The sequence below is a fragment of the Maylandia zebra genome, linkage group LG7 (assembly GCF_041146795.1).
Source record: "Maylandia zebra isolate NMK-2024a linkage group LG7, Mzebra_GT3a, whole genome shotgun sequence".
NCBI classification, from domain to species: Eukaryota; Metazoa; Chordata; class Actinopteri; order Cichliformes; family Cichlidae; genus Maylandia; species Maylandia zebra.
Window position 1 is genome coordinate 3,184,311 of NC_135173.1, and position 128,983 is coordinate 3,313,293.

The following is a 128,983-nucleotide window of genomic DNA, read 5'->3' on the forward strand; positions in this document are numbered from 1 at the left end:
ACAGACCCACATTCACACCTATGGACAATATAGAATTACCAATTAACCTAACCACACTAAGTGCACGTCTCGGAGAGAACCCACGCAAACACGGGGGAGAACGTGTACACACCCTGGCCAGGTGTGAGGCGACAGTGCTAATCACCGCGCCACCATGTCTCCCTTTTTTTATTATTATTCCCTTTCCTTATTACCAGTGCTATGATCAGAAGTTCATGTTTGCCTTGTTTTAATAACTGCATAAAAATCTACTTGTCTGGTTGCAGACTCCACTGGAAACATGACATTCCCTATTTTAGGGAATGGTAACTATGTGAGCTGACGTGTAATTTCACAGTTAGCAAGCTATGGGAAGACAGTCAAATGCCTACTGTTTCATATAGCAATAAATAAAACTACGTCGCATTTGCGGCGTGACTCCACAACCCAACAAACTGTCAACTTTCGCTATTTGATGCAGAGATTAAGTGAAGCGCACCTGTGTTATGAGAAGAAGAGCCAAACTGGACTGTGAGTGCAAGCAGCGCCCATGCATTCCAGCTCGATAAGGAAATCTGGGCACCATGGTGAGCTCGGTTCATGGACGCAGACCTTCCAAGCAGAACATGTGAGAAACATCACAAGGCAGACTGCTTCGTTCACAGGGAAAGGCCCTTTACTTGTCAACGGGGTCTGAATTGTGGGACGGGTGGAATCGAAACACACCGACCATATGTGGCTCCACACTGCTACCCCTTCCATATGGCAATATTTACATGTCTCCTTTGTTGTACAAAGATCAAAGCAGAGGAAATTCATTTGAGTTGATTTTATGACACATTTTAGCAAATTTACAGGGGGCAACTTTATATACCCTGTAAAAGCTGTTCCACAGCATGGAAGATCACCCCATTAACGCTTAATACAACGGAAATTTGATGTAAAACTCAAGCTGTTGCTCCAAAGTGTGACTGGCAAAACCTTAATATCAATCTGTGACCTACACTATCAGCAATAGGGATGGGTACCGGTGTCCGGTGCTATGATGGCACCGGTTCTGACATAAACGGTAGTAACCAGACCGAAAAGCAGCGCACATTTCGGTGCTTTATTTCGGTGCTTTTTTTTCCTGAGCTGTGACACACTTCTAGCCAATCATTTTACGTTTCCCAGGATAGTAGGCGGGGCCAGGTACGTACGTTCTTCTAGAGCAGAGCTACAGATTAAAAATGCCCAAGGCGAAGCGGTCAGAAGTCTGGCTGTACTTCACAGCAAAATATGCAAACTCAGCAGCCTGCAACACGTGCTTTAAGCTGATACTGTGATACTGTCAAAGGAGGTAACACTTCAAATCTGATGAAACACCTGGCGACGCATAGCGTTTTTTTTTAAAGCCGAGAAATGCGCCGTATGATAGCTTGCTGCGAGACCTCACACCGAGCGCATCTACTGTGCGTGGGTTGCCTGTTATCTGACCCGGAGTTAGCAACATCCCCCAAAAACCCGAAGGGGAGAGTCCTGGCCCCTAGCCCTGCCAGTGTAGCAGAAATGATGAGGATGATGATGCAGCAGCAGCCGTTCTTCTCTGCGTGAGTAGCTTAATGTTGTCCGTGTGTAATTTACGTTGAGTAGGCTAACCACGTTATTACATTAATGCAGTAAGGTGAACTAGCAAACGCCGTCGTAGTTACATGCGGCTGTCTTCTTGTTTGATGGCAGATGCTCCCTTCACCCTGGACAAAAAGGCTAAAATGACCAAAGAAAAAGTGGAAAACAGTTAAACATGAGAGGTTTTTGGACAAAGTTTGTGTTTTTTCCATTGTTTAAGCCCCTGCTTCCAGCCAAGAGTGATACCATATATGCCCCATAGCTGCAGAAAAGGCTAACATTGTTATCTTTTTACAAAAAACCAGCTGAACATGAGAGGTTTTTGGACCAATTTTGTGTTCTCCATCCTTTAAGCACCGGTTTGAGCACCGTTTAAGCACCGGCACCGTTTCAAAAGTACCGATTTGGCACCGGTATCGGATAAAACCTAAACGATACCCATCCCTAATCAGCAATAATGGCTGCACAGGCACTCGTCAAAGCAGAACACCATCAATTTATTGTGGAAAAACAAACAAAGAGATAAGCAGACAAACAAAACAAAGAGAAACACCACTGGGAAGAAAGGTCTACTCTGGCACATTGTTCATTTTATAATACAAAAAGGAGAAAAAATGGGGCTACAAAGCTCGATAATTTATACAAATACAACAACTTTCAAAAAAAAAATTTAATTTAGTAAACGCTCCATGAACAAGTTTCTGCAATAGCCCACCGCTTGAGATCCCTGAGCAGAGACACAGAGTGAAACATTTTTTTTCTCAAACACCTTCATTAAAACAAGCTGACAGTGTTTCTTCATAAACACTTTATATATACATGTGATAATTACACGATATGTCTGATGTGTGTGACATACGGTGCTAGGAATTAATGTGAACTGTGAATCTTCATCATAGCTAAAAACAGAATGGTGTTATAGCATTGTGACTGTAACAAATGACATAAACTCAAAAAACGTTACCATTCGTTGTAGACGCTGCTCTGTATTTACCCACGACGGGCCACATAACTGGGTATTTACTCCATAATGACCACAGGAGTAAACATAACAGCTGTCGTTTCCTTCTTTTTACATCTAAAAACACAGTACCAGCTGGTTCTGCTGCTAGTTAACACAGAGCAATAACTTAAAATGAAATAAACAAAGGACACGGATAGCTGAGAGGTTTGTGAACCAATAACAAACAAATTATTCTAAATATGGTATATGCTGATACCTCTGGGAAGGTGCTGTTTCACTTGCTGACAATAAAACAAACAAATTACACAGAATATGTACAAATGAGACTGAAAGACTGACAATGTGAGAAATACTGTAATAATGTAAAAAGCCAAACTTGCTCAGTAACGCAGTCAAATTCGTGTCTGGCTACTTTTTTGCTGCTTTCGATGATTTTTTTGATACTATACACTATGTAGGTATATATTAGAATTAATTTATACACACACGCACACACACACACACACACACACACACACACACACACACACACACACACACTAAACTTACTTATATCAACATAAAGGCATTAAAATATTTCCCTCAAATGCACCATGACTGTGCACTGTTCTGTGGTTAAAAGGTGTGCATCAGCATAGTTTTTGTATTTGGTTAGAAGAACTCCTTCATCTGCTTAAGGTCCTTACACACTCTTCTATAAAAGCTTCGGGCATGTAGCAAGGCGGTGTACCTGAATCTACAGTACCTACCTATTTTTTGTCTGTTACTTCCACAGGAAGGTAGCTTAACATTTCTATGTATAGTTTCTTAACTGCCATGGTGACTTCTTAACCAATGCAGAGAAGATCTGTAATGATAAAAACACTTCCTGCTACACTCATGAAAAAGATATTACACCTTTTAAGTCATTACAATGCAAATTTTTCTTCACTTTTTGAGCTTAACTGCCAAAATATGCTGGGTTTTGCAAAGCGGAACATTTGCAGAGGCTACCGTTGTGCTGCAATGGCTAACAAATTCAATTCCCTTTTTCAAGTTGTCACCGAATATTAGGAGAGTGCTACAAATGGTTTGCAATAATAGCAAAGTGTGTATATTCTAATGAACAAATTTCATCACCGAGACTATGAATCAGTACACAAGCTGGAGAGTTGAGATATAAATTTAAGTTGTGATTTTGAATGTTGTTAGTTCTTCATGTACTGTCTTCATGATCAAAGTGGAGTATTTGGTCAAACCAAGAACTTCATTTAATGGTGTTGGAAACTACCCGCTCCCCCCCAGTGCAGCGTTATGAGATCCTTTCCTCTCTTTTATCTCTAATATTAAATTTTACCCAGTTCAACAATTCTTTTTGAGAAACCTTTCAGCAGAATTGCTTAGTTTAAGTATAACTCATCTCAAATGTTAAAGGATGTACCTGGTCTTACTTCAAGTGCTTTAGTTATAAAGGAAAAAAAGCCTTAATTTTGAAAAAAGTACTTAAAAGTCCAAATACCACATAACGTCTGCCAAACTGTGAGCAATGATTGTGAGGAAAGCTGCTGGCCTGAGGTGTATGCGAAGCTCAGGAGTCACTAGGAGAGCTGTGTGGTACAGTCACGGCCTCTTTGAGCAAACATTCTCCCTGAGTCTCTTCCATCCTTTCTGGATGACAGGAGCAAATGAGGAGCGTGTAGGCTGTCCTTTTCCCGGGTCTGGTGTGCAGATGGCGAGTAGGCGGGATCTCTTGAGCTCAGGGGCTCGTGGTCCTCAAGCCCTGTTTCTCCATGATGTTCCACAGCTTACGCAAATTGGACTGGGTGATGGCATCATCTGGTTTTAGTTGAAGTGCTCGGAGGTAATTGGCTTCAGCTTCTTGCAGCTTCCCATTGAGGTGGAGGATTGCCCCAAGATTCATCAAAGCTGCAGGGTACTGAAATTTAAGAAGAAAAAAGAGAGCGATCTTAGTTATTTTAGGGTAAGACCAATTGGATTCAGAGATTAAGCTCAAAAGACAATGCAACAGTTTATAAACTAGTGTAGTTGGTACAAACACAGCTGCCTGGGACATAGCAAACGGGAGCTAACATACACATAAGGACAGTGTTTTAACTAGAGATATGTTTTAATAAAAAATTCAAATTTTACTACATCCACGGGCTGATAAATAATGCACATAAAGTCCATCTGTTCACACTTTGGGATGTACATAATTTAATGGAAATGGAAAAAATTAGTAACAGTAACTTGTCTCTTATGACAAAAGCAAGAGAAAATGCCAGAGGTGAGGCTTAAATAAAGAAAGAAATTTTTTAACACAGTGGTTTCTGTTCGTCTGATCACCCAGACCCTGTTTGGAGTTTGGTAACCATGCTGCTTTGCGTGTCTCTGTGTCTTGTCTGTGGCCGTAGATGTCAGAGGGAGCGACCGCGACTTTGAAGTGGGTTGAGATGAATATACTGTTTATTCCCGTTAGTGCCGAGGGGCAAAATCATCAGCGGTGCAATGAGTGAGTCATGAGGACCAAACTACAGGAAATGTGTCTGGGGTGCAATCATGTCAGGAGGATATCCAGGGCTAGGGAAGGGCCACATCTGATCACTATTTCAGTTTGAAATGTGAAAAACATGTCTAATCGTGTAGTGAGGCTACTGCTTCGGACTATTGTGATTTCTATAATTGTAATTCCTAGAATACGAGGATGTTAAAAAAAAAAAAAAAAGACTTTTTTACTATAACGATCATCACATGCACGTCTGACTTAAAACATGCATGATTATGATATTTAAAGAGGTGAACAATTTCTTTTGGTCCATTAGGTAACCCAAAGTATTTCTCTTGTTGAAAGAGCGAACGGAGAAATCATAATAGATGAAGACTGAATAGATGACACTGAATCTATATCAACATTTAAGTAACTCTCCAAATAAACAACCCCAGATGAATAACTGGACAGTTTACATTCTTATATTAATGTGAATCTGGAGTTTAAGTGTCACACTTTTAAGCACAGAAGCTCTCCTAAGAGTGTTAGCCTTTGTCTCATATATTCCCAACTACGAGGAATTGTGTGAACGATGCCGTTTGCTGGACTGTTCGCTTACAAAACATTTCACAGTTTTTCCAGTGCCAGAGTAGGATGAGTGATGCTCCATGCATGATCTCCATTTTAATGAGAAGGAGAGTGCTTTTCTCTTTGGCAGAATTCAACCAGTATAGCCCAACTATACCACAGTCCCCTTGAGAGAAAACCATTTTCTGCTGTAAACACATTCAATTCAATTCAATTCAATTCAATTCAATTCAATTTTATTTATATAGCGCCAAATCACAACAAGTAGCCTCAAGGCGCTTCATAGATACAGAGAAAAACCCAACAATCATATGACCCCCTATGAGCAAGCACTTTGGCGACAGTGGGAAGGAAAAACTCCCTTTTAACAGGAAGAAACCTCCGGCAGAGCCAGGCTCAGGGAGGGGCGGGGCCATCTGCTGTGATTGGTTGGGGTGAGAGAAGGAAGACAGGATAAAAGACATACATAAAATGTAAAACATAGAACACATGCATGGCCCAAAGGAAGGACTGACACGACCAAGACCTCTACTGTAGCTCGTTGGAGAGGGTCTTTCTTTTAATTTAAAGCATCCTGGCAAAACTAAATTTGTTCTGCTAGCAGCCAGGGTTCTTGAATTTAATGGCTGGGGTAGTTCTGAGGCACTCTAAATTACCTTCTTTTTGACCCATCATTGGATGTTTAAATCATAGAATAACCGCCAGGCTTCAGTTTACAAGTTGGTGCATTTTAAAAGTCTGAAAATTGTGAGCCAAAGTATTTTTTCTTATACAGATGGACACAGTTGACAGTGACAGTGACGACACATAAACGGAGCCACAATGTATTGATGTATTGTGTGTTAACAAAAAACAAAAAATGTCATTGCCCCAGTCTCTAATATATGTGTGAGTTCACTGAAGCAGGTGGGCAGTAAGACTTTAACAAACAAACTCTGTCCAGTCAAAGTCAGGGTTTGAATGGATGGATCCTGGAGAATAGAAGTAAATGTTTTCCAGAAAGCTAACAAAGCTTGTATTCACACTTTTTACCGCTCCCCAGGACACTTGCTGATGAGTGGTGTAACACGTGAAACACTGTGCAGTGACTCCTGGGTAGAAAATCCACAGAGTGCTGGTTTTCTTCTTAGCACAGCTGCAGCATAGCTTCAAAGATTGCTCTTTTCACCCATGCATAACTTAGCAATCCCTGAATTTTGTTTCCCTCCTAAGTCTACCCTGCAGACTCAAAGCTAAAGACTACTAAAAGCCTTTGCTTCTCCCCCTTCTTCATATATCTAAGCCGTTTGTGATTTATACCCCCGTTTCTGCATTCTTCCTAGCCCTTGCAACACACTGCAGAACACTGGCTTGTCAAAAGCTTTTATTTTTTTCTCATTTCCTGCTGCTCTGTAACCTCTCTGCCTCCCCACCCTCGCTGAAATAGGCATGCAGGAGCAGAGGCATGTCCAGATGCAGAGCATATTAGCCTAGACTGTAAAGCAACATATGCTATAGAGGTTGTGAATGTTCAGTGTAAAACCAGGTGTTGAATGACCTGGCTGCAATGACTTTAAATAGCCATTTAAGCAAAGACTATCCATATAAAGTTGGAAACTTTGAAAGGGCAGATGTCATAGGTTATAGAGAGCAACTGATGCTAAGCAAGCATCCAACCCGATTTAGTTTATCTAGATTGAGGGAACTGTAGGACTGTTAAATCCTTTGAATGGAAGGAAGTGTCCTCTCTCCCTGAAAGCAAGCAGACATATGTGCCTAATATAAAACACCAGGGCCTTTGGAGAGCAAAGAGTCAAGTCGCAGTAAAGCATGAAATGACAAATGAAGATAGACAGCGTACGTGGCTTAAGTCAAATCACATTGGAAAGAACAAAGGATACAGGTAAGGAAGATGGATGAAGATGCTAAATTATAATAATGCCTCAGCTGTAAAGTAACACAAATAACAAAAAGTTTCCCAAAAAGTGGACCCGACAGGGGCAAAACGATGCAACTGCATGTGGACGAGGACTACGGAGTACACAAACATCTCGAGACTTTAATTTACAGACGAACTGAACAACACTGACACAGAAATGGTGTTGTGTGTATTTCATACACTCTCCAAACAGTTTGAAGCCAACTTGTTAACTCCAAACTGGCTGTAGTTGTGTATGTAAGAGTCTGTTATGGATTAATGACAAGAACCTGATGTGAGACTCCACAAAATCGATGTGTTATCGATAATGAGTTTGTACTCTTTAAACCTTTCAGAACCCAGTTATGCTTTAAACATGCTCATAAATCATCCTGTCATATATCAAAACTGCAATATTTGATGTACAATACCGACGGGTTTCATTAAAAGCAAAAAATGTATAATTATTATTATTGTTATTTAAAGAACAGTATTTCACATCTCGTTCCTCACTTAGCTGGGCACACGGAAAACACAGCAGCTCTACCTCGGTCTATTGTCGGCAATGTGGAGCACAATAAGCGGCCTATAAACATCTAATCAACGCTGGCTGTGCATTTTGGGTGGAGGCAGTTAACAGTAATTATTTAGACATCAGAAAAAGTATCAGTGGGAACGGTCAGGGATCTGAACAGTTACGCTCTTTGAATTTCGTCATGTATGGAAAAAACATCGAATTCCTCTGTTATACTCAAGTTTTGGTTGCTCCATTTGTCAGTATTTGTTTGTGTTATCCCAGGGTTTATGTGGTCCTAACACTAGACTTTGCTTTGTCTGTATATCATTGTTCAGATATAGTTGATCATTAATCCCAAACTGATTTCTTTTAATCAAGACGCAGGAATAAACAGGGTGACCACATGCCAAACATACTTTGCTCCTTCTGTGACCCTCACTTAAACAACTTGACCCTCCCTGTCAGAGCTCTCAAAGACTGGATCCCATTCATTTTCAAGACGTCACAGTCCCCTGACTCAGTGTTATTATCATTATTCTTTTCATTCTGCTTACCCTGGCCTCTCCTTTGAAGTTGGTGATGGATGTTGGACAAGCAAATCTCTGGGCATAGTAAAAACCTAGCATTCATCTGTCTGAGCTCCATTGACAATGCATGGTGTTGTGCAAAAGCAGATCAGAGAGTAATAATACTGGAAAGCCACCCAGACTGCGATTGCGCATTGTCCATCAGAGTAAATAGTAACGGGGGAAGATTAGCTAGCTGTGGTTTTACTCACGTTGGGTCTCAGGCTCGCTGCTTGTCCGTAATACTTCTCGGCTGCCTCATTTAGGCTGGCTTGTCTGCAAAAGGAAAACAGAGAGGCGGTCATTACTCATTTTTATTGCTGCTGGCTTCGGATGAGGCCTTGAACCCCTCGTGTTTACTAGCGCTCGAGGGTCAGTGAGAAAGTAACACAGAGGAACAGCATGAGGGATGAGAAAAGCCAATCCAATCGCCCGTAGGCTTCTCGTTCGATAGCATCTTTCGATAACATCTGTGCTGAGCAGTGCACTGCAAGCACTTTCTGTTCTAATTGAACCTTGAGGTCAGGACATCTAGTTCATTGCATACCAAGAAACCGAGGCTCATCTGGAATATTCACTGTACATATCTGTTTACATTTAGTCTGGAAAAATGTGGGTTGCAACACTTGATAGATATTGCGATAGTTAAACTGTGCAAACACCATTAAAACAGAAACGTAATCATACCATCAATAAAAACCCCAAAACCAAAACAGAACAGCAGAGCGTACAAACTGAATGCTCCAAAATATGCTGCATATGCCAAATTGTGACAAAAAGGATTTTTGAGCAGATGGCTTGTCGGCATGAGTCCCTGGAACCAGAAACAAACTGTTCCTGACACGAAAACTACAGTTACAACACGGCTGCATCATCTTCTTTCATAACCCACTGTACTACTGCACATAAGCCGGTGGCTCCTCGGTCACAAAACACTTCCTGTTGTTAACTTTCTGGCATATCAGAAATCACCTTTATGACACACAGCTTCAGGCTGTGCCCTTATGGTAACAATTGCCCAATTAAAAACAATTTAACACTGACATAGTCAAGGACGGAGTCAACAGCGGCCGGCTGTGGAGCCCCTTAAGTCAGAATGATCAAAGGAAGCGAAGCTTTTATAGCCATGCTTTCATTTAGGCTGTCGTGCTTTATTATGAGATCGTCATCTGCGTAGTTCCAGAGAAAAGTCTGGACCTGCGTATACATCTATGTTTGGTTTTGTGAAATCTTAATCCTTTAATTTTAACAGATGAAGGAGATGATTTATAATTCAGAGTTAGAAAAAAATACCTATACCTTATATTTTATATAGCAGGAAAAGAGCCTCCAGAAAAACAATGCGATGCAAATAGCTTGTAGCTCTCTGAGGCTAACGTTAGCTACATACTGGTGTTAGCTAAATGCTAATGTTCTGACGGGTGTCCACGTTTAGTGATCATTTGGTGTCAGTCCATTCCAGTTCACTTCAGCTTACGCCGTGAATAAGAAGATCATTGTGGTGCTATAGAAAAAAATCCCCCCAGTCAGTCGTCGTTCTTCCTCTCAAGACTGTTTGTACAAAACTTTATGGTAGTTGTTGATATATTCAAGTCTGTGACCACAGTGGGTCAACTCACACTGCCAAAGTGTTGTAAATGGATCTTAAATAAGTTATACGTTGTGTTTGCTTACATATTCAGATATACAGAAGAATACGCTATGGCTGGGTTTCTCCCTTTTTTGTTTCAGAAAGAAGCATTTTACATTCCAACAGGGATCCAAACACCAACTCGAGTTGCTGAATTTGTCCTGAGATTATAAATGTGGCTTTCACATCCAACCACAACCATATGTTTGTTTGCCAGCATAATATTTAGAAAGCAGATCCTTCAGAGATGAAAAATGCACAAATCTAATTCCATAATATCATTATCACATTTATAAACACATTAAGAGAGGAGAACTGGAAAGCTGCCACACTGTAACCAGCAGAGCTACAGGACCTCCTAGAGCCGTCTGACTGTGGGTTGTGAGAGCACTGTAGACAGTGAAGGCCGACCATTGGAATAGGAGCTATTGTAAGTCTATACCAGCACAGGAACTGCGAGAGAGGCTGATGACAAAAACAGGCATTAATGAAATAAAAAAATAATAAAAAGTTCTTGTCCATAATTAAAAACCAGTGATCTTGTTGTCTAATAATGCCACCTAAAAAAAGGAGATCACAACAAAGACAAATTCTGCTTGTAAGCCTGACATTGGGCTGCAATTTCAACACTTAGTTGCAGTCATCAAATATTTCACAAAATTTACATTTGGTCTCATAGTCGGTTTAAGATTATGGCACGATAGCAGCGTACAGTACTAAGGGGTTATGGTATGAGGTAAACTGCGTGTGGATAAAGTGCTTGTGTGTTTTATAATGTTTGCTTTTCCCAGGGCTGCCTTTGGAAATCTACAGATTGTACTTTACTCTACGACTTCACAGTGTAATTTTTCACTTTCACTGGCATTTGACATACTCATGGGAAGTACAAGCATGTACCTCTTGGCCTTACTATTGCCCAACTTTTCCTGTCCTACATTCGTAGTGAAAAAAATAAAAGAACTCTTAAAACGAAGCAGATGAAAATTATTAGTTTGAAAGAAAAATAGTCAAAACCAAAAGCCCAAAGGGGTAATAAACGACATTTGCAAATTTGAGAGCTACTGCTCCTCCTTTTAATCTCTTCCCCTCTCCTGTGCAGATTCACTTGTGTCCCCACCAACCGATGGGCTTTCCACATCTACGTCCAAGACAAACACATAAAGAACACGAGCTGTGGAGGGAGTGAGACCCCATGCCAAGCAGGCGGAGATGAGTTCAACCCGAGCGCTGCTTGATGCTCACTTAGCTGCCAGGAGTTTGGACTCTAGGAGAGGCTCTCTACGCCTGAAACCGTTGGTGGTGAAGATACTACACGATCAGCAGAGGTACGCTGAACAAAGCTGAGTGGGAGTGCACTGATGTACTCTTAAGCACAGTAACTTTGCAGATCTCTGGTGAGTCCAGCGAAGCACTTGTCCACGAGTTATCTTTCTTTACAGCTGGCAGTCGTAGTTTTGACAAATATGCAGAGAGTTGCCCACGGTGACTAATTAAACAAGGAAATCGCTACACTGGCTAATATAAAGTTGGAGGTTTATTCAGGGGGAGGGGGGAAGCATTCAGTAAGTTGGCACATAGCTGTATTTATACAATCCCACACATGGCTCTCATTCACAAACAACAGTTTGTGGGCTTTCCTGCTTAGCCTCAACAGCTGAACTTTGCACTAATTTGTAATTATGCGCTCAAATATGAGCACTGGCCAGTGATGGAAGACTGAGACAGAGTGGTATATGTAATTTGAGAGACAGCCCTCTGAGATATATAGCTACACTACGCACTAAGATAAACCAGGAGTTCTAGAGCTGGCACTGCAGCAAGAGAAGAGGATTACAAAGTATAGCCAAGTAAATCACAGAGGCTGAGGAATGGTGTAAGCCCCTGGATAAAACGTGCAGACAGTAGACCTCCCTCTCTCATACACAGCTTTCTTTCTACTCAGCCACAGAAAACTGTGGCCCACCCATCTCATCTAGGCAGAATAAAATACATCCAGTGTCTTTATGCATGCTCTTGCACTAAGGAAATCATCAAACCTGAAGAAAGAGAAAAAAATCACGCCAATCAAAAACATACCTGAGCATGTGGGCTGCATTGAAGACCACATCAAATTCCCCACTGTCAAGGCGTGCAGCTGTCTTTGCCATCTCTGCTGCTTCAAGCAGCCGTGACTCTTCCAACAAAAACTGACCTGGCAGGGCAGAAGGGAACAGCACCATTATTAAAACACTTTGGGATCCCCACAGGGGCACGTAGGGATACACGGCCTCGCAGTGTTTCTTTTGGCCTGGGCAGAGGGACAGACTAGTCTGCACTTGTGACAATATGATGAAACATTAAATATAAGTGCAGCATAAAATCTCTCCTTGGCCATCTTTCAGACTCATTTGTTCAGATTATCAGCCTTGATAGATCTGTTCCCTTTGGATAAAAATGTTTTCAGCAGGAGGGTTATGTCTTATTACGGGTGCGCCTTCCTTGCAGTTAACCTCTGTGGACCAGCCTAATGAGAGGGGATTATAGAAGCCTGACAAGGCCGAGTGCGGGGCGGACCCCTCGGTAAGAGCCAGGTTTAGGGGGAATTAATACACTGTTGATTTTGGTAAGCTCCAATGCTGTGCCAGGATGCTAAACCACCAAGTGAACCCAAGCGCATTTTTTTAATAACTGTGGATGAAACTGGAGCCTTTAGTGCAGGACAAGGCAAGAGCTGTATTTTAAGTGAGTTTTTAGGCTGCAACTGTGCACTAAAAACCTCCAGATCTGCAGTTTTGCACTGTTTTTGATAAATGAAATCAAATCTGTCAGAGACAAACACATCAACTAATAAAACGGACCCGACTTTGATACACAACAGCAAAAATAATATGCTTTTACTTAAAATATAATAATTTTTATCTTTTGCATTATTTCTTAATTGGAGAAAGTACGGCTGTACGACTTTGTCAGTTTAAGCTCATACCCAGATTGTGAGCGGGCTAGCTAATGCTGGAGGACAGATTTCTACGTTTTGGGGTTTTTTCTTTCCTTCGAGCAACACGAAAAAGAACTCGGGCTAAGTAAAAAAACTTATGTTATTTATGTTGAGTATCCTAACAGTTAAAACTAACATTAACACTATATTATTTACAGATTATGTTACACAGTGTATAGAAAGAGAATTAAATGGGACCAAGACCTGATCCCTGGGGAACGCCACGCGAGGTTTTCATGTGACAATTAGGCTGGACAAGAAATAAATAAATGCATGCGTAATTAATTTACTTGACCCTTTAATTTACTAAGTAGTTGGAAATGCAAGTCTAAACATAAAAGTATCACCTATTAATACTATTCCCAGGCATATATGACTCAATTCGTCAATGGAAGTAATTCATTTACCTTAGTAACCAGCAGAATAGATGGATGAAAGCAATAATCAGCTAACTTCTTTACTTATTACATGTTTTTTTTAACTAAAATTCAAAAGCCCCAAATGAGGCAGTACACTTCTAATAATGCTGACTGAAACTCCATTTGTAGCAGGATAGTGTATGCCTTTTTTAATACATAGGAAAAAACACATCACTAGCATTGCTGCCTAAGGCAGGCAAGTGAAAATGATCAAATAAACACAGCTAAATTAAATTCATGATTTTTAGTGCACTCTAAGACCTTTTTTGAAGAGTCTTCTTCAGGCCTGAGGACACTCGGTCTCAGAAACAAAAAACATTTTGAAAAACAAACAACTTAGTCAATCTAAAGTAATGAAAACCCAGCAGTATATGGCAGATCTGATGTGTTTAGCTGTGAATAGATATATTTGTAAATTAAACCATAGCTGTGATCTGAACAAGAAATAGAAATTAATTGCTGCATATTTTTACTTGGGCCAACAGAAATAAGATAAATGATGTTATATGGATGTTCCATATGGATATTATATCTCCTTTATTATTAGTACCGTTTAGTAATTTCTTGAAATAACACCGTCTCTGTGCTCGGATCAATGCAATCCATATCCTGATTGGCTGGATAATTAACCTACACACACAGTACTCAACAAAATGCAAAAATCCACCATTAACCAATTTCCTTAAATGTCACTTGCGACCTGGTGATCACAAAGACAAGGCTTTAAATGCTTTTACAAACTCAAAGGTACTATGAAAGAAATTAAATCCAGGAGGTAATACTGCTGATTAATGGAAAGCTTGAGAAGAGGCATATGCTAAAATTGTCACGTTCTGTACACCCATCAAATCAGTGAACAATCTAAGGAAATCAACCCTGCTTCCTGTGACTCTCGACTAATCAAAAAGAATAAAAACAGAAATGGCAGAAGGGTCAGCCAACTCTGTTGTACAAACAACCGGCTAAGGTGCACAAGTGCTCGTCTTGCACAAGTGCAGCATGTATGCGTGAAATTTCCAAATCAAATATTTGAAATGTAAAAAGAAATCTGGTGTGAGTCAGACTGGAAGGGAAATATATATCCGTGCTTACCATAATGCATGTAGCAGTTGCCTTTTGTGGGATCGAGTTGGATGGCCTTGAGGAAGTACCTCTCCGCTTCTGTTTTCTGCCCCTGAGAGAGATGGATTAAACACAGTCATTATTGTTTCAACTGTTCCTCAAAGCTACTCAGTCTAAAAACACCACACTCGACTCAACAGCCAAAATACCTCTGTGTATACCTAATGTCCCTCTTCCAACCACAGACGTACTCTAACAATAAATCTTAACAAATAGACACGAAACACACGGATCGCTACTGTTACTCTGTCAGGCTCATGTGTCGTCCCACAAAAGCAGACGCTGTCACGTTTAGCACAGCAGACCAGACAGGGTAAAGTCTCATTCATTAAACATATTATCTTTGCAAAGAGCACTTCCGGAGCATAGCTGCAGATTGTCAGTGTGTGTGGCCTAACTGCTATTAAACAAGACAGTGAGTAGCGAAGAGGAGAAAACAGAAAGGCTTGTGTCTATAATGCCCCAAGTACAGGTGTACTGCACACAAACACATATGATTTTTATTTTTGTTTTTATGTTCCAGAAAGAATCCATACCGGAGGGGGGGGCGAGCATAATATGATGTGAAGAAGACACACTGAAGCCCTGCAGACCGCAAAAGCTTCCTCAGGCCCTTTACACTGTGACATGTAACCAATCACAGCTCTAACAGAACCGAGCAGCTGGCCAATAGAAGTGCCAACTGGGACTCTGACACATCGCTGATCTCAGTTGGGCACCAGATGTCATCTGATCAACAATTAACCATGTGCACTCATCGATAAAAGCTGATGCATTAATAATGCAGCCATCAGTATGCATTTGAGAGAGAGATAAAGCCTTCTCATGAAGACTAATATACTAAGGCATTACTGGATTATGCAAAGCCAGTAAAAACAACGTGAATGAGTGGGACACTTAGCGCAGAACTTCAGTTCAGTCATACAGAAGGAATGGGCCCTATATCGTATTAATGACTGCAGACTTCATTTTCAGTGAGCGGTAGATTCAATAAATACAGAAATTTCTAATGTAAACATCTGAGTGTAGTTTCCATTGATGCTGCAGAAAATGAAGCCTGTGCCAAGGACACGTTTAACAGAGCTGATTGAAGTTTTATTCTGAAAAGCATCACTTTTGTGTATTTTTATACTTATATTCACAGATGGGGGAATGCAGACATTTTACCGCCAGCTGCTTTTTTCAACAAAGACCTACAGTTATTAAACCTCTACAGCTTAAACTTTGACAGACTGAAATGGGTTTTAGGTCTAAGTGCATGAAAGATGTGGGCTGTGACACATTAAGAATATTAACAGAGACCATACACAGAATAAGCGAGATGTTGGTAGGACCTCAAAAATGTAACAACTTTTTTCTTTTTTTATTACTTGTTAAAAAATCATTTATTATAGGTCAAAATTAATAACTGTGCTACCCTTTTTAATTTCACCGAATCCCCTTAATCAGACGAAATGATTATGATTATGATTATGAGTGGCAATAAATAGGAATAGCTTTCATCTAAGGTACGACCAATGCAGCACGAGAAAGGGATGGAAGGAACCTCGTCTATAAATGATGACTGTACTCTGTTTATTACTCCATTGTAAAACAGTTAATAAAGCAGGATGTGCTTTAGGACATGAGCTAAAGGTGTAACCAAGTCGCTACCATGTGGAGATATCGTATCTTGGCTTTCTCAGCAAACTAAAAGATAGTTTGATGTGGCTGTTTAGGTTTAATGGTAAGTAGAATCTGTTTAAAGTCTGTTTGTCATTGTCCAACACTAGTTTAGCATGCAAACATACAAACATCTGCTGAGTACATGGGAATACAGCTTTGTCGGATATCTACTTATTAAGCAAGGTGACTTATTGTGCAATATTCTCCTGTTTGTCGCACACTCGCTGAGCTCAGTTGCGCACGCCTCACACCTCAAATCTCCTGATAACATTGGGCAAACTGCAGATGCATCCCTGGCTCTGTGAGTGTCGAGGTTATTATGAATGAAACCTGTACTGTATTAGTTGTGGAAATGACAAGTGAATGACTGAATCCAATATTGTGAGCATTATAATTATAATTATGCACAACCAACAACACATCCTGCTTCTTTAGGGTGTCGGTGAAGGTGCAGGGGGGTCAGCAGGGCTGAGCATGCAATACTGATCTGTGTGATTAACTCTCCCTTTCTTCCCCTGTTTGTTCTTCTCACCATCCACGCCGTCTCTTTGCTCTCTGCGCCTCAGCAGCCACAGAAAGGCTCGCTCCGCCACCCACCACTCACCCTTCTCTGACCCTGCTGCTAAACCTTATATTGCAGCCTCTCCCAGAGGGATCTGAACCTCAAAGTCCCTGACAGCATCTGAAGTGTCTTCATCGCTCACAGTTGTTGCACAGGGAGGGCAGAGGTGGGAGGTGACAGACGGCTGCTCTTCCTGCACTGCTTTGGATCACATTAAACGCCGGAGTCGGTACATATTAAACAACAGCCTGTGTTCACAGGTAACATTTGTCTGACACATTTCAATAAAATCTTTCAGAAATTCCTTTAAAGAATAGAGTCACTGTAAGCCTATCCAAGTAAGTTAGATCCCGTCTTTGATCGCACTTTCATTTGCACTCAAGGGATCACAGGGGTTCAAGACCCCTAAACCATCCATCATGGTCAGAGAGCTACAGAGATTTATCCCTGAAGGTTTGAACTCTACTTTCCCCCAAATCAATAACACTTTTCTAAGTTTCTCCTCACAGCTCACAGACTTCTTCTCTGAATCAACTTTACCAAGTCTTAATACTCTCCTTTAAAGTATTGAGTTATTCCCTGAAACCATCCTTGCTGATGGGTTTTGGTTCCATTGAATTTTTCACAGGGATCATGTCAACTTAATAAGTGAGTTTTATCTGCGTTGCCAGTTGATCTATTCTTTCAGCTGGCAACCGGTCAGCGGACAGAACGGCAAATCAATCCACCGCCAGTGTGCAGAGGACTAATAACAATGATCCACAACTGTACAGCACTTCAGCAACTCAGATGAAAGACAGTTTGTGGTTTTTCTGAAGACTCACAAAATGCAGAAGCAGTCGGCCCGTCCAAGCCTACAGTCTATACAAAACACACGGAAAAAAAAAGACACATTCTTTGTTTTTTTCTTTAGGGGTATATGCCAAACTATTTCCTGGCTGGGTTCAGTAACTTTTGGCACATAAAAATGTTATAACACCACAAAGTGTGGTTTTTACACCTTAGTTTTTGTATGGATTAAACAGCCCAAAAATAACGTGTTAATTAGTGATCCCCGAAGCCAAGCTTTTTATTTCCAATTCATGTGCTATGCTATGCTCACTAGCTACTGGCAGTAGCCAGTGCCATGCAGATATATAAGTGGTAACTGACTTCAAGTTTATTTCCAAGGCTTTTGGTTTTATATGTGTTGACACAAAAAAGGATAACATTATGTCTAAAAACTGTGGAAAAATTGGTTTGCCTGTTAAATTCCTCCACCTATCAGTGAGGATATTCACAAAATGATGATTGAGGAAAAACTATAAATGAAACAAACTTGAAAAGAATTCTGTTTCCATGGAGGAAATAAAAAAGGGGCAGGAAGAGTGCAGCCGTTTGCTGGAAATCCAGATATCACTGCTGCCGGCTCCTCTCATTAGGGCCCAGGCAGTGGATGAAAGGGGTGTCTGCTGAACACAAGGCCTCCACCCTTTTTTTGACCTTCTAAGCAAGCCTCTGTCTGACTTGTTTATTTGTCTTCTGACAGTCCTTTTCAGATCAGACTACTTTTTTTCTCAGCTCTTTTCCGAGTATGTACGTCTTGCTGCAGTCGATCACCGAACGACTGCACGACCAGCTCCTCATAAACTCAAGGACTCTGGAAACTGCTCCTATACTGGAGACGCCTCCATTTTTTTCATTAGTAAAACACAAGACAGGTTTCACTTTCACTTGCTGACCTGGAAGATGCCGGGCAGTGTTAGCTTTCTTTCCATTTAGTGTAGAGATTCGAGCGCTCTCTAGGCAGTTGATTAAGAATACTGTTTTAGTAGCTTCTAGTAACACATTAAAGATGCAAATGTGGAGGCACGACAAAATCAGGAAGTCATTTCGTTTGATTAAACTTTACAGAGAAGCTAAAATGACCCCGAGGACATCAGTGTGTTTGTTTTGCCCTGAAACTTGATGTATTTGCTCCAAAGCAAAGAAAGATGCTATAAAACAGCAAAAGTAGAAATTAACTTTAAATTAATCTCATAAACCAAACACTAAATGTGGGATACACCTTTAAATAATAAAGTTGGTCGCAGGGTAGTGTTTAATCAGAACACTCACTAGAACGTATGATAGCAAACTGAATGGAAACACAGATAAGGGAGGATCAAAACAAAAACAACGTTACCGTCATTGCGAGAAGTTTCCCATAAGTGAGATGTGCAGGAATGTGGTCTGGCTTGGCTCGCAGCGATTCTCTGTACCAAAACTCAGCCTCAGTCAGCTTATTCAGTCTAATGTAGGCCTCTCCTGTGATGGCAAAGACAGCGTCACATGAGGGATCAATTCAAGTGTCAGAGGTTAAAACATCACACAGCTGTCTTTTATTCTTTTGATTTTTATTACAGGGAGGCAACAAATTCAGACTATAATCCAGTCATCAAACTTAATGATTTTTCTTCCAGCACTTTCATCATATTTTAAACACATGGAGTAATAAGAGGCTTTGGAGGATGTTGCAATTGCTTAAACATGTTAGATTCATACTGAAGAAATGATTTATGCTCTTATTTCAGGGTTTTTCCTGAAGTAATTCATTTCAGCTAAGTGTGCTTGATTATAGCAGAAATTCACCGTAATGCTTACAGAACAATAGGACAAGATTTCTCCCGTTGTCCTCCTTCACTCTTCCTGACCTGTCAGACATCATCCGATACCTCCCCCACCACCACATCTGACCCTCTGCCTGCTAAAGCAACACCTGAAATAACAAAGCTATCCAGCAACCCTCGCATGGTTGGAAAAAACTGACTGGCTGGTAACGCAACACAGTAAAAATCAACATCATGATGTATTTAGGGGGAAAGTGTGAATAAAGCCCACTTGTTAAAATATGACTTGTAATATGGTTTATATTTCAATCTACACCAAGTCTTATGAACTGCCAAATGACTGAAAGAGTTGTTTAGACAAGAGGAGACTGAGGTTTGAATTCAGTGGGGATTCAGATTAATCGCTTCACTGAAAAGACAGCGATAAGCAACAGGTGACATACGCCTGCCCACAGCCTTTTAGTCTCATGAAAACACACCTCCTCATATAAGTGATAACATAGAGATACCTCTTTCACACAGACGCATGCATGCATGCATGTAAATAATGCAAATACATATTAATTTTATTCCAAAACATGTTAATATGTTATTTTTTCTCCAGTTATAGAGTGTAGTGGTTTACACATTTGGTTAACTAGTGAAAGATCCCTGTTCTGATGATGAGAGGAGCCAAAAATCCCTTTGGGGTTGTGTCAGGTGTAAAAATCCAACATGCAGCGCTACCTGCTGCAGCGATCCCGTGTGTAGCTATTATTGCTCTACCATTACAGCCTCATGCTGCATGTTTCCATCAGATTGTAGCTACATAATAACAAAACTCCCATCAGCAGCAGAGTGGATTAGGCAGCATTACACCAAGCTTTCCATTTCCATTGGGTCATAATGAAAACCTCTGTGTGTAAAAGTCCTACACCGGTGGTTATTTTAAATGTATATACTGAATTATTAGTTCGAAGGTTAATAAATAATCATCATGTTTACATAGAGGCTTATCTAACCTGCAGTGACTTATAGCTAATCCAAGGTGCTGAGCTGTTTAAAAATGCACATATTGGTCCATTTTGACACGACCTCTTCCTATATTGATTGGCTTAAAAGCAGCCAAATTACTTGACTCCATTTCCTGGCAGCAGACCTCTGTACCTCTGAGATTAGCACAAACATTAACGTGCAATTAGAAGTGACATCGAATCCAAGGAGCTGAAAACCAGCTCCTCGGAGTGGAACATTCCTCAGCCAACCAGAAAGAGCTGGAGCGAGACCAGCAGGGTACAGATTACCACCCAGGTCCGCCTCTGATGAAAGCTTCTGCTCCTTGGCGTCTGACAAACAGCATGAGAGCAGCGCAGTGAGTGAAACTGAAAATAGATATGAGCAGGTGTGCCAAATGTGCAAATCAGCTCAGCGAGGAAACAACGCTAAGCTGCAGAAATCACAGATCTGTGGCTCGGTGCCTCCATTACAGGCGCAACGCTGCTCCTTAATGGGGCCTGAAGCTTTCATCAACATTTTGACATAATCTCAGGAGCTCCGTCGCATTGCATTTTGCCAACACATAAGCAAACCTGTGGCACTGCCTAGTCTGGATTACTTATTGTTCTAGGTTTTCTGTGTGTGTGTATAAGTAGCCTCATATGTGTTTGTGTGTGTGTGTGTGTGTGTGTGTGTGTGTGTGTGTGTGTGTGTGTGTGTGTGTGTGTGTGTGTGAGAGAGAGAGAAAAACAAGCAGGAAGGGCAGAGAAAAAAGAAAAAGCAATGGAGTGCACAGATATAATGAGGCTGAAAGCAGCTGTTCTACAGCTGTAATGCAACAAGCTGGGTTGCTCTTGCAGTGAAAAGCATCTGTTTAACATGACATTGTAAAGCTTCCGATTGTCTACCTCTGTCTAACTGTATGAATCAGATCAGCTGTCTCACACACAGTTTGCTATACGTGTATTTATCTAACTTTTGTTTTTGACCCCCCAAAAAATCTCAGCAACACCAACAGAAATCCTGCTTTTGGCTCGTATTACTAATTTTTATGACACCGTGCCTTACAAATATTTTTTCTTTCTTTCTTTTTACAGGATATTATGGACCTGAATAGTGATTTTTTGAAGTTTTCATGTTTTACTGCCTTTTATAGTAGCCTGCTCTGGAAATCTCAGATCTTTAATGTTTATGCAAGGAATAAAGAAATATAGTCCAAAATAATACACAATATGCAGGAAGTACACGGCCTTTGTACTTTTCTTGTGTTTTGTGAAGCATAAATGTGTGATGACCAGCTGATAATACCTCCAAGACCTCCACAGACTTTTTTCTTCCACAGTAAAAACAGTATCTATTACGCTCATGGTCCTGAAACACGAGCAGCTCTTACCCATCATGTTGTAGAGGCTCTGCGGTGCAAACTGTCGCGGCATTTTCTGTATCGCTTCTTTAAACACAGAGAGGGCCTCCTGTGAATGAAACACACAAAAAAGAAGGTTTGGGACGTTTGCATTAGAGAGCACAGAGACCCCGCTAGAGAAGCCGGCTCTGGGGTAACTCGTCATTCCTCCCATGCAGCCGGGGCCATGACAATATGAATACACAGCGTGGAATTGGGGGTCGCCAGAAGGCTGCTTCATACAGAGCTGAGCACAAAGGCTCTATCCTCAGTGTCACGGCTGTTAAGACAACTAGAGCCGTGTCGCTTGTTGACTTTAGCATGTATAATGTGTTGGTCCGGCAAGTCACCTCAGACTCGCTCAGAGTTTAAATGGCAGAAGGACCTGAAAGTATTTTATTGCTGAAGCAAATGTTGCGGTTAGAGGTCAGAGGAAGTGGGAATGCTCTGTTCCTCAAGGATGCCAACAATTTAGAAAGGCCTTTATTGAATCGGCCGTAGGACCGCTTCATTCCTGATTGAATCAGCAGCATCGGCGCGTATTTTCAATATAAATGTACAGCAAGTGGAAAACCAGTTACTTTAGCCAGCGCTGGAGGTCTTTTGGGGCATGAAAGAGAAAATTTGTTAGAAACAGCCTGAGGAGTATCTGCACATACGCTTTGTCCCCTATGACTGAGACCATTTTGTAACATGTCCATATAAAAGTAAGCTTTTTTTTTTGTTTCCCCAAAAGGCTGCTTGGGTAACTGCCTGCATTTCATCTCAGTTCACTGAGTTCGGTTCCAACATTTACATATGCAGAGGAGTACTGTTTCAACTCCCATGGTAGCAATGGATCTGTTTGTTAGACAAATATAAAAAACAAAGATGAGACAAAAAAAAGATTTATATTACTGCAAATGCAATTGAGACATTTCCTTTTCCTGTTTCAAGGGCGGGTTTTGGGGGGAATTCACAAAAATAAAAAACAGTATTCTTGCCTCCACTTGGTGTATTTTATTGTATCCTTAACCTTTATTATGACATGCTATAAGGTTATTATTGCCTTAAATATGTTCTTAGCATACGAGATCTGCAATCTGTCATTACCTCCTGGTGTCCCTGTTCGTGGAGCAGCTTGCCCAGGTTGTACAGGCAGCTTGTGACTGAGCTCTTGTGGGCGTGAGGGTCCTTCAAATTCTCATCTGGGATATCAGCACAGGTCAGGAAAGTGCGTTTGGCCTCATCTAGGCGACCCTGATTCATCAGGATGATGCCTGTGTTCAAGTAGGCTGCTGTTGGGATCAAACGAAACACAAACAGAAAGCTTAGACTGTTCCTGTCGCTTCACTCGATCGATAAAAGCTCAGTGATAATTGTGCTTACAATGATAAACTGGCATCAGACGCTCCAGTCACAGTGATATAAAGTGATAAAGCACATAATATTGTAGCGTGGCTCATTTATCTGGGATCCAGGATTCCTTCTCCCAACAAAGTCCTTGTTTTTGCCTCTGTTGATTTGAAGCAATGGCTAAAAAAATCATTTTCATTAAACTACTGTTGATGCTTTTCCAGCTTTACTGTATGTTTGATATTTGCACACGTCCCGCGGGATACTTTGAATGTACGTTAAACTTTCTCTTGAACGGTCAAAGACGGCATCTACAGTAATGATCAATACGCAGCTGAAGGGTAATTAGTCTCTGTAGGCCTTCCTCTCTAAACAACTCCCTATCAAGTCTGGCTGCTGGAATAAATTAACTTGAAACAGAAGATCAATCAGGACATATCAAATCAAAAACAAATAGCTAGAAAAAAAAACTCCTTTTTGTTTTTGTTTTTCCCTCCAACGTCCTTGAAAATCGTTATCCTGATGCTTATGTTCTACTCTTCACTCTTCCACCTTACAACAATTTTACCCATTCTGCTTATTGTTGTGCATTTGATGGTAAATATCTGAACCCTTTTCCCAACGACAGGCTGTGCAGACGATGGACGGCAGATAAGAAAAACAGAGACAAAGGAAAACTTTTCCAATTTCGTCAGCCTTCTAACAACTGATTCTTTCTCTCAAAAAAGTGACACAAATCAATAGTGCCTCATCAAAGGCACTATTGGGAGCTAACAGTTTGGCCCAGTTAGCTCCCAATTAGCCAGTGAGTAATAGTGTAACCTTGAAAAAACACACATTAGCTGTTACATTCTCATCCGCCTTCAAAACGTGTGCTGCTTAGGGTAATTAATTAACCTTGTTATCAGCGTTAACAGATTGGATAATTGCACGCTGAATGGAAATTTTCTAGTCTAACTGTGATCTTGATTAGGTGTATAATTAATCTGGGGAATAAAGGAAGAAACTTTCAGGATTGTCTGTTTATCTGTCATTGATTGATGCGCAGAACAACGGGGAGCTAATTTATTTCATGATCAGGTAAGAATGTGATTTACACTAATCAGGGAGCAAAAAGAAAAGAGGTGAAAATATAACAAAAGAAATGGATAAAACTGCGAGGAACTCGTGGTGAGAAGAAGAGACAAAGCAGAGGAGGACAGGACAATGGAGAGAAAAATAAGTAAATGTACAAAGCAAGAATAAAATAAACAGAAGCACCATGGCTTCAATCATAATAAATCACTTAATGTTTATGCTTTATCTGTGGACATATCAGGCTTTGAAAGCAGTCGCACAGCTGCACCGAAGGTTTAATTCAGCTGTACACACACTGGCCTTTGCCACCTCTTCCCTTCCCTTCACATAACCGCAGCCAGTGTTCGCTGTTGCCTGGACACAGCACAACCACGACCACAAGTGCTGCAGATTGTCAATAAAAAAAGGAGAGCTGTACTTACAAGCCAGAGTTGGCCGGCTCCCAATGGCCAGCTTATAGTAGTGAAGTGCCTCTGAGAACTTGTTGCTCTCCTGTAGCAGCAAACCACTGGAGCAGACAAAGGAAAAGACAGTTCTGACAATTTAGAGCTTTAAAAACTCTAAAGAGGAGATCGTTTCAGTTTAAAGCCTCTGTTATGATTAAACACCAACATCAGCCAGCTGATAAATGTGAAGGGAACAGTTTCGCAAACCACAGACATTTGATCACACTGAGTACTGGCCGGTGTTTTGTGTTTTCCCCTCAGACTAAAACAGCATCATTAATAACGCTGTCAGGCGGACAGCGCCCCGGGGAATTGAAAACAAGACGGCACTTCCTCTCAGAGGAGCTCTGATCAATGTACACATGAGAAAGGAGAGTTTTTCCAATCATTCATTCACGTTTTAAGACAATGAGATGGTTATAAATGCACAGTAGCATCAACAGATTAAAAACAAACAAACAAATAAAAAATTTGGGGCCAATGTTTGACGAAAATATTGAATGCAACAATAAGTGTGATTAAAAACACTCACAGGTTATAGAGCATGTCAGCCATGTTGCTGCGGTAATACAGGGCATTTCTGTAAGCCTGCTCCGCCCCCTCCATCTTTCCCTGGCTCTTCAAGACATTTCCAAGGTTGCCCCATGCTGACGGGTCACGCAGGGTCACAAAAGAAAAGGTTAATCAAAAGAAAAAGAAAAAAGTCGGTGAATTATAACAGCAGGAGGAACATTTCTATGGCAAGTAATCATTTTCTTTTGTTATTCACAGCCTCATGCTGCCGTGGCTTCAGTGCCTTTTAACCTCTGAGGAGGACGTTGTTCTGCTGCAGCTGGCATACCAAGACAGTACTGCTGAAGAGAGATGGCACACCGGGGGAGCTTTGTGTATAAACCACCAGTTTTTCCAGTGTGTATGAAAAGAAGACCACCACAGCGCCATTGAATAGCTAACGGCATTAAATAGCAAAGAGCAGTAACTGACAGGAGATGTAAGGCTGCCAAGATGTTTTGTACATATTGTGCAGATACTCTGCAGTGTGGAAATACATCCAGAAAACATGAACTAAGTAATAAATACGAAGAGAAAAAGGTACAATAATGGGATTTAATGCTTAATGGCAGCGTGCAACATTAGCATCTCTTCAATTTGCTTTGGAATAATTTATAAAGTGTACAGTATTAAAAATAAAAGACTATTATGACTCAAGAGATGCGCCTAATGAGGTGCACGCTGCTCTAAATGTGTAAGAGTAGTACTTTTTAACCTTGAGGTATTATTCCATCTCCCCTCTCTAATACTCATTCAATAGGAAGATAAAATCCATTAACGGGTGGTTACACTGCTGTAATGTGCAGCGTTTAAAACACACAAGTGTCTAGGATAACAGGAAAAAAATAAAAGCTTTCTTCATTCACCTGCTCTGAATGCTCAGTGAAAAAAGTGTCGTAAACATTCTGTGTATTCACAATTTCACACTTTGTGTGTGTGTGTGTGTGTGTGTGTGTGTGTGTGTGTGTGTGTGTGTGTGTGTGTGTGTTTGTGTATGAGACTGGGCTCTTTTCTCATCTCATATTAACTTTATTGAATGTGAGTCGTGGACATTTCTGCTCCTTGGTTCGGCTGATGGCCTGCCAAAACAAACAGCTGTCATGCCTCAGCGCCGCTGCAGAATCTGAAAGGGAAATTAGCTAACACAACATGCCCTTCTGCTGCTTTGTGGGGCCCTGTCCTGCTTCTCCGTTCAGCAGCTCCAAGAGCTTCGGTTTGGATAAGAATCATTGTTTGATGACCTTTAATATGAAGCTTTAGAATATTTGATCTTTTACTAAAGGTGCCAGTCACAGATGGTGCCTTTCCAATTAAACAGATTGCATGCCGAGTATAAGAAAAGTGTCAGATCAAAAAGTACAGCTCTGTTGTATTCCTTAGAATAATACTAGACTCGTAAGAATATTGAGAGTTAAAATGTGTTATTTGAGTTATTCAGGATGATAGCAAACTAATGGACGGTGCACATAATCAAACCTCACCTAAATATTTGCTTTGAATTATTCAGACAAATAAATATAATGGTTGCATATAAAGTGTGTGTGATTTTACATGTTTACACATATACGAATAAAGGCACACATCTTACCTTTAGCAGGATTGACATAAATCCCTGACTTGTAGAGCATTTCTTCATTTTGCCAGTCCTGGTTCCTCAAAACTGTTTTGACACCAAAAAATAGAACCAGGGCTGCGCTGGAGTACACCAACATTGTTCTGGATGATCTGCGGCGTAGTCGGATGTAGAGGGACCTGATCCCCACTGCAACCAGCAGGCAAAAGCCCATACTCGGGATGTACAGTACTCGCTCGGCTATCACAAATCCCACATAGAAAAACAAGTTTGTGGCAGGTAGGAAAGGGATAGCCAAGAGGCCCAGTGAGAACACCACAACATTTTCAGTGGTAGGTAGCAGAGTCCTGCTCTCATAGTGCTTTTTGGTCCCATTTTGCGTATTATTTATGTGAGCATCCGTATTGGAATTGTTCACGTGCTCATAATCATTATAACTGTAACTGTGCCCATTACTGCTCCCATTTCTGCCATTGGTGTAATGATGCACTTTGCCATTAGTGTCCTTTCCCCTCGGTGCAGGATGTGTCCACAAGCCGAACCAAGCTAGCAACAACAGACCAGAATAGAAGACAACTGTATGAAAGTTCCTCCAGTCAGCAAGGCTCCTGATCAGAGGCACGGCATCCATCGACCAATCGAAACTTAGTGTGTCTGGGCAGAGGAGGAGCCAGAAGTTAACAGCAGGAAGGTAGAAGAAGGTCAGGGTCCTGGTGATGAGCGAGGGCGAGTCAGCCGCTGGGTTGTCAGAGTTGGAGAAGTTTGGAGGTTTGTTACCCATCCAGTAGAAGCGACAGGCCAATAGGAGGAATCCCCACGCTGCCAGCAGAAACACGTTCAGCAGCAGGTGGGCGTTCTTTCTCTGAAAGACAAAGAAAACCAAAAGCAGAGATTATACCGTCAATCTGCAGGAAAGGAAAGTAGGAAATGTTACAAAATATACTGCAAACATTAAAGGCTCACACTGCAACTGTTTTCTCAGTGACTGTACATTTGCGACTCTCGGACCTTTACTTTCACTTTGACCCAGACCAACGAGTGGAAGAACAGAATCGCTGCTTCGACTACAGACGCAGCGAGTCATCGGAAAGTGAATGATTCAATAACCATTCCTAAAGCGTTGACTAAACGGAGCAGCTTTGAAATGTGTTTCATCAAAATCTTCAGTTGTGCCCAGTGTGTGCTTGCACAGAAAGCTGTGAAATAAAAGCAATTACGTTTTGTGACACCTTTTTCCCTTCTTTGAACTTCATGCCTTCCAAGAGGAGGAACACCACATAAAGTTTTATTAAAGCCAGAACATTAACACTGTGTCAGTTTGGGAATTTTTCAAAATAAAGGTGACCTTGCATCCTAATGTTCTATTTATGGCCTCTGCAGACATAACAAAATAAACACAACTACATAAACTCCATTCATCGTGTTACAGGCTTAATATTAAACACTTTCCCAAATGTTGTGTGGAAATGCCGATGCAATATTTATAGCGTGTTTGGTTGTTTAATCATTTGCTGGCACAGCGTTGAAGAATTACTGGCTCTGTTTCTCCACGAGCCTGTTCCAAAGTTAGGACCAACCGACCTTTTTTAATGTGCTAATGTTGGAAAGTCTAACTTAAAAAAAACATGTTTGTGTCCTACAGCAGAAACCTGTACACGGCCTCGAAATAAAATGAATGAAAAACTGAAAATATTATTTCACACCCCAAACGCACATAATATAGATCATCAAAATATGATCTATTGGCTGATAGCTCACCCAAAGAGTCTCAGCCACCTGCATATAAATCACCAGGGCATCATTGATGCTGTAATCCAATTATTTAAGCTGAAACCCAAGGCAATCCTGAACCCACAGTGAATGTGATCTTTCTCCTTCTCCACACGCCAAAGGGGATGATGATGTCTCATCTGTGATCATAGACATCATGCCACCACTGCTTAGGGGTTGTACTATTGATTTTCTCGCCTGTCCGTTGTCATTTCAGATTGTATCTGTGAAGAAAGGCTTCAGTAACCTCTGGGGACAGCTGTTGTCTGCTAATGATCACTGCAAATACAAAGAGCTGTCGCTGCCACACAAAGGCAGCAGGAAATTAGGCTTAAAACACAGCAGGCGACACCATGGAAATGATCTACAGACGAAAAATATCACATTCAGCGCATCGAGATGGAGAGGGTGAATATAAAAGACTCGTACATAAAAGGCAAACCAACAGAAGTACTTTGTAACAACTCCCACTGGTGTGATACAGTGAAGAGTTAAATAAATCAACTCCCAAATGGCTTCTTTCACCTTATGCAACAACAACAACAACACACACTCGCAGCTGAATATTGGATATATTATTCAAAACAGTTTGGGGAAATATCACAAGAATGAAAAAAAAGATCTCACATAAGGTCAGCTCTGTCAAACCCTTCACCGGAGGCCTGACATCAACCCCCAGCGATTCAGTATTTTGTGGGGATGTGCCAGGATATGCCACTGTTGGATAAGTCGTTTAGGCGCTTGGCAACAAAAGGTCAGATCCAGACCACAGTTTCTCATTAATCTGAGCAACTGTTGAAAGCGTTATGGTCAGCTCCCTGTGGAAATCCAGGGCAGATGGTAGGATGAAGACAAATTTTCATTAGATGCTATTAAATGACATCAAATTAGGGAAATGAAACAATAAGTCGCTGTGCAGGATCCTAATAGATGAACCACTCAAGTGAAACAAAAATCAATCTAGTTTAGATTTTATGTTGAAAGGCTAGACAAATTCATAAAAAGCAATGACAATTATTTTGACCTAACCACCTGTCTGTGGTAAGGTCAAAATAAAGGTTAGAAGGTCTAGTAAAGAAAAAAAGAAACTATCTATGATCTGCTCGCTGCTGGACGAAGCACAGAACTGGTCAAAATAAAACATAAAACAATGAAATGAGACAGATCCTCAAATATGCAAATATGAAGCTACAGCTAGCAGCTGATTGGCCTAAATTAAACCTAAAAAATAAAACAGCTTTTTAAATTTTATTTTAAACAAATCAAACAAGTGAGAAGTGTTAACTGGGGAGCTTTAGAGTCAGCATGAGATGTATCACCTTTGCACAGAACCAAAGGCTTTTACTTTGTCAGTCATTGTGCCATTAGTTCATATTTGCTGCAAAGACATGATACATGGTATCATTACCTCTGCAAGAAGTCCCAAAAATGAACATGTCGATACCAGTCAGAATAACCTGTCTGTCTCATGATAAGTTCTTAGCGAGCTGCACACTGCACATGTGAATGAATTACATGCTTTTTGGCTTTGGGTAGCACTGAAAATCAGATGCACTTATACATATAGCAGTCCTTTAAAATGATTGCCCCACAGCCCAGATTTAAAAGCTGTCATCTGAACTTCGTATGAACTCTTCTTTTCCCCGGCACTTTTAATCATCTCTAAAATCACAGAAGCTGTGTCCAGTTTTGAATCTAAGCAGGTGAGCAGGAACCCTGCAAAGAAATGAAGTGGACTGAAATGGTCTTTGAGGCCCAGCGGCTGTACTTTGAGCAGACTTTAACAGAGAGGCTTGCTGAGCAGTGTTAATACATCTCAATGACTGCTTCAGGGAGATCCAGCTGGGATTTATGAGGATCTTTGACAGGCTCTTTAGATGACTCTGGTTTAAGCAAATCTTAACAAGACGCTACCAAGCTGCAAACTTAAAGCACTGCAGGAGAAACAGGAAGAAAAGCTCCGTCTGTTTTTGACAGATCGTTCAAATCTGAGAGTCCTCGGTCACGGCGCCCGATTCGTACAACAATCGAATGTCCTCTGAGGTGGTTTCAGTGCTGTTAATGAATTATGCTGTAAAAAAAAAAAAAATCCTATAAAAACGGTAATATTCCGGCAGCTGGGGCGCCAAAATAATACCAGAAAATAACAGAAAATAACTTTCCCATGAAAATACGGTTATTTTCAGTAATGACAATACAGTTTGTTGCCCTAATTTTGCATGGGATTTTGCCTTTTTCAAGTGCTTTTAAACATTAAATTAGGAACAATTTAATGTGATTAAACAATGAAATTACCTATAAACAAGGTCAATGAATGCAGCAATATGAATAATAATACGTAAATGTACAGAAATACACAGTTGGTTTAAATAACAATGGATTGCATTCATATAGCGCTTTATGAGACCCTCAAAGCGCTTTACAATTCCACTTTATAATTCCCCTCTGGTCATCACCAGGAGGCGGTAGGTGAAGTGTCTTGCCCGAGGACACAACGACCGAGAGTGTCCGAGCCGGGGCTCGAACCGGCAACCTTCTGATTACAAGACGAACTCCCAACTCTTGAGCCACAATCGCCCTAAATAACAATAATAATAATTATTATTTGATGTAAAAAAAGTTTATACGAATCATTTTATATATTTTTCCATAGAATTACATTTAACAGTTCAATCTTTCAAATAACGGACAAATATTTGTGAAATGATGATGCATTTGTGAATGTATTTTATCTAAATATGCTCATGTACAGACAGATACATTTACAAAACAAGAAAATTATACTTTATTACATTTAGAGTGATTTAACGTTAATTTACATTTGAAATATAGAATCAGTCTATTTATGTGAATTTAATGATATTCTAGAAGAACAGTACAAAACTGTAAAATACTTTTATATCACGATTTTTTTTACAGTGTACTTTTCTGCAAATAATTTTTGTTCTTGGCGTGATGCAGATCGCTGTCTACTGGACAATGAAGTGGCAACTATGTTTCAGTTCAGTCCATATTCACCTGTGACAGCCCTAAATTCTAATCATTCTTACCTGGAAATGTGACAAACAGATATGCCTCGACTCTTCCCAGAGAGCAGCTAACACTCAGACACCTCCTCCTTAACCACGTCCATATGCCAGTGCTGCAGACTGAGGCGGTGTTTCATGCAAATTCTTGTGCTGCACTGAGGTTCAACTTTTTCTATGCATATCGAAGTCTTCGGGCAGCACCCAAAACATAAAACAGCCCTTTGATTTTGCTTCAGTACACATTTGTAACTCCATTACTCCTCCTGGCATACTTCACCAAATGCACTGACCTTTAAAAAAATATATAAGTGGCAAAAGAAAAAAATGTGAAAATGTATATATTCTGGGACATGAACCCCGTCGCTATAATCTCTGGAATAAACAAACATGTGCATCCTCTATACTATGCCTCCAGTTAAAAACATCTACTGTTCAAAGGCATAAGTTCAATTACTACCAGGCAACGGCTCCCAGGGCGCTACGGCTCTATTATGCAGGAAAACCAAGGCGTTCCCGCTTTGTGTCTTTTGTCAATAATCCAGTTTAGTCTGAAATAGGTGGTTGAGCACAACCCTGTAGGAGGCATGGGGCAGTGTTTTTTTCTTCTCTTTTGTGTTTTAGCAGCAATCAGCTGAGAACTGAAACAATTTAGGCTTTATAAGGCATGCGTGTGAATAAAATATCCTTGGAGATAAAATGCAAAACAGGCCAATTACAGAATCCCTGTTTGTGCTTGCCTTTTTCCATGTCTCCACTTTGATTAGGTTCATTTGACTGAGAAGAAAACTCAATCAGGTTTTTTCTTTTAAACATCCATTTAGTTTTGTGAATGAAGGTTTGTGGCAAAAAAGTGGAAAGACCTCAGGGAGAAATTTAATTAATTTGTTTGGAGAAAAACGCTCTTTTCTCAAGGTACACACAAGCCTTTTTTTGCATTTGGTAAATGGGCATTATTCTATCGCGCAAGAGAATAAAAGAAAAAAAAATCAATCACACAACACATATAGGTAGCCCATCAAAATGCAGCGCTGTGACTGGCTTTCACTTCAGCGAGCACCTAACTGAAAATCCAGTGAAAGAAGTGGCATGTCTGACCTATCCCCACCTCTTCATCATTACTGAGATCAATTGTCTGCAGAAGGCCTTTCATCAAGATCCTGCCTCACATTGATAGACTTATAATGAAAGAAAAAATGAGCTCAGGGTACCAATCAGTGAGTATTACCTCTGTCACACGCATGTGCACACACACACTCCCAGAAAGCTCGAATTTAGTACGAGTCCCTAAAAAGTCTGCATAAACCTTTCTGCAGGCTTGATGGATACATTCTGTGCTCGTGCCTTTGATCTTTAACTGCTGGATCAACTAATCAAGCTTGTGGTTGATGGACCACAAATTTACCATCTATCTCTCTGCTGCTGCAGCTGCTGTGCTCTCCCTTTGTTAGACAGACTTTGGGTGTAAAACATGATAGTTAGCAAGTAAGACAAGATACGAGCCTGTCCATTTCCTAACAGTGTGTTATGGATCACCAACAGATGGCTGATGATAAAGCTCAATTAGCGGCTCGCAATTTTCTCTCACATGTGCACCAACTGTTTTATTTTATTATTTATTTAACCCTTTTATTTTATTCTATAGTAAAGAAATATAATAAATGTTTGTTTTTTATGCTCTTTGGCTTTTACGTTTAAAGTTACATCCGTGGCTCATTTTCAAACTCCTCCACAACTACAAATTTTTGGTGACTGTTAAATTACTTAGGGGCAATGTACATTGAAATGTATTGTAAGATATAACAAGTTAGTTGGATCAAGCTGCGGACTTGATCTGAGAAAGACAAGTGCAACTGTGTAGCATGAACAGTAATTTCAATGCAATTCTATTCTATTTATGCAGCGTCAAATCACAACAACAGCCGCCTCAAGGTGCTTTATATTGTAAGGTAGACCCTACAATAATACATACAGAGAAAAACCCAACAATCATATGACCCCCTATGAACAAGCACAAGCACATGAACAACAGTGGGAAGGAAAAACTCCCTTTTAACAGGAAGAAACCTCCAGCAGAACCAGGCTCAGGGAGGGGCGGGGCCATCTGCTGCGACGTCTATTAACACATAGTGAGTGAGAAAGGTGACTGAAGAAGAAATACTCCATGCATCAATTTACCTGTAAAACGGAGACTCTGTTTTATGGCTGCCTGATAATCACTGTAATACTGGTCAGTACTAAGATGATGATTAGTATTATTCAAAACACGTGGAGTACATTGCAGTGAGAGAGATATGTTTGTAATGAAGAAGGAGGTAAGACAAAGTGGGAAGGAGGCCTACAGGAGGGGAATCCCACCACACTACTGATCAAAGACACTGACATGTTAAATGTGAAAATAACATTTTCATTTGTAAGTTCTGTGGTATCACCTGCTGTGGAAAAACCTGGAATTTATATGATGAAAGCAAGCAAATGTGAGCAAGAATATTTCCAACTAATACATGACAAAATATGCCAGTTCACGCTCTCTCAGTCAGCCTTTATTAACCATAATCACTGCAGCAACATGGGATCCATTTCTCTCAAAACCATTAAGTCAACATTCCAGCCTCGCTCACTCTGTTTCTAACTGAGCCGCTTTAAAGGCCCTTACTGTAAAAGGCTAAAACATGTCATGCTTTCATGCTGCAATCAGAGGTCAGACAGAGTCACTCTCTCCCATTTATTCTGTCATCAACTGCAATCAGACATCTATAGATTTGTAATGGCACAGAGAAGGTGAACCTTATTCTGTACAATCAGAGGGAGCAGCTGAGAGGATGAAATCTACACGTAAAGGGAGGAAGGTACTGTTTGTATCCACGAGGAGGATGACAAACTTGCTGAATGAAGAAACAAAATTTCATTTCATTCACTAACTTCTGCCATTTTGCATTTGTGAAGTTTGTGAAGTTTTTCCCAGTTTATTTGCTGGGTCACATCTGAGAAACAAAGAATGAAACGACTCTAAAATCACCTTCTATACTCTGTATACACACTGGAAAAGGCAAAATGGTCAGGCTGCCCAAACAATAAGAACATAATGACAATGGAAAACCAAAGTGGACTCAAAGCCTTAACGTTTCACAGACAATATTTATTGAGTGAAACCACAGAAATGGTTTGAAAAATAAACCGACTGTTCCCGATTTCTGGGCTTTCGTTTCCCATATTTATTTGTACTGCAAGGGCCAACCAGACTATGTGACCGCTACTGCAGATTCGCTGCGACAAGATGCTGATTCAAGCTTGAAGGGGGGGAATTTTTTTGTTGCTGGAGGGAGACGTGTGTGTGCCCCGCGCTGCTTACAGTACAAGTTCAAAACTTTAAAGATAAATGAAAAAAAAGTAAAAATGTTGCCAGTTGTGTCCAGACTAGATTTATTCTGTACATGCTTGGATTCTCTCTCATTACTATGCATTTGGGAGATCAGAGCCATTGTGTTGTTGGGTTTAGAGCGGCAGTAAGCTCCTACGGTGCATGAATGAATGACTCAAAGCCAGAGCAGGGTCCAAATCTAAGCAGATAGACTGTCGGAGGAATGTCACATGCTGGTTGTAGAAATTGTATTCTTCCTTCTGTCAACCACTTTCTGAACCACTCTGTCTGGTGTGTCCTGTTACAGTTGCCCACAGAAATAGTGACAGCATGTCATTTGTTACTGTGAATACTGGCCAGTAATAAGCATGAGAGAAGCCGAGTAAAGTAAAAAAACAAAAAGATGACTTGTTGTGTAATAATGATGAAGAGTTGACACAAAATAAAAAACAATTAAAAATGAATCTGAGCTGAATCATCAGTTTGTTTTGACGGCTGTTTGTGAGTCTCGCTCCTTTCACACATTTCCATTAATCTGACAGTATTCGAATCAGCTTTATGTCTGAATGAGCACCTTGCTCCTGACTGAAACCCTCATATTGCACTGCTACACTCACATATCATCATTTTAAACAAAAGTGCACACCGTTTTCTTAAATGGGAAGGGCACAAAACTACGTCTGTTTAGAATAGAATAGAATAGAATAGAATAAACCTTTATTATCCCATAGATGAGAAATGTGGGTGTTATACAGCTCTTATAGCAAGGGGTACATCAAATATAGAATGAAGGAACAAAGTGGTGCTATATACATAAGCAACTGAAATTTATATATACAGATAACAATGTACAGAAATATGTATATATTTATAAAATATGTATAAATGTATGTATGAGCACACATCAGTGATTGACATTGAACTGGGCATTTTTAGCTTGTTAGGCAAATGTGTAAACCACTGCACTATGGAGCTCTGTTTATATTACTACTACTACAAATGCTTTGTCATAGTTTTCCAGTGTTTTTTAGCCTTTTTTAATGTCGTGTTTTTACAGTGAGTCTTAGGGGAAATTCAATATGTTAGAATTTTTTTTAATTTATTAAATGTAAATGTATTATTTAATTTAAACTATCCTCACTGCCGTGGAGACACTATGGGAGGGTGTGCTTTGCCCATTTTCCTCCTCAGGCACTGTTTCAGGTGTTACAGTCAGACCTTCTCCTTCTTTTTAGCAGTGCAGGGTTCATTCTTCTCTCAGCACTGTCTGCACTCTACCCAAAGGTGAAACTGTTTGCATTGATTTAGAATAATTTTTATTCACTGACATACCACAGTAAATATGCTCATGTGCACATTTCTTGAACACAACAGTATTTTTGTGTGTGCACTTATTTGTTTCATTGAGTACAAACATTTCTACACATTAGAAAAAGGAAAATCTTGGAGTGAGACTCCTGCTCTCAGTCGGCCACAGAAACACTTCAAAATGCTCTTTGAGAAAAGACAAAAAGCAACGAACAAACAAGCACAAAAAAAGAAAATCGACCCATTTCAAACATGTCGGCACCAACAATAATCTACAGACATCAAAGAGTGCACAACAGACACACACCTCATTGGCCTGAGTACACAAAGACGGCTCCAAAAATCACCGTTCATGTTGCGTTCACTACGATAGTGAACTCTATCACAGTGAAAGACACATTCTGTGAAGGGCAGATTAACTATGACACTCACAAGTAACGACTTTTTTAAGAAGCAGGAGAGCAGGACACCGTTCAAAGGGAAAGACTGGGGTTGTGATGAGTACAGTCACCAGACCTTAACTGAGTGATTCAGCTCATTGTTTCACACAATTCACAGAATGCATCATCTGGTAAAATCCATGGCGAATCATAAAAGTCACCAAAGAAGCACGCAATTACTTTAATTTGTAGTTTTCAGCAAAGACACTAAATCAAAAAAGCCCAAGCAGAGATGGGGATCTAGAGAGTGAATTATTGATCAACATTACAAAGAAAAGGATCAAACAGAAAAGGAAAAAAACCTTTAATATTCAGGCATCCCAGACATCTTTCCGTAGGTCTTCAATAAAATATCTCAGTACAGCTGTATGGTGAGATTACCAATGAGTCGGGGAGTGACAGAAAAATTAACAGATGTGCTGGCACAGAAACCAGGCAGGTCTGACATCTCTTTTGCAATAAAAGGATTTAAGATATTACATATTTTACAGCTAAGTTAACACGTTCTAAAGGTATCTTTAATCCATTGAAGCCTCAATACAAATCACATCGTTGAAGAGGCTTCGTCTCACAATCTGAACCCATGTTTACAACTGATGGATTGTTCAATGTGGCTTGGCTTTACCACTGCAACAATCAATCCAGTGTGTCATTACAGAGAAACTAGAACTGGGTGTGGGCCAGATTCCATCCACACCAAACGGATGACTGAATGTTTAAGGACAAAAAAAACCTGCAACTCAGCAGCTAAACAAGAAGGAACGGGAGATTATTAGAGAGAACAGCCAGAAATGAGGGGCAAACAGCTGAGGAGCAACACTTGGCTGCGTTAGCATGCCCAACAAGCTGCATGTGCTTAATCACAAGTTCAGCACACTGGAAGAAAATTTCCTGGCTCCACATGAAACTCTTTGTTTCAATACTAGCTGAGCATATAATCTGAGAGGAGAACAGCAGCTCTAAACGGACATAATTAGATCAAAAAAGAGAGAAAAGTTTACTGGAGTAGTTTGGGAGTGAAAAGCTGAAACAATCAGTTCTTCAGACTCCACGATGTCATCTTTATGGATGAATTTCACCTATAGTTTTATCTTATAACGTTAGTGCAGATAAAACACTATTAATTTGGTCTTATATGCAGGTGTGTGACTTTTAATGCAACATGACTTTGAGGATGAGGAAAACCCCCAAACCCTAAAAGAAAACATGATTTGCATGGTTTGAAAATGCCCAGAGGGATCCTTCATGACTGACTGATTTGATGAGTTCAACATCACCAGCTTGGTGTATTCCTAAATAGCATCCAGTGATTGAAGGCTCATGGGTAGCGACAGGCCATCCAGCAGAAGTATCTCACACAGACTCTACATCCTAAATTATCTTCAGTAGACCCGGGGTCTTCGTCTTTGTCCCTTGGCTGTTGCATCCATTACCATCGCTCTTCTTTAACACTTCTAACACATTCCAGCCCTCTTCCTTTTTTGCAGATGCACAGTTTCTCATCAGTTCTTGTCCATCTTACTTGGAACGCCCACGCTGATAATCCTAGATTTGGACCTCATGTCATTTGTTTCTCCTGCTTCAGTTTGTGTACAGTGGCAAGCTGCCCAGGTTATGCATGTGAATGATTTTATTTATGGCAGCAGTTTAAAGTTTCCTGGATATCTGATTACACTTGTTTTGATTAGACTTCCTAAAAGCTGTATTTACTGTACTAAGAATACAAACAACTCACTTGAGAAAATTTCCCAGGAGTACTGTAAACCTGCCACACCACTCTGAGCCATTCCACATTTTATATTTTGACTGTGATTTGATTGTTTTGCATAACCATACCTCACAAAACCTCTGAAAACAAAGCGCTTTTGTAAACAACTATATTATATGTAAAACTGAGGGGTGTAATTTTTGGTGACCATTTTCAATTTCCCTAATTAAATTAAACGACACTGAGTCAAGCGTTTCAAAGAGAGGCAAAAACAAGAATATACATGAGATGATGTGTCTATAGAAGGCTTACACAGGGCTGCGCTAGTCCATTTATATCGGCACGTTAGCTGGAAGTCTAGACGAAATGTAATTCTGACTGACTCATTTTATATGCCAGTTGATTTGCTGAGACCATAAAAGGATCCTTAAATAGGAGCCACGGATAAAAACTGAAACTATAGTTTGCAAAACTTTAAAGTCTCAGTCAGCCTTACTGTACTGTATCTAAAGAAGGAGCCAGCTCACTTTAAATGCTGACTAAACATTAAAAACAAACAAACAAATACACTGAAGTTAATTACATCACTGCGACTCCCTGTAATACGTCTGGCTGAATAAATTATTCCTTGTGAAAGCTTAATGATTTTGGGGAAACAGAAGGAACAGTAAATCCATACACATCTCCATCAAGACTGAAGGATAGAGTAGGACACTGGTGCTGTGGGACGTTCCTTTTTAGAGCCGAGGTCTTACATAACAACCGCTATCGATTCGGAGACGTGCCGGCTACAGAAAGAACAAATGGTTTTCAGCAAGAAGCGAGGAAAGGGACAGTGTGAAATATTTCAAGCCCCATGCACTGTTTCACATCTGTTTTTATACCAGCATGAATCTTTTGCTTTTTGTTTTTGTCAGCATAGTCAGGGCCACGATATTGGCTGTCGCTGGCAACGAGCCTGTCAGGTTCACTTATGTTTAATGATCGGTACGCTGAGCCAAAGCCAGCCAAAGTCAGGTTCCATCACTGTGGTAGCACTTGCACTGTTTTAGCCTGAAGTGAAAGATATTCAAGGGCTGAAAGCCCGCCTCAGTAGTACATGTGTGGAATTTATCTCATATTGCACTGCTAGCATGTGAGCTGTTTTTTGGCGTTAGATGAGGTATCAGCAAACACTTCCAGTATTTTTTTTTAAAATAAGAATTCTGACTTTTGATTAAATGTGTTGGCATCACTGAGTTGGATGAGAACATCTATGAGAATGTTAACAAAACCAAAATGAAATTTCAGCAAGTGGTTAACTTGGAATAAGATGTCAAGGTTCAAGTCAAAGCTAACACAGTTAGCCCTTCTAAAGCTCAGCTGGTAACATTTTGTTTGTTTTTAATTTTCTTACTGTTTGAGATCAAATGATGTTTTTCCAATGTATTACTCTCTCCTGGTTAACATTTAAGCTAACCATTTCTTTATTTTAGTCCTTATGCTGAGCTAAGCTAATATAATTGCAGGTGTATAATAACAACAACAATCTTATAAAAGCAGTTCATGTCTTTAATTAAATACTATTTCCCCCAAATGTCCAACTAACATCATAAATTATGCAGCCTAAGCACTAATCCTGGTTTTCTATGAATGTGTTTACATTATCTATGCTTCCGATTAACCGTCTCCCAATCAAGACCAGAAGTGGGGATGTATTTCCCCACGTGAGAAGCAGGTGGGTGAGGGCAGGGGGCACTAGCTGAGCCCACCAGGCTCCATCTATCACACTGTGACAGGAGCCATTAGAGCATGGAGGAGCATCTGTGGAGCCCCAGGTAAAATGTGTGGGGTGGGCTGTGTTTCTAATGCACAGCAAGGGTATGTATGGATGTCACATTTGTATACAGGCTCTATAAGTTTCATACACAAACTGGCATGTAGACACGCACTACACGTGTACATGCTGTATGTGTGCACGGACCTCACATCTCCCACATGCGCCTCCAGTCTCATGAGGTCAAGCCTCGCTGAACCCACCACCTGCACAACACCTGAGCACTCAGTCCAAGAAAACTTTCACCCTTCAGACATGTTCCATCCATGCACACACGCCTTATGCTTGTGCACTTACCATACAAGCGTGAACAGAAAACAAGAGGTGAGGAAAAAATGATGCTTGTGATTTTGACAATCGCTAAGGGCCAGCTGGGTCTCATCCTAGATTTAGAAATGACTTTCCAGTGGTCTCGTTGTCAGATGTTGAAAGTGACTGCAGAGGACTGTCTCATGTTTCTTTTAAAGATGTAGCTGAACTCTTGTGCACTTGGGAGTTGCTATGGCTTGTGCAATATTGACATGACATCACCAAGACAATTCCTCTTTATCCATTTTACACTCTTAAAGCATCAGATTCCGACACCGTAGCTTCAAAGGATTGCTCTTGACACAGTCGTATCAGTGGTGTCGGGGCCTTAAGAACTCAGGCGCATAAAATGCTCATACAGCATACTTTCAGGAAGGTGAAAAAACATCAAGACTGTGTTTTTGGTTAAATAAGGACATGTTTAATATGGCCATGATTCAAAGAGAAGAAAAATGGGCCCTTAAATAAAAAGAAAGGCATTTCATGAAGGAGAAGTATATGTCCTAACAGGTCCTGTTTTTCTCCACTGTTAGAACTTGCAAACAGGCCAGTTTCACTGTCTTCAATTGTCTAAACATGTATTTTATTGGTGAGCTAACAAAGAAAGAGCACCAGGTCCCAAGAACAAACACTTTATTGCATTATTCTATGGAATAAATTCGTCAGATCACATTAAAAAGCATTCCTTCCTCAGCTAAATTAGGACACTTAATTGCGTTTCAGTATCTCTTATTGAAAATGAGCCTATTAGCTAACGCTGTGCAGGAAATAGTCTCATAAAAAGCACGTTTTTCCACATAAACTGTGGTTACACCACACATGCGCCACTGCCAACTATGCTACATTTGAATGCTATAAACTCATTGCCTTTGGAGTAGCAGGACACATAGCAACACATGGCCATAAAAGCTTTAATCAGGCACAAAGCAACTGGTGTGTATCAACACTGTAAAGGTCAACATGAGTAAACAATTTAATGACGGTTTTTCTTTTTTTTTTCTAGTATTAGGAGACATCACACGTCTTAGAAAGAACTAATTAGCAGCCAAGGTAGGCACAAGGCAGTAGTGACAGATATTAACACAGTAAGTGTTGGTACAGTCAACAGTAATCGCACACAGGCTAATGACTGCATGGAGGAAAAGTAAGTGAGGGAAGGCGAGATTCTTCAAAGAAACATGTCAAACTGTAAGTTCGACATTTTCACAACCGCTTATCCAATGTTACATTCTGGAGGTGAGGGCGATGGGACGAGGGGTACGCCTGCAGATACCATGAATCTGGCATCAACGCTCATGCAACACCTGTTGTTGTTGTTTTTTTATTACCGTCTGCACCTATTGTTTCCCTCTAATCTCTTTCATTGTCTTTCTTTCAGAGCAGCGAGCAATATAAGCAGAAAGAGTCCTACACTTTGATTTCATTCCAAATGCAACATGTGTGAAACATTCAATGTTCACAATGCAAATAAATCAAATTCATGAACAATAATTGAATTTAAACATTAGGTTTTCTCTCTTTACAGATTTTTTTTATGCACATTGCAAAAATATGCTTATCAACCCTTGCAACTTCCAGCTTTAGCAGCAATAGCCTATTTTCTTGTATGAAAGTGGGTAACCAATAGTAATTGTGTGGATGCCTCAAAGGGCATCCACACTATTGAGTTCCTGTTTCTCTTTATTCTTGATCTTCAAGTTGCTTCCGTACGTTTTTCGGCGTTCAAATCTTAAAAAATTCTGCTCTTTCTTGCTATGACTTTTGGTGCTCATAACTTCTATACTTTTTGAGATGTTGAATTTTTTTTGCAATATTTTTTGCCCATTTCTTCCACATTATCAGTGGGGTCACTGATTTTCCTTGTTGGGTTGACCTAGGTTTTAGCTCAGTGAGATGAACAGCCGTCCTCAGACTGGGAGGCCCGGGTTCAAATCCCGCTTATGGCAGCATTTCATTCAGTTAACAGTTAAACTTTTTTAACTCTTTTCAGCAAAATTTTCAGTTTTTTCTGCTGTTTTCAGAAAAAAAACTTTTCTGCAGAAATTCTGCTCATTCACCTCTTCTGCAAAATTTTCAGCCTTTTCACCTCTTATCAGCACAATTCTCAGCAGCTTCTGCTCATTTCAGCACCTCTTCTTTGTGAGAATGAGTTTGGCTCAGTGAGATGAGTAGCTTCCTTGAGACCAGGAGGGCCAGGTTTGAATCCTGCTCACGGCAAAACTTTTCATCACTTTTCAGAAAAAATTTCTCCGTCTTTACCCCTTTCAGTAGAATTTTTGGCTTTTCACCACTTTTCAGCAAAAATTTCTGCTTCTTCACTTGTTTTCAGCAGAATTTTCAGTTCTTCACCGCCATACAATTTTTTGCAACTTTTCATCTTTTTCAGCTATTTTCAGCTGACAGCTTCAGCGTTACGGCATCCACACAGCATTTTCGCAGGAAATGCAAATTTTTCTAGTTGAATTACAAATATGCATACCCCCTTTTTCCACATCCAGAGTTTTACAGCAGTTAATATGTCCTGAATTTCATTTTAGTTCCAAACTAAAGTCACTGGAACAGCTTCTATACACAAAGCCTGGGAGAAAGAACTGTTTTATTTGGGGGACAAAAGTACAGGAGGAGACGATCTGTGAACATGCACGATCAGAAAGGAAGTATATTATGAGGCTCAGAGAAAAAGACACTAGTAGCTCTAGTTTTACATATTGCATCATATGCACATAATTCTCATGCACCCAGATCTGTTATGCAAATTTCAACACATTACGAGAAAAAAAAAATCAGTCAAGATAATACCCATGCATTAGCTCCTGCCTCTGATTTGTATGCAGAGAGTCTGCAGTCAAAGTCTCGATGAGATGAGTTATGAACCTACATGGAATTACAGTGACGCCGAGTTTCGACTGCCTGCACTCTTTAAACTGCACACAGAAGCCGCAACGACACAAAGGGAGATTTGCAGCAGATATAAAACTCTAATGTAATTGACTGTGCGCCACAATCAGATAAGCAACACTAAATGTCAAATGACTCCAGCTGAGTGGAGCTTGGCGATAAAATATATAGTGCCCATTACGGCGTGTCAGTCATTCACCGAGACCGCCTCTTTAACCTGAATGAAGAATAGTTCCTTGAAATCAAACGTGGAAAAAGCCAGGACAGGCTGACAGATCCTCTCTCTTGCATTTTATGCCTAGTTTCCCTCTTATCACAGAATATTAATGTGCCACTGTGGGTACTTAGCAGCCAGATTTTCAGCACCTGATAAATCTCAACCCGCAATTTAAAGCGCAAACTGTATTTATTTTCACTGCGATCGTCATTTGCAACGCTGTATACAATTTAAATTTCATATGGGCGGCTGAAGGCTCAACTCGCCCTGAGGAATAAGTCCCCCTCGCGTACCATTACTCAAAGTGACTGCCTCGCTCCACGGAGACAGAGAGAGACAAATGTACACGGTGCAGTAATGAACTGTTTGCCATTTGGGTAAGCGATTGGGTCACGAGACTCGCATACATACGTACTCACGAGAATACAGTACTGCAGCATTTCATCACAGACGTTCATATAAGAAGGAAACGTCTCGAGTTAACATGATTGAAGTGATGATGACAGGTCTCTGGCTGTTCTTGCTTTTATGTTGTCTGTGGTGTGACTAAATGATATGCTACGATAATGATGGTTGTCAGCTAAAGTTAGGAAAATCAAGCAAACTCACTTCCAAAAAATGTGCTTTTTTTTACAGTCTTGCCTCAAAAAAACTTTGTTTTCCCCGTGTGCCTGACAGCCCACAGCTCCTTATTTGTCTCCTCAATGCACAATAACCCACTGCGACCTGACTTCTCTTTGTCTTGCAAAGATCTGTTATTTTTTCATACCAGTTTTAAGCTGTTTTGACTTTGAGTGACTGAGCACCCGTGACACTGCTTTAAAGAAAGGTGATCTGATTGATGCAAACACCACGAGGATACTCGGGCAAAGTTTACTGTTAATAAATTGCATACTTTTAAGTGGCTTTGCAATTCTTGAAAAACAACTGCAAGACAATCTTTGAAGCAAATGACAGATGTGACTTGTATTCTGTTATGACAGCTACAGTAGAAATAAACACTTTAGTACTGAGAAAAGCTGACACACCACACCACACCCATTGTAGCAGCATTACACAGGCGTGTCCTCTTTTATAGAGCTGATAAAAAACCTTGTATTTCGATTTTACACGTCTCTGACTGGCTCAGCACCAATAAGACAAAGTAACAGCAATGGGACGGACGGCCTTTATTTGTCATTTCCTGCAAAAACAAAGAAACATGCTGCAGACAAATCTTAACACTTCTCTTTTTAATTTTGCAACCTTGTTTACTTCAAAGAAATACATGACTCTTATTCTATTTTAATATCTGTAAAAAGCTTAAAACATTTTTATGTAAAGCACTTTGGCAACACACCGAGCTACAGAAGCTACGCTGGATGAGCAGCGCAGCAGCAGAGCATATCTGACCCCGGTGATGTTTGCCAATTTAGCTGCCATGATGGCAAACCATGAAAGACATCTATAGGGCCTGCACTGTGCCAGAACTGTAACTATGTTCCAGTGGATTTTGTTTTCCTGCAAAGACAATTGGATCAGCAGGGTTTTTGGACTTTCAATCAAAAGTAGAAAAACTGTCAGCTTTGAGGCATCATCTCCTGCAGCCCTTTTGGCCCCGTTTCCTTTCTGGTCTAGCCATGCCTGACAAGCCATTAGCAGGTCTGTCCGCCTGCCGCAATGGATGGGCAATATTCCAGACAACACCGGGAGTCTGATAAGGCTTAAATCATGAGAGGACAGCTTGGACATGAAGCTAGAGTCCCGCAACCATCATTTTTAGACTATGCTGCACACTAAAAAGGAGAGGCTTCTCATTTTCTTCGTTGCTTTTTATCGTTTCATCTGTCTGTCTTATGTTTTACATATGGCCTTGCTGACCACAGTCCCTCCTTACCACACAGCATTTCCAAAAGAAAGATCCCCTTTCATTGGCTCCTCTGGAACACTTTTGTCACATCTGTGCACATGTCTCATTGAATTTGTGATGATGGGTAGGGATTCAGGGATGTCACAGGAAGTAGACAGCAAATAGTAAATACTTCTGACAGGAGCTGTTGGGGGAAAAGGGCTTCTTAATGGCTGGATGCTTCAAAGGCGACAAGAAAATATAAAATGACCATCGCTTTTTGTTATCTTAGCTGTTTCTCCTGAAAAATATTTTCATTTCCATCTCTTTTTATCGCTGCACGCCATCTGAATACACAAACACACACACACACACACACACACAGAAAAATGGAGAAAACCTCCAATGTCCATTGCATAAAAACAGCCCACTTGTGAGAGGATTAGTAATTTGCAATTTAAACATAAGAGGAGCACTGAGTGATCCTTCTGAATCGCTGCACAAAGAGACGATATGGAAGGGGGCAGCCCAGTTCAGATTAAACATGGACTTCACTTTTAAAAGGCTTACCTTGTTTTGCAAACATGAATGGCCAAAAAACTCCAACAGAACAAACAGTTTACCTTGTAAAGGAGCACAATGATCTGTCGCAGTTTGAGCCTGTGGAAAACGCAGACGTCATACAGCGCTGATACAGCCAGAACGGTTACTCCGAGCTCCTTCCAGAGCATGCTGCAGGCGGCGCAACCCAAGCTACCAAGGAACCAGGCCACGAGCCGCCAGGACCCAGCACACCCCCGCAGCCTACAGTGACGTATGTAACACAGCAGGGACAGCAAGAAGAAAAGGGCGGCACCTTCATCGGCTCGGCCGACTACACCTGCCACTGCCTCGGTGTGAATTGGGTGAGAGGCGAAGAGCAAGCCAGCCAGTAGGCTCCACAGTCCTCCTCCGAGCAGCAGGCGAGCGAGTGAGGTAAACAGGCCTGTCACAGCCCCATGGAGGACCACATTAACCAGGTGGTAACCCCAAGGCTCCAGCCCACCCACAGCATGATTAAGGCGGAAGGAGAGGGTACACAGGGGTCGGTAAGACTTATGGCTGCCGCTGTGTGTGAGTAAGGTGCCCCAGAAATCATCGTAGAAGATGTTTGTCCAGGGCGTCTCTGGAAGCAGGTCCTGATTGGTCTTAATTGCACGGCTGTAAAGAGAGAGAGAAAAAAAATGGTCAGACAAGAACTTCTGATTGCAACAAAACAAGAAAATAGTTATCTACACGGACAGATCAATCAGTATTTGATCTGAATGTTGCGTTGAGTACTACAAAGACTACTGGTCTCTGACATTCAACAAACGTGTGACAACTGAAGACATTATTTGCTGCTGTGGGTTTCTACAGGCAATGCCTGAACGTGTGGTCATGTGGCATTCACACAGAAAATCAAACGGCGAACTTTAAGTACTGGGCATCTTTGCCACCACCACTTTGGGATTTAAGCAAGAGAACCACACCCAAACCCACAAATACAGACATCCGGTGTGTAATTTTCTGAAGTTAAGAAATACGGTAGACTGAGACGACACCAGTTTGATTTCTGCTGCAGAGACCGAAGGAACAGATTTTTAGAAAAATCGAGGTAAGTGTCCATGAGTAAGTACAAATTAAAACATTTAATGTGTAATTTTGGCCTCTGCTGGCAGCCGTGGCCACCAAATAAAAGACCAGTTAGACATCCCCTGACAGGGTTGAAGCTACATGACCTATCCTAATGCTGCTACATTAGCCACAAGCTGTGTGTCAGTGGTTGTGGGCACGGCCGACAGGGGTCAAGTAAGGGGCAAAGGAAGGCACATTTCTCCCTACGGGAGTCCTTACATAGATGTAAACTGATTTCCTATCTCTTCTGTCACACTACAAAGTGTCCGACAGCTCGTCAAACCTCTGCTGCTTTTTATCTGCTGATGATTTATCGACTCTTCAAATCAAACAAAGACATCAAAAAAAGCGTAGCGGTGTAATTGCAAATGTGATAGGTGGTGCATGACAGGTGATAACAAGCCAAGTGCACCCCATTGTAATCTCTCCTCACGGTTAACACACGATTAGTCTGGAGACAGATGGGAGAAGGTGAGACGGAGTGTTCAACACCTCATGACGAGCAGTTTTTTTAAATATATGATTAAAATAAACACAAATTTGAGAAGAATTTATGTATAAAAACCCAGTTGTCTCAAAGGTAATGAACTGCTTCCTCGGCCACTCTGAGACTTTAAGCAGAACACCTTGGCACAAGCCCAGCTCTCAATAGCAGAAAGCTCATGAGAAGTTTGGTGAGGTGCACTTCAGCATTCATCAAATCACAAAATGATCCATCACCCAGTCTCTGTGAAACTGGTGAGCAGAAATAGCTCCACCTATGATGGATCTAAGGAAACTACAGGCTGCAGGATGTTGGAAAGGGCATGGAAATAATCAACAGGGATATAATAGAAATGCCTTGAATGTCAGCAGACAAATGACTGGATTTTTTCCCCAATCTTCTCCAGTCACACTGAAGAAGCAGGCTCACGAGTCAGTAGCCCAACTCTACACTTCACCCCTCAGATACGCCAGTTCGTTTTCTCTGGCCCATTTGTCAAGCGAGATCTTCATTCCTCTGCAAAATCCTCACATAAGAGGCATTATGGTTCAATTACATCTCAAAGCCATTCTGGATAGAGTGTACTCTTTTTCCATTGCATAGTGCGGTGGAGCCAAAGAGGCCAGATAGAATATATATCGCCTCAAAACCACACCAGATTTTTCTGGCAGCAAAGCACAGACAGAAGCCGATGTGAGGCAGGCAAAGACCCACTGAGCCACCGTGCCAGGGCTCACTTCTGAGATTGTCTCTTTCTTATATGTCACAGAGGCAAGTGAGCACCTAACACACTCAACAAGCAGGGAATCGAGGAATACAGAGAAAGAGGAGGTGTGACATCACAATCCACTTTGCAACAACTACACAAACACGCCCAATAAATGAACACGGTTGGATACGGTCAGTTTCTCCGGTGTATTTCTAATTATAAATCCACTGCTTCTTGTCATCATCATCATCACGAAGCCCCATTGCTGCACCAGCTAAGAGGCCAGCTGGAGAGGAAGGTTCAGTTTCTGTTGTTGGCTGGGCCCATTCCTCGGTAGAGCTGGCAGCAGGAAGGACCTCTCTGTGCACTGCGAGCCTTTTCCAGGCGAGAGCACATTCCTCCTCCAACCGCCAGCCTGTACTCCGACTCCCGAAGGAACAGACGGATCATGTGGCCACTAACAAGAGAAGCCTCAGAAAAACTTTTCTACCTCCCATTACTCTTTCTCAATCATCTGCTTCTGGCTACCATCCTCAGTTCCTCCACAAGTTGTCTGGATCTCATTCACGTGCTTTAATCGGTCACATTTGTTTTCTTGTCAGAATGTGGACTGAAACAGGGTCGTGTCAGAAACTGCGCTTTTATCCCTGTTGAGATTTGTTTTTTTATATGAGCAAAGTTTTTGATTATTTACGAAACGGCGTGTTTACTTACACAGCATGAAATATTTAACAAGAAGAAAAAGGCTGTTAAGGCTCGTGAGCCTGGAGTGTGTGTTCTACTACGCATGCTGCGACCAATTGGAATAATTGTGGTGAAACTAGAAACCTGAGAGATGTTAAAAACATTTCCTAAACTCAATATTTTTAGAAAAGTGTAAGGTCACCAAAACAAGAATGTGTGTGTGACCCCGCTGAACTGAGAAAATAAAGACAGCATGGAGTCTGTTTATATCACATGCCTGACTAACTCCTCCTCGTCGCTTTACAAAAATTATCATTTCCATTCTCACACCACTTCTGAAAGCTGCCGGGGCACGGACCGATTCTCGTATACATCAGTCAGTCCTTCTGGTTTGTCAAAGACTCTTTGTTCATGGTTGACTTGGAAAGAAAGAAAAAAAATCCCTACTTTTCTTTGTGTCTACCTGTCTGCGAGAACCTACAAGGCTGAATTTTGTGAGATATGGTCGAGGGGTCACGAGCCAGGGAAAAATCCCATTTTGATGCTGTGTTTTGGAAGCAAAGATTATTATCATGGGTTTGGTTACAAATTACATATTAAAGATGAGTGGACTACCGGCCTTGGAAGAGGTCTGCTATGACCACACAATGCAATTATAAACCCAGAATAAAAGCAGCACATCCATGAGAAATCTCCCCATCTCCTTACTCTCTTAGGCAGATCAAGAGAGAAGAGCTACTGGAACAATTTCATGTATAATAAGAATGCAGAAGGAGCAGGGTGGAGAAAAATATCCACATCTAATGACTGCAGGATTCCACGTAAGGCCATCGAACATTCAAGATTGATTGGCTCTTTATGGTTGAGACTAAGCAGCACATAGGAGACGAGCCTGGATATTAAAAAGGAGATTGAAATCCAAGGACATGTAAAGGGAAAATCCTGATGACAAGTACTCAATGAATTTGAGATGAAGCCATGAGGGAAACACAGCTGTATGACCAAACTAACCCCCCCCACCCCCTCTCCTTTTTTAAATCCTCCAAAGCCTGAAGGAAAATGACATAAAAATAGGCAAACCATTCTCCCCACAGAATGCATCCAGGCTGGGCATGTGACCAGAAATAAATTACACAAGAGTAAAGGTTTTTGTAAAGTACCAAGTGCCTCGTATGCCTATGAAGAAAAAATATTCAGCAGCACTCAAGAAGCAAATAGGAAGCATTTCAATAACCAATTTTACAAAGTGGAACACTTGAATTTTACTAGTAAGAGGAATCTTTGTACGAGTCAGGCGTTCTCATCGGATTCTAATTCAATCAGGTGATGAAGATCAGACTAAAGAACTCTCAGCCTGGACGCCGGTACACTGGAGACAAAGTTACCCTTTCAGAATAAAATACTTATTAAGATTTCAGCATGTAAAAAGAAGAGAGTTTGGTGAAGATCTGCCAATTTTATGTCATCGTGGAGATTCGATATCTAAACGAAGCTCACTGGTATTTTCGGTCTCCCCACTCAGACGCAGTGGTAGCCCACTCTCTGTTCCCCAAACGTTCTTTCCAGTTTTCCTTCTCATGAGCACGCTACCCGGTCATTCTCCCACTAGGTTACACTTCGTATATGCATGAGTGCGTTTTCTACTTTTTAATTGACTAGAAGGATAAATAAAGAAATAAATAGAGCTGGTTACGACCCCAGATAAATGGGGACGGTTGCATCTGGAGGGGCATCTGGCGTAAAATCGTTGCCAAATCAAGCATCAACAACAGGGATCTACAATAAATCTATAAACAATATTAACAAGAACGTGTAAGTGTAATTTCAGCTGAGCAAAAACAAGTTATTTGATTTGGCTTGCTTTTACATCCCCACACATTCTGCATCTTAAACCAAATTTCATTATCACTGCAGTTTAAAAGAGCCAGTGACTGATTTCATAGATTATGCATGAAAAAGAGACGACAGTTCAAGAAGACAAACAGAGCCAGTGCCATTGTGGGGTATCTGCTGAAGCCAACACACTGCTGGGGCCCACCATAAAATCCCCATTGTCATGAATGAATAGCTTCTTTCTTCCACTTGACACATGTGATTAGCATGTTTATAACACCATTTCTTAAAACGGCCCGAGTGAACATTACGGATATTTCAGTCTTCTTCATTTTAATGTAATTGATAAGAACTGAAAATTGGAAACAAGTTCAATAAATATTAAAAGAAAATTAAGAGCACTGTCACTCCTTACTGTGGATCCCGTTCAGTCACTTTAATTGATGAGGGTAAGGGTGGATGAGCCGGTGGCTTTGTAGGCAAAGTGGCGGCTAGAGATGAGGGAAATCGTGGTTCCTGCCAATTACGTGGATATAATTTGAGCCTAGCTCTACAGTCTCCTATGTATGTTGAAGAGTTTAATTACTGGTGGTGCACCCAAGTTTATATTGCCCGTTTCCTTTGATCTATATTCTTACTTTCTTCTAATGGACATGCACTCCAGTACTGTGGATAGTTTGCTCTAATCTGCGCTTAAAGTTTAAAAACTATGTTTAATATGCACACACAATAAAAAAAATAAAGACAAACTCATTCAAAAGGATCTAAGTGGTCTTCAGAGTGTAGCAAGTAACACTGTGTCCAAATCACCCAGCAGCACTCCTAAGCCTCCCCAGGTCTTCCCCCCGAGCAGTGTATTTGCATTGCTTCACTGGCACAGTCATGGACCCTTACTCCATTTCATGGCACAGTAGACAAGCAAACACTGGGACACTGAGTCTGAAGTGGGCCAGGCTCGTCCAGTGAGCTTGCAGAGAGCTCACTGAATACCCCTGCCTGCTGCCTAGCATCCCTGATCAGCCTTTCAGTGGGGTACAGGATGGCCACAGCAGGGTGTGAGCTGAATACTGATCAGCTCAGCAAACCATCGAACCAACCAGTGAATCACACTTCTATTTGGCCAAAACAGAACTGACAAAATAAGAATCCGGCCAATCTAGTACTGCATCCCAAGGGTGTGCTTACTAACCTGTGCATTTAAAAACAGAAGTAAAATTTTCCCCGAATAGCTTCGGTTCAGGGAAAAAATGCATCACAAGGATAAAATATTGTCTTTCTGTTTTAAAGAATGATGTTGGCGATCTTCAAAAGACAACACGGACCCTCAATCACTGTCCAAAGCCACAGAATTCTGAGTAAATCATCTAAATGTCACATTTTCGGGCCAAGTGTAAAGTTGTGTGATGTTTATGGTTTATTCCAGGTGCAAGAGACAATTATGAGGAGCTGCCCGTGCAGAGCTGAGTGATATAAACTCTGATTATTGCATCTAATAAATCTGTCAGCATGTGCAGGGCTGAGAGAGACAGCAAAGAGCTGCTGGGTCACCCCTGTACTCCCCTCTCTCACACACATCCCTCTCTTTCTCAAGCACTAACTCTTCTCTTTTGTGTCGACTGTTCTGTAAGGAACTGCTCGCTTTAGCATGTTAACATGTTTAAAGTGTCAGTGCTAATCTGAAACATTCAATCGCGCGGCGTCTTTTTGGGCTTTTTACCAAATTAAGACAAAATCTGGAAATGTTTCCATTAAGTTTAGTTCCACTGAGTGTTTTAAAATAAATGTCACAGCCCAACAAGATTGTTATCCTCAGACTATTCCAACTGCATTTTCCCCCAACGCTGACCCATGTCTAATGCCGTGGTAGTCACACAGGCCCTGCTTGGAGGGGGCCACTTCACAGCACTCTTCCTCACAACAGGGGGCTTTTGTCGTGCTCTGACCTTCTTGGGCACACGGTAATAAATTAGTTTGACTTGTTCCTTCTCTCGTGTTCAGGGTGCATCTTTCACACTGCGAAGCAGCAGAGAACCTACTCTTCCTCAGTTTGTGTATACGACCCCTTCAGCCATTATTGGGCTATTTAGGCATTCTCGCTCGGGTTGGGAGTATGATGAAGCATGGAGCTTTTCATTCCAGCCCACATCAGATGGATGGAACAACCACAGCAAGATGGAAAAATCCTGTGGAAGAGTTCATGTATGCAGAAAAGCAACACATGAGTGCATTTGCTCATCTATCTAGTGTTTTGCCATCATACTTCCCTTTTTACACGAAGGCATTTTACGAGACTCAGCAGCCCCGAAGGTTGAGCATGAATCACGGAGCATCACTGCAGAGACCTCTGTTCAGTGATGTTTATGGCAGGGGAGCTTAAGAGCAGGAAGGGCCTTTGAGAATGCCAACAGAGCAGAAAGGAGAAGACATCTTTAGTACCCCTAGCATCTTATATCTTCAGTATTAGAACCAGCTGCGCCTCGTCTCAGATCTCACGGCTATGTCTGTTTAAATATGAAGAAGCTCCTTTAATGCAGCCGTGCTCACAGAGCCCGTCTTCTCTGGGCATAGCGGTTAGTGGCTATTTTCAAGAAGTCTTGCGATCAATCAAATGCGAACAAATATGACAAAGCTGCAGAGGGCGGGGCCTTATATGTAGTAAACATGCTGCAGTCAACAATTTAAATATATAAAGAATCACTGCATTAATGAATGGCAGCATTCAAGGATGCAGCGCTGACTAATTTGATTAGATACTATGACAACAGGCCAGTGTTCTCACACTGCTCTCAACCCAGCCTTTCTTAGTGCTCCCATTTGGACTCCAGTGCTAATTGAATGCACATGTAGCAGATTCACAGAGAGCCCAAATCAACAGCCACGTGATAGTAATGAGGCTGCTGTCGGTGTTAATGTGGAGGGATGGGCCTCCGGTGCTCCGTCAGGACTCAGCACAGATCTGTCTATGACAGACTGGACTGCATTAGTGTTTGCTTCCCTTTAGATAACCAGTGTGAGTGTAAGGCTGTGCACAGTGATGAAGAGTAATCTGTTATTAATTTCAACTGAAACTGGAAACGAAAGATTAGTTTGCTGAAGTTAATACTTTGAAGATCAACAACAGTCTCAGCTTCTGCTTGATAAACGAGGTTTGTCCATGAATATGGAAGATGGGAAAAAATGACTGAAATAAAACGAGGCTCATCTCCGTGGCCTGAAGTTGTCTGTTAATACAAATGGAGCTCACTGTAAATATCTCCAGCGTTGCTTTCCGTTGCGTGAGACTGCTTTGCATCGTAAACTCATAAACATAACCATGAAAAAACCCAAATAGCCTCTTATGTGTTTTTAAATGCTTTGTCTTCCACATGGTGTCAATTTGGATTTTTGTGAGAGGCTCATTTACGCATTTGAATTTTTACAGCCACTAAATCGCACAAACCGCACTGACTCCTTAACCGAGGCCTGTGCTTTTTACAGACCCTGAATTTCCTCATTTACTTTTCCACTTCGAAAGTGCAAAAATCAACACAAGTAAACAATCTGATGGGGCACAGTTAAGCCATACCTTCAATTATTACTGAGGAGCTTGTCCACACACAGTTCCTTTTTTGTTTTCCAGTGTCACAGAAGATTTTCGTACAAAACGTTCACCCCACTCAACTGACACGGTGAATAATTTCAAATTCACTTATCTCACCTTGATTTTATTGGACAGTCCTGTTTTCTCCTGGGTGGCAGCGGTTAGCACAGTGAACTCTTGCATCATCTCCCTGTGCCTGGGCACACCAGCTTCTTTGTACAGTCTAAATATATGCATGTCATTCTAAGTAGTCCAAAGGTGTGAGAGTATGTTTGCTTGCTTTTCTGTGTGAGCCCTGTGATGGACTGTGGGTCTTTCTCAGTATACCCCACCTCTTGCTCCATTCTCGTGTAGCATGAGCTCCGGCCCCCCAGCATGGCCCTGAATTAGACGGGTGGTAAGAAAATGGATGAATGAATCTTTTTTTTTTCTTTTTTTAATCACAAAAGAAAGAATACTGCTACACTGATACAATTACCAGAGCAAACAGAGAAAGACCCATAAAATTAAGCATAACAATCTAATCTAATCTTTGTGCTTTGAAATAGCAAAAAATGGGAAACTTCCTCTATTAACAGCACTGTTTCCTGCCATGTCTTCTTCATGTCTTCTCTGTATTGTATTGTTGCTGCTGTCACTGCTCCACAAAAGACTTTCCACAGCTAATCTTTTTCTCCAAGTCAATAACATTCAGAGGCAATTTTCTTCAGTTCCCTTTGTCGAGCTAAATTGAATCCCAAACTAAGATGCTGAGCTGCTCTGCAACAGTCAGCACTACCAGGCTTTCCAAAGCCAGCTGTTGAACACAGACACTCCCGGGTTACAAAATACAAAACACTGAAATAATATCAATAAAGTAACAGTTGATGAGGCTGTATCACTAGCTTTAATCGTTAGCTTTAATCGTTAGCTTTAGGTCAGCGGGCTTTGAACTAACGTGAGCAGAAATCGATGTGTTTGGGTGGGTGTCTGAGAGCAGGTATCACACAACATCAATCTATAGTCTCTGTCCTAAGGGCGGATCTGGTTGCTAAAGAGGCTGCGTAAATAATCAGCCATGTGACTCCACAGGGGGAGTTGCTCGATTGGATCATTTTCCCTGTGGTAAGCTCATATTTTAAAATAAATAAAAGATAAATGTTACAGATTTACAAAAGTTTGTAAAAGATGGTGTGATGTCACAGACCGTGTCTGGCAATGAAATGTTGGTCAGTAAAGCGAGTTTAACATTTTACACGCTAAAAATGTATGTTTTAAACTGCGTTGAATGCTGCCGACAGCACAGTGACCTGAACGGGTTAAACAAGAAATCCTTTTTTTCAAGGTCTCTTCTACCCAAGTTCTCTTTGAGGTTTCTCTGTAGTGTAATTCTGGTTAGCCGCGAAACAATAAAGGACCATGTGGTGCAGAGGTCTGATGAAATGAACAACTGTATGCTGTGCTTTATTCTTCAGCCAGACTGGCAGCACCAATAAGTCATAACCATTCGTATGGTAAACCAGAGCAAACCGGTAAATGACTCAATGAGATCCATAAAATGACAGTTTTAAAATATCTACAGAGAAATCCTTCTAAAATAAGAATAAGGTTATAAATAAAGTGACATAAATTAACATCCCGTATGCCTCGTGTTAATAACCGGTGCTAGCTGCAGGCCTTGACAGAAGTTTTCTAAATTAGCAATATACTGAAAAAAACCTGACTGACATTTGTGTCAAACATCAAAAGGCTCCAGTCTGCAGATACAAGGAAAAAAAGGAAACTTAATAAGGTTTGCACTTTGCACATAAAGATTTATGCTTGCAAAGTCAGACACCGCAGTAAACGTGGAGACATGAGGGACAGATATAAAGGACGCAGACGCAAGACTGATGCCTGTTTTTTTGGCTTTTTAATTCACCCAAGTACGATAAATATGTCTACAGGTTTGATCAAAAAAGCTGTGATGGGAGTTACGTACTGATGCGGGCTGCGACGTTGTCTGAAGTGCAATTGTACATGAGATTTGAATTTCCTTATTCACTAGCATCATAAAAACAACGAAGGAGATGGTAGTTTAGTCCTTTTATTACATCAATGCTATCAGCTCATCTCAATAAACAGCCCCAATCATCAGCAGAGCAACATGAAGCTAAAAACCTTTTTCCCCTCTTCTTTACTTAGGCTCTGTTCACTGTGACAGAAAGACATGTATTCACTGCATTTCTGAAATACTTGTTGGTGACATATTGTAGGTGGATTGAACAAAGCTGAGGGAGTGGACGCTGGGGCACCGGGCCCCCAGATAGGAGGACAAAGGATCCCGCATAGCTCCAGCTATGTGAAAGGGTCCTAACAAAAGGCTGAGAAGAAGAGTGCTTTATGAAGCTGGCTGGAAGGAGAGGAGGCAGAGTCGGGGTCTGTGCCCACAAACCGAGGCCCCCGGTCTTGGTGAGTTACTGGAGCACGACCATGTGTGGTCCGTAATCACACCCAGCAAGCAGCAAGGACCACGCCTCCCTCAATGGAAAGACGGATGCCCCCTTCCTGATTGCTTCAAGACTTGGTAAGAAAGGCTCAAGGAACAAAGGAACCTGCCCTGTTGGGAGAGGGCCATTCAACAGGTCGCAGGAGCATGCCTCTCTGGGTTTACTCTTCTCCCGAGGAGGACAATAGATTTGACAGGTGCTGGAGGAAGAAAGACGAGAGAACGCGGTGAGAGAAAGAGACAGATGGGTTTGAGTGCAGAGGTAGACGACGAGCTGAAAGAAGAAGACCTACCTAATAAGCAAATGGCTTTCGGAAGGGAGAACAACAATTAGCATGAAGCCAACAACGGAAACCGAGTTATAGGAAGACACGTCGTCAGCGACGCTGCCCATTGTTTGTCCCATTCGTTTATAGAAATCCTTGACAAACAAACATGTTCAACGTTATTTAACAGCCTTGTCAATATTTCCAGCCTCACACGCTCAAGCAGAAACACTTGTCATAACATGACAATAAAGCGATGACTCATCCTTCCGTTTATTCATTTGTCTTCATCCTGATCTGCCTGCAAATGCTGCAGCCTTCAGGAGCAGGAAACAGATGGAACAATGTCCCTCATCACACCATAAAACCAGCGGTTCAGGCACTTCAGTGCCTTGTCTGCAGTCTCCGTCTGCGTCAGCTGCTCTCCGTACCGTTTCCAGGTCATCTGCCAAAAAGGGGGAAGGGAGCAAGAAGTGTCTCTTCCCAGGAAACCTTTCCTTAAGGAATTAGGGTCAACGGCAAGGAGCAGCTGACCTCTCGAGTGCTCGGGATCAGAAAACGGAGCAGAATTGGAAGGAAGAATGGGAGGACACTTACGTCATTCGCTGTCCCCTCCTGCCCTGCCTTTGGTGATCAGGTCACTTACACAAGAGGCTTTAGAGCCGCATTATCCGCTGCTAACAGTTCACAGAGCAGCGGGCTGGTGATGCTGCTCATGAGATCCCGCAGTCCTCGTCCTGGATGTTTAGGCCGTATCTTACAAGTGTCACTGGGTATCCATCAGCACTGAGCACTGTGTTGCAAATACACACGCACACTTCAAGCAGCACTCAACGGCTTATTACACAGAGTGATGGATGCCTCAGTGTAGCCTGGATGTGCTCAGGAAGCTCAGCAGTACTCCTGTTTCCATGCAGCCAGCCATCTGAATTCAACTCAGATAAGGTTAAATAAACTGCAACATGGAAAATGCCTTTTGCTCTTGGATAGGGTCGTGTGTCTCAGTGCTGTAAAATATGATATTTAATGTTACGCAGCTGTAAAAGCTCCAGTTTTAAAGTCTGTGCTACTCATAATTGCATTTGAGTGAAAAAAAGAAGTGAACAAGTCATTCTAACCGTGCGTTCACACTCTGAGTAACAAGATCAACAAGTCACCAGAGGGCCTTTCATTTCATACGGAGCGCAAAGAGGAGCTGAGGGAGCAGGGAGGCTCACGCTTGTGCGAGAGGCCTCGGAGTTATTAAAAGGCCACCATATCTGCATCTTTCAGGGCCATCGGCTCACGAACGGGCCACGGCTGTGTGTCAGATGATATCTGCAGATAAGTCAGAACTGATGTTTAAGTCAGACAAAACAAAAACTGGAAATTCTGTTAAGATACTTTTTTAATGAAAAAACGACTCAACTGGATATTTTGAGACAGTTTTTTAAACAGAAAAACAACACAGGAGTAAATTTGTTCATTTTATCTTTAAAGCTATTTTCTGTCTGTTTTTCCAGTGTTTTGTAAAAGTCCCAGGTTCATGGACACGAAGATCTCCATGAGGTGATTTTATCATGAAGTGGGCAAGAAATATTGTTACAGAATATTATGATGAAGACCTCAAAAAGGCGGTCAGCTTAAGAAAGTCGCCCACATCTACAGAAGAAGGCTCTGATCTTACAGAGATCATCTTCTTTAACTAAAAGTAACGAAGAGTAATGCCTATTTTAAACAACAGATTTGGTCAAATGGATTGTCTTCATGTATTTACAGTATGTGATCATGAGCCACATTGTTTTGCTCCACCTCCGCCGTCTGGCTTTCATCATGGAAGGCATAAAGGACGGGAGCATCTCTGGGGTCGCATCCTTTGGAAAGGAAACACCTATATGAGAGTTTAGTGCTAACTTCTGTGGGCAGCCAGTTAAATAAACAAACACAAAAACAATATCTGGTTTACAAAAAACAGGCATTAAACGGCCATTGTGAAACATTACCAAGGGTGTGACCACCCATGTCCGGCATCTGGGATTAAGTTTGGAAATGAGTCAAACGCTATCCGGCTGTGTGCAACATAAAAAGAAAAACTGCCCACATGTTCTTCCTGTGGTGCAGAATCAAAGCTCTTCCCTCCAAGATAAATATCATCCAGCAGAGTATCACACACATCTTTCATCACAAGGCCAAATGTGGAGGGGAAACAATCATTTTAGAGTTTGTGCAAACAACATACAGGCTAATTTCCAACCGTCTGGGAATTTCTGGGGAAGAACAATAAAGTCACCCCAGCCAAGAAGACTTCACTGTATCTGCTTCCAGTCACTCCAGCGTGCTAACCTTTGCTGCATGGCTTATTTCTCTCTGGACTGTCTGAATTAGCCTGGGAGATGCTGTATCACACCATCAAGACAGGAACATTTAAACAACACTGCAGAGCCAGCTACCTCGAAAGCCTCTGCGCAATCTGTCTGGCCTAAGACGAGGTGACACGTTCATCCTTATTCAGCCTCCCTCACTCGCTATCATTTCACTCCCACCTCGCCGTCAGATAAAGGCACGACATCCAGATATAAACCGAAAGAGGAGATCAAAGATGCTTGAGGTTAGCAGGCCAGAAATACCATTCTGAGGTGAAAGGTGCTCTCCAAGTATACGTCCGAGTAACAAACTGTCATTTCTGGTATGTGCTACTGAATATAATTGGCTGGGAAGCTGTTCGCAAAGGTATATTTTCATCTTGCAGCACCTCTAGCTATAATTCATGGAGTACACTCGGGCATATGCAGAATATTAATAAATCAAGACAAAAATCATCCAGAGTGCTGCTTTTGGATGTTTCTTAGACACTGGGGAGTAATTTGTTATTGCAGGTGGCCCCTTACAAGCCCAGTGTTCCTTCTCAAGTATCCCAAATAAAGAAAACAAAGGCTCTCAGATTAGAACTGCAGTGGGCTTTTTACCTTCGCCTGCACAGGAAGCACAAAACACAGAAATTGTAGGTTTGGGTAATAAAAAGAATAAAAACTGTAAATACAAACAACTTTTGCAACAGTTTATTCCCACTCTAACATTAAGCCTATGCCAGGTTTGTGCGGTAAACACCAAAATACGTAAATTCGCAGAAGTAGATTAGTCCATTCCCCCCATAATCCCTTTGTTGCCTAGAAGGAGGGATTTGTGGGTCAAGCCCGTGGCGGCGGGGGGTGGGTGGGTTGGATGTTTCCACGTATGGAGAAGCTACGATGCTTTAACCAGACAAGGAGATGAAGCATCCGTGCCCATTCCCCCTCCCCCCACCCGCACACATCCAGACACACAGTCAGGCGCATGCATACATCCTGCCTCAGACAGACCAGGAACAAACCATAATGGCACAATGACCTACAAACCACAACCCCATGGGAATTATGCACAAGCTTTCAAATCAGATAGCATTAAAAGTCCTCTGCAGCAGCAACACCAGAGAGAGGGGGGCATGTAACTCCACCCCACCCCGAGCGCATTCTAACACACCATCATTTCATGATCTCACAAAAGGCCTGCTAAACATATGCTTTTGTTTCTGATTCCCTGCATACTCGAGTCATGATTAAACGGCTGCGGTCGGTGACTACATGAATCTGTAAAAGCAAACGCCTAAAAAACAACAGCGAGCTACGTGTGTGGCATTTTTCTTTTTCTATCGCATTAATGTGGAGAAACAACAACATTTGTACTTTCTACTGTGAAATTTATAGAAACAGCTTTATGTACTGTATGTTAGTAATTTGTAGCTGCTTAGTGTGACACAATTACTGCTTAATATCACGCAAACACTTTACACTTATTGTGAAGTCAAACGAATGTTGTGTACAAGCGAATAAACTGGAATTGCAACTGCAAACAATTAACACTTGTACCACATTTCCAGCAACACTTTTAATTGCGCCTGTATAAAATTTGCTGTTTGTAATGCGTCCAAATTGGAGGCGGGGAAAAAGGCAGCGTTTTCACGGCCCTGCTCACACAGTGGTCAATAGCATCAGCCAACACACAGAGCACCTTTCAGGTTTTCTTGAGCGTTTATAGTATAGAACTTGGACAGACAGACGGTCCAAGAAATATCGTATTGATGATTTCATTTTCGTACTGGATGCAGAAAAAACGTTTTGCTACTGGAATATAAATAACCGTCTCTACGCACACACAGCAAACAAGCATTACCCGCTAATTCCTCTTTTCGCCGTGCTCTGAGGGACCACCTGTTAGACGTGATCCTCATTAGACTGGGGACTGAGAGGCCGCCGTGGGGCTGTTCAATCAAAAAGTCAGACTCATCCTGGAGGAATCCAGCTGTAAAACGCACCCTCGCTGGGAAATCACTCAAAAGAGCTCATAAAAAAAAACCACACACACAAGCATCTACTCACATAAGCTCCATTTCTCTCTCACACACACACACACAGCAACAGTACACCCAAACAAACACACATTTTTAAATTCTAACTGCTTTCCAATGAACTCAGAGGCAATTGCTATCGCTGGTCCTCGAGGATTCAAAGGCCCATTATCCAGCAGGCTGCGATTAGATTTTCTGTTCGGGTGGCTCCGGCGTGACAAGTTGCTGGTGGAAATAGATTCTCTCACCAGGGAGTAAGAAATAACTTCCTTCAGCACACAACAGATGATTTCTTGTAAACATATTGCGATTCCGTTCTTTTGATGGGTCCGTGTCATCAGCGTTTATTTGGAGACGACTCGATCCTTAAAGATGTTCATAAATAAAGCGTCGAAGTAGAAAATCTGTGGAATGGGCGAGAACAGCGCAGCTGATAGTCCTGTGCCCTCCCCAGGTAACCTCACCTCTGCAAAGAGTGCTTACAGTAGTTACACATTTCCTGATATCTGCTACATGTGAGGCGATAGAGGCCAAAGTAACTGCAATGTTTATTTTAACAAAAGGTATTTTGAGAAAACAAAGATGCTAATCTGTCCAGATTTTAAAGGTGTTAAAAGGTAACAGATGCCGTTTCTTTTTACGTCCTCTGCTGGACTGTTTCTATCCAACTCGCCTTGGGAAGCGGGAGCACCTACACCAGATTGCGGACGATGTTAAGTCTCCCACAAAATATTTCAAGCTTCAGGTTACACTGTTTTACATGAGCACGGGAAGTTTTTCCAGAGGTAATGAGAATCTGTGCCAGCTCGGAAAAAGTGCAAAGCGCACTCAGCGGGCCCCAGGGGCAGACAAAACAGCATTAAGTATTAAGGTTGCTTAAATGGAAAGAAATTCACTGTGTCAACTCAATTTCCTCGTGAAGGAGCGGGAAAGCCGGAATCTCAAAAATACCATGTTGACAGAAAGTGCGCGTTTAACGCGTGGTATTGACCAAAACGGCGAGGTGCTGAGAAATTGCACTGGCTCTGTTTGTGATGCTCTCACAAGAGCAAGTAGTGATGAAATATTCAAGCCTATTGTATGACTAACATGTATCCATACTCATAAGCTATTGTGTTTTTTTAAGTTGTGAAGTGACTGACTTTAAGATATTTTAAGTTAGAGAGCTTTAGTCGTCCAAACAAAGTGTCCCAAACCACCCAAAAGCTGCCTCAGGGTCTGGAAAATGGTAAGAAGATGTAAACAAAACAGTGGGATTCAGTTATATGAACCTGCAGGGTTTTATGCCCGTTTTGACCTAAAACAAGTCAGTGAATTAAAAATGGGAGGATGGATTCATGTCAGCCTCCTACCTAGTAAGTCATATATAATCCAGAATTATGATTAAGTCAAACATTTTTGGCTGCATACTACATTCTCTATATCACCTCCCTTTTATATCTTAACTTATGACCCAAGAGCAGACAAATACATTTTTCTTTTTAGAATAATGTTACAGGTGTTGTCATGGTGCGTGATGTTTTAATCAACCTGCACAACATTTCGTCCAAACATAAAAAAAAAAAATCTATGAAATGTTTCTCGGGAGCCTCTTTAGCAAATTCACTTTAGATTGAAATGCAACAAAAACTAGAACATAACACAAAGTTTGGAGCACGTCTCCCTACATCAGGGGTCCAGGCCTCGAGGGCCGGTGCCCTGCAGGTTTTAGATCTCACCCTGCGTCAAAACACTTGAATCAAATGATTGGTTCATTACCAGGCCTCATGTTGAGGAGGTCATTTAGCCATTTAAATCAGCTGTGTTGGATCAAGGACACATCTAAAACCTGCAGGACACCGGCCCTCGAGGCCCAGAGATGGACACCCCTGCCCTACATGTTTTCACTTTCTTAATCTATCTGCATTGTACCTGCTATTCATGAGCATATTAGCTTCTTTATATTGGTTCTTGTCCAAAGCACCACTGGGCAAAAGTTCACACCCTCCGTCCCACCTTTCCACCAATGCTAGTTCTGTGGTAGCTTGTGCCAGTTTCAACTTTTCCCCTTTTCCACCAAGGGCGGAGTCGGTGGCTAACAAGTTGTTCATGTTCTGCTTCCAAAAATTCCTCTCCCAGTTGGGTAAACTGGGATGCTTACAGCTGCTTTCAGTGGGGTGAGGGCTGAATTATGCTAGCCAACTATATGAACTTTGTGAATGCAAGTGTGAATTTATAAATGGATCTAAGTGTCCTGTGGTTGCTGTGTTACTACAAGCATTTTTTAATATGGGCATTTACACTGCAAATGGCAAACGTGAAATGTATTCAGCAGAGGTTCATTATGAACTAAGGGTGTGTTAAGAACTCGATTAGCTTTAAATCATGCACTGTCGTAGAGTTGCTAGCGTGGCGAGAAACTCTTATTCTTGTTAAGTATGATTTTCACGTTTTGTGATGAAAAGCTCGGTTCTTTGCAACAATGAAACCAAAGCAAGTGACATCAAGGTCATTAATCAGAGCCAATGCTGGTCTCTGGTGTTTCCTACAGCTTAGATGATCAATCAGTATTGCCAATCGTTTGAGCAGTTTAACAAAAGACTCACACAGCACCAATCTGTACACATCTGTGAGAGTAAGCACCAAACAAATGGTCATTTGCCCGTGTATCTCGTCATAATTCATTCAGCGAAGTTCAATTCCAGCTCGGTGCTAAACATGTTGGTGGGTGTTAGCGAAGCTCTGCAAACCACAAAATCAAGTGCAGTAAATGCAATGAGACTCTGCAGTCTCCCAACCCTGTTATTTCAGTGAAACAGAGTACATTCCTGGAGCTCAGCAGATATTAAAAATTCAAGTCATGCAAACTGGGTTAAAATGCCACACAGCACACACATTTTGTTCAGCTCAGTAGCCGAGGGTTTAAGCCAGACTTCTGCATTTGTGGCAAAGAAATACCCTTCTGGCACTTTTTAGAGTCAACTGGCAGCTGTGGACATCCAGAAGGAAAAGACTGCTAAACTATGACTTTCTAAATTTATGGAAGTGTCTCATCATTCTTATAAGTGTGTTTTAAGGTGAAGTACGTTAAACACACGTATCAGTTGTGTGGAGGCAGACAGGATGCACACCACTCCTCTCCACCTCTGAAAGCTTACAAGGATTGCTCTGAGGCTGTCAGTTGAGAGACCTTCAGCATAAGAACTTCAGCAGCAGCACTTGAGGTGTGCTCACGGACTTTATGAGGTGCAAAGTGAGCTATTATCCCTCCAAACCTTCAGCTGCCATTCCAGAGGCTGAAAAATTCTCTCAAAACCCCAAAGAAAAATACTTGTATATGGATTTTTATGACTTGAAAAGTGCACTTGCAATTGACCTATCCCCTCTCTTGGCTGAGAAATGCTGACTGTGAAGATGATGTTGCCAAATTCCACACTGCATGGTTCGACTGTGCACTGCACCCACAAATAGATCAAAGACAAAATGAAGGTGAACCCAAACTTAAAAAACATGCCCACAACATTGCTGCCTCAGTGTCCTTTGTTTGTATTATTCATGTTATACCAACAAATTATTCAGACTTTGCCTGAAGGCAAATGTCAGTATACGGTGGAAAATGGACGGACACCACATTGCTCCACATGAGTCTACGATCCAAACATGTGAGCTCAACGATCTCTAATAGTAAAGACGGGCTTGAGTTTGAATCTTTTCAGCAACTTTTAATGTGGGATTTCTGTGTGATGTCTCCCTTTATTTGTGGTGATTCCATGTCATGGTGCTGGATATTAAAAGGCTATTTTGGGCATCCACGTTGTATTTTATATCCTTGATATCACTTACAATGGTGAGCAGTTAAAAGAATTATTCTCGGCCTTGGAATGGAAAAACCACATGGCCAGTGAAAACAAATGGCCTATGTCACTGATATAAGTTTGTCTTTTTTGGCAATTAGATTCCAGCTGTAATGTGGTAAAAAGGCTGGTTGATAGCAAAGGCTGAATGAGAACAAAGGGCTGCAGCAACATTTCCACAGCTTTATCGTGTAGTATTGATCTTCCTGTTGGGTCATGGGTTTTCCTTTTCCCCTCTTCCAGTCAGCTATGCCTCAGGGCTGTAGTTGGCATTTCATTTCACAAAGCCAGGAGGGATCCTGCCACATGTAGTACCAGCCGTACTGGATAGCTGGTTATAGGCAACCAGTTATCCTTGATGTAGGGAGCCAACACAATGACTTACAATGTCTGATTAACCAGCCCATTTTAAGATCATTTTGCTTCGATTAATTAAATTCTATGAAAGCTGAGACAGAACTTGGTAACCTGCATGTTTAATGGTACGTTAATTAACCATGTGCTGAATGCAAATAACCACAAGTAGCACAAAGCATTCTTTCAGTTGAAATCTGCAGAGTTAAAATTGTTAAGTAATCCCAAATACACAATATACAGTAGAGGTGGGAATCACCAAACATCCCACGATACGATATTATCACAATACTTAACGCACGATACGATATTATTGCAATTTTTAAAAATATTTTGCGATATTCAGATTCTGTACATAAAGGTAAACTTTATCAATATTGATTTTATCTAATATCAAAGTCTCGCACTCAGTCTTTCTCTCATTTTCAGTCAGTTTTATTGTTGACAAACTGAACGGTTTGTATTACAGTCTAGTCCAACTTAACTGAATGCAACCATCTGGTACAATTATAGCTATTCTGAACTATGCAATATGAAAACTATGCAGCCCATTCAGCAACTGAAGAATTTGAAAGTAAATTAAAACAAAATATAATTTTACTTTAAATAAAAAAGTTTTAAACTTAATTAAAATAAAACATGTCTTAAATTAAAATAAGTAAACTGTCATGTTTATTGCTGCCAAAAAACAAGTTAAACACATTTGGACAGTGAAGGAATGTCAGGATTCTTGCTCAGAAAAAGGATCAACATGCTCTGAAGTCAGAGCACAAAAACCTTTTTGTAACAAAATATCGGTTTCTGCCGTCCCTGTATCGATACATTATTAGCAAACAAAATATCACGATACTACACAGTATCGATTTTTTCCCCCACCCCTAATATACAGTATAGAATAGAATAGAATAGAATTCAACTTTATTGTCATTGCACATGCACAGGTACAGGGCAACGAAATGCAGTTTGCATCCATCCAGAAGTGCTTTAGTGATAGTATATCTGCAAACGTACCCATTAGAGCAGCAAATTAGTGAATTAAAACTAACCCTGGATTAGTAACATTTTTAAGCAAATCACTGAACTCTAATTTAGAAGCAAAAATGGATGCCTTTACTTGCTTCTGAGTCAAACTCAGAAATTTCACGAGTTTCTTAAAACCAAAAGAAGTTTTAGCTATACCAAAACTCTCGAGGTAAAGTCTGCTGAACATGAAGCTCTTTTTTATATATATCCAGCTCATAAATGTCTAAATTGCCTGAATAGATGTACTGTAAGCTGCTGGTCCCAAATAAACAACTCTAAATCCTGAACAAATAAACACAGTCCCAACAGCCATAAACACATCGCCCTGAGCCTATAATACAGACCAGCGCTGCTGAAAACAACGCAGTAAATATGAGCTCAAACACTGCAGGCGTACCAGAGAAAATACTGATGCTGGTGCTATGCCAGGAAATGTTTCCACAGCAGTGCATCTAGTTATGAACGACGTAAATGAGATTTAGTCATCTTTGCTGAAAGATTGAGGCAAGTGTTTCTGCATTCCTGGAACAACTTATTCACCTGCATCAGCTTAACAATCACCACGAGGCATCGCCTGTTATTTCACATTTTTCCAAACATGCAACACGATCTTCTCTACTTAGAAAGTGTGGCTGACCTGTTAAGCATTAGTGAATGAGGGGAGTTTAGAGTATCCTCTATTTCTTTAAAAAAGGGGAAAAAGCAGAAAACTGTAGCATATTAGAAACACAGTTTATCCCGAGGAGACTTAAGGCGAATTTTCCAGTAAAACTAATGCTGGCTACTGCACAAAGATGGCAGGAGACGGATTCAGATCAGACAGCGGTTGCACCACACACGGCTAAACTTGCATCATTGCGGTTTTTATTACGTTGACAAGGTGAACGCTCTCAGCTGCTCCAGATTTTACATCGTCTTGTCATGCTGCAGCGAGTTCTGCGTTGGGATCATACAAAATCTGCCACGAGCTATTTATATAGGAAACAGCTGACTCTGAAATCATTTGTGTTGCTGTTTATTCTCAACAAACCACAATATCTATGCACATGTGAAAATATTTAGAACTCGGCATCCACGTCATCTGTGCTGAGGTTTATGAATATGCGAGTGACCTCTGCTTGAAGGTTTAGAGCTGTCAGAGGGAGTAACTGTGCTGTGGCCATAACGCTGTGCATGCCCACAGAGGAGAACTGGGTTTTCATCCCGTACTGGGACGGAACACGTCGATGCTTTGATCAATGTTTTAAATAAGAACACGATGTTTGACCAGTTCTGATATTCTTTCATCTCACTCATCAATGCTGTGATGAAACCTGTGTTGGAGATCAAATGCACCTTACCTTCAAGGCTTTCTGTTTCAACTCTAAGAATCATGAATATAGAAAAGCCTGATGTTGATTTTATTTTTTTATTTGTATGGGAGAACTATCCAGACTATAGCACATGCACCGGCATAAGAAATCCCTCGCAAAAGGATATGGATTTAATAAAGTAAGAGAAGTAAAGCAGGCAATTAACCACAGACTGAAAGATTAAACAATAATCCACTTTACACTGTGGCTGCAGCTGAATCATCCTTACAGTAAACCAAAGTCTGAGAATGGGCTCCTTTGTAAAAATAACATTTTTATATATACACACACACACACACACACACACACACACACACACACACACACACACATATATAACAATTCTTTCTACCACAAAAGATGTAAAATTGTGAAACGCTTAGATATTGATTTCTTTTCTGCACTGGTCTGTTTTATTACAAGAGAAAGCCAAGCTTCTTAGGGAGACAGTCCATACTCAGGAGCTGGGACTGTGTGGTGATGGTGCGAGACTTTACCTAGTAGACCATGGAGCACGTTTTTCTTGTATTTTTTTTCTTGTGAAATACTGTTATTTCAAATTTAGCATCATCTTATTTCTACATTTACGTTTCCTATTAGTTGGTTTTTGTATTTGATTTGATCCAGTTTTAGTGTCCTTTCAGGAGAAGCTAATGATCATGTTTAAATATCCCCAAAAGTTGATTCTGTTCATCTGGACGTAGCGTTTTCACTCATCCAGGTGACTTCTTCAGTCTCAGCTGACTCCAGGTTCATCTTATGACCAGTACATTGCAGCGGTTGTTGGTCAATGGTCATGAGAATTTGCATATTAATGATGAAGGAACCGACCTCCCAGCCCATTGTTCCTTCAGTTGTTTGTTTACTTTTAAAAGACAACGTTGAGATTAAAAATAGGTTCTGATGGCTTGCTTGAATAAAAAGGCAATATTTTTTTGAATTGTCATTTTCTCTATCAATCACACCGTGGATGTTATGTTAAACAGGCTACTTTTTGAAGAAAACCAGAGGTCTTCTTATTAAATGCCATGAGATCATTCATAATGATAATTATGTGATGATGGCAGGGCTAACCATGCGTCCCTTCCAACAATACTCAGACAGCATATTTAAAAACTATTAGACTTTGGCAACACTGAGCATGAGATGACAGGAATTTGAGTAATTTGTTCAGAAAGTGCTTTTTTTTTCATTCATATTTCTACTCTAAATAATTTCTATTTCCATGTAAAATCTAGATTTTTTTTGGATTATTGCAATAAGAAAGCTTGCCTTGTCTGGAGCCCAAGCATAGCTTAATCGCGGCTCTCAAAGGGGAAATTGTAATTGCACGGAGTGAGAGCCAAGTTTGTAATTTAGTGTAAAACACAAAGTGCCTATGAAAACAACAGCCAATTACACTGAAAACAATACAAATGTGCAACAATAGCCAAACTGAGAATCAGGGATAATTATATGTGTTAAACAAATAAATACTATAAACTAGCCATGAAGGCAAATTGTGTCTAATAACTGCGGCTCAGTAGAAAAAGTGGAAGCTGTACTGACTAATGCTTCATGTCTCTTTTTCTTACCCTGACACCTTCTTTTATGTATTTTGTGTACTTATAAAAGTCGGCCTGTTTAAGGAAAGCTGGACCTAAATAATATATTTTAATAAGCCCCAAAAAAGATGAAGAAGAAAAACAAAGCTGCATGAAAGTAAAACAAGCAATTTATCGACACTCTTCTATCGGGTATATGAAACAGTTGTTTCGCTCCTTCACAGAGGTCTGATTTTCTGATTTCCAAATACCCATAATTTGCCGATGTCAAGTCGTTACCGCAAATTAAAAACTCATTGAGCAGGAAAACATGCCAGCGTGTGTTCCTGCCAACTCATCTGTTCATAGTGACAACTGGCATCCATCATTCATCCACAGGATTTACCGCCAAACGTCTCCAACAGTAAAGTATCAGATACACAGTAATCCCCTTTATAAATCTGACCTATATTTGTTGGCTACATGCAACAGATCACACGCAAAACACAAAAGAGATTATTTTACATTCTCATGTTAGTGCGTCTATTTGGATCAAGCCATAAAAAAACAGGGGGAATGACCACACGTGTTAAATGGAGACGTAGGCTACTGTGACGCTGCAGGCAACAGAAATATAAGTAGGTAATTTTTACCTTGCAGGGTTACACTTTGCTGAATGAATGAATATGATTTGCACCGGCTGGAGGAAGAAACAAATGACATCCTTATTCATGTAATAAGCACCATCCGTCTGTGGCACTCGCAGGGAAACTATGGGAGGATTTTTCTTTTTCTCTTCGCTAAGAATCAATAACCTCTCAATGAACTGGTGGGTTCCTGTGGACAATCAGCACTTCAGAATGTGTTGTTTAGCCAATTAGAAAACAGAAGCACCAATCAAGGTCTATTCTCCTCAAAGAAAAGGGGCCACGTCTCAATGGAGCGCACAGGAAGGTAGGTTACCTGCCTGCTTTACTTTCGCTCTACTTTACTCGCATTGTTTAAGAGTCACCAATCTTATCAGTTAAAGTAGAGCGACGGGTATAATTAATTAGGAAATGTTTAGGCGTTACATCAAATAAACGGTGGAAGCAGTGAAAGTGCTCATGTTCAGTTCTGATAATGCATTTTTCTTTACACAAGTGAAGGAAATCTGCCAAAAGGATAAGATTTCTCACTTATTGACTTGCCTCAAGACATTTCTTATTAAAATTGTCATTCTTCTCATTTGTCTTTTTGTGAGACGGCGCAGTAAGCTTCATGTGGTGGCAAGAAGTGGGTCTTCTGTAAATGCTGGACTCTTTTGGAGAAGCCACTAAGGGGTTTGGTTTGGGGCACACTTGACATTTCATCAGGTAAGTATTATAAGGCACTGCATAGTTAAATCAGAAAAAGACCTGCACACAGCAAAAAAATGTAGACTTACCACCACACTTTCACAATCCAGAGTCAGACTTCAATTTACTGCCTTAGTATTGAGAGCTTGATATGGTGGTTTTCTTTCTCTGTGGTTGGAGAAAGGGGGGAAAAGCTGTCTTGGACACCTTTGCTAAACTAAATGTTTCTCTGCTGACCAGGAATAAACCTGTGCCAACTGTGCGAGTCCACCTCGTGGTGAAGATGAAGACCTTACTCGGCAGAACGGCTGAAAAACGAAAGTCGCACACGTAAAAGGTCAAAGTTGAAGAGAAACACCTCAGCCGCAAATGCCGAGGGTCAGCGCCGCGAGCCAAAATAAACCGCCGAAATCAACCCTGTAAACAATCACGATCCCATCAATCAGTCACCGGGTTGATTGTGTTCACAACGACAGAGAGAAACAGTGAACTACAGACTTGGCCCCGCGCGTGAAATACTATACAACACAAGCTGTTCTCCATCTGGAGAGATGTCAGACTCGTCTGCCTCACCGAGCCATGACAAGCTACATTAGAAGCAGTCATTTCACACCACATTCGATTGGATTTGGTAATTCCACCTTTACATGTCCAAACACAAAAAAGAAAATTAAAAAGAAATGCCCCTGATGGCCGCGCAGCTGTATTCAAAATACAGAAAATCATTTATTTAAAAAAATAAAGAAAATAACCTGAATACTTTGCAGGTGTAGCTGCCGGGGAAAGCACATGTACCAACAGAAAAAAGAGTAGGAACCTACTTCTTTATCTTGTATGGAGTTTCGTATCGCACACAACTATTTAGAGCGCAGCCCCCCAAGGCTAAGATTACAGCTCTGGATTGGATTCAACTCTTGCCCTCTCCCAGTGAAGCTATTTGATGAAAGGCTTGGCAAAGGCCACATCCAAGTGTGGTGGAGTTTTCTTCCCCCCTTTTTTAATTCACTTAAACTATATGAGGTCCTGGACCAGACTGGTCGTGTGGTTGTAAATAACCTGTGGTGTCCCAGAGGGTGGCATGCTGCAGGCTGTTGTGCTTTGCACGCATTTTTTCAGAGCGCTAAAACCACACTCTGGGTTCCCAGAGCTCAACAGTATCAATTAGAGGCAGCTTGTGAAAAGATGTGCTTCCTCCGTTGCTGTGGTCTGGTAAGAGGTAGGAAGTGAGGGAAGAGAGAGGGAGGAGGCAACTCGTACTGCTGGGACTGTCCGGGTCCGCAAGAATTCAGTCTCCAATTTGCTCTGTCAGCTTCTCCATCCACATATATAGAAAAGGAGTGCAACAACTCATAAACAAGCAGTCCTTCTCAATTTCCTTTTTCTCATCTGAACTGTGCAATAATCTGTCCTCCGTACAACCTCAGCTCAATGGCAAACAGCACACAACTTCAGAATATGTGCCACAAAAGGCTTCTGTTAAGTCCCAGTGTTATAGTGATGGGATTTCCGGCTCTTTTTAGAGATCCGGCTCTTTCGGTTCGGCTCACTAAAAAGAGCCGGCTCTTTCGGCTCCGAACCGGCTCTTCAGGTTGTTTTGTTGCTTTAATTAATTTATTATTAACAATAATATAAAATTATGCACAAAAGGAATTACTAACATAAAAACAAGTGGTTTTATTTATATATGTTTATATATAAATATATGCGGTGGCCCCTAGAGACAAAACACGTACAAACTCCAAAACACATTTCTAGCATGAACTGAACTTCCAAAGCAGAGCTACTAGATCACTTAAATTACACAATTGAAAGCATGTGTGTATTGTTTGTGTATTTATACACAGGCACTCATATATATATTCAAATAATTTTAAAAAAAAGTTCATTTACCTGTTATTACCACACACCAAATCCGGTCGTTGGTACTTGCTGGCTTGTGTAGCCACAAGATAACAAAGGCTCAACACTGCGCCCAGCATCCTGGAGCACTTCTGTTGTCTTTTGTATGTGTTTTGAGTTTTTATATGCTTCTGAGTTTTTACGTGCTTCGGAGTTTGTACGTGTTTTTACGTGTTTTGGAGTTTTTACGTGTTTTGGAGTTTGTACGTGTTTTTACGTGTTTTGGAGTTTGTACATGCTTCAGAGTTCGTACGTGATTTGAAGTTTGTATGTGCTTTGTCTCTAGGGGCCACCGTAAATATACTTTTATTTATTCACTCCACATAAAATGTAATAAATAAATCATATAATACAAAAATCAACTATTCACATTTCAAGTTTTAACTATTTAAATTTTCAGCTTTTTCCTTTCACAAATTTAAAATGAAAAGAACACAAAACACTGCAAACCACAACACAATTAAATATAAATTATAATATGAAAACTAAAAGAACATGCATATTCTCTGTCATATGGACCTGCATGAATAAACTTTCTCAATCCTTTATCATCTGCAACCGAAAATAGTTGTGGATGATTACTATACCTTTCTAATGTTGTTGTCCCTGCCTCTCTTTCTCTCTCTCTGGCTCTGTTCCTGTGCTACTGAGTGTAACTACCGCCCCTCCCCCCTCTGCCCAGCGTAAAGCACAAGGCTCGCGTGCAGAGTGAAGCGGGAAAAAAGTGCGAGAGAGAGGCTGAGAGAAAGAAAAAAAAAAACCCCACGTGACGGCTCGCGATAAGGAGCCGGCTCGCGTCGTTCACGTCAAAGAGCCGGCTCTAAGAGCCATTTCGTTCGCGAACGACCCATCACTACAGTGTTAAAGGTCCAAGGGGAGCAGCAGCTGCAGCAGGTTACCCACAGTAGCTCAACCGGCCAGACCACAGGCTCTACTGCACTGCATCTGACTCACTCACTACACTTAGGAAACACCAGATACTGTAATCATATGTGAAAACCACTTAAACCACAATAATAACAGAAGTCAGAGGATTTCTAACACTTGTTTCCCTTAAAGGAATGAACCTGAACCTGACGAGAAGCAGACAGAAATCCTCAACCCTGCAATGTTAAAATAACTGAAGCAACGGAGCATTGCTCGAACACACCATCTAAATGCAGCAAAGGTTGATTCACAAACATCGGAACCAAAATACAGTCCCGATCAAAGGTTTAAGACAACTTGAAAAATGGCAAAAAAAATCATCATATTTCGCATGGTTGGATCTTAACAAGGTTCCAAGTTGACTGTCAACATGCACCAAGAAGGAAGGGGAGTGAGACAAAAGACTTGTTTGAGCATGCAATTTATTGAAAACAATGCTTAATACCATGTTGCTTTTTTTTTAGCAATAATGTAGTTAGAGCACTGGCATCTACATTACCCGTGTTTAGTGCATTTAAATTGAACTCGGGTTGGTTTTCGCTTCTGAGCACTCGGGAGTGGACCAAAACAACTGCCCCAGACCCTTTACAGGACGTGGTGATGGTGCGGCTCAGCTCGAACTCCGGTGCGCTTCGTTTGAACGTGATCCGACCTCGATTTGAAGCGACTACCAGGTGTACATTACAAGTACTATAGATGTGTTACGCTCTGTGCAGGCTAGCAGCCATGAAATGAACATAAATTCTGTGTTTTCTAAATATTCTCACACACTGTAATTTTTAGTGGAATTCACTTGGATTTTTCTCTGTGTGAAAACAAACCAGAGAGAAAAGCTACAAGTTTACTAACTCATCAACTGAAAAGAACTATAGGTGTGAAAAAACCCTTAGACTATGAACTTTTCTTACTTTGAACTAATGAACTTTGTTCATTATTAAAACATGGTTCGAAAATGACAAACACTGTAACTGCTATGATGATCAATTTAAACAAATAAATGAACCTACTGTATCTGGCAGCTTTGTTTAAGCAGGTGACTCGTATTCAGTTTGGAAGTCACGAGTGCACTGACAGACGTGATTTTCCAGCAATACAACCAAGACACTGGATAATTTAGCTGGCATATTCATAACAGTCAGGCTTCTTTGGGATCACCAACCGTGAATCCTCTGACCTCATTCCTCTGTCTTCTTACCACTTGAGAACAGCCAGAACTTTGAGAGCATGTAACAGAGCACGTACAGCCGTAATGGGATTGCCCAATTGGTTCTGACAGGTTTGGTGCACAATGCTGCAGCAGTTTTCTGCTCTGTTCAAACAGTGACCTCTGGGGTCTTGATTCTTTGTCCTTCATAAACAACAGGACAACACAAACGGGGATTAATTCCCCTCTATTTGGCGACAAATGGTCGCCTTCACTGGGTCCAGGGAGAACAGAGGGAGCACACAAAGCTTTCTTTTTACAACGAACAAAGGTGCTGGCTCTGAACCGGCCAACTTGTGTCATAACCTTATCGAAATGAGCCAGTGCTTCTTGCCACAGAGATGGTGAGGCACAGTGAAAAGAAGCCTTTTCCTCTTCATTGATGAAAAGGCCAAACTATAGCATCCCTGTTGGATATGGGGGACAGGGAAGTTTTTGTTTCTAATAGCTCGGGGTTCTCTGCTTACACGCCCTCATCCATAGTGCTGTTAATCCCATTAATATGAAGAGAGCCAAGAGCCTGAGAGTGGCCGTGGCTTAAGAGCCATCAGCCAGCATTAGCCCTGGAAATCCAAACCCTTGTCTAGACCCATTGCCAACTTAGCCCAACAGAGTTTAATCATCTGAGACATATTTACAACGACGGCAGCAAAACCTATAGCTGCCCTTTACCAATCGATGCGCTGATTCTTGGCAGCGTTAATGCCTTTCTCACATCACTGAACTGTGGTCGTGAATGTCTGCCACACAAAACTGACCGTGGGTGGGATTTAGACTGGTATTACACATTGTTTAAGGCAATTAGTGTGTGTGTGTGTGTGTGTGTGTGTGTGTGGTTCTGTCTGCAGTACACTGTGCGTGCAAGATCTATTAAGCAAGACAGTCTGTCAACTTTAATTAAACAGCCAGCCGAGACAATGAGAATACTCAAAGTGGACTATGGTCATCATCTTGTGTTGTATTGTAAAAACTGATCTCTAATGCCTCAATCCACCACCAGGCAGCACACCCGACAGCTACATATGGACCATTTTTTATCCCACTGCATGGCAGTTGGGTGATTACCCTGCTTCAGAGCCTGATTATTTTAAAGTAGCTATAAAGTATCTCGATCTGGCCTGGTGAGAGCACAGAGGTGGCTTTCAAGGACTCGTGGGCATGCTATATATTCATTATCAGCTTCAATCTTACAATGAGACAATGTATTCCCTTCATTTTAGCATGCAGATATCACAGCGTGCCATTTGATTAGGAGCATATCAACTATTAGAGGTATTTAAGACTCATGTATGTATCGTGTTTCTCCAACGTCTAGACACCATCTGGACCTGTGTGTGTCCAGAAGCGAGGAAGGAGCATGCTCCCTGTGTAAGATGGATTACATATTAGGTTTAAAAAAACCTGGTTTAGCATTACAGCCTTGTTGGTGTGCACAACCTAATCAGATTTAGTAACAATTAGAGCAGGGCGATATGACCAAAAATATTTATCATGATATACATTTGAAAATTTGCGATAACGATTAGGGCTGAACGATATATCGCATTTGCGATAATATCGCGACATGATCAAGTGCAATTTTCTAACCGCAAAGGCTGCGATTATACTCTGGACATGTCCAAATTCATGGGCTGCATCCTCCTGAGGCCGCATTTGTAGACCGATTACGTCACAGCGACGCGCCGAAGGCTGTCCAAATTACTACCATATCCCAGAATTCATAGCGCGGCCCAGCCAAACTCCAGTTTCCAGCAATGGCGGCCGCTACTAAGTTTTAAAATTACTCATACTAATCTTTCTGGGTCACAAAATAAACTTTTAACATATTTTCAGGCGAGAAAGTAGTTGTGTAAACATCAAATATCTGCTCGGTTTATCAAGATATCCCATATTTGCAAAAGTGCTTCGACGTTTTCAGAGGCGTCTGCTACCCACCAGCTCGATAGCTAGCCGGGAGCTCGAGGGTTACTGATGCGGCCGAGAACGGCACAACTCCCGGCACATCATTTTCAGATCACCGCGGAGTTTCGCTGCTCGGGTTAAACGTAATATATAAGTCACTTAGACAACCTAAAAATGTTATTGTTGGGCTTTTTTCAGTGTTTTGTTTGTTCGTGAGTAAATCGGTTTGGCTGAGATTAAAGTTATTAGATTAGATAAAATAAAACTTTATTAATCCCCCGGGTGGGTTCCTCCTTGGTTTTCACACAGCTGACTAAACGTCAAACAGAAAACTTATTAAACAGACGTATGAGACAGTCGAGAATTTACACCAGTGTCTGGTTATATTTTAGATAGCAAGAAGCAGACGGCCGAGTTTATTAAACTCCACCGAGACAGCGGTGACGCTAATCAGAACTAGACCGTCCAATTTCACGCCTTTAAACTTTAAAGGCGTGTTTGTGTGTGTGTTTATACAATTGCTATTATGTTTGCACTTTATGTGTAATGTTACTGACTGCAGAGATCAGTAAGATGTGTGTATTTTTTATTTATTAGTTTTATTTATTTAATATTATTTTTTAATTGAATGACTGTCTAGTAGTTCACAGATGTCGAAAAACTGAGTGTGGTAAAGCCACTGATTTTTTTTATGTATATTTCTGCAATCTGCACATTGTACTGACTTTCATTTTAATGTTTACACCAGGGTTCCTTGTCAGCACTTTATGCTCAGATGTTCAAATATACTGTTGTGATTGAAGAAGTTAAATAAAAATGTCAGTCATCAATTCATGCATCACCTCATGTCATCATAACAGAGGTCTGTCTTCCAGGAAAGAACAGTTTAAAATTAATGTAATATAGTATTGGCCATACTATATGATGTATTGCTTGCCTTTGTTTAATAATACAGAAGACAAAGACCTTAAAAAATAATCGCATATCGCAATCGCAATATTGGGGCAAAAAATCACAATTAGATTATTTTCCATAATCGTTCAGCCCTAATAACGATATAACTGGTGATATAATTGACACGAGACAAAATACTTTACACCTCCACAACTTTATTAGTGCAAACCCCCCCCCCAAAACATCAATGTATTTCCACTTAAACAAGCAGCTTTTTTAAGTGCATTTACTGTAATTGTCGGGCTATAAGCCGATACTTTTTGCACAAGCTTTGAACCCTGCGGCTTTTAGTCAGGTGCGGCTTTTCTATGGATTGTGCATGATTTTTGTCATATCGTAAGACGATTTGTTTTGTTTGTTCCGCTGTTGTACGGCACTACGTTGCCTGGCGGAAGGGCATGTGATCAGACACACAGTATCGGGGTTGAAGAGTGGTATGTTGGTCACATGTCCATCCGCCAGGCAATAGTGCCGTACAAGTAGCGCGAAAAACAAACTTCAAAGTAGCGCTACGCGTTCAGCGGGAGGCGTGGATGACGAGCGGCGATAAACTTGCCGCACATGCGCAGTGCCTTTGTTTTCATACACACATGACGGCGACACAGAATGAGAAGAGCGAAAGAGGATCGTTGAATGAAACGGATGAACCAGAATTGGTTTGTAAAAATGCTGCAGCTTCAGTGGTGTGGAACTGGTTTGGCTTTCGTGCGTCAGATACACAACAAAGCACTATTTTTGGTAGAGCATGCTAGCGGGCCGTCGTTATTACCGTGTTGTTTGGAAAATACGGCACACTTAAAATCAATCCTTTGATTTTTCTGAAAGTCGACAGTGCCCCTTATAATCCCGTGTGCCTTATGTATGAACTCTGGTTGTGTTTACTGACCTCGAAACGATTTTATGTGCACGGCGCTCGAAAATCTGTCAAATGTTTTAGTACGACTTTGCTAAGCTACGAAGCCGCACCGCTTGATGGATTGTCGGAGCATTACGGCTGTCGTAGGCAGGCACCTCGCGGAGTGATACGCACTGTGCTTCAACATAATATTACCGTATTGTGTGTGTATAACCTCTTTTTAGGTTTTGTGGATATTATACATGGTTATGCTGAGGATATGTCGGCCAGTTTCCACTGGAAATGCCCTTTGGTTAAACTGTCAGCGAGGAATTTGCTTGTTTAAGTGAAAATACATTGATGGGGTTTTTTTTGCACTAATAAAGTTGTGGAGTTGTAAAGTATTTCGTATCAATTATATCGTCAGTTATATCGTTATCGCCAATTTTCAAATGTATATCGTGATAAATATTTTTGGTCATATCGCCCTGCTCTACTGGATATTTTAATAGTTGTAAGAGAAATTCAAGGCCACTTTGTTGTCATTGTTTTCTGAGGCTATACTCACAGAACAACAATGCTATGAACTAAATGCTGGGCTGGAGTTTATCCCAGCTGGCAGGGTCCACCCTGGACAGGTCACCAGTCTGTCAGCGAGAGACAGAAAACCTTTCATGCTCTCATTCACACCCGTGACCAATTTAGGATAAACAATTAACCTAACATGCACATCTTTGGACTGTGGGAGGAAGGCAGAGTACCAAGAGAGCGCCCGTGCAGGTACGGGGAGAATACACAAGTCTTGGCAAAATTGAGAATTTATCCTCTAAAGACCATGAATACGAAAACCAAATTTCACAGCATTAAATTCAAATTGATTCTTAATCCGTCTTGCTGAAATCTGCTTTGTATTTAATTAACAGTTAGTGGTTTACAAGAAGTCACACAAAGCATTGTGGGGAAAAAAAAGTTTCCAAAAAATCCCAAACTTCCTCAGACCGCAAACGCTGTACAGGAAGTTGTGGCTGAAGCATTCAGTGCATCAGCAGGTCCTGCCGTGCCACAACCACACGACCGTTTGCTGAATGTTTTTTACTGGTTCAACCACCAGAATATTCTTTGTGTGCATTTTTACATGTTAGGACATCCACCAATGAAACGCTTTCTCAAGTTTAGTCTCCATTGCATGTTTACAGATATGCAGGTCTTTCTGTCTTATTACCCCCTTTCTGTCCTCACCACAGTGAATGCAACATAAGAGCCAACATTTTTTAAATGAACTTCAGGAGTTTCGGTGCAGTAACAAAGATGCAGCGTGGCCATATTCTGGGCCCAATGACAGTGTGTAGGAGTGAGAGTAGCATCGTTTCTACTCAGCTGATTCCTATTACCCTGAATATGAACTCACTCCATCCAAGACGCATGCTTCGAGCAATTCTGTGGGGTTTTGTTGGAAAGAAAAGAAACATATCAGAACCCCTCATTAATGGTATTTTTAGAAACAAACGAATTTCTGCCAGGCTAGCTTATCTTGCAATTGTGGTGAGAGAGAAAATAACAATTTCTACCCTCACTGGCTATCTGTTGGAAAACGAGAACTTGGGAAAATTGAGATCCAATCTTTCTGTGGTTGAAAGTGAGCCGATCTTTCCGCGCTGGTGTAAAGGAGTCATGTTTTAAAAGAAGAATCTTCTTTCTTCCTTTTCTCTTTCTGGTACATTTGAAGGGAAATCTGAGAGATACTGTAATGAAGATTTCAAAAAGTTGTCACATTCACCGCACACTGGCAGCGCTCACACGTGGAATGTCAACAGACTCACACTGGAGCTAAAAATCTGTAACTGATAATCAGAAACATTCCTGCTAGAATATTTATTAGAGAAAGTGTGGAGCCACCAGGAGTGAGTAGGATACCTCCCACATGTCTCCTTCCTATCCTGCCAGCAGATTATACAGTCTGGCAGTCGAAGGAAGGAAATGCAGGACCCAAGGTTCTTACCGTTGACAACAGAGTCGCACTGAAGAAAACCATTACAGCTCTTTCATCTGTGCTTTTTTAAAACGAATTCTTTGCATTCTTAACTTGATTTAAATTTGCAATATACCTTTTTTAAATTTTTGTTCTAATATATTTGCGATAACTTTGAAGATAAGAATCATTACATATGTTAATGTCCATAAAATTTCAAGATCACAGAGTCTTTCAAGTCAAATGTGAAGGACTTTGACCCAGGAGATTGGGGTTCATGTTTGTTTGCATCTATGACTGCTGGGTTAGGATTAGGTTAGTTTTAGGAAAAGATCACAGCTTTGGTAAAAACAGACCTATGATTTTTTGGGTCTATTTTAATGCTTTCTAACACGTGTAAATGTTTACCACATGTTAGAAAAGCCCTGGCTGAGTGGAGAACTCTTTCCCGTTAAAGGACATTAAGTTAAAAAGACTTAATATGTAAAGTTTTATTTAACTGAATTTAACAGAACAGCACTGCAACCTAAAACTAACAGATTAAAGAGTTCTTCACATTTACACAGAAGAGCTTTAATTTTCTTCAACTGAATTGTTCGGGAATAGAGGAAACCTGACTCCAATATTATTTCTGCCTCACTTTTTCAGTCTGATACTTGGTGCTGGGAAAAGCAATCGAGGAATATGAATCTGTTGTGATGGAAAACCATATAAGAGCGGTGAGAATGAATCAAAGCAGCTAATCTGAAGGCCGTAACATAAATGATGAGTTGAAAAATGCTGGAAAGCTCTGTGTATCACAGAGTCAGGTGATAATTATGTGCACGTTTGTCATTTTGGTTGCATTACACAGATTCGATCTATTCTAAACAGTGATTATGGCCCCTTTGAAAAACTAAATACATGAGTTTTAATGCATTATATTATTTTGTCTATCTTCACTGACTGTCAGCATGAACTCTGATGTCTCCATCCTGGCAACTACAAGCAACAAACAACCTACATTTGAATCCACTTCAAATGCTCCCCCTGAAACTGGTGATGGGAGAAAAACCCTAAACTGCTTACCGAACGAGACCATCTGGAGACGCTGGATGATAGAAGCCGGGGGCCTAAAGGTTTTTGGGGGGGTAGCTGAAAGGAAGAGAGACGGAGGGGAAAAAAGATGCAGAGAGAAACAGCAGCGTAGCTACATCTACGAAACCATGTCGTGAGTCCCTCTCTGCAGGCAGGACGATAATTACAGGGCGCAGGCTAAGAAACCCTGACTGGGAAAAAAAGAAGAGATATTCAGGCTGCTGGGTTGCCGCCCTTGGGCCCTCAAGATAACCACAATGCTAAGCAGCAATCCTACAGTATAGGCTATGAGAGTAGGGTTCAAGATCACTGCAGTGACACTGTGCCAAAGAAGAGACAGCTATGGACAAGCCTATACTGGGGCAGGTAGGTCAAAGTATTCTGGTCTCCACCTCAGAGGCCAGATTAAGGTTGTCTACACGTCTCTGAAGTTAAACTTGAAGAAAACTTGAATTAATCTGAACTAAAAACAAATATTTAATAGTTTCTTTTTCCTTCACCATATTTACTATAACATTTGGGTGGTGTCAACATGAGTCACCACCCAAACCTCACATAAACTGCCTCAGCAAAGCAGCTTTTGGTTCTGCCCTCAATCCCAACTTCTCTAATAAAACTTTCAGTGCGTGGAGCTGTACGATGACTCGCCGTTACCAACTGTCTGACCATTATAAATCACTGGCCATGCCCAGGGAGGCTGCGTCCTTCAGCGTGACCCACAACCTTCACACATCCTCACACAGTCAAATTGTACACCATAACACGAGGCTGGAAAAATGAGGTGGGTGCAGTTCATCACATCCATCAAACTCCTGACAGTGAACAATAATCCATAAAGCCAGTGTGTGTGTGTGTTTGGGGGGTGAAATATATCTTAAAAACAGTCCAGTGTTTACAGCTACTAAATGGAGAAGTTGGCAGCTTTTTAAGCTTCATTAAAAACACCGTCACCTTGATTAACCTGCGCTCAACAGGTTTTTATAACCGAATAAAAGAATCCTGCAATCAAACCACGGAGGTCTTTTCATTATCACGCGAGTTCCTGGTGCACACGGCTTACAGAATATTGCACCAGTATTTCTCGTCTGACGTTTATCTGAGCTCTCCCATTCCTTCGCTCAGCCCTAACTGTAGATTGCAGCAGTGCTGATATGAACTACATGACGTATGATTCCCATTTTCCAGTACAGGTGTCAAAGCTGTGTATGTGCTAATGATGACTGTGTCCCAGGGAGGGAAAGGAAAAGCCCCCTCCCCGCGGGAATTTGGCCGTGGCGAGCAGGTCGCTTCTCCACGCTGTCATTCGTATCAAATGAGGGGCATTACCGGCTGCAGGGTCAGAAAACTGACTTGCATGGAATTATTTTATTTAGACTCTGGACAAAAATAATTAAACATGTGTAAACAAAATTTTCCCCTCTCCTTTTAAATGTGAACTTCCTTGGTTACCGCCTTGGTTACCAGGCATAAAGTTATTAATGTGTAACCACTGAACACACATATGATAAGACGCATGTGACCGAGGCACTCCTGATACCATGAGAAGAATGAATTTGAAGAAAACAAAAAAAGCACTGCTACAAAGCGACTATGAATCCTCAGGTGTCTCTTCTATGGCATCTTTGTGCCTCCCAGGCATTTTATGCACACTGCAATCTTGAATTTTGATTTTAAATCACAAACTGATTTAAGTCTGGGCATTAGTTTCACAGCCAGCAGCAAAGGAGAAACACAATCTATCTTTTCACCGACAGGAATCAATGCCGCCTTGTGAAAAACAGCTATATTTATTTTTTTCTCCTCAGCTGTTTACCATAAAAAGTTCAATCGAAGCTATAAATCTTTATTTTGGGGTATGCCGTCGTTATATTCTGTAACTCTGGTGTCCTTTTAGTTTATGAAAAACAATATCTGAATGATGCATAAATTAGTGTCACAGTTTAAATAAATCCACTCTAAAGGCTGCAGGGTGTTTAGTAATGGCAAGCTCGAAGTCTGATTTATTGCCATTACAAATTTAGTATTTTCCATAATGACAGCATAAAGACATCATCTTTTTTCAAACCTAACCCAGCATTAGCAAGTCAGATCAGTTTGTATGCCCAGGACTGTTGTACTTAAAATGATACAGCACCGCCGCACACACCCTTCCTCTCTCCTCCCTCCTCGCTCTCGGTGGAGCCCAGGGGGGGGACAGGAGACGGCTGCTAATTGCAAGCCTGGAACACACGGTGTTAAAAACAGATAACGCTGGATGTGACAGATAGCCTGCAATAGAACAAGATGTCAGAGACAGAATACTGTACGTCAGAGCAAAACCCCGGCTGGGATGGGCGAATTCGGTCACTCATCTGTTTCACCAAAAAAGCCAGAAAAAATTTGGAGCCAAACTCCTGCGGTAATAAATAATTATTTTACAATTATGTTAACATCTCCTCATAGAATTATCAAGGTTTGGCGTCTGTATTACATTCAAACTTGGAGGGGCTATCCAACAGCCGGCTCTCACCTCTCCACCTTCCTATCATGTAAGTGTGTGAATCACCCGACCTAAGCACCAAGTGCAAAACGCACAGCAACACACAACTGTAAAAGAAAAAGTGTCACACTTTCAGCAAAAAAAGAAAGAAAGAAAAAGACCAGGGGGGATGTACTCAGCAGGAAATGTTCTATATCCAGAGCAGTGAGCAGAGATGTGCAGGAAATACACCACGTTCAGTGTTTGTACACTAAGCTGTATTCTCTGTGCGTGCTTTACTCTTTAAGACACATATAATAAATGCACAGCACTGCACAATATTCTGTTCAGAGAAAAAGCATCCCAGACTGACAACTATGAATACTGGCTGTAGTAATATTGATAGGATGTTGATACAGTGATAGGAGCATAAAATGTGCATGCAGCTGACCTACATCAAGGCAATGGATGGAGAGTAAGGAGCCGGAGGCACTGACAACCATTCAGCCATCAAATATCAAAAGGCCAGCTATGAGTAATGCATTTCCCTGCATAACAGCGACTGAGCCCACAAACCAATGAAATGGGTTACAACGTTGCCTCTTTTAAGTAAATGAATAAGAAAACGCTCTGCACACTCGTGCATGTGTGGAACTGCTGCAGAGATATGAGGCACGTTTTTTTTCCTGTTGGGATCAATTGATTCCCCAGCACATCTCAAGACCTTGAGACTTTGAAGAAGTTATTTCTGAGGCGTACGGGCGCGCTGCCTGACTACACTTTTCAACTTACGGAAAAACAACAAGCTGTGATCCAAGACAGATCAGCTGTAACACGGGAATGTTGAAATATTAGCCCAAAGGAATTATCTTTCAAGGCAGCTGCCACACATGTCACAAACAAGCACGTGTCTGGACTGTGGACTCTGACAGTGACTTTCAAAGCAGTGGGACATTTCCATCACTCAGCTTCTCCTCAGAGCACAAACTACCGATACGTGATACCTGCCTTCAAGCGGACTGTTTGTAGTGATAGACACAACGCTCTGTTTTGATGCTGACGCAATGAAATGCCTCCTTCCTCCAAGTTGTAAATCATCGCTTCTCTACAGAACTGATGAGGTTTCCTGCTAGTGGATACAGCACCGTGCGTTTGGATGTCATTCATTCACTCAAGTACCTGTCATCGTAGCAGAAATCGGCGCCCAGAGTGTTGACATACAGGACCAGAGCCACGGCGCCGCACAGCAATTCTGCAAACATTTCTGCCTCGCACGCGCGCGGGGAAATACTAACAAAAACTAAACTAAACAAACTGGGAAATGAGAAAAAATAAAGAAAATTAAAAAGATGCAAAGCGAGACACAGAGAAGCAGCGAGTCCCGGTTTCTAGTCCCTCTCAGTCCCCGTCTTTGTCAGGATGTCTCTGCGAAAACAAGTCCATTCTCTCCCCCCCATCATCCTCGCTGAAGTGCGCAAAGTGGATAATCCATAGGTGGCTTTCTTTCTAACCCATGTTGGGTCTGAGCCCGAGAGCTTTTTATCCCGCTGAGAGTTGGGCAGGAAATAAAACACGAGCAGCGTTTCGTGGATCTGTGACAACACACGCAGCACGCCTCCCTGACACAGAGGAGGATCAGCCTCTGATGCTCAGCGGCCGCTGCTGGCTAAACGTCGCGATTGAGACAGAGGTCAAGTCAGACAGTCTGGAATTGTCCAACATCCGAGTAGACTTTCAAAATAAACTTTCCAGTGAGCAGCGCGAACAAAAACAGGTGTCCAAGTGCATCTAAAGGTTGACAAAAGAACACGGTAGCCTTATTTAATGAAAGTCCTGCGATGTAGTGTGAGGATGTAGATGAGCAGATAAAACAAGGCGTAAAAGACACATAACTGCTTTTTGACCACACATGAGGTTCATTTTAACAAAGCTTTATATTATTCAGTGAGCTCCCCCATATAGGATTTTTATATATAGCCTACTCTTTTAATAATTAATATTTAGTTTTCTAATATAACTTCATTTCTGTCAAACCTTAAGATTTAATATGGACGATTAATCTACTTTCCTTCCGCTCCAAACCTTCGCATTTCTGCAAACTTGACGCAGCTATGCTCCTAACACATGTGGTTTGAGAGAACCCGAGCGCATGCGCACCTCCCCTCCTCTAGAAAGGGGATAAATCACACTAGGTGGGGCTGAGAACCGCTGGTAGGGGTCACTTAATACCGCTAAGAGTAGTCCATAATGTCAAGGTGGTCCTTAGAGTGGAGTTCGAGGGTATGCTTCATGAACGAATATCATATTAAATTTCATAAAACCTGTCACTGTAATCTGTGGCGCTCATCTAATATCTACAAAAGACAATAACATATAATATATTTGCTGGCTACAGCTATTATTGCTTACGTAGGAGAATTAATAATTAAAGAAACACAGGCTTGCTTGGCTGTAAGAAATATTTCCCTCTACTTTAAATGTGGCTTCAGTTTGCTGCACATGTAGACATACAGGGAGCAGCAGCTGAAGCAGACACACACATCCCGTGCGCTTGCCTTGATGACGATTCTTATGACAGAAAAGGTAACAGTTACTTATTAAAAGCTACATTATTGTAATTTATGTCAGTCCAATGACAAGATGGTGTGAGAGCAGAGATCACTTTGACCTAAAAGACTGACTTTCTTAGATAAATGATGACGGGAAAATCTTTTCCTGCTTTTGATGTGAAGAGCAGATTATATGTTTACCACCCTGAACAATGAGTCGCGACAGTGTGTTTTCAGGAACTTCTTTCTCCTCAACAAGGGTCGGAAAAGTTGTAAAGCTGGGCCCAAAGGGACCACTAGAGGGCCCTTAGGCCAAGAATATCTGTGAGAAGACTAAACAAGGTAAATTATTTCAGCCTCTAATATACAACTGAATGCATTGTCCTTAGCTAAATACCGAACATTTCCGATGATTTTCCCGTGATTGCACAAAATTGCCACTTTAGAAGTGAACAAGCAAAACAAAGCTGGGTGTTCTTTTTCATGATGAGTAAATTCAGTGTCTGGTAATTATTAAACTCTCCCAGACTTAGTCTTTTATTATCAGTTTTACATGGCCAGCGTGTTTCTACATTTCCAAAAACAATACATTGCATTTCGAAATTAAAATGATCATCACGACCGTCAACATGATTCTTGGACTTCCTTTGAGAGTATATTGCACAACACAAGGAGGTATTAGACCAGCGGCAAAGAAAGAAGAGAAGAAAAGAATAATTGCAAAAGTGTTGCAGACAAAGTCAGTAGTCTGGCGACTGCTGTTGATTCAAGGTTGTTTCAATAGGCAAGCCCCATCTGTCAGGGCAGCATTTCAATGTAGCCTTTCACAGGACAGCAGCAGGACACTGTGATGTAATACATTTCAGGAATTAATTAGTCTGATCAAAGTTTTTCTGTTTTTTGGCTTAGAGTCTCTGTTGACTGATTATTCATGCTCCTTTTTATTTATTTATTTTCATCAGGTCCATAAATACATTTATTTTCAGGTTCAAAGCGCATAGATTACTTACCACACCTCTGATCACTGGATCCTTAAATAAAATTCATAATATATCATTATGAACATAACTCACTTGATTGATATATATATATATATATATATATATATATATATATATATATATGATGGTTAGTTCTCAGCGTCACACATATAAATGTTTCACCAAAGTTAAAACATGTGCGTCTGGGGGTGAATGAGAGAAAGAAGAGTGTCCTGGCAGGGTGGAGGGAACGGGAGTGTTGCCCGATGTATGTGACAGAAGAAGACCTCCCTGTACGGATCCTGGACGGTAAAAGAAATTACAAGGACACGACTAATAGTAGGTTCAACGGCACATCTGAGCCGCAAATCGCCCGTGCATGGAATGAAAATAATGATGCAAACGTGAGCATGTTAAAGCAGAAAGTGACACTAAATGCAGGCTTTCTGAAGTATGGCTTTGCATGAAGCCAAGCAGCTTAATCCACTTTGTGGACGGTTTGGAGGAATATGCATTCTGCACAATATCAAATAAGAAAACATTTAATATCAGCAGAATGTAATAAATGTTATCTTGACCAGGGTTAGGAATGTGAACTTTCTTTTATTCCTCGTGCGTTCTCCCACTTTTGTCTGCAGGATATCAGACCTCAGCTTTTTAGCAATCAGGGACAACATGACATCATTAGTTCGAGATACGAGCTCCGAATATCATCTCGACACTGCTTACTCAGCAGTAAACTATCTTGAGCAAATTACTTTTCGCTTGAGAGCTGATGGTGGAAGCATCAGTGGAAACATAATGCTGAGTGGAGGTAAAAAAAAAGGAAGGTGTCCATCAAATGAAGAGGAGTGGCATTTCAATTAATATAATTTGTTGTTCTCTTTTTCACTGGAGAGTTTGCAAGTCTGTCCACACGACAGGCTCATTAACTCTGACTCAAACTGAGGAGAAGGGAGTTTGATGGACTTTCTCCAGTGGATGGTGTCGTATTGAGCACTGGTTTTGGGAGATTTAAGGCACCTGCTCGTGTGATGTCAGGAAGATTAGACTGAACTGCTTCTAAATATGGCGATAACAGTTCTCTCACATAGATTCTCTCTCCAACACATTTTCGTGGGGCGCTGGTACATAGACAGAAACAGATCCAATTTAAAAAGCAATTAAATTGTGAGCAGAGAAGAAAGCACTTTCTATTATCTTTAGGACAAACTTGCCCAAATCAGAGGTACATAACCTCAGGTTCTTTAACTGTTTTTTGAAGATCTGCACTACCTTTTTCTCAACAAGTATCCACAACCAACTTAGGAATCCATCCACATACTCTGCATCTTCCTTTGAACCGCGATGCCTCCTGCAGTGTCAGGCGTGCTGCTCTTCTCTTTTTCTCTCAAGTTTAAGTAGAGAAGGAAAGTCTTGATCTCTGGCGAAGAAGGGATTTTTTTTTCCTTAAAGCCAGAAATCTTTCTGAGAAAGATTCATGTGATTTTCTATGTGAAAATTAAAACAAGCTATAGAAGAATAACTGATTTTAAAAAATGTGCATGCATATTACAAGTCGTCTCTGCTAATGATGTAAAAGCTGGCAAGAATATGTTTGCATTGTTAACATTTGATAGACTTTAAGCATAAAAACATCTGCCACAACAACAGAAATGGTTTAAAGCCAACATGGAAAAGGAGAGGGGATTTTTATGGCCCAAAGACATAAAGGAAGGAGAACAATAAAAACTGTCTACAAGAACAGAAAACCAGAGAATGATGGAGAAAATGAACCATTCCCATGGTTTATTGTAACACTGTGAAATGTATAATATTAAATGTCTTCTTGAATTTTTCTTATCATTAGCAACGGTGGCTTTGGTAACTTCCCTTTCTTCTTGTTTAGGAACCAAATTCTCCACAGGAGCAGATGCCAGAACAGCAGCAGCCTGCTCTAGCTTTCAAAAAAGGAAAAAGAAAAACAATAGATCCTCGAATAAAGTTAAGCCCAGGCTGAGCTTAGCCAAGATCTTCCATCTGTTTATGCTATACAGACATAGGCATTGTCAGAGGAATGCTGTGGCTTTTTTGTGGATGCCATTTTTCCTGTTAACTCAACCCAAGGAAAGTGGACAACTGCAACTGATCAGGAGATCACTGCGGTGGCGATGGTATACAGATTACCGTGCCAGGCCGTACGTGTGCTGCCAGCAGCACGCCGCCCGTGTTCTTTTCAGCACAGGCACAGAGGCGCTCCTTCTCATCTGCATAATGAAATTACCCGCAGCAAGGTCTTTCCACGGATGAATCAACATCTCCACTCCAGAGAAAATCACTGAAACCTTCGTTATTCCTAACCTCTGCCTCGATAATGGCTGGTACTGGACCGACTCCACTGAACAATATAACTGTGGGTCGTGTTTAATCTTTAAAAGCTGCAAAAATGAACATTTATGTCTTTCTATGGCACAGAAATGATCTTCTGCTTGAGCAATCTTGTAATATTGTCTCTTGATATTGTCCTTAGGATACTTCAACAACCAGACATGGTTTAAAACTGTTTAATAGACCCTGATCCTTAACAAAGTCTCAACAAATAAGTGAACGAAAGCACCATAAGGAATATTTAAAATTATACAGAAAAAGGAAGAAATGGTTTGTAGAACAGGACGAAGGAGCATGAGAAGCTTCAGAAGTAACAAAGTCTCAGAGAAGAGCTCGAGAAGATGTGGAGGGTGAAGGTAACAGTGGTCCCAGTGGTAATCGGAGCACTAGGTGCACTAGGTCCGGTGACTCCCAAGCTTGGCACGGGGCTCCAGCAGATCCCAGGAACAACATCGGAGATCTCTGTCCAGAACAGAGCAGTCCTAGGGACAGCTAGGATACTGCCCAGGACCCTCAGGCTCCCAGGCCTTTACCAGAGGCCTAAACCAATAAGAACACTTTAAAAACAAACCTTTTAAATCTGGATGCATGTTGGGTTCATTTAAAATGTGCAGGTGTGAAGCAGATAAAACTTTGAATTCTCAGTAAGAGTCCAAATATATAAATATATAGTATTAAAATATATAAAATATGCATGTTTGCCTTTCTTCTTAGCTGTGTTTCGTTGTTCTTATTTTACTGATATTTTCACTAGTATCTGGCAAGGTACAAAAAACTACCAGAGTGCAAACACATGCAGCTTATTAATGGGATTCCAGCCTTAAGGGCACATTACTTAATTTTCTGAAGGTGTCAAACATGCAAACGTTTTTATGTTTGGGGATTTTCTCGACACTGGGGTTGTAGGTTTTAAAATGTGTATTTGTTTGTGAATGCTGCCAGAGCATGTATGCATACTACTGATTATTGATTATATTATCATCTTTGAGTCTAGTATCCTGAATATGTACAATACTTGATTAGATATATTATATAAAAGTGCACCTTTTGGCCTCAGGACTGCATATAGAGAGGAATGTGCAGGTAAATCTGATGCAAGGACATTTTTCTCTTATATCTTTGTTGTTGTTTTTTAATGGCATGAAAAAAGAAAAATAAAGAATCATTTTAACCATTTAAAGATTTTCCAGTGAAATCTGTCACCCAAATCCTATAAACATATCACGAGAGGATGTTTATAATCTTTTTATTGAAGACACAGCTGAATCTGTCGCAACAACCTGAGCTATGAATCCCAGGACTGTAGTTGTGTTGTTCCACTGCGAGTGTCTAGATGTGTTGCACATGTATATAAACCAGTGTGTATGTTTATAGGAGCGTGTGTTTATTTCAGGGTTTTTTTCCCCAAGTGTAACATTTGATCCTCAGCCTGAGTGCCTCTGATGAGAACCACAGCTGATCGGAGCTAATGTGTTCAGCAGAGGATTGAAGAAGAAAACCGAGTCGAAGATTCCTTCAAACGTCAGCTCAGGTCTCTTCTGCCTGCAGTCTCTCTGCTCTCTGTATCTGCTAAATGCACGGCAGAGGAGGCCAAACTTTGAATAAACGTCTTGGTGATGACAAGGAATTCTGTGTTTTCTGATGTCTTGAGACTTACATAGAATTACATGGTGGTTGGTCGCGAGTCTCTCGGCTCTTCTGCAGTTAGGGAGACGTTTGAATGAGGGAACATGGATGCAAACAACCAGAAGGAAAAAAGGAAACATGTTCGTGAATATGACACTGGCCAATTACTTAAACAGCACAAAAAAAAAAACCCATGCCCAAATAAATTTGGACATAATTCGCAAAAGGAAAAGTGCAGAAATTACTCATTATTAATGTCCCTGGAGCCCATAAAACCATGACAAATACAAAGCACTTAAAACTTAGGGCATTTAAAATTGTGGACTTTGGATTGTTGATCTTGAAGTTTCTTAACTAATAAAAAATTCCACACAAACCTCCTTTATTTGGTGTATTTGAAGTGTTTGTTGACACTTTGTAGACTTTCTGAGGTTATAAAATACAATCATGAGCAAAAAGTCTCAAGTCACCTGATTTTGTATATGTTTCAAGGCTATGGGAAATAGGTGCTATGATGTTTTCATTAAAATTTGCACAAACATGAAAATATAGTGTGTGAGGCAAAAACTGAGTTTTAAAAAAATGTGTTTATCATTCTAACAAGTTTAAAAGTTTGGTATGACCACCTTCATTTTTCAGCACAGCCTGAACTCTCCTTGGCAAGCTTTCTCAGAATTTCTTTAATTAGCCTTCACAAATAGTCCTCTGGGCTTCTTGGAGGACATTCAAGACTCTTCTTTAAACTGTGGTAGAGCCTCCACCCTGTTTCACAGATGGCTATACTCACTGTTGTACTTTCCCTAACTTCTCTGCACATATTGACAGCTAATTAAACCAAAAAGTTCAAATTTTATTTCATCAATCCATCAGACTCATTGCAGCTGATTTCACTGCAGTTCTTGTGTAATTTGGTGTGCCTCAGCCTTTTTTTCTTGCTTCTGTTCTTTAAGAATGCCTTCTTGACAGCGACCCTTTTATTGCAGTCATTTCTGATGATTCAGTGAAGGCCCCGACACATCTCTCAGCTTCTGTTCTTTGGTGGATTTTTGACTTTCAGATACTGTTCATCTACAAACTGTGCATTTTTTAGGCCTGACACGCCTTCTTTTTTCCACCACTTGTGCATTTTCCTCATTTCTTTTAAGGACACGCTACACATAATATCAACATATGCAAGTTTTTAAGTAATGGCTCTTTGGGAATCACCTTGTCAATGAGCAGTGTTGGTCAAGTTACTTGAAAAAGTAATCAGTAACTAATTACTGATTACTTCCCCCAAAAAGTAATCCCGTTACTTTACTGATTACTTATTTTCAAAAGTAATTAATTACTTAGTTACTTTTTAAAAACACGATTTACAACCTGAAGAGGTGATAGAGCGATAGATCTTTCAGCCCAATTCTACTTTTTCTGCATAATCCATCATACAAAATGTAATCAAATGGAAAAGTCTCTTTTTAAAACTTGTTTTATTAGTTTTAATCTTTTAACTTTATGCATCAAGCAAAAATGTAATTATATGCAACATTCTCTGACTGGAAGAAATTAGTTTAACATTTAAACCTATTTTCTACACATTCCAGCACATAAAATAAAATATTTTTGTGTTTACACTCAGTCTTTCAAATAGATGCAAGTAAAACACAGCAGAAAATAAATAAAGTCAAAGACTCAGCGGTCCTGTTGCTCTATTTTCACCTGTAAAGCAGGAGTTGGGTAGGCGGAGGTTTACCCTGGTGCAGGTGTGCCGCGGTCAGTGGAAGGATCCACGAGTTTCTCTGTGAGTTTCCCATTACGTCGTAGCTACTCGGTGCTTGTTTGGAAGTTTAGGGGTTTTTTTCGCTGTAAAAAGAAGTTTTCTTCCCACGCACAGCGGACACTAATGTTTTTGTCACTTTTTATGGAATCAAACTCAAAGTAAGGTCAGTACTTCCACGCTTTAAACGCTGCACGCTCATACTCTCTCTGCACTCCATATATGATCCATTGTTGATCTGCACACAGCTGTTGTCACGAACTTCGCTGTCATGAGACATTCTCACAAAAAATCACGGTTTTAGTAACGCAGTAACGCAGCGTTCCTACGGGAAAGTAACGGTAATCTAATTACCGTTTTTGCAATAGTAATCACTTACCTTACTCGTTACTTGAAAAAAAGTAATCGGATTACAGTGATAAGCCCATCTCTATCAATGAGTGGAAAACAAACAAAAAAATAAATAAACAAACAAATGATTTAATGCCTAAGTATATTATCTTTGACATAAAGCTCAACTAAAGTAATGGGAACATATTGTTATTATTATGGTTTATTACTATGGCTGCTATGGTAGCTGGGATAGGCTCCAGCCCCCCTGCCACCCTGATAAGGATAAACAGCAGAGAATAGATGGTTGGTATTATTGCTATTATTAATTATTGTTGTTGTTTTTGAGACTGTCTGATGGTAACACATGAAATCTGTTTTTGTGTAGTTGCTACTGTCACATACGAAGATGTGAAGCCAAGATGAACCTTCACTGCTGGTGAGGTAATGACGGCAACTCGTCACTCTCTGAAAGTGACCCATGATTGTTATTGTCAGCTGTCCAAGTCAGTCCTCTCTGTGAGATATTTTTTGATGAGGCCTCACTGTTTTGGGCAGACCTCAGAAGTGGAGCCTTTTTGGAGGATGCTGGCCTGACAGCTGCCTGTTTGGCAACTTTTATTTCGCCTCTGTGCAGCCCTTGAGGACAGCCTGGCTGTTTGTTGTCAAGTTTGGAGAGACTGCAGAGTTTCACTGTGTTCCCATCGAGTGGTAGGGGATAAGGGATGTTGTGGTGCTGCAATCCGTGTTCTCATGTCCTCAGAATTCACTTGATGAATGTATGTTTAGATTCTTCTGTATCTAGAGCAGCATTATGACTTCTGGAAAACCATATCCCAGAAAATTTCCAAAACACCTAGAATCTGCTTTTAACCTGAAAGTTTCTCTTTTTCAAACACATGATTTTGATATTAGCTCAAAGTAGCTATAAGCAGTCAGACAGACAATATCGCAGAAACTGTAAAAGGTAAAATCATTTAAACGAGTTCCTGGAAGATGTTCTTGGGAAATAAGAATCTATTGTCAATAGACAGTCCAATAATTTTATCAAGATGTTCTTCTGATTGTCGTCAGCACAGACATCCAGCTAAGACTGCAATCTCTGCACATAAAATGAGAATGTGAAGCACTCAGAGGGGTCTCGTGATGTGCTCTGCATCAGCAACACCATCTCTGTCAGTTTGCTCCTGTGCTGTAAACATGTGCTATGATTTATAGCGCAGCGAACACATAGTCGGGAATGACTAGTCACTGAATTCTAATGTGCCCAAGCAAAGCCGTGCATGCAAATGTCTTCCTCCTCTCGCCTTTGCCAACACACTTGTCGCCCTATTTCTCCTTCATCCTCCTCTCCCTCTATTTCTCCTCTGTGCCCACTCTCCTGCTCTTGCTGTCGCTCTGACTTACTTTCATGCTTTCTCTCAGGAGACGGCACTCAGTCGACAAAATGTTCAGCATGCTTTTTACGTAGTGGAAGACAACACATAAGTTAGGCTAAGGCAAGTTCCTCCAGTTTCTTTGTCCTTATTTCTACTGCGTTCTTTTCTTCTCGGCTCAAGTATAGAATTCAGAGCCAGGAATTCACATGGTGCTTCAGTGTTTAAGTGGTGCCACACACCAGGATATTAGGATGGATTGATCTGAAGCAGACGTGCGGTACCCACTGTTTAGGACTGAAAGAAATGCACTTCTGCTGTAATTTGTCCATATAATGTGGTTTCGGTGATTATGTGTTATTATACTTCAGAGAAAACCAACATTTTTTTTTGGTAATAATGTCTATTACATATATGATGCAACAAAGACGAATGCTTTTAGAGACAAACAAGTGGGATCAAATAAATACAAATGTTTTTTAAAAACACTTAATAAGTTTCATGTGTGTTTGGGCTAGAACTGAGATTTAGTGACACTGCGCAGAGCTCGTCCCTGTCACGATGCCATGAAGCTTCATTTACCCGAAGCTTGATCGAAAAAGACATGCTATGTTTGGATTTGTTGTTCAGAGATCAAGGCACCAACGAGGGTCAAGATACATGAAAGCGATAAAAGAACATACTGCATTGGTTTAAAAATATGTCCTGAATGCAACTGATCTAAACCCTGTAATAACTAAACTCCAGTCTACGGTGCATTTCCTAAAACAAGCTAAGCACAACAAGCACTCGGGCACTCGCTGCTCTCATGTTTGCCAGCAAGGCCAAGAGATGACAGATACTAAACAAAGGCTGGCTGCTCAAAACACCACAACACCACAAACAACTTCGACATATTCTCCATCAAATGTAATGAAATTGGATTTAAATGTCGCATGTACACAAGAACATCTGCCGGGCCTTACGTAGATGGATCTGACTGTGAGGCAATTTGGGTCGATGTGCCAATGAAAAACATGAATGATGTTTATTCTTTTCTTTTTTTTTTATCTCTGCCCCTCACTCTTTGGGCGTGTCAGACAAATGGAACTGAATTGTTACAGAAGACTGTTTTCTACTGACAAAGAATAAGATGCAGTAGGAGTTGTTTGCTGCTGATTAGCATTATTTCCAGTCTCAAAAAACCAACCAGCCCTCATTTTTCAGGAATTGGGCTAAAAGCTAAAGCCAACATGGAAGTGCCAAATCATGCAGTTCCTCAAATAGCCACTTGAGGCAGAATGGCTATTGACTCCCATCCATCCTTTTTCAGGGTTGCAGGGGGGCTGAAGCCTATCCAAGCTGTCTTAGGACAAGAGGCAGGTTGCACCCTGGACAGGTCACTATTCTGTCACAGGGCTAACACATAGACACAGACAACAACACTTATGGGCAATTTAGTTACCAGGTAACCTAACCCCACTAACTGCATGTCTTTGGACTGTGGGAGGAAGCAGGAGTACCCAGAGACAACCCACACAAACACGGGGAGAACATAAAAACTCAGCACAGAAAAACCAGCCTGATGGCGGAAGTGAACTCAGGACCTTCTTGCTGTGAGGCACCAGTGCTAACCTATTGTCTCCCATAGTATTACAATACTCAACTTTGGAGTAAAAATAGAAACATTTACATTCGGATACAAAAATATCTCTGGTCTTCGTGGCTAATTTCATGTTGTAGTATTTTATTTCTAGTACTTTACTTCTGTCACTTAGTTCTTATTTCTAGCCATCTGTCTGTTTTATATTACAGATGTACAATGATAACCACGCTTGCTAGCATCTACTGATAATTTAGTGCACTATTATCTTGTCCAAATATGGTCACTTTTGGCTCCACAAAAACAAAATGATCATAATCGTACAACTGAGTTTATACAAAGAAAAAATGTGTAATGAAGGCTACAGTGACCTTTTGTACACAGAGTCTATGAATATTCCTGCAGAGCAGATATTAGAGTGCACTGTGTTTACCAGTTTACTGATGCGGTCGATCCAATCACCCATTAATGTAAATCAGAAATGAATAAGTAAGAGTTTCTGAGTGCACACAGTGTATGCACAAACCTGCTCGTTGCCAAAACCCTGGAGATAATAAGAGGAGAGAAATGGCGCCAAGTCCAATCTGAAATTACAGAGCGCTCCGATACAGCATCTCAGTGGCCTCGTATCACGAGTAATGACCGTGGGTGAAATCTTTCCACATGCATAATGATGTCTTTTGTCCTGCGCAGTTCTTTGGGTGCTGTGATATTTCAAACTGTTTATATCATCAACTTAGATTACACGGACCCTCTGCTCTGCAATTCCACCACACTTCCCTGTGATATAGGATACAGTGTCACTGAGGCTCTAATGGACTCTTTAATCTGCACATCTTTTCAACACAGCTGCCACACGCAGCAGACATGGGTGGGGACAGATGTGGAGGATGTCGAGGAAAATATTTTGACTGGTGATAAACAGTGGCTTGGTCGTGTTTGGATATTTTTCCTCAACATTTCAGTTTTCAAGGAGATTGCGTTGGGCAGGTCCGTGTGTTTATTTGAGCTCTTTTCTGTTCTGAACATCTGGAAGCGATTCAAAAAACGATTTCTTTTCTTTGTTGTGTCCAATCAAATGTGGGCACGTGAGCTAGCTTTCTGTTTTTCAATGCTTTTAATTGGCTGTCCTGGGTTTTCTATGACACACATATGTCTAATTTAACACACCAGCTTATTGCTGAGTATTAATGCTGAGTTCTAATAAAGAAATTCAAATGCTCATCCCGAGTTGTCATCTTAGTTAATCATTAAATTTTTAAACAGGGGATTTTCCCGCTACTCAGTAGGAAACGCTGTGTCCTCACAAATCGAGAGCAAAGTAGATTCGTTTCCCATAAAATATCCTTATTGCCTTGAAATTCAGACTTTGACATGACACATGTGTAAACACTGCCTCTTTTATCATAGTTAGATAACATAATGTCTTGGTGGTCCAAACGGAAGTGACAGTCAAATCAATTAATCCTAGTGACTCCAAGAGGGTCTGATGGGAAACAGTCTCAATGCATCGATCTGCTTCTGTTCCCTCGATTGAAAAAAACAAGAGAAAATGGTCAACACCTTTATACAAAAGCAAACACAGAGGTAACGAACCGCACAGTGTTTCTGAGTAACAGAGAAACACAATCTTTGGTTCTCGTGTAATCTGAGTGGTCATTAATAAAACTGCTGTAAATGTCAGACTGTAAAGGTCCAAGTGTTGCTAAGCCATCACTTATTGTATTGTCATGAACACTAATGGTAGACTTTGAATCGCAGGCTGTGGTTTGATGAAGGCAATAGCAGGTTAATTATTACGATGATGATCAGAAGTTTTTTTTAAGCAACCTTTTGTCCTTGCTGCAATCATTTAATGCAGGTTACACAAAGTTCAGCTGAACAAATTGCTTTCATAACGGGAGAAGAGCAGAGAGTCGTAAATAAACAAAGCGCTCTCCAAAGTCAATGTGAGCAAAGCAGGAAGAAACTTCCTGTACTGGGACCCCAGTTAAAATAATTTAAGCGAGCACTGATATCCTAAAAATGATCTGAATTTTAAAAAAGGAAATAAAATGGAAAAAAAAAGGAAATTAGCAATGACAGTAACCTGTTGAACTTGACTTATTATTACAGTATATTATATGACAAATCTAATTAAAACAATTCCAGAGATGATGAGTATAAATTCATGAATAAAGACATATATAGATATGGACTCAGAAATATAGTTCATAGGGTCCATCTAGCACTGGGTTTCACCCTCCTTTTGCCTTCAGAACTTCCTTCATTCTTCTTGGCGTAGATTTAACAAGGTGCTGGAAACTTTCCTCACAGATTATGGCCGTGTTGACATGATGGCGTTATACATTTGCTGCAGATCTGCTGCACATTCATGATTTGAATCTCCTGCTACACAACCTTTCTGAGGTGCTACTGGAGTTAGCTCTGGTGACTGTGAAGGCCATTTGAGTACAATAAACACAATGTCATGTCCAAGAAACCAGTTTGAGATGATTTGAGGTGTACCAAGAAAAATATCTCCCCATACAATTTCCCCACCACTAGGAACCACTGATGCAACGCAGAATGAGTTATACAGTCATGTTGTTTACAGTAAATGGTGACGCTGCCATTTGAACGAGAGCAAAAGTCTTGACTAACCATGCAACAATGTTCAAGCTTTCTCTTATCCAATTTTGGCAAACCCACACAAGCCTGCACCACATTCCCGTCCTTTCCTCACAGGAATTCTTCTTGCGGTCTTCTGCTGCTATGGCCCACTTACTTAAAAGTTCAACATATTGTACATTCAGAGATACTTTTCTGCGTATCCTTGGTTGTAATGAGTGGCTGTTTGAGTGGCTGTTGCCTTCCTCTCAGTCTAAGCAGTCTGGCTATTCTCCTGCGAGGCTTTTTAACCCAAAGAACTGCTGCACTATGGATTTCTTTTAGGCCACTCTCATTACCAGGAAAATCTTGACCTCAACAACCATGCCACATTCAGTTTGATTTAAATCGCATTTGTCTCCACTTTGATACCCGATTCCAACTTCAGGTCATCTTAACTATGTCTACACGCCTAAACGCACCAGTTTCTGTCATGTGATAAGTTCATTAGATATTAGCACACATATAAGCAGTTGAACAGGTGTAACGAAAGAAGTGGGTGAGATATATATTATACATATAAATATAACAGGCTATGTAGTGCTATACAGAAAGTCAGTAGAATATATCAAAAGAAAAGAAATACATGATAGTGAAATTATACTACACTAGTACATCATAGGATTATTACTACAGGCGTAGCATGATGTATTGTTCTATTGTGGTAGGGTGACGGCCGCTACTGTTTATGCTACTACTCTCATGGCTCCATTCATTATGCATCATTTTGGTGATACATAATGAATGGGACAAGATGCAAAAGGTAAATGCAGATTGTCCACATTTTAGCCGTGCAATCAAACCATCTTTTCAGAGAGCTGCCCTCACATAACCCTGGGCTTCTTCTTTGCCATTTGTCTCAGCACTTCATGCTGTTGAGCATCATCTAAACACAGGTCAGTTGCAATAATATCTTGATAAACAAGTATAAAGAACCCTTTGTTTTTATTTTAAGAAAGAGAGGGGAGCGTTTGTGTGGAGTCGTGGAAATGCATGCTATTCTAGAACCCTTTGGCATCTGTCGATACCTTTAATTAGTAAATATATTCATAATGTGTTTAAGATGCTGAAGAAAACCTCTGGGAACCAGGGAGTCTATTTTTTCTATTTGTACAGTGAGTTCTTCCCTTTGCACTTCCCATGAAGGGCCTTTTTTGGATTCAGCACAAGTTGTTAAGGGCATCTATTCCAATACTCAGACTTGTTTTTTTACTCTATGTAGGAAGTGATTTATTTACAGCTGTTAGACACATGATGACAGCAGCCATTGTATAGCTGCATGCTTTCTGTAAGCATCACACAAAGCATGTGGAGTGGAAGAACAGCCGTACAAACAACAGGATGTGACAATGCAATGCCCCGAGTGGCCCTCTTTCTCTCGGCTTTAAACCAACATGCGAACATCTTGAAGCGCTTAATCAGATCAAGGCCTCCTTTTTCCCCTCATGTAGCCTCTCTCCTTTAGAAGTGGTGGGCAGCCCGGAGTGAACATACTCCACCCATATGCAGTATCCCAAAAAGTGAGGATTGAGGTCCGTGAGAATCCAATTAGCCCCTGGCTAAATCTTTTGACGATGATGGTTTTTCCATGGGGCAGAAATGCAGACAGATATATTTTTCAGAAATATGTTTTGACCTTTACTTAAGAGTAAATAGGTAATTATATTTTTGATTGGACAGCCCATACAGTATCAGTAATTCTAGAGTCTGATGAAGCTCTAGGCAACAATTTACAGTAGTGTCCCTTCAACCAGCATTCATCACCGTTCTAAACAATCTGACACCAACAATAATAACCGTAGTCGTATAAAAGCACGGGCAAAACACGAGAAATAGCAGAGACCATGTTTACTTCTCTAACAATGCCTAAAACCAAGCTGACTAGTTATGAACTGCTGTAGTTTAACGACTAGTATAACTACCAGGAAGGACTCCTTCAACCTTAATTCTAACAAGTGGCCAAAATGAGCCTTTAGCACAAACCAATAAATGGTTCTGTGGCAGATGTCTCCATTTTATACAGTGATCCAGTAAAATTCACACCTGAAAAACTAAGATGAAGCTTTACATTATAAAGGATTTATTTCCCTTTCACTGCCAAACCGTTCTTTCACAGTTTCATGTGTTGCCAGAAGACAGGACGAGAATCACAAATCAGGAGTTTCGTGGTAAGTTTGGGGTCACACGGAGACGCACTCTTTGCAGTGTAGTAGCAGAGATCGCAGATTTCTCTTACATCCCTCACATTCACATTACAAAGCCACTGTTCATCCATAAATCTCACCATCTGCAGCCCATCTTCACACTCAAACACACAAGCCCAAAACCATGATATCACTCCTGTCTATCTCATACTATAAAACTTGGGTTCATCTGCACACACACACACACACACACACACACACACACACACACACACACACATGAAATGTCTGGATTATATGCAACAATGCACACACTATTGTGAGTGAACCAGAGAGGAGGGATCAGCCAATAAACAGTGAAATGAGTTAGGGGTGGAAAATTCTGCAGAGCCAGGCATCACATTTCTAAGCTTCAAACAGGAGTTTGACTCAGTAAGCTCAGTTCGGCATTGGCTGTTGGCTTCTGAGTAACTAATAAGTTTTTGTGTCAGACAGGTATTCATTTGCCTTGGTTTTAGAATCTCTTGCAAGCAAACTATATTTCACTTTGATGGTTTTCAGTCCAGTGTTTCATACTTTCAGAACAGCAAACAGGTGTAGGTCCCGAGGTCCTGGCTTGCATCAAAATACAGCACATACAGCAATTTTTGGATTTTTGCACAAAGCAAAGCTTTTGAACGGTCATATAAATAAAACACCTATCTTAGCCCGGAGCTTTTGTGAAAGCAGGAGTGCATTAGCAGACAAACATCAAAATGTGCCCAGAGTGTGACAAATGAATTTGGGAGTATGGGACCTGGAACTTAAAAAGCTGCTTCTTGATATTTTCGAGGTGCTTAGTTCAGCATTCAGCGTTGATCAGCTGGAAAACCTGTTGCATTCACCTTAAATACTTAAGACTGCCATGACCTGGATGACCCCGGAGCTACAAAGATATATACTTGGGGGGGGGGGAATATAACATCATGATAAATATACTGAATATAAAGAAATTAACTGTGGTGATTTGAGCGCTTTTCTTTCTTTTAACCTCCTAAGACCTGAACTCTTTCATGCATTTTTAATTTCTCTTTGTTATTTGGGCTGATTGGGACCTGATGAATGTAAAAACAAAGAATTATCTTTTTATCTGATTTTGCTCTACAAGGGCCTGATATCCACATACGAGGACACTCGTTTTAAATTTCAGTATAATGTCCTCGTAAGTGGATATCAGGCAGGTAGAGCAAAATTCAGTATCGTGGTCTAGACAGTCCAAAATGTGATGTCCACATATGTGGGCAGCAGGTTGTAGGACATTCAATATAATCAAAAATTATCCCGTTATTATTAATCCAAAAAACACAAACTGACCTCACTGACTGATCCATAAAACACACAAAGATGAATTTAAAATAAAGTCAAAGAGGTAGCATACTGATGTTGGGCATAAAAAGGGAAGCTGTGAATCTTCTGACAAATCTAAGAGGGTTTTTTTCATGACTGTGTATAGAACATTTGATCAGTGAGACCCAGGTGATAATTATTACGATTAAACGAATGTAAATTCTGCATGCTAATGTAAGTGAGCCGGTCCATTGGATTTGCCTTGGGAAGAAAACCATCAAGATTCAGCATTTTAAGTATTGGGATGTATCTAGAAGACACAACAAGCACAGTGACATTTAAAGGACACACTGAAATGAATGTCTTCTCCTCAGTAATTAGGCCTTTACCATGTGTTCTGTAATTACTGTAAATTCTATACTGACACGTGTATTACCTTTCCATCATCTCTATGTTTGTGTATGTGTGTTTATGCAGTCGGATGGATATGCATCCTAAATGGTGCCAGCAGTTCTTGCAAAAGCAACCCAAGTCTGTCAGAGACAAAAGAAAAACAATGAGCTTTCAAAAAAAAACCTGTTTAAATGAAGGCACGAGATAAAACAGCAGTAAATGCATAGCTAATATAAAATACTATATATTGAGTGAAATGTTGACATGCTGTTGACATCCATATTTCATTCAGAGCAATCTTCGCAGCTTTGCTAGGACAAGTATGTCAAATAAGGAGATTATCCAACACGCAAACAAAGCAAGCAGACTGCAAAAGAAACCTTAAATCACTGGCCATATGGGAGCCATCAGTTCTATTTAGGATTACATCATGTCCATAATTTACTACTCATACATTCACACAGAAGTGGACTGTGCTTTCTGGAGAACATGAGATGAACTGTGAGGTTCAGCCCCCCCCCCCACCAGGTTTGGAAACAGCAGGCCCCAGGTGTGAGTGTTTATGAAGCAATTATATGACAAAGAGAGTTCCCTTTGCGACACACCCTGGTGTAGTGGCCTCAAAAACAGCAAGCTTTGAACTGTAATAGGTTTCCTGTGATGTTTCTGTTCTCCTGTGATTTGGGCCGTACGTCGAGAAAAGGCCAAAGCTTTGATTAATGCGTGAAGACTAATTCTAAATCTCGTTTTCAGTATAAAAAGTTTAAATGGAGGTAATTTGTTCAAAATCTGACCCTATCGTCTGAGGTGCAGAAAAAATACACACTCTGGTCCCAATGTACAGTACACTGAGAAACAATAAAGGTTATGCTGATTCATGAAGCAAGTTTTAAAGGATGGTACAACGTTCTCCTGATCATAGATCTTCTTGCTTGTTTCTTTTGCCAAACTGTGAGTTTAGGTTCACACCAGCCTAGAGTCGTGCTGCCAGGTTATAATAATGCTATAAAGATGTTAGTATGCTGTATTGGAGTTGCATTGTTTACTAGTGTTCAGACACTACATTTAGACTTCTAGCATCTTAACAAACTGTACTGAAGACAAAGTATAGTTGAGGGTGTACGGCTTTCAAATGACACAATGTTATCTGTGATAAACAGCAGCTCAAGTGATAGAGCAGGTCACCCACTAATCGAAAGATTGAACCATCAACTATGGTAGGTTGGTGGTTCGATCCCCGTCTGCTCCTGTCTGCAGACGAGTAAGAAACCCCGAGTTGCTCTCTGATGTACTGAAAGGGCTTTGAGTGCTCAGAGTAGAAAAGCGCTTGATAACAAGCAGTCCATTTACCATTCATTCCTGCATATTCAAAAAGGTCTTCAGCTAGAATTACATGTTTATCATAACTAGGTATATTCAATACTGCAAGGTTATCAACAAAAACAAGCATCTGGATGCTGTTGATGCAAATAATCGTGGATTCTCTGTGGGAAGAATAAACATGACATAAAAACATCCGGCAAACCCTGGTGAAAAAGTATGTTTTAATAATCACTCCATGGAACCAAAGAACAACATCTGGTAGAGTACTGCTGGAGCCCCACAGCATCATCTGGTAAACCAGCTAAATTGTACAAAGTCATCTGCAATACGGAGGTCATGTGTTTCTAATTGGATTTGCTTGGATGCACAAACAATTTGTCTCTAGCTTGACAATTACAATTTATCATGAATAAAGAAGAGAAGTTAATCGAACAGTGGTGATGTTTCTAAAGTGCTCTGATGCCAGCAAAGCTACGTAACTAATCAGAATGTTTTATTTGAAATAAAAATTCACTTTGGTTTATTCGCAGCTTCAGCTAGAGTGTTATGACAGACAAAATAAAACCCACTGTTGCAAGATGTACGTTAATGACAGATCCACAGATGGAGAATATCTGAGGACCCCTCTAGACTTTTTGTAATCTGACCAATGAGGACATGCACAGCCACATGTTGTCCTTCAGCTGATGGCTTTCTTGTTAATAGTGATGAGGCCTCACTAAGTAAGAATACTGTGCTATTAATAGGGACTAGAATGAGAGATCATACTAATAAAGTTGCCATATTAGCTACTCCTCATTGGCCGCCAGTCCAATTCTCTCTCTTCACATGCAAAATCCTAAATGATCAGATGCATTTGTATCTTAAAGACAACATTTCTAGAGCTTCTTGTGTCTCCAGAAGTAGAATGGTGTGCTGACGTCAGCTTTAAAGTTTCTCTCATGTGTAATCGGCTCCCAGCTTGGACTTGGACCACAGACTATTTATCTATTTTTACATTTCAGTTTAAATCTTTTCTTTTGAATAGCATAGGGATAGATCAACTAATTCTGTAGAGTCAGGCTGCTGGGAGACTTCCTCTTGTGCTAACAGTAATCCTCTCCTCTTCTAGCTCCCCATGCATTTAAATGCCATTCTTATAGGTCATTAAATTTTGCTTGTTCTCTCCCATAGTCTGTTTTGCCCTGTAGTTGCCTCTCTATGCTCTTCTATCATTTCACCCTTGACCCTTCAAACCAGCCATGACAGAAGACTCCATTCACCCGAGCCTGATTCTGTCAGAGATCTCTTCCATTAAAAGATAACTGCAGGTTTCTGGAGCTCGCTCTGATACTGCACAGGGTCTTTGCTGTATAATACTGGAACGATCAGGTTACACTCATAACAGTGCAATGTGTGGTAACTCCCAGTTATGATTGATTGTGGGTTTATCTAATATGTCAAAAGTTGTTTGTAGGCATCTTGTGTCAGAACATTAAATGCCTGCAGCTTCATAGGAGCTGTAGATAACCCTATGTAACCAGGATTACGCACAGTTTCTCTTTAAAGACGGGATTAGATGGCTGGTCAGCCCCAGACAGTTCTTTTTTGTGCTGTTCCTACCCTCTGACTTGAAATTGGCTTTTCAGAAGTTCAGAAAGAGGTTTATGCAACACAAAAAAGAAAGAGCAAGTATTTAAATGTAGCCTGAATATCTACCAGGCTGAGGCAAATTAATCCTAGATGCATTTGCTATGAATGAGAAGATGCATGTGAGGACACTTGTAAGCTTACAGCTTACCAATTCTACGCAGTAAATATTATGCAGAGTTTTCAACTGTTTATTTCTACATAAACACGACTAGTTGGTTGCAGTGTTACACTCCATCGTGCTTCTGATTTGTATGATCAAAGACTTCCATAAAACAGTTCTAAATGTTACACAAATAGAGCTCTAGATGCTGCGTTTATTTCAGTGTTGAAAACTGTACTTGAGAACCTCTTCATCAGGACAGCTTAGTGGCACAGTAGCACATGTATATTAAATGAAGAAAAATGTTTGCATGATTAAAAATATTCATTCGATTTATGATGATCCCTCCCAAATTCAGCTTCATAGAACAGCTTGAATTGAACATGAAACTTTCTTCTGTCTGTATTGTTTTTAATGAGAAAACCCCAAAAGTCCAATATACTAATCAATACTGACTGTTAGCAAGATCTATTTTCCCCTATGGTTTGTGCACAACTCAAAACTAATGTGGTGTTATACAATCAGGACAGATTACTTTAATATGCAACACACACACACACACACACACACACACACGCACACACACACACACGCACACACACACGCACACACACACACACACACACACACACACACACACACACACACACACACACACACACACACACAGCACTGATTTAGTTAGCTTTCTGAAGCTATGCTCTGTTTGTGGTTTCTACATGTGCTGTGCATATGTCTTATAAGATTAAATCTGGAAAACAAACTATGCTACTCAAATCACAGACACTAATTTTTGTGGTCTATGTTGAGGTTCGGGTTAATATTTATTTATCATATCACAAAGACACAAAAGAATACAGAGAATTTTAGAATAGAATAAGTTCTATCTGAAGATTTGCTTATAATAAAACATTTATTAACACAGATTTAAACATCAATCACTTGCTTCTAGTTGTCTACCAACTTTTACAAAACAGCCACGTTTAATGACCATTAATATATTATTTTTGGCAGACATGCTGCACCTAGTGATACTGCAGTTTTGTTAACATAACATTTTTTATTATTTCTGATTGGCTAGTATATATATATATTAAAAAAAAGTTCCCCACTCGCCCCTGTGGGTGGTCAATCCTTCAAGCTCGGGTCCTCTACCAGAGGCCTGGGAGCTTGAGGGTCCTGCGCAGTATCTTAGCTGTTCCTAGGACTGCGCTCTTCTGGACAGAGATCTCCGATGTTGTTCCCGGGATCTGCTGGAGCCACTCGCCTAGCTTGGGAGACACCGCACCTAGTGCTTCGATTACCACGGGGACCACCGTTATCTTCACCCTCCACATCTTCTCGAGCTCTTCTCTGAGCCCTTGGTATTTCTCCAGCTTCTCGTGTTCCTTCTTCCTGATGTTGCTGTCATTCGGAACCGCTACATCGATCACTACGGCCGTCTTTTCATGAATCTTGCCTGAGGTCTTCCTCTTTTCCTCCTGCCTGGCAGCTCCAAATTCAAGCTCTTTTGCCCAGCGTACGGTATCCACTATCCCTCCTCTGCACAGGTCAAAACCATCTCAGCTTTGCCCCAGAAGGTTGATTCTGTTCATCTGGAAGTAGTGTTTTCAGTGGGAGAAAGGTTTTGTCACAGTGCATTTGCACAATGACTAAAACTAGCCTCAATCAACAGTACATTGCGCAAATGTACTGTTTATAAGATTTGGGGAAATCTGCAGTCAGCTGAGACTGAAGAAGTCACTTGGATGAGTGACGAAACGTCTCTCCCACTGAAAACGCTGCGTCCAGATGAACAGAATCAACTTTTTGGGATTTACTTACCTGGATGATTGAGCATGCATCAGTGTGCTCAGACAAATATCAGAGCTAAGATGATTGTAATTGCAGAAAGAAGGCAGAGTCTGATAATCAGTTGATCTTTAGCTTTATGGTAAATGGACTGATTCTTATAGTGCTTTCCTACTCATTCATCCTTTCATGCAAGCACTTTCTGTCATGGTCCTGGGTCCTTTTGACTCAGCGTTTTGTGTTTTCTATTAGTGTGATTGTTGGTTCTGTTCTTCCTCTGTTCTGCCCGTGTGTTCCTGTATCAAGTCCGCGTTTCTTAGTCTGTGTCCTTGCATGTGTAAGTTCCTGTTTTATTGTGAAGGTCTGCGTCTTATGTGAGTGTTTTCAGTTCGCCTCTCTAGTCTTGTCACGTTAATCACTCCCACCTGTGTGTGATCTCCCTGTGTTCTCTGAGTGTTTTTAAGTCGTGTCTTCTGTCTTAGTCGTTGCTGGTTCGTCTGTGTTGTTTACCTCGGTCTCCCTGCGTCTCTCCATCCGTCCTCCCTGCATCTACGTTTCTGGTTTGTTTTGTTAGCTCTGCCCAGTTTAGGTTCCAGTGTCATGTTCCCGCGCCATTGCTGTTTGTATTTTCTTTTGTTTAATAAATACTCACCTGCATCAGAGCTGATGCATTTTGGGTCCTATCTTCAACCCCACACGTCTGCCACACCGGACGTGACACTTTCTTCTATACTTTAAGTGCTTTCTATCTAGCATTCACACACACTCATACTCAGATGGAGAGAACCTTGGTTAGTATCCTGCCCAAGGATATTCAGCATGCAGACTGGGGCAGCCAGGGATCGAACACCAACCTTCCGATCAGCAAATGACCTGCTCTGCCCCCGGAGCTACAACCACCCCCGTGTGGTCTCGAAAAGCGCTATATAAATGCAATCCATTATTATTATTATTATAATCACAAGTCAAACTGTATATATGGTTACTCCACCTCAAATGGTACAATTTCCTGTGTTTGGGTGAGTTTAATTCCACACTCAATCTTTATGAGTAAAAGACTTAGTAAAAGAAGTGTTTCATCTTTTTTAAAATGTCTGTTTCTTTGATTCGCATTTTCCAAGAAAAAGATTCCAAGACTGTTTGTAATGAAGCATCTGGATAAATCACAGTGATGTGATGGAAATAAAAAATTCAACGGAACGTGAATTTCATCTGAAACAATTAAGATAGCCCGTGGTAGGTGTCCTGTATGAAACGCTCAGCTGTGGTGTCTGTATTCAAGTCAAATATTTGAGAAGCAGAGTAGAACTGATTGATCTTTTCATCCTGTATATGTGTTTGTCTGAAGGTTCAACAGATGAGCTGCCTGTGAGCCAAGTTTAATTTACTACACACCCAGATGGAACACATATCAGCAACTCTCCTGATTTTTCTTTGTGTTTATACATTACAGCCCGCTTATCATAAACGTTGACCGTAAAACATAAAGAAACTGGTCACATGTGATTCATTATTACAGTGAACTGGCTTTAGGTTTTGAACCGATCACAGATGATGTAAACATAAAAGGAGCCATATTTCCCCCTTTCCTTTGATGCTGACACATTCCTCCTCATCGTCAGTTTAAAGGGGCATTTGTAAGAGAAAATTAAAAGGATGCTACCCGCTTACATGATCAAACTAAGTACTTAGAGCATAATAAATCTAACACAGCATATTCTTTTTTCCAAAAACAAGAATTCAAAACATAAAAACAAAGACATTACTCATTCTAATGAATGCTTTGAATAGTGAATTCAGTTCATGCTTCATGCAGCATTTCTCAAAGTCAAATGCACCGTAAGGATATTGGTGACACTGCACTGATTCCACCTTCCATAATGCCTGAAGTGATGGTCTGCTACATGACAAAGTCACGATCCCAGGTAAAAAACTGTATTTGTCCAGCACTTCTTTCAGTTCTACATTTTGAATACTATTTCCATTTCCACTGAATGCTGATTATCTATTGACGCTTCAGTCATTTCTTTCTTTCCCACTAATGTTTTTGTAGCTCTATTTAATAACGAACAAGCACGGATCGTTTGACACTGACACTTTTATAATCTGTCAAAATAAAGTACATTCGTATTTAAAATGATCTAGTCTGATAGTAATGATGGCTTTGAGAATGACAACAACTGCTTGTCGTGCATATGGCGGGCCCACACGATCATAACAGAGAGCCAAAACATTCCCTTCTTCATGAAAAGCCACAATGTCTTAGTGTTACCATCTGAAACTCGTTAGCTTCCTACTTACAGAGGTTTTGCTTTCGGTGACTGACATCTTAAAAGCCCTAAAACTTGTTTTTAATGATCGACTCTTGCATGATAGCTGCAATACAATATCCCACAATGGTAAGAAGTGATTCTCATGCATGCAATCGTTTAACATCTTGTGAACTTTTCCTTGTTCGAAGCTCACACTAACCAAAGTTAGGCCTTTAATTATGTGTCTGTAAGTTTAGCTGTCATGGGAAAATAATATTACTTCTGTAATAGCGAGCTAACGTTGTTTTAAGCATCTCTGCTTGCTGAACTCAAGGCTTCTTCCAATGCACTTGTTGTTGATCTTTCAGTTGGATTTCAAAGATTCATTAACGGAGCTCTAAGGTGAGGTTAAAGTGTAAAGTGAGTCTACGCACTTTTTTCTCAGGAACAAAATCCTTGTAGTCATTCTCATTTCAGCTGAAAACTGGCAGTCGTATCAATGCAGAATTATCCCAAGTGGCTATTCATGTCATTTTTGTTTGTAACAGCGAATTGTAGAATTCATCATATCCAAAGGTCATCTTAGTGCTATCCAACAACGAGAAGCCTGGGACGAACCACTAAAATATTGGTCGTTTCAATTGGAGAATTGCAACATTTATGCGAGAATTAAAGAATATCTTTTTGTTAATTTCATGATATTTGTACAACAAACTTTACGCTCTGTCTCAACCAGAGATTACATGCAGAATGCAGAAGAGCTGTTTTATCCAGGTATAGTCCAGGAGAATTTATTGACCATGTGGTGTGCAGATTCAAACAATACATCATCATACCATGGAAAACAGGACATTTGATTCATGGTTTCTTGCTCGACTTGATGGCTCTTATCTTTTGTGTGAGTGTGTGTGTGTGTGTGTGGGAGAGAGAGAGATCAGTCCTCGCTTTACAAAACCAAAACAATAAAAAATGGAAACATATGGTGAGATGGAACAAACCCAAAATGACCTGCTGTGCTCTCCACATCACCCACGAAAATGTATGTGCTTTCAAATGCGTTGTCAGTCTAGTAGTTTCGTCAGTACGCTCTATAAGTGCATTACTGCTTAGCTAAGAGCAGATGATTAGGTCCAAGTGCAGCCCAATAAGTAGGCATAAAGTGAAGCTAGAAGAAATTTGTAATCAAGGAACAAAAACTGATTAGAGTGGTGATTTTATTAAATTATCATTAAATTGTTGTTATTTTTATGTTCAATAGACATGAAGATGTTGCATCACAATTTTAACTAAATACTACTGTATTAGTGAGCCACAACAGACTACTGGTATTTCAAGTACTTGCTATAAAAGTCCATCCAAAGAGAAGCTGAGTGATCGCAGTCAGAGATTGTGGGCAAAGTTGGTCTTGGGTTAAAGAAAGCTACTCCTGATGTAGGATTGGAAAACAAGTTCAATAACTTTGATTTTGAGACAACCACAAATCTGCATTAGCTGCACAAGAATTGTGGTGGAATCTGAGACCTTTCTCAGAAACTGACAAATAACTTTTGTTGATTGAAGCCAAAAGCTGCCTCCTCTGTCACTATCAGATTATCATTCCTGCTATTTTTTTCTCACAGTTTGCACTTACTCTGCCAAAACTAGAGCTTATTTAAATCCAGTTCCAAAGTGTTCCCTGTACTAGCAACACTCAGAAATGATTAATATGCTGTGAGCGGCTAGCAAAACACTGCCATTAACAGAACTTAAAAAGCAGAAACTGAAGTCAAGAACATGCAATTCATCATAGTTTAAAAATGATTTTATTTGAGGGGATTTCTTGGAAGGATGTCTACACAGACATCCATTACAACACGCATTTCATTGGTTTTATGTCAAGATTACATGCACAGCGTGTTTTTGCTCGTTTGTGTTGTTGTGTTTGCACATCTCTGTTGCTTGTGGGGCTCGCACACAAGAATTTCACTCGCATGTGCTGTGCCAGTGTGCCTGCACATGTGATGTGACAATAAAAAAGTGATTTGATTTGATTTGATTTAGAGTATCTGGTATGTTGGCCCAGTGTGACAGTATAAGTAAAAGAATGTTTGAAGGAATATTTGATTCAAAGGGGCTAAAACCAGCACAATGTACAGCAATCAATCAGGTTAATGTCACGCATATATACAATTCTGATTCAGGTTGATGCCAAATGAATGTTTTTATCTTATCTTAATCTTATAATAAGATAAGACTTATAAGATATGAATTTACTCTGTCTGCACATAATTACCACTTCATAATTATAAGAATTTAGCACATGCACTAAGAACAATAACACAGTAACACACTCATTTTGGGGCGATCGTGGCTCAAGAGTTGGGAGTTCGCCTTGTAATCGGAAGGTTGCCGGTTCGAGCCCCGGCTTGGACAGTCTCGGTCGTTGTGTCCTTGGGCGAGACACTTCACCTGTTGCCTACTGGTGGTGGTCAGAGGGCCCGGTGGCGCCAGTGTCCGGCAGCCTCGCCTCTGTCAGCGCGCCCCAGGGTGGCTGTGGCTGCAATGTAGCTGCCATCACCAATGGGTGGATGACAGGTTGTGTAAAGCGCTTTGGGGTCCTTAGGGACTAGAAAAGCGCTATATAAATACAGGCCATTTACCATTTAATTTTGCCTCTGTATTTCTGTATGACACCACAGTGGTGTACAGAGGGACCTTTAATCCATCTCAATTTAAGGCTTTTAGAAATGTAAACTGTTTCTGTTGATTGCTATTTTTATACATATCCCCCCATCGGCAGAGACTCAAAGGTAATTTAATACTTAAAAATGCTTTGCACTCAGTGACCGTCTGAAGAATAGAACTCATCAAATGGTGTGTTTTCTCCCTCAAGATGCTCTGCTGGCTTTGCTGCAGCAATCTTCAGCTGCCGTTTGTTTGTGGGTTCAGATCAGGTGACTGACTTGGCCGCTGAAAAATACAAACAAATTTCTTGCCTTGCGAAACTCTTGCGTTGCCTTTGCAGAATGCTTTGGCGTTATTATCTGTTTGCACTGCAAGTGCTGTCCAGTCAGTTTTGCAGCATCTGGCTTAGCCTGAGCAGAGTGTAACTGGTATGACTTTTGATTTTTTCCTGTTACTTCTTTCAGCAGGCACATCATCAGTAAGCACTAGTGACCTGATTCTGTTGACAATCATGCATTCCCATGCCATGACTTTGCCTCCACCACGTCTGAAAGACAATGTGGTATGCTTTGGATAATAAGCTGTTCCTTTTTCTTCTCCATAATTTTCTTTTTCCATCATTTCGGTGCGTGCTTTTCTGAACCAAGAAAAGAGAGAATTCTGTGATGATCTAGTCAAGTTTTCTTCCAAGTCTTTTGGTTTTGTTGAGCTAGCGAATGCATTCTTTGTTTTTTAAGAATGTACCAGATCGCTGAGCTGGTTACTCCTAAAGTTGTTGTTAATCTTGGGATAGGTTTATCTTCAGCTTTCATCCTAATGATGGTCTCCTTTACTTGGACCTCACTGTGGTAGTTCCAGTGAATGCAAGTTCAACACCTGAAATCAAGTAACTTATTGAGGGGACGGGTCTTACTTTTGAGCCTCCAAAAATAGTGGCTTTTGTATGAAATGGCTGTAATTCCTAAACAGTGAATGGAATGGTTTTTACTATTAAACTCATTCAATTAAAGCTAAAAGTCTGCTCTTGAATTATATCCTGGCTGTTTGATTTCAAATCCACCGTTTTTTGTGCACAGAGACTAAACTACAAAAACTGAATAACTGTCCCAGTACTTACAGACCTAACTATATTTCCAGTCTATTTAGCTGCACCTTGTTGTATCGTATTCCTGCAGAACAAATGAGTTCACCACCATGACTCACACAACACAGTTTCCATGAGTTAACTGTAAGAAGTGAGCAAAAACTTCAGTGAAACTTGCAGCCCTGTAAATCTGTGTTGACACAGACATGGCAATCGATTCAAATAATCCCTAACAAGTACCAGAATACTTCACACACAGTCTATTCATGAGAACATCTGCAACAGCTCCAGGATGTAGTCTCCAAAAAGGCACTATAGTTAGATTTATTTCATGGCATACAGGAATGGCAGCTACAGTAAGTGGCTTGGTTTTAAGATACCGAGAAGCGACAGCTCCCACTTCACACTTTGACAGACCCAAATCACATCAAACATTCAGCTTTAGATGCACTCTGGATTTAAAGTTGACCGAGAATTATATTGCTTGCAGTATGCGCTTTGAATATAATAAACTGAGACGGTCCAAACCCCTTATGGCTGAAAGGTCAAACCATATAAGTGTTATGTTTTTTAAATTGCTTTAACTGAAGTAAACAAGTCACTCACAGAATAAAAAACCCTCACTGCATCGGCGCATTTGTCTTTTTATGGAATGAATGCAGACGTTTTATTCCGGGAATAGCTGGTCCTTTCAGCCACCTGGCTTCAAAGCCTACAGAATGTATTCAACACAGCTTCAAGGGACACTTGGCATAAATACATCAGGAAAAACGATTTACCTGTAATGCTTGTTTACTAGGTTAATCCAGAGGTCACTCATTGGTCTTACCAGCTGTTGCATGTTGGTTTTGATCAGTGTGAAATAATTTTATATAAGTTTAAGCAAATCTGCATAAATCACTTCTGAAACTCTGAACTATTTCAGCCCATTTAAATTAGGCCTTTGTTTCCTAATTGCAGCTGAATCTTCCCTACAGTCCTCACCCTCTTTCCTTTCATTTTTGTAATTTTAGCCGATTTGTAATTTGTTTGTATTATATTTTTGTCACGGTCCTGGGTCAGTGACCCAGTGTTTTGAGTTTCTTGTGCCTCTGAGTTTTCTGTATTATGTTCTTAGTTCTCTTTGTTGTCCCAGCTTATTCTTTAGTGTAGTGTCTTAGTTTGGTTTTCTTGTATTCTGTTTAGTTCTCTGAGTATTTAGTAGCTGCCCTCTGTGTTTCTTAGTTGCTCTGTCTCCCCTAGTCTAGTTTGCATCTGTGCTAATTCCTGTTTTACTTTGAAGGTCTGTGTCTCATGTGAGTGTATCCTACTTTGATCCCTTGTCTCGTCAGTTCTGATTTCTCCCAGCTGTGCTCTCCTTCTGTGTCTCATTCCCCTCGTTACTTCCCATTGTATTTAAACCCTGTGTTTCTCTGAGTCAGTGCCGTGTTGTCCCTCAAGCTGTGTGTTTCCTCGTGTGCCTCGCTGAGTGTGAGTTTATATTTTCTTTAGTTTAGTTTAGTTTAGTTTAGTTTAGTTTGCTCGTTTTCTGTGACCAGCAAATAAAGCTATGATTTTGAGTTCATCCCCTGAGTCTGTGAGTCCTGCATTTTGGGTCCAACTCCTGCCTGCCGCACAGCGATTCATGACAATTTTGGTATAATTCCATATCATACCATATCATTATTTTTAAATCCATTTTTTAAGAAAATAATGAGCTAGAGGAGGTGGGTGGAGAGAGGGAGGTCTGGGCTTCTCTGCTTAGGTTGCTGCCCCTGCCACCTGGCCCCACATGGGCCTCAGAAAATTACTGGATGGAGTTCAAACAAGCCAAAGTAGCTTTACTTGACCTTTGATTTATCCCTAGAGCATCACTTGGTAAAGTTAGCTACTCTATGTAAAACTTTGCCAGAGTTATCCTTTGTCCCAGTGTAGACTAGGCTTTATGGACAACAGCAGTCAGTACTGTTAACGATCCATTAGATGCTGATAATCAATACTTGAAACCTTAGCGAGCACTTTTTCTCAAATGATGCTACTCTAACAGTCAAATCATTCTTCACTTTGCTCTTCCCTTATTTCCCAAAGGGTGAACACAGCAGATGAATCCACATGATTGATTTGGCAAAGATTTTACACCAGATGCTTTTCCTGATGCAAGCCTTCCAATTATCCAGGCTTGGGACCAGCACTGGGAGTGAACTCGATTGTGACCCCCTGAGGCCGAATTTCCACTTCTCCCAAACCAGGGATCTTTCACGTGTAAGGCGAACGTGTTAACCACCACACACGTAGCACATCACAAACACTTTATAATACATCCAGTAAATTACAGAATTTCTGCTTGAATAAAATGTCATGATGGACTACAGGTACTACACAAGGATGAAAATTGTGCTAACACTATTTTTTTTTTGTTTTTTTGTTTTTTTTGTTTAAAGGAATAATGCAATTTTTACATGCTGTAAAATGATTGATGTGAAAATGCAATTTAACATTAAAATATGAACAATGTGGATATATGATTAAACTTAGATTAATTTGGAGTATGTCATGCACCTTAAATAATGTACCTTTTTTTTTTAATATGTATTACTAAGGATGTGTCATTTTCATATTAAATTCAGTTTTGAAAACATAGAACTTTAAAGAAACTGTTAAAAGGTACTGCCATAAGAAACAAATGTTACTTTACTTCTGCAGAATTCCATTTGGTACTATGTAATCAATTTGTAATAAACTGCATGAGTAATTCCAGTGATGATAAATAATAAGTTCATCGCTTGGGTTGCAGGATTTCATTCTGGTAAAATCCTAGATGTTAATAAAATATTAACATCCATCTGATTCCAGTCCAGCACAAATCAGTGATCTGAATCTGATGAATGAACGTGAGCCATCACAGTTTGTGGAGCTCGTAATTGTCTCACAAGAACTTTAACAGTACAAGAACAAAACGTCTCCTGCAGAAACATTAACAGAAAAGGTCTGTCATCTTTGATAAAATGCAAATACCACTACTGCCAAGTCAATCTAGAAAACAATTTGAGTTATGAACAGCGGTTAACATTTGCAGTTTTCATCCTCAGCCAAGATGTACTTTTAGGTTTCCACTTGGACCAGTGGACACTATCCTAAATCATGACTTGCACAAATAACAGAATGTTTCTGGTGTAAAAGAGCTCCCTGGAAAAAAGGCTGACTTCACAGAATGCCTTGCTGCCATCGACTATGATATATGAATGGGAAATGTATCAAGTCTGTAGCAAAGGAATGGGATGCATAATGGATAACATACATGAAATTCAGCTCTAGTTTGAGTGATAGCCCTGAATTAATATTTAGAAATGCTTTCACCAACTTTAGAGCAACATGTATTTCGTCAAAGTACAATATTTAAGTTAAGTCACATTTGACAGACCAATGAAAGTCAACCAAATACTCAATCATTCCACAGGATGGTTACAAAAACAACCTGTTATGCATCAGCCTCTCTACTCAGGCCTGTGTGAGGTTGTGAAACCTTTCTTCTTTTGCTTGTCCCGCTGACTAACTAATTCCACAACCTTCAGAAAGCCCAGCCAAGCACGTGGTTCAACCCCTGTGGTATTTGCCTTCTGGTCAGAGCAGGCATTTACAAGATGTGCCACCCAGCGAGAAGGCTGTGCCCATTCAGCACAGTGATTATCAGTGGGAGGTCCAGTCCCTGTCTCTATCTGTATGTTTCTGTCTGTCTCATTATATGCTTTATCTGCAAATGTCTACAGGTAAATTCTTTGCACCTCCAAAGGTTCAAGATATAATATAGAAGATTTATTTCTGCACTGACACATAAAAAACTGTAAACAAATTACATGAACTTCAAGAATCATGTGATGCATGACACGATGCAGGACATCCATAATTCAAATGTGTAATATACCATCTGACTTTTTATATAACATAATGCATTTTGGAATGTTGACATTGTTAACACAACCTACTGAAGCTCAAATTAAGCATCAAAATAGGGAAGAAACTTCATTTACTTTGAATATGGCATGGTTATTAGTTCCACTTGGATTTTCCCATAGAACTACTTTACTTTTTACTTGCAGAAAATGGTCAGAAAAAAAAATATTCAGTCACCTGCAGGTCAGAGGAGAACGGCGAGATGGGTGTGTAGGTTCTCAATCAGTCAGGTGATGGTCATCGAGACTGATTAAAAAGAAGGATAAAGAACTCCAGTGGCCTTCTTTTTAAGCAGTCAAGACAAGAATGTCCAGACTGTTTCATGCTGATAGGAAGGCAACAGGAACTCAAATAACCACTCAATAAAAAAGGGTCTACAGAAGAGCACCTCTGAACACATGTTGAACCTTGAAGCACGTGGGTTACAGCAGCAGAAGACCACACTGGGAGCCATTCCTGACATCTAATAAAAGGAAGCTGGGGCTGTAATTTCCATACACTTGACAAAATTAGACAGCATAATCATGGAAAAATGTTGCTTAATCTGATAAGTCTAAATTGCGGCTGTGACATCTGGAATGGTATGCCCAAATTTTGGCGTTAACAACAGGAAAGCAGAGATCCCTCTTGCCTCATATCAAGGTTTCAGCTGGTGGTGGTGGTGCAGGTACAGGGGATATTTTCTGTGCACTCTTTAGGCAACCTACACAGCCTACCTGAGTATTGTGGCTGACCGTTTCCATCCCTTTATGACCACATTAAACTTTCTGATGGCTGGTTCCAGCAGGATAAGGCATCATGTCACTCATTTCAGCTCAAATCAACCTGGTTTATTAAACATGACAGTACGTTCACTATATTCAAATGGCCTCTGGAGCCATCAGATCCCAGTCCTATAGAGTCTTCATGATGTGGAACATCAGATTTGCATCATGGACATGCAACCAAACATATTGACAGTAACTGCATGAGCCTATCATGTTACACTGTTACAAAAAACATCTTTAAAAAACGGTAATAGTCCGGCAGCTTGGGCGCCAAAATACTACCGTAAAATAACAGAAAATAACTTTCTCATGAAAATACGGTTATTTTCAGTATGAAAATAGAGTTTGTTGCGTTAATTTTACATGGGATTCTGCCTTTTCCAAGTGCTTTTAGATTAGGAACATTTTAACGTGATCAAACAAATCATGAAAATTATGTTTTATTACATTACAGTGATTTAATGTTAATTTACATTTGAAATGTGAAATCAGTTTATTTACGTAACTTTAATGATATTCTAGAAGAACAGAACAAAACTGTAAAATGCAGTAAAATACTTTTATATTAGGATGTTTTCCTACAGTGCTGCCATACCCGCGACCTTGTGGTTGTTAGTTCACATTCACTGGCCGATGCTTAGCGTCGTGTTATTATGTGTCCCAACATCCAATGGCATGTCACATTGTTTTCATGGCCACACCCTCACCCCAGGTGCAGAGGCCTATTTCTGTTCAGGAATGTTGTGAATACTTTGAGATTTATATTAATTGCAATCCCTACCTCTACATTTATTTTTTAAAATATATAATTAGCACAGCGTGGCCGTGCAATGTTTTATAAATATATATTTTTTAGTTTTTATTCCTATTAATTATATTTTCACTTGTTACCTCTGAATTATTGAATCAGACCTAGATGACGTGTAATTTTCAGCAAAATTATAATTCAAATACTCCTTTAATTATTGATTATTCTCATTAATTTTCTATCATTTTATATAATTTTCCATAGTATTACATTTGGATTTAACAGACAAATATTTGTGAAATTATGATACATTTCTGACTGTATTTTTACAATCTAAATATGCATATGTACAAAAAAATATATTTAAAAAACAAGTAAATTGTGTTTTACTATATTTACAGTGATGTTATGTTATTTTACCTTTGACATGTAAAATCACAGTCTACTTATGTAAATTTCATGGTATTCTAGAAAGAGTACAAAACTGTAAAATATACACTAAGATACTTTGACATTACTATTTTTTGGAACAGTGGAGTATAGACCAAAATATTTGAGGAATATTTCCAGGAAGTTATTGAATTTGTGGCATAAAGAACAAAGTATTGAAATGGACATTTTGATAGATATATAAAGGTGTTGGTCTATTAAATTATTAAAATCTGCCTTTCTGCCATCCTACAAAAACACAAAAGCTCTGTCATGATGTGACAAATGTCAGGAAAAGCAGATTAAGCATTTTATCTGAAAAATTCTAATTTTGGGTGTATTCCCTTCCTTCAATTCCCTTTAACACAAATCTCAGACATCGCAAAACAGGTCTTTATGATTGAAATAACACCTGCAATTCATTTCTGCAAGCAGCATTTATCTTGAAGTTATGTTGGCCAGAAAATTGGCTTTTTTTTTCTTCCTTCTGGTACAGAATTCCACTCCTGTGGGTTGTAAAACAGGACTTGTGAAACCCCAGGCCAACTAAAAGATAAAAAAAGATAATGTTTTCACATGCACGAGTTACGAAAGGCTAAAAATAAAGAACTTGGGGTTTTACACACCATAGTTGGTAAGAAACTGGGAAAATGATTCTGCTCAGCTCAAGCTGTCAGATATCAAATGAAAAAAAGTATTTTATCAGAGTTATTTTATTTCATCAAGCTGGAAAAGATTATTGGGCACAAATGGGAAAATAAGAACTAAGTTCTTTAAGACTCTGCTTACCGACCGAATCTGGTTCAGGTGATATTATCTAAAGGCAAGCAGGACATGCTCAATCTCAAGTGGAAAATTAGTGTGGTCATTGGGAACATTTGAAGAACAATAGAAAACACATGTTCTATTTTCCTCTGGGAGAGGGGCCGTTTGCTTGGCAAGTTTCTTATACGTAATCATATTTTCTTGGAGGAATTCAGGATCAACAGGGTGTGGAAATCCCTGATGCAAATATACAATACCAAGATAAGTAAGAAGATTTTCAGCATTTCTCATCACCGTAGGAGACTACTACTCAGTCGCAGATAATCCGAAGACACCACCTATATTCGCTATATGGTAGCACTGACGCAACAACGGCAGCTTTAGAAGCTTTCCACTATTTTCTGTTAAAATGCTTCCCCTCTCTGCAGAAATCCTGTAAATGGAGCACATAATAGCTTGTCTTGCACAATAAGACTTTGTGTGATAAGAAGCGATACCGGCAGCATGCTTGGTTTGCATGCACAATATGCCGTTCCAACTTGGCAACAGTCAAAAGCCAGTTTGCCACATGACTGCACTTCAACATTGTCACAGTCTTGGAAAATATGTCAGATGGGTCAGATCTATCATCCCTGCGATGTAAAAAAATATATGGCAGTAACAGCACACAGAGGGACAACATGAAGGATGGAGCTGTTTGTGAACAGAAGTTTTGCTGTAATGGCAAATTAACCATAGTTCCCAGACAACAGCACATTAAAACCAAATCAACATTTCTATTTTAGATTTACGCTCCCAGTGTACGAAGCAACGAGTAGAACATTTCTCTCTAAAAAATAATAGGACTTCACACAAGCTATCATAAAGGACTAGAACATTAAGGATTTTCAGAGATGTGGAGATGAGAGAATGGAAACGCTTAGCTCACGCAGATCATTAATTGATTCAAGAATTTATATACAGCTAATTCCCCACTATCTCCATATCCAGAGTCATTAGTGAGAACTTAAGTCTACAGGTGCTGAGGCATGTTTCACATTAACATGCCTTTTTTAGAGAGCCACCTACAGGTTCCAGTAAGACAATGAAATTCCAGTGGAGGTTTATGTTCGAGACAACTGTCATATACTGAAAAACCCCCCAATACATTTTGCATTACAATAAACATGAATAATTTACCTACAAGCAATGATGACTTCAGCATGGCAACTTAAGTTGATCATTTTTAAAACATGGTTGTAAGTGCTTATATAAAAACACCCATATACTACAGCAATGACATTTATGCATAAAACCTGATAACCAAGCTTAGACGCTTTAGCTGACGACCCAACCCTCCACCCTCTGCAGCATAGCCCAAGAAAAAACACTAAAGATGAGTCTGCATGCAGAGTTCATAATCAATAAGTGATGCCACAGTGGCTATGTTCGTCTTTTAATTCATCTTTTAAATACAGTTTGTGGTCCTCACCACTTTGTTGTCAATAGCTATACAATTTTTTTGCTGAAATCCAATTGGTTTTTTGTGTTTGGCAACAAAAAATGGCAATTTCATTTGGCTACAAAGTGCAAACTTGCCTGAGATGCTTGTTAAGAAGATCGTTTGACATTTATATCGAAATTTGTGGGGGGGAAAAAATGGAAAATACTGTAATATCAATTTTTGCAGTGCCCTCTGGCATTACATTGCCACTTTATTTTCTCTTGTCTCAGTCTTGCTTCCTGGAACAGATAACTCAAATCCTATACTGCGTCTTTAGATGAGAAGAAAGAGAGCTACGAGTAAAGATGCACCCTTTGCCAAAGTCTTTCTGGCAATTGTTTTGACAAAAGAATTTATTTATAAAATAGATGCATTAGTTGTGATGTGATTAGTTGTGATGATGATGAAGATGTGTTTATGGTTATTCAGACATAAACACACCACATAATTTGAGCAGAGTGTTCAATGCAATGGCATGAATTATAGTAAAAGAAGTCAGGGAACTATCCCCAGTTATTGTTGCAAACAGACTTATCTTTTAATTAAACCTAAAAAACAAAACATGGTAAAGTCATGTCAAGGCCATGACAAAAAATACAAGTGAACCTTAAGAAAAAGGGCAGTGAAGGAAATGAAGCCTGAATGCCAGTCTTAAATGAAAGAGGCAAATGCACTGCCTACATTTCACTGTGTGTTATACTTGTATAACTATGCATGTGACAAATAAAGAACCTTGAACCTTGAACCTCGTAGCTGTCAAAAATGATCTAAATCATTAGATCAGAATGGGGGGAAAAGAACCCTTTAAAATATGGATGTGCGAGTTTTGAATTGTTTATCCAGTGATTGTGAAATGGATCAAGTACTCTCCATAAAGTTCTTTTTTTTTGATGCAGTACAAAAATGTGTTTTTCAGTTTTTCCTGGGATACATACATAATAAAAACCCAGATCCACAGTCTCAAAGACACAGCAAAGGCCAAAGCTTTAAATGGAAATGCTGTCCTCATGCATGCACTGAGACAAGGATATCTCTGATCATAGCCAGCATAATCCCAAAGACATTGAAAGACCACTAAAGCAGTGGCACAGATGACTCCAGGCCCCCGACCACACACCCCCTCATACTTTGAGATGCAGAACAGAATGAAAGTCTCCAAGTGTGATGTCAACCCTTCCGAGACCTTAAACCAGAGCTGTGCGGTGACAGTGACTATACACGTCATCCTCTCTTCTCCACCAGTCATCTCTTTTTGTGAATGTGCACTAGTTCTTCACTGTACTGGTAAAACTGGCTCCTAGATTTCCTATTGTAGTAGATTTCTGCATGGCTATGAGAACAGAGACTATCTAATTTTTGTTTTAGGTATCAACTTTGCATAAAAACACATACAAATACAGACTTGAAACTACATAAAACATTGTGAAATATATTTACTTACTGTTGGAATCTTCATTCATGGAAGAAATGTGTGCTATGGCATTGATCATTACTCAGTGTCCCCCAGTGTAAACACATCTGGCTCTTAAATCTCAACTGAAGCATCACTTTGCATGCATCTGCTTGCTGCAAATCAGCCTTTCAAAAACATCCTCAAGAGGAGGACACTGAAAGCTCAAGGGCTCTCATCATTGTCACACATGTGGAACATCCATGTAGTTTCAGTCAGTGAAATTGGAAACTGTGACAATCATTGCCTGGGAGAGTGCTTTCACACCTGTTTGGCTGCTGCACAGACACATTTTTATGGCATATTATAAGGCTTCCCCCTGCAGCTTAGACTCACTAGTTATAAAAGTAGGTCCAAACTCATCTGCACCATTTATTAGAAAACACCAGCCCAGATGGACAGCCAACAACTTGCTGGAGTGTGTTGAAAGGTCAATAACTACTATAATATCCTTTATAAAAGCAGCTTAATAAACATAAGTTTCCTGTTTTATGATGGCAAAGCTGGTGTTGAAAAGTGTTTGAGTTCATGTCAGCAAATCTATAACACATCCTGTAGTGCCCTCATCTGTTACTCATTGGTATTACAAAAAAAAGAAGATAGAAATGAGGTTAATTTCTGTTTTTTCTTTTTAATTCAGTTCAGTTCATTTTTATTTCAAACATTTCAAACATGTGCCTTCACAATCATTACAAAATATCATTCCATTATTTGTTTGAAAAGGAGTAGGCAGAAGTATTTACTTGTTTGTCCCTACCCCCTCAAGTTTTACCTCTCATTCATTTAAAATTTTTTTTTAGTCTTAAATTATATAAACAACATATGAAACAAAAGTAAAGCAAAACAAAACAAAACATGCATAAATCAAAAACAAGAAATTAGCAAGCCCCACCACAGTATAGTTTCTTTCATATGAAAAATACAGAATGTGTATATTTGCAGATACACAAGTTATCGAAAAACAAACAAACCAAAACAAAAAAACAAAAAAAGAACCACAGCACCATTACCAATTACCATTAATAAATACTTTAGAGGTACTTTTGTCTATTTTTGATTCACTACATTTCAGAGGTAGGTTTCATTACATGACACTCGATTACATGTGTTTTTTTAAAGTTACCCAATGCTTTTAGTGGTTAAAAGGAAAATACAGATTAAATCGCCCAATGACATGACAATCACCTGGCTATTTCTGCTGCCGAATCAGTACGTGCAAGGTATTTTCACATATGTAACAGTTAATTATGTTTGCAGGAGGAGCAGGTCAGGAGCAGAGGTTCTGGCTGTCCGAATCTGGCTTTGGGAACATGGAATATCACCTGTAGCTCAGTTAACCCTGAGCTAGTGCTTGAGGTTGACAGTATATATAGGTAAGGTTAACCTCAATGTACAGCTTGGGCTCTGAAACAGAGAGAGGCCAGACTGTCACTCTGGAGTTAGCACGGCTATCTGGTTAGCTTCATTCAGGTGATTTTCAGTGAAAAATATGTTGAGGCTCAAGACCTTGAATTTCAGAGTACAAACAGGCCTATTTATTAATTTTTTTTTTACATAAATTGGCCAATATAGTGTCCCTAGCCTAGTCTAGTTAACAGAGGTGTGGACTCGAGTCACATGACTTGGACTCGAGTCAGACTCGAGTCATTAATTTTATGACTTTAGACTTGACTTGAAAAAATGTTCTAAGACTTGTGACTTGACTTGGACTTTTACACCAATGACTTGGGACTTGAATTGGACTTGAACCGGTTTACTTGAAAAGACTTGATATTTTACCCCAAATATAAAATTTAACATGCATATTATATAGAGATTGAAAATGTGACGTCATTCAGGGGTAAAACCGCAAAGGATTCTGGGAACTCGTGGCAAGAGGTACTAGCGCACGCAGGCTTTCAATTGAAATCAATTATTCAGCAATAAAAAGAAACACAAAAATGGCAAGAAGCTGTTGTATTATTAACTGCAATAGCCGGTCGCATGACAGCCACGGGAAGCCGACGGGTAAAGAGATCGGTTGTTATCGGATTACGTTGTTGAAGAGAAATTGTTCGAGCCATGTTTCCGAAGTGACAAACAGGTGGTCTGGTTTGCAGCCATTCAAAGATCAAATATAACGTCCCAGAACACTCCAGCTCACAGGTTAGTCTGCTCCAAGCATTTACACGAAGGTCAGTCTGCTGTAGTAGTTAATACGTCATTTTTCTTAACATAATTGGTGATATAGGTTACAAGCAAGTCTGGCGCTGAACAGAAGTTGTCGCGCTATGCTCCTTTATTTATTGTGCATAAATAGTGAATTGTCCTGACACAATATTGCGTTTCGCTTCTGTTATTATGGTACATTGACAAAAACATATACTTTTATTCACAGGGTAAAACAGTTGTTTTGTATCACTAATTGCCCAGTACGATTACAGCATACAGTATTATTGTCACTGCTACATTTCTGTAATGCGTACCAGAAATTATTTCCACTACTAATGTTGAGCTCAAAGGTTATATTAATAAACGGTTAATGAATGTGTATTTATGACGACGATTTGTGAGACTGGTAAACTTACCTTTGTTCGTACGATGGTCTTTCGTTCTACACGGTGCATTTCAAGGTCCTGCACCCATCCGTCGGTAAACTGTACCTGGGCTAAACTTCACGAGTGTATGCACTCACTCCAAGAACCGTATGATTATAAATATGCATATAAATATGCTACGATGAGATAGCTGACTTCATCTAACTAGCAAATGTTTTCCAGGCTACGTTGGTGATGCAGTTTTTTTTAATGTGTATGATATTTTTGTCATGCGATTTTAAAGCTGGTCCTACAAGCGCATCCAAGAATAACATGCAGCTTATCTCAGAACCGTCGGTGAAAATTATTCTTGGAGCTAGGTTTAATTGAGCTGCATTCTAAAGAGGTGCAATTTCACAATTTGTGTATATTTTCTAAGTTCACTATTTTGTCACGTGTTGAGAAAAACACAGATTTTAAAATTACATGGTCTAATATTTACATTTAGCATAACTGCAACATTATTTTTTCGGTTTTTTTGAATGACTCGAAAGGACTTGAAATTCAAAATGTCAGACTTGTGACTTGACTCGGACTTTTACACCAGTGACTTGAGACTCGACTCTGACTTGCCTGACATTACTTGAGACTTGACTTGAGACTTGAGGATAAAGACTTGAGACTTACTTGAGACTTGCAAAACAATGACTTGGTCCCACCTCTGCTAGTTAAACTCGCCCAATATAAATAGAATCATGATTTTGTTTAGTTTATAATTTTGTCCTTGATAATTTTCCAAATAAAGTGCTTCATCAGTGTCTACCATAAACAAAAATGTGAATATCACTCACACAATACGATGGATCTTGTGTAGACATAAGGATTCATTCAGGGCCGTGCAGAGAGGTTTAAAGGGGCGGGTGCTCAAAGTTAAAAAGGGGCACATTGAACCAGGCTGAATAACACCAACACACATTCATCAAGAATCTAATATGGGCAACAAGGCAAAGCAAACGTAGCCAATGTTTTAGCTGTTGAGGGGTTGCTGCTGATAGTGCTGGAGGGCAGGGCTGTGTTGATCTGAGACTGTAGACATTAAAAAGTCCATAGGAGAGATGGTAGCTGATTAAACAAGTGTCATGAGATAATAACAAAATGCAAAGATTGGTGACAGCGCTTGGAACCATAAGGACACAAAAAACTGTGAGAAATAATTTAGGCTCTGCCTGTGAATCACTCTTTGCTTCTCTTCTTCCTTCCATCCCATCATTTCATATATCACTCTCCACTTGCTATGTGAGAACAAGGCACAACTTGCTATTGCAATAAACTATAATCTAATTATCCACACCTAACAACTCTTGCACTTAATCTATAATAAAATGATGACAGAAAAATGTTATAGCACTGCCTTTAGTAGCCTCACACAGCTCCTGCTGTTTCCTCCTCATGTCCTTACCAGCCATGTCTGGACTACGGAGCCCCCCAGGGGACATGGGAGAAAAAAAAATTAGGGAGGAAAAAAAAAAAATTAGGGAGGAAAAAAATTAAGACGGACTTTTGCGAGATCTCGCAATAAGTATTGCGAGCGCTCGCAAAAGTATTGCGAGATCTCGCAAAAGTTTTAGCCGCATTCTTCGCAGGCCGCCAGCTCGAAGCCGACCGGGAGGTCGAGGCACGATGTGCCGGGAAAGCGGTGTTCCTCCCGGCTGTAGTAGGTCTCGACCTCCCGTTAGCTTCGAGCTAGTGGGTGTCAGATCTCCAAAAACGTCGGAGCTCTTTTGCAAATATGTGATGTCTTGTGAACCGAGCAGGTATCTGACATTTACACAACTACATTCACGCCTCAAAATATCTTAAAAGTGTATTTTGTGACCCAGAAAGAGTAACATTACAACTAAGTAGCTGCCGCCATTGTTGGAGTTTTGCGAGATCTCGCAATACTTTTGCGAGCGCTCGCAATACTTATTGCGAGATCTCGCAATACTTTTGCGAGCGCTCGCGAGATCTCGCAATACTTTTGCGAGATCTCGCAAAAGTCCGTCTTAATTTTTTTTTTCTCCCTAATTTTTTTTTCCTCCCTAATTTTTTTTTTCCTCCCATGTCCCCTGGGGGGCTCCGTATTTTTCTGATACTTGACAATTTTTTTTTTGACAACTGACACCTGACAATTTTTTTTCTGATACCTGACAATTTTTTGTCTGATACCTGACGATGTCCTAAAATGTACACCGTACAGGTAATGTTTGTCGCGCTGTTGCACACACAGCACGCTCGTTTGTTTCAGTTCGTCAGCTGCCACAAGACAGCTTACCAACGTGTACGTAATAAGCTACTCCTGGGTGCTACACACTACAGTGTACGCTGTACACCTACTTACTGGTTTTGTCGCATCAGTCTGTGTCTCTGAGTTAACTTGTGTTTCTCCTACAGCTCCGGACCGCTAAAAATGCGCGTGCTCTTTGTGAGCTCGTTCCCGGCTCGTAACCAGCACGTTCTGCCATCAAGAGCGATCATTGGTTAAATGTGATCATGTGACTGATGCAAGCCAGATCCTTTTATTTAGCAAAACTGTGATTAATAGTTAAATATTATTGTTGAGGAGCACAGACAGGACTCCGCACGCACACACACATAAAAAAAATAATAATAATTTTTTTTTAAAAAGTTGCCTCAACAAAAGGGCACTTTGGGC

At 40.5% G+C, this 128,983-nt stretch overlaps 1 protein-coding gene across 1 annotated transcript; it reads right to left on the reverse strand.

The window, feature by feature from the left end:
• Positions 1–2,063: 2,063 nt before the first annotated feature.
• On the reverse strand, positions 2,064–85,928 carry tmtc2b (transmembrane O-mannosyltransferase targeting cadherins 2b). Its single transcript, XM_004568261.2, has 12 exons — positions 85,456–85,928; positions 46,211–46,787; positions 26,922–27,768; positions 25,314–25,428; positions 24,758–24,843; positions 23,016–23,200; positions 21,915–21,993; positions 19,123–19,244; positions 14,702–14,783; positions 12,293–12,407; positions 8,799–8,862; positions 2,064–4,466 (listed from the first exon to the last, which is right to left on the reverse strand). Exons 1-12 carry the CDS (start codon positions 85,536–85,538, stop codon positions 4,287–4,289), a joined length of 2,535 nt encoding a protein of 844 aa, XP_004568318.2. The 5' UTR covers positions 85,539–85,928; the 3' UTR covers positions 2,064–4,286.
• Positions 85,929–128,983: the final 43,055 nt, after the last annotated feature.

Coding starts and splice junctions, on each gene's coding strand:
- tmtc2b (XM_004568261.2), bottom strand. CDS start 85,538: ATGTTTGCAGAATTGCTGTGCGGCGCCGTGGCTCTGGTCCTGTATGTC. Junction 23,201..24,757: donor GAGCCGGCCAACTCTGGCTT/GTAAGTACAGCT, acceptor TGATCCCAACAG/CAGCCTACTTGAACACAGGC. Junction 12,408..14,701: donor CAACTGCTACATGCATTATG/GTAAGCACGGAT, acceptor CTGCCCTGCCAG/GTCAGTTTTTGTTGGAAGAG.